The 101,515-nt window shown below is 38.6% G+C and overlaps 4 protein-coding genes and 1 long non-coding RNA gene across 5 annotated transcripts; 3 read left to right on the plus strand and 2 right to left on the minus strand.

Annotated features, from left to right (window-relative positions):
* Positions 1 to 18,813: 18,813 nt before the first annotated feature.
* LOC125252245 (uracil nucleotide/cysteinyl leukotriene receptor-like) lies at positions 18,814 to 19,944 on the minus strand. Its single transcript, XM_048165420.1, has one exon. It carries the CDS (start codon positions 19,927 to 19,929, stop codon positions 19,063 to 19,065), a length of 867 nt encoding a protein of 288 aa, XP_048021377.1. The 5' UTR covers positions 19,930 to 19,944; the 3' UTR covers positions 18,814 to 19,062.
* An 8,696-nt stretch (positions 19,945 to 28,640) lies between these two features.
* On the minus strand, positions 28,641 to 29,737 carry LOC125252313 (chemokine XC receptor 1-like). The gene has a single exon (XM_048165497.1). It carries the CDS (start codon positions 29,523 to 29,525, stop codon positions 28,641 to 28,643), a length of 885 nt encoding a protein of 294 aa, XP_048021454.1. The 5' UTR covers positions 29,526 to 29,737.
* A 22,217-nt stretch (positions 29,738 to 51,954) lies between these two features.
* LOC125253216 lies at positions 51,955 to 67,074 on the plus strand. Its single transcript, XR_007181378.1, has 7 exons — positions 51,955 to 52,478; positions 52,579 to 52,630; positions 57,412 to 57,480; positions 57,617 to 57,684; positions 57,939 to 58,038; positions 65,198 to 65,393; positions 65,515 to 67,074. It is a non-coding gene; the product is annotated as an uncharacterized LOC125253216 (long non-coding RNA).
* Positions 67,075 to 91,476: 24,402 nt separating this feature from the next.
* Positions 91,477 to 93,071, plus strand: LOC125253586 (C-C chemokine receptor type 8-like). The gene has a single exon (XM_048167616.1). It carries the CDS (start codon positions 91,594 to 91,596, stop codon positions 92,431 to 92,433), a length of 840 nt encoding a protein of 279 aa, XP_048023573.1. The 5' UTR covers positions 91,477 to 91,593; the 3' UTR covers positions 92,434 to 93,071.
* Positions 93,072 to 98,242: 5,171 nt separating this feature from the next.
* On the plus strand, positions 98,243 to 99,076 carry LOC125252314 (C-C chemokine receptor type 8-like). The gene has a single exon (XM_048165498.1). The coding sequence runs from the start codon at positions 98,243 to 98,245 to the stop codon at positions 99,074 to 99,076; it is 834 nt and encodes a 277-aa protein (XP_048021455.1).
* Positions 99,077 to 101,515: the final 2,439 nt, after the last annotated feature.

Below are 101,515 nucleotides of genomic sequence, written 5' to 3' on the forward strand. Positions count from 1 at the left end.
ACCCACTTAAACTCTCCTTGACAGTTCTCTCTGCATTCTTCAAGCTGTTTCCCCTAGAACCCTACAATCCATTCTGCATAGGAGCAGCAACTACAGCCACCCAAAAAGGCCTCTCCCTCTTTGTTCAAACATTTGGTCGCCGGTCATCAGAAGCTTTTAAGAACTACATCCAATCTAATCGCTTCCATATTAAAGAAGCCCAACGAACACCTAGCAGCTAGTTTCAGCTCCAGCTCGTTCTCTCACACATACCTGCAAGCAACCATATCCAACTCAACTAATACCATCATTCCAATACAACAGACATTTTCTATCATTGCTGCAGCAGTGATGTGCCTCGGCTCCCACAGGAGCTCAGTTCCTCTGGCTATTCTCTCCATTGCCGCAGCAGTGATGACGCCTCGGCTCCTGCAGGAGCTCAGTTCTTCAAGCCAATTTCTCCACTGCCGCAGCAGTGATGTCACCTCGGTTCCCACAGGAGCTCAGTTCTCGTTAATTCCTCCACTGCCGCAGCAGTGATGTCGCCTCGGCTCCAACAGGAGCTCAGTTCTGGCTAATTCCTCCACTGCCGCAGCAGTGATGTCATTTCTGCTCCCTCAGGAGCTCTGTTCCTCTGGCTATTCTCTCCACTGTTGCAGTAGTTGATGTTGCCTCATCTCCCACAGGAACTCAGTTCTTCTGGCTATTCTCTCCACTGCCGCAGCAGTGATGTCGCCTCAGCTCCCGCAGGAGCTCAGTTCTGGCTAATTCCTCCACTGCCGCAGCAGTGATGTCGCCTCGGCTCCCGCAGGAGCTCAGTTCTGGCTAAATTCCTCCACTGCAGCAGCAGTGATGTCGCATCGGCTCCCGCAGGAGCTCGGTTCTTCTGGCTATTCTCTCCACTGCTGCAGCAGTGATGTCACCTCGGCTCCCGCAGGAGCTCATTTCTTCAAGCCAATTTCTCCACTGCCGCAGCAGTGATATCACCTCGGCTCCCGCAGGAGCTCAGTTCTTCTGGCTATTTCCTCCACTGCCGCAGCAGTGATGTCGCCTCAGCTCCCACAGGAGCTCAGTTCCTCTGGCTATTCTCTCCATTGCCGCAGCAGTGATGTGCCTCGGCTCCCACAGGAGCTCAGTTCCTCTGGCTATTCTCTCCATTGCCGCAGCAGTGATGTCGCCTCAGCTCCCGCAGGAGCTCAGTTCTAGCTAATTCCTCCACTGCTGCAGCAGTGATGTCGCCTCGGCTCCCGCAGGAGCTCAGTTCTGGCTAATTCCTCCACTGCTGCAGCAGTGATGTCGCCTCGGCTCCCGCAGGAGCTCAGCGCTGTCCAATGTCTTCATCCATATGACGATAACTCTACCGGTCCTTTACTAACCCTCCTAGCAGCACATTCAGCCTAAGCAAGGCAATTTTGGGGGTCATCAGTAATGTTCCGGCTGCTGTCCTGCATTGGTTTGCAATTTTTGGGGGGAGTAATCTGGGTTCGGGCCAAAATACCGAGCTCGGAGCCCTCTCCTCGGACAGCACGCCAAATACGCATACTACTATGCATACTATTTTCTATCTGATTATTTGTAAGTGTGAACTCGTGAAATAACATTATTATGCGGCACACTGGAATACTTCATTCTGACTGCTCAATCACAAGCTTTCAGATTAACATTTTCAATATAAAAGTGAATTTCTGTTAATAAGTTTACTTAGACTATCTGTTCCCATTCAGTTGGTCACGTTCGACGTACGTCGGACAGACCGACGAATAGGAATCTCACCAGAGAGGCCAATCTACTTTGAGTGTAACTAAACGAGCCAATGCACATTGGCATGCAATCATATGCATCAGCTGCTCGCCTCGCAGTGCGGGTGAGCAGCAGGTGCGTTGCATCTTCAGCTTTTCGCTTCGGAGCCGAACTACTGAACAAACACAGTGGGGTCTACAAAGCGAGTGTTTGAAAGACTACAATGAGTCAGCTCTTCTCTGACTGCTCTTTTCATCTGGTGCAGGAGGACAGCACAGCAGCGGGGCCGATTTCACTTTCTCCTTTTCTTTTTCTTTTTTGCCTTTTTTCTTTTGAACAAAAAAAAAAAAGCTGTTCCCAGCTGTGAAAGCCGTTTTTACGGCTGGTAACGGTGCGCTTAAGAGCGCTTAAAAGCTGTTCTGACAGCTGGTAAGAGGCAGCATCTGCAAGGAGAGTGCACACGACAGGCTGCACATTCCCTGTCTGTGTTGCAGCGGCTATTCCCCTGCGTGCTTCGGCAACTAAGAGAGTTAGTCCCTAAAAGAGCCTACACGAGTAGTCCGCGTCTTTTTAAAGATGTCGTTCTACTTGTGTGCTTCTGGATGTGGTCGTTACCTGGCGCCTCGGGATGGTCACCAACGCTGTATCGCGTGTCTGGGCTTAAAGGTTAAGGTACAATATCAAGAGACAGCCTCTGCTAAGCCATTTTTTTTTTTTGTAAAAGTTGTTTTTTTAAAGATTTTAATGATATATAGATGAAATAAATGATATATAAATTATATATATCATTAAATATTTTAATGATATATAAAGTTGTTGTTTAAAGATTTTAATGATATATCATTAAAATCTTCAAACAACAAGTTTTACAAAAAAAAAAAAAAAATGGCTTAGCAGAGGCTGTCCATCTTGCCGGGTGTTAAAAATGAACACTAGAGCAGTGTTAAAGTTAATGAGATAATTGATTGATGATTGAGTGATAATTGACAATTAGTGGTGACACCTGATGTTAATAAGCAGAATCATTGAAGGAAAGAGAGAAAAAAGGTGTTAATTAATGTTTTATGGAATGTTTCATTTCAAGTCACCATGAAAGAGGTCAGCGTTTGCTTTAGTTGGGCTCTTGACTCTTTACCTTTTATTATTAATTTTTCTCTAGCTGCTCCAACTTTGTGTTTGTAAAGCACATTTGTTATGGTCACAATAGCATTTTATGATGCTATAATCATCATTGGATGGCCTGATGTCGTTTAGAGTCTAAATCTCTGACTCTGTGCTTGATGTGCAGTTTTAGCAGTAATGATTGTAGTCCTGTGATTTTACAGCTTGAGATCCAACAGCAGTATGATTTTTTTTTTTTTTTTTCTTTTTTTTAAGAATAATAGATTATGAACTTAAGCGTCAATGTTTAAACACACACAGACATCAAGAATCAGCATATGATTCTCAAGAACGGTGACGATAAATAAATACAAAATACTGACAAACAGATCAACTCTGAACATCACAAAACAAGCTACTGTCACAACAAAACAACAGAAAAATAAAAGCAAACATGAACAATCTACGAAAATTACAGGACAATTCAGCTGCATAATTTATTCATGCAGCAATGCATGATGGGAGCCATGGATGAGTTTTGATTGGTGGCCCCATCATGCACTGCAACATGAAGCACTTTGTTTGATTGTCACCATTGTTGAGGGTCATATGCTGATTCTTGATGTCTGTGTTTGTTTCATAAAAACCTCTTCAGATTATAAAAGCTCTGCTAGATCTCAAGCAGTAACAGATTTACTATAAAGAAAATATTTTATTAATGTTAATAAATAGAGTCAAGAGCCCAACTAAAGGAAATGCTTTTCACCATCATGGTGACTTCAAACTAAACTTTCATTAAAACATTAACATCTAAACATCTGTTAATTCTCAATAAGAACTTTTGTTGATGTATGACAGAAATAAAATCAAACTGGTTAATAATAAGTGTAATAATGTTTAATGGCTGGAAGTCAGTTGTAGTTGTTGTGTCTCTCTCTTTTTCTCTTGTTGTTTCTTCAGTGATTGTCAATCATCACTCAATCATCAATCAATTATCTCATTAAATTTAACACTGCTTCAGTGTTCATTTTTAACACCCGGCAAGATGGATCATATGGAATGTTTAAAAATGTTTCAAATGAAATGTTGTATAATGTGAAAATGAAAAGTATTTAATAAATTCTGATTTTAATTCAGCATGTGTGTGTGTGTGTGTGTGTGTGTGTGTGTGTAAAATATATATATATATCTCATTATAGTCAATGATTGTACGCTGTCAAAGCCAATTTTGTAAAAATTTTGTTAAATAAAGGTACAAAATTGTCACCAAAGGTACAAAACTGGTCTCTTAAGGTACAAATCATAAGGGTACAAAAGTGTACCCTTGAGGGTACAGCCCCAGTGACAAGCCATTGTACCCCTAAAGGTACAATTATGTACTTTATTTTCTGAGAGTGTTAATTAAAATAAAAACCGCATGCATGATAAGTCTAAAACAAGTAGACAAATGTTAAGTATATTAAACAGAGCATGTGACTGACTCTGAAGGTGATTGACCCCTAATGTATTTCTACGGATTTTGATATTATTATAATTATTATTATTATTAACAGTTAAGTTCTTTTTGAGAATTGACAGAGGTTTGATATATGTTCAATATATGAAACTATTTGGTTACCATTATAGTGATCAGTGCTTCCTTTAGTTGGGCAGTTGCTCTTGGTCTCTATGTTAAAGACTTTGTAACTGTATTTACAAAAACATAAATTTATACAAATAAGACATTAGATAAGAGCAGTCTGGTGATAGAGTTTACACCATAAATAATAAAGTCTAATCCCATCACTGACTGAAAGTGGTTGTTCATTCATTATTGTTATTTTAACAACAGTACTTTCATGCAACAGATCAGGCATTTTTAATTAAAGTCTTAAACACACAGAGAAAAGAAACATTTTGCCAATTTTGTACCCTTTTTGAAGGGTCAATTTTTGTACTGTTAAATAAAGGTACAAAATTGTCACCACAGGTACAAAACTGGTCTCTTAAGGTACAAATCACAAGGGTACAAATTTGTACCCTATGCTAAGGGTACAAAAACTGTACCCTTGAGGGTACAGCCCCAGTGACAAGCCATTGTACCCCTAAAGGTACAATTATGTACTTTATTTTCTGAGAGTGTTCCAACCTGGAAATAAGAACATTGAGGCCCATATGCATGCCCCCGACACCCTACGGGGTCACCCGAACACATACTCCCTCCAGTCGTCATAGTCAGTCCTATCCAGTGGACCATGGATGCTCAAATTGCAGAAGCCACTCGCTCGAGCTGATTTCATTACAGACCTCCCCAAATCTGATTCTTTCACCTGTGTTCTAGTAGCAGTAGACCAGTTCAAAGCTTGCCGCTTGATCCGGATGAAGGGCTTATACCACCATGGAAACTGCAGAAGCCCTGTTTCACCACGTCTTCAGAAACTTTGGCCTGCCTGAATATATTCTGTAGGACTGTGGCCCACAATTCATCTATAGGGTATGGAAACTCTTTTTTTTTTTTTTCAGCTCCTGGGTGTGTCAGTGAGTCTATCATCTACCACCCCCAGGCAAATGGACAAACAGAATGAAGCAAACAGGAAATCTGTGGCTTCTTGAGGTCCTACTGCCAGAGTCACCAACACAGCTGGAGTTGGTACATCACCTGGGCCGAGTACGCACAGAACTCCCTCCAGCAAGCCACCAATGGTCTCACACCCTTTCAATGCGTACTCTGCTTCCAACGCCCCAGTTTCCCTGGTCAGGAGAGCCCTCTGAGGTTCCAGCTGTGGATCAGTGGTTCAAGGAGAGCAAGAGGGTCTGGGACTCATGTACACCTGCAGAGGGCGGTATGGAGGCACAAGAGCCAGGCCGACACTAGGAGATCTGACAGCCCCATATAATATCTGGGACAAAAGGTCTGGCTCTCTACCAGGGACATCTGCCTCCATCTACCCTTCCGCAAGCTGAGTCTCTGGTACATCAGTCCATTCAGTATACAATGCCAAATCAACGAAGTTACCTACCAGCTCAACTTGCCACCACACTACCAGATAGCATCCACATTCCATCCTTCTCTTTCCTCTATTGCTGCAGGGTCTGGCACTGCAGATGAGCCTCCTCCTCCTCCTCCTCCTCCTCCTCCGTTGGTTTTAGATGAAGAATCGGTGTATGCTGTCCATACCATCCTCGACTGCCAATGACGGGGCGGCCGCCTAGAATACCTGATAGACTGAGAAGGCTATGGACCTGAGGAAAGATCTTGGGTTCCTCGTCACAGCATCCTAGACCTAGCCCTCCAGAATTCCATGCTCAACATCCAGCTCGTCCAGCACCCTGAGGTATAGGCCGTCCACGGCGTTGTACTCACTGGTCCTTGGGAGCTGCCCGTATTATATCGAGTGTACAGTTGAACAGTTTCATTTTTTTGCAAAATAGATAACTGACAACTATTAATGTTTTATACCTACCTGAATTAATCATGAATTACATATATGTCTAAATGATATGTATAAATGTACATTTAAATAGTTTATAAATAATTTACTTACACTTTCTAAATGATCTTATGAACCACATACAACTCCTAAATAACTGGTTTGTAATTAATGTAATAATACTTCATTTAGAAATGATAAATTGATCATTAATAAATTATAAAAATAACATATTTAAACACATTATAGCTATGCTTAAATCAAGAATATAGCATTTACATTTGTATTTATAATCTGCTTACTAATGTCTATTAATGACAATGCTTTATAAATGATGAATTAACTATTTACTAATGATTAACTAATGATTCATAGCATGATTTATAAAGTGTTACCACAAAAGGAAATAAATACTCATTATCCCCAAATCCTAATTACAAATAACTGCATCATCACACAATCGGTGTGTGCACTTCATTGGAATATGGTGACAACAACTGGCAGGGTTGCAAAGCCAAAAATGAAAAGTTCTGTCATTACTCACCTTCATGTCATTCCAAACCCATAAGACTTCCGTTCATCTTTGGAACACAAGTGAAGAACTTTTTGATTAAATCTGAGAGCTTTCTTGTCCCTCCATTGACAGCTACACAACCACAGTTTTAAAAGATTCATAAAGATATCTTAAAACTAATCCATATATATTGAGTGGTTTAGTCCAAAATTTCTGAAGAGACTTGATTGCTTTATATGATGAACAGATTTTATTTTCTTCAACATATTCACAGGTTTTAATATGAGGGCGAGTAATTACTAACAAAATTTTAATTTTTGGGTGAACAATCCCTTTAATGCAAGCTGACATGACAGCACTCAGACCAAAGCAAATTAGCGACAGACATTTCTGCATCAAAGAACAGTGAACAGTGATCGTGGCATCATATAAGGCAATCAAGTCAGGCAATTAAATGAATGTAACAGACCGTGATAAACTTGATTTGGGAAAAATGTAACTATTATGCAGAATTACAGCAAATGTGTTTAATGGTTGCTAAGTTGGTAAATTTACAGATTGACCAGTAATTCTGCAAAATGACTGTTTTCTCAAATGAAGCTTAACATATATAAAACAGTTAGCCTGACGTGGTCATACTCAATTCTAGTTCGAATATGAGTCTGATACTGCTCCATTGGGCTTTGTTTATGGGGGCGTATTTCAACCGATCCAGGAAAGACCTCAATTGGATAGACCTACAACCAATCAGAGCTACAGAGTAAGTGACGTATGTTGAGCGACGCATAGTTGTCAACAGAACTCTTCTTAGCGACCATCGGGGCCAGCTGATAAATCAAACTTTTGCCGAATCCCGTAGGAAGGACGGCAAAGACATCTTTCCCATCGACAAATGCCTTGATCGCGGTCCTCTGTTCCTTTTTTAAAATTAATGCGCTGTCGATATCTTCTATAACGGATGCGATGGCGGAATCTACACATCTCAGTTCTTCAACAGCCATCATTGTTGTAAACTTATTGACCTTTCGCAAAGACCCGCCCCCCTTAGTTACTGTTGCTTTGTCCGACAAGCCATGGCGCTGTCACGCCACACAGAGTGGAAAATACATCGCGGAGCAAAGAGGAAACTGACAACACATCGACAGACGAGACAGAGCAGGTTACTTATGATATTAAACAAAGTCCCAGCTTTCAAACTGTGTAGTTATTAAAAAAATTCAAACAATAAAAAACGTTTTGTGGCTCTTTAATGGGTTGTGACCATGATCGTGACAGATTGCTGTAGCGCCTCAGCTCAAGTGGCTCGTGAACCGATCATCTCTTCCTACTAGTCCATTTATAGCATCAAATAAACATGAATGAACATGAGAATGAATGTTGTTTAAAACGCGGAAAGACGTCAATATGCACAATTCCACTGAGGTTAATCTTCTAACTCCTGACTGCTTTGTCAGACAAAATGGCGGATGTGGCGTTCTGATTGGTTAGATCACTTGTCAATCAAACTCCCCAAGTGCTCTTTGATGACGTGGCTGATTACGTTTCTGGTGATAATCTGTCAATCATCGCCCTGACAATGTGATTGGTCCGAACAGTTTCTGGTCGGGCATAATTACTCCTCTACGGATCGAGTCCAGACCGAACTCCCCGACCTCAAAATGTTGTGGGCGGGGCTAAGTTCAGCTGGCATCCAGGCTATAAAACAGTGGCAGCTGCAGCCAGAATAAAATCGGTTGGTACGTGACCAAGCCAGACGGCAAACAATTTCACCAGTAAACCTTAAGCTGTCATCCAGGGGTATCGTTTATAATTGCTGGGGTTGAAAATGCTTTCAAAAGCTTTGGCTTTCTGCACTAAATTAAGCTCTGGTGTAGGTCTTCCTTTGCCAATTAACTCCAGCTTTTCTTTAAAAGTTAATCTTGAAAACTGTGTGAAAGATAAAGTAGCAACAATGTTTTCCTTGTTAACATTACTTGCATTTTCCATAGCGAATAGCATTAGCTTTTTTATCAGCATTTTTTTCTTTTCTTTTCTTTTTTCAGATCGTGTTTCCCACAGCGGGCGGAACTTATCATATACTAAGTGATAAGAACCCATTTAGGGGGACGACATGATTTGTCAATTTTCATGTCATTTGAAATGAGTCTCTCTTTGACTTGCTATTGCTTGGCCCTCTGTAACCAGAAAGAGTTAGATGGAAAAATTGAATCTACACAACACAACACAAAACAAACTGAATAGACATATTTTAACAGCTTATTTCCTCAAAACAATTTTGATGTTTATTGTCAATTTATGAATTCCAAAAAATAACTTTAGAACCGATAACTTGTATTTAAAAGGTTATTTTTACAATAGTTTAGGCCCTCTAGAGGGCACTGACAGTTCCCCTCTCATCGCCATAGTAACTTATGCTACACAGTATAAATGTCTGTGCTGTGTTTTGTAGACTGGCTTTAAAGCTGTAACAAGCATTAACGCTATCGGCCTTATCTGCTACTTGACTAAACATTTGAACCAAAAATACAGCATACTTTTATACAGAATAGGTTAACTTGAAAATGTTTAAAATTTTTACATTTTAAAATTATTTTCATTCATGCACAAAATTATGTAACATCAGTAATCATCTTTGAAGCATGATGTGCACAGATAAAATCAGTGTAGATTAAAAAATTCAATCTTTATATATCTGTCACTGGCCAGTATGTGCTCATTCAACGCCTGATATTAACATTATTTTAGTGAACAAAGAAAAACAAACAATATAAATCGGTGTAATGGCAGGATGTCACGTTTGATGTAATCTCTGTGGCAATCCACATTATGAAAAACTAGGTAACCACTCATAAATGTCTTAAACACTTATATGTGTATATGTGAATAAACAGAATAAACATGACTAGAACAATCAAAGATACAGTAATAAGTCACTGAATAAACAGTAAATAATGTAATTACTAATGTACAAAACTGCTAATGTTGCAAAACGCCACATCTGAAGTAGTATATATGCCATAAAAAGGTGCATTTGCACAGTGAAATAATGTAGTGCATATATGAAAGAACAACAACAAAATTCATGGTATAGTTGAGTAACTTAATTCCATAATATATTACAATAGCAGGTCTTATAAGAGACAGGGGCAGGAGAGTTTTCCAGTGCAGTGTAGATAAAGAACAGGCTGAACAAAACCAGACAGCACATAACAAACCAAACCAGGAAACCAATATGCAGGAATAAGATTTGTTCTGGCAATGGTAAAAAATCCTCCAGTACTATATGGAATATATGTGATAACCATGGTCACAGTAGTTATTAGAATGAGATAAAACGCTCTGCTCTTCTTGTAGTTTTCTTCTACTCTCGCTCTCCCTCTCTCTCCTGGTCCTGACTGCTTCAGAGCTCTGAGAACAGCCACAAGACAAAACAACTCACTGTAAAAAATGTCCTGTAGAAGTTACAGTAACTTACTGGCAGCTGTTTGCCAGTAACTTACTGTAAATTGAACTTACAGTAAAAATACTGTATTAATATTTACAGTACCATTTAACTTGCTGTAAACATATTTACAGTACGCAGGGGCGCCAGAAAATGTCCGTTTAAAAACAGAAAAATACTGTCAGAAAAAAAGCATAGATAAACTGTAAAAAAATCCCGTGAAAAGACGGTACTTTTCTGGCAGCAGGAGCGCCAGAAAATAATATAAAATAACCGTTATTTTAAAACATTTAATAAGACATTTATTTTCCGTTATTTTACAGTATTTTTCAGGCACCCCTGCTGCACAGAGTTAATAATGTAGATGAATCAATAGCACAACACAGTTGTTAGATTCAAATGACAGTCCATTTCACAATGCTCACAATACAATCACCAGACAGCCATCATCACCTGAAGTTGTTTTGTTTAGCTTTCATTACTACTGCAAATGTGTTTAACAAACACACTGTCACAGCAATCAGATACGACAAATGAACATTAAGAGTGAAGAGCCCAACTAATGGAACAACTATTCACCATTATGGTGACTTCAAATGAAACAGAGTTAAAACCTCTGCTAATTCTCAATAACAACCTTTGTTGATGTCTAACATAAATCAAGTCAATCTGGTTAGTAATAAGTGAAGCTGGGGATGCTGTTTGCAGTGGCGTAAATTAATATGATAGTTTTTTCCTTACATCTGCTATAATACAATATGCCATTAGTCCCGAGAGTATGTACATTAGTTAATAAATACGAGGATCCGCAATTCTTATAAGGTTGATAGGCAGCATTTTCATTTAGCATGCAAGAGGTTCTGGGTTCTAACCCAATCATGAATGATTTTTTTTTCTCATTAAAACCAAAGATGTTCATCAGTGATTGTATATCAAGAGCAGGGATACGTTTATGTGTAGCTATTTTGTTTTGTGATTTCAACCTAACAAGAGAGTCTCTGCAACAGATAAGCGATAGATTGAAGCGCTCGTCCATGTGAACACTGCTCATGTGTGCACGAGCGCCAAGAGAACACTGTAGCGCCTCTGATAGCAGCAACAATGAGCACTCAACATGATTTCAAAAACAACACATTCTAGCGCCAGATCGCCTATTATTAACTTAAACTGATAATCAACTAGAGCTGTTTCTTTTGTATTACATATCCGTGCCGCGAGAGGTTTCAAAACGTGGTCGGGACAATATCGACCCTTTCAAAAAGTGGTACACTGTAAAAAACTTCCTGTAGAAATTACAGTAACTTACTGGCAGCAGGTTGCCAGTAACTTACTGTAAATTCAACTTACAGTAAAAATACTGTATTAATACAGTATTTACAGTACCATTTAACTTGCTGTAAACATATTTACAGTATAGTATTTTTTTGCTGTAAAAAATACAATAATTTTAAGGTCTTTTCTCTAGAAATATATTTTAATACAATCAAAAACATATAACTTTACACTGTAAAATTTCCTGTAATTCATTGTCCACTGTTTCTATTTACTATAAGGCTGTACAAATTGTAAATTACTGTAATTTAACAGGTCTCAGTAAATAATAAAAAGACAATGACAACTGTATAACGTTTATAATTTTGTTTTTAATTGTTCAATTGTAATACTTGAAATAAAATTTTAATATTCTTGCAGACTGAACTTTCAGTTTCCCTCACAAAATCTGATATTCCCCAAGCCTGCAGTAACATTTATACATAAACGTTTAACATTACAGCATTTTAAAACAATTAATGAACAAATTCAGTTATAAAAACAATCTTAAAAACTTACAAATTTAAAATAACTCTCCGCAGTGGAATGTGTTTGCTCTCATACACTGAAGCGGTGTTAAAGTTAATGAGATAATTGATTGATGATTGAGTGATGATTGACAGTTAGTGGAGACACCTGATGTTAATAAGCAGAATCACTGAAGAAACAACAAGAGAAAAAGAGAGAGACACAACAACTACAACTGACTTCCAGCCATTAAACATTATTACACTTATTATTAACCAGTTTGATTTGATTTCTGTCATACATCAACAAAATTCTTACTGAGAATTAACAGATGTTTAGATGTTAATGTTTTAATGAAAGTTTAGTTTGAAGTCACCATGATGGTGAAAAGCATTTCCTTTAGTTGGGCTCTTGACTATTTATTAACGTGATTTTAATTTTAGCTGCTCCAACTTTGTGTTTGTAAAGCACGTTTGTTATGGCCAGAGAAACTGGACTGCATTTCCCAAATGTGCTGTGAGCCAAAATTGATTAGTTTATGTTTACAATGCTTTGGGAAGCACAGTCGTAATGGTTGTGTTTTAATGATGACATTCTCATTGTGAAATGGCCAGATTCATTGGAGACATCCAGTGTTACCTGGTTACATAGATTTTATAAAACTTCTTTACAGTACATCACTGTTACTGCTTGAGATCCAGCAGAGCTTTTATAATCTGAAGGGATTTTTTTGAAAGACACACAGACATCAAGAATCAGCATATGACCCTCAACAATGGTGACAATCAAACAAAGTGCTTCATGTTGCAGTGCATGATGGGAGCCACCAATCAAAACTCATCCATGGCTCCCATCATGCATTGCTGCATGAATAAATTATGCAGCTGAATTGTCCTGTAATTTTCCTGTAATTGTCCTGTAAACACTGAAGCTTCAGTGTGTAATGTATTTTTCTTAAAAAAAAAAGTTTCTACTACTGTTGGATCTCAAGCTGTAAAATCACAGGACTACAATCATTAATACTAAAGCTGCACATCAAGCATATGGTCAGAGATTTCAACACTAAACGACACCAGGCCACTGCATGATGACAATATCATCACCAAAACATATTGTGACCAGATCATATTTTCTCTGACCGTAACAAACGTGCTTTACAAACACAAAGTGGGCGCGATCAGAAAAAAATTAATAATAAAAGGTAAAGAGTCAAGAGCCCAACTAAAGCAAACGCTGACCTCTTTCATGGTGACTTGAAATGAAACATTCCATTAATTAACACCTTTTTTCTCTTTCCTTCAGTGATTCTGCTTATTATCATCAGGTGTCACCGCTAATTGTCAATCATCACTCAATCATCAATCAATTATCCCATTAACTTTAACACTGCTTCAGTGTTAATTTTTAACACCCGGCAAGATGGACTCATATATGTACACTTTTAGTTAAACCAAAAATACAAATTATTTTAATAAAAAGCAGGAATACACACCTTTGCTGCTGCCTGGTTCTTGCATCGGTGTCTTCCTTTTCTTCTTTCTCCAAGCGGAAAAATAAGCCTCTCTGTGATTGGTCAGTTTTCACGCTCATTTGTTTTTACTGTATTTCAGTTTACAGTAAATGAAAAATACTGTATTTTATTGACGCCAATGGGATATTTCGCATAATGCAACTTTTAAATACAGTAACATACTGTATAACTGTTTTACAGTAAAATACAGTTCATATTACAGTAAAATACTGTGTAATTTACAGAAATTGCTAAAAGTGCTGGATGAAGAAGAAGAGGAGGAACTGCAGTGACAAGAACCACGTTTGTACAGTGTTGTGTGGGTCTATAGTATACATGCAGCACAAACAGGAGCCAAGAATAATTATCCAGACCACAGTGCAGCAGATCACTCTATATCTGAGAGGTTTGTACTTCTGAAAGGTTACAGGATGAACCACTGCCAGATAACGCTCAACACACATCAGACTCTGAAACAGAGGACAACCAGTAGTACTTAGTCCTACTAAAAATAGTTTAAACTGCACTATAAATGAAAACCACACTGACAGTACAAAGGTCAAACAATTCACGCAATAACCAATCTCAGAAACAGAGAGATTAAGGATGAAGAACTCTGATGCAACTCCACTTCCTGCTCCTGTGATGATAAGCCATATAACATAGGAGTGTGTAGGAAGACCAAGCATAAAACTGATGCTGTACACACAGCATTCCAGAATTTCCACAAGCCCAACTGGCTGAGTTGTGGAGTTTGTAGATGTTTCAGGTTTGGTGAAGTTCACTGCAGAGTTATTCATCTCCTCTGTGTTTGTCTTCTTTCAGCTCACAAAACAATATTATGTAGCTGTGATCAATGAAAAAAGAGAAGTGTACATGAGCCAGGTAATTCATAAATAATAAATTAAAACTGAAATATCAATTGTATACCAATATTAAATTATTTAAAAATATGGTTCCATAAGTTCAGTAGTATTTAAGGGGATTTCATATGTTCATCAGTTTACATTAACAGGCAATTTTTTTGTTTCTAGTTCCTATTTCGTTTAAACGAAATAAAAAGAGCTGTTTCTATTTAATATTTACTGTTTCTATGAATTTCTCCTTAAAAAATAATACATAAATAAATAAATAAAAATCAACACAGTGACAATGCTTCTTCTTATTAACTGAAAAACAAGAAATTAAACCAAAAAGAGGAGTTAATCACCTGAAAACTGGATGTCCAGTCTCTCTGGATGCGTATAAATCTCTGTGCTGTGTTTTGCAGACTGACTTCACTGCTGTTACAAGTATACATGTGCATGACTTCATCTGCTACACGTCACATAAAACATCAGATATGCAAATATTTAAAATAAACAAATTAAAGGTTCAAATTTTTGACTTATTGTATTTGAAATTGTTCACCAAGGCACAGTTTATACACAAGCATGAAATAATTGTCCCTTAGACCAGGGGTTCCCAACCACGTTCCTGGAGCACACCCCCCATTCAGGAACATTCAGGTAATCAGCTCATTAGTAGAGACTGTAAAACATTTCTGTTTCTTTTTAGCTTGTCCACAAACGAATTTAATAAAAAAAGACTGTGCTTTATCAAGGTTCTGTTGCCTGGAATATGGTTCCGATAAACATACGAAAGAGACCCCGAAGTATTTGTCCCAGCCAACACAGCATGGTGGGGCCAAGATGAGTGTCACCTGGGCTGCCTAACTGGGGCCCAGACATTTTTGTCCACGGTTTCCATGGAGGCCCCACATGGGTTAGCCCAGATGAACTGAACACTGCTCAGTGTGCACACTACAGGCTGTTAAATGTAACACAGAAACATGCTGGAGTTAATGAGATAATTAGGTGATAATGAGCAGAATTACCAAAGGACAGAGAAACAACAAGAACTATGACTGTCACTGTCAACATGTCACCATTGTTGAGATTCATACATTGATTCTTGATGTCTGTGTGTAAGTAAATCTTGCAGGAGGTTTGAAGTCTTTAGTGAACAACATGGGTTTTTTCAAATTTTCTGATTAAAATGTTTTTATTGTTGTATTTCAAGATAAGATACAGCACAAAGTTAAACACATTTTGCTCATAAAAAGCTCAGTCATTAGATAAAAAAATTAAGCCACTAACTAATGATTATATTCATTTAACAGCTGACCATATTGTCTCTTGTTTTTCTTGCTAGAGCAAACAGCAAAAGCAGCCAGAGAAACACTAAAACAGGTAAGAGTCAAACTGCATAACTGAAGTAAGCGCTGACCTTGATCACGGTGACATCAAACCAAACTTATTTTCAACAAATCATCAACATCTAAACCTCTGGTAATTCTCAATAAGAGCTTCTGTAGGCTTGTGACAGAGATAAAGTCAGTCTGGTTAGTAATAAGTGAAGCTGGTAATGCTGTTTGTGGAGATGTTTAATCTTCAGAGATTTAAGTTCAGTTGATTTCATCGAAGGCTGTGGCTGAAGTCATAGTTCTTGTCGTTTCTCTGTCCTTCTGTGATTCTGCTCGTTATCACCTAATTATTTCATCAACTCCAGCATGTTTCTGTGTTACATTTAACAGCCTGTAGTGTGCACACTGAGCAGTGATTAGTTCATCTGGCATGTGAAACCATGGAAACTGTGGACAAAAATGTCTGGGCCCCAGTTAGGCAGCCCAGGTGACACCCATCTGGGCCCCACCATGCTGTGCTGGCTGGGGTGTCTTGTATTGTAATTATATTTGTGTCATGTATTGCTTTCCACTTTGTAGAAGCTAATGAGCATCCAAATAAAGAATATAGCATAAAGGCCTCAGATAGGTGTTTCAGACAGGAGACATGCAAAAGGTGCAGTGTTCATGGGGCTCCTGGAACATGGTTGGGCACCCCTGCCTTGGACAGTAGCCTATTTACAGTAGGGACTCTCAACTCTGGCCCTCAAGGTCCAATTTCCTGCAGAGTTTAGCTCCAACCCTGATCAAAATCACCCGCCTTTATCTTTAATAATCCTGAAGACCTTGATTAGCTTGTTCAGGTGTGTTCGATTAGGGTTGGAGCTAAACTGGAAAGTGGATAGAAAGTTTCTCACTCTGATCTTGAATTAAATATCACAATATTTTCCACAGTGGTTCATAGCATGAACTTGTTGCTCATATTTGACTTTCATCTGGGGATGATTAAAGAGTAGAATAAAAATCTATAGGCATTTTTCATGAAATTATATGACTGTAGTACTAAATGACTGAGCACCCACACCAGACTCACTCTAGCTCTCAGAACTATATCTTAGTCCCTCACAGTCACACATACAGCACACATCCTTTTTATTCTAAATAACTGGATAGAAACAGACAGAATATTTGTTACTTTCATTGTGATGATGATCCATATAAGAGTGTGTAGGAAGATCAATGCTGTACACACATATTTCCAGAATTTCCATTATAGATTGGGTTGTGGAATTTGTAGATGTTTCAGGTGTGGTGAAGTTCACTGAAGAGTTATTCATCTCTTCTGTGTTTGAGTCAGTTCAGCAGCTCACAAAACATATACCGAAACTGATAACCCACACAGCAAAAGGACTCTGTGGCGGATCGGCTGCGGAGGTATCGTGCAGAGGAGGAAAGTCCAGGGCTCAGAAAGTAAAAGTCCTGCCATATTTTTTTTTCCACCCACTGAAGCGGTGTTAAAGTTAATGAGATAAATAAGTGATTAATTGAGTGATGAATGACCATTATTGAAGACACCTGATGTTAACAAGCAGAATCACCAAAGGAGAAAAAGCACAATTTTTAAGACACCATCACAGAGATGACCCTTCACTTTTTAATATTAGAATTTATTTGGGCTGCTGTAACTGAGTTATAACAGCCAGACAAGCAAAGAGAAAAGATAATCAAGTGGTGATGGTTATGTTTTCATATAATCATTATTTGATCTGAATCAATGAACTCATTTAGAGCCCAATCTCTGAGTTAGATTTACATTATTGATTACAGCAGCACTGTGATTCTACAGCAGAAGATCAGCTTTATCAATATAATCTGAAGGACATTACAAAACACCTGGAAGAGGTGTTAGAGAGGTCAGCGGGTCTGATTAATCTGCGGCCTGAGTGGGTCCTAACACCCCAGTACGGTTGCAATAAGTTGTACTGTATAAAGGGTGTAATTCTGATGTAAAATAGCCCATACATCACATACTACCCAATGCCCCAATACAGTTGCCATAAACTGCACTGAATAAGGGTTATAATAAACCCCAGAAAATAAGGGGTATAATCCTGGGATAAAAATAATCCCTACATTACATACCATACAGGTAGTTAGTTAGTTTCACAACACAAATGATATGGTACTTTAGTTCAGGGGTACCCAACACTGTCCCTGGAGATCTACCTACCTGCAAAGTTTAGCTCCAACCCTCATAAAACACACCTGAATCAGCTAATTAAGATCTTCAGGAGCACTTGATAATTACAGACAGGTGTGTTGAGCAGGGCTGGAGCTGAACCCTGCAGGAAGGTAGATCTCCAGGAATAGGGTTGGGCACCCCTGGTATAGATTAACAGCAGTGCCTTTAAGTCTTCCGTACTTCAGAGTCTTGCATGGCAATTAACCTTAATAGCTTAAAGATTAACTAGGCAATCAAACTCGTGAAGTAAAATCCCTAAACGTAATTTTGGGAGGAGTGAGGAATCTTTCAATTAACTGCAGGAGCATATAAGCAGCCATTCACCTTGCACCAGCATCAGCTGTTTTGGCATCCCTCCACCTCCCCAACTCCACCAACATAATTTAGGCATCATGCTACCCGACTCATCTTCCAAACATTAATAGTCCCACTGGGGGGCATATCTAAAAAGCTTGAGTTGAAACTGCTTCCTCGAGCCCCTCCACTGCAGACAGCAAGTTAAATAAATTTAATATTAATAGCTTAAAGATTAAAGATGTATATAAATCTCTGTTCTGTGTTTTGTTGTGTAAAAATGTGTAAAACATTATTTACATTCTAGCTGACAATTGTGTAACTTCAGTTTCCATCTTTGTAATATGATAAAATAAGTGATGATTCAAAGATTCAATCTTAATCTGATACTGGCCAGCAGATATCACTCATTCAGCGCCTGATATGCAAACTATTATAGTGAGCATTTAAAAACTTTGACAATGAAAAGACAAACAATATAAATCTGGGTTATGGCAAGATGTCAAGTTTGATGCAATAACCTCTTTGGCAATGCTAATGGAAAAGGTGACACTGGGCCATTGATTTTTTTTTTTTTATTGAAAAAACAAACCATATACTAATGGTAACCACTCATTCATCTGTTAAACACAATCAGAATAAATCTGACTTGAACAACCAAATATACAGCTATAATTCAGTTTATGGTGCTGCAACTCACAGAATAAACAGTGAATGACAAAGAGTCCCAAAACTGCAAATACATAACATATAAAATGACATAAGATTAAAAAAAAACCCTACTAAAACCTTAATTTTTAGACGGTGAAAAATCAGCTGCAAGAATACAAAAGTGATTTACAATTTTCCCAAGTAAAAGTTCCAAGTAATATTTGTGTAATTTAATTTCATATTATATTAAAATAGCAGGTCTTATAAGAGACAGGGCAGGAGAGTTTTCCAGTGCGGTGAAGATAAAGAACAGGCTGAACAAAACCAGACAGCACATAACAAACCAAACCAGGAAACCAATATGCAGGAATAAGCTTTGTTCTGGCAATGGTAAAAAATCCTCCAATACTATATGGAATATATGTGATAACCATGGTCACAGTAGTTATTAGAATGAGATAAAACGCTCTTCTCTTCTTGTAGTTTTCTTCTACTCTCGCTCTCCCTCTCTCTCCTGGTCCTGACTGCTTCAGAGCTCTGAGAACAGCCACAAGACAAAACAACTGGATGAAGAAGAAGAGGAGGAACTGCAGTGACAAGAACCACATATGAACAATGTTGTGTTCGTCTATAGTATACATGCAGCACAAACAGGAACCAAAAATAATTATCCAGACCACAGTGCAGCAGATCACTCTATATCTGAGAGGTTTGTACTTCAGAAAGGTTACAGGATGAACCACTGCCAGATAACGCTCAACACAGATCAGACTCTGAAAAAGAGGACGACCAGTAGTGATTAGTCCTACTAAAAATAGTTTAAATTGCACTATAAATGAAAACCACACTGACAGTACAAAGGTCAAACAATTCACGCAGAAACCAGCCTCAGAAATAGAGAAATTGAGGATGAAGAACTCTGATGCAACTCCACTTCCTGCTCCTGTGATGATGAGCCATATAACATAGATGTGTGTAGGAAGACCAAACAGAAAACTGATGCTGTAAACACAGATTTCCAGACTGTCCAGAAGTCCAATGGACTGAGTTGTGGAGTTTGTAGATGCTTCAGGTGTGGTGAAGTTCACTGTAGAGTTATTCATCTCCTCTGTGTTTGTCTTCTTTCAGCTCACACAAAAATCATTATGTAGCTGTGATCAATGAGAAATGAGAAGGGCAGGTAATTAAATACTAAATTAAAACTGAAATAATCAGAGCAAACCAACATTAAATTATTTCAAAATATGGTTTCTAAAAATTCAGTAGTACTTAACTGATTTCATATCTTCAGCCTATGTTAACTGGCCAAAAGTGATTTCTTCTTTTCAATTAAGTAAAAAGTGCTCAATTTCTATTTACTTATTTATTTTTTCCTAAAATCAAATCAACACTTCTTCTTAATAACTGTAAAAACAAGAAATTGAATCAAAATGAGGAGTTCATCACCTGAAGAGTGAATTTCTGGTCTTTCTAGAGTTTTGATCTCTAGTATATTCTTCTCTGCTGTTTTGTAGACTGACTTCACAGCTGTAATAAGAATATAAGTGCAAGACTTCATCTTTAGACGTCACATAAAACACCAGATATGCAAATATTCAAAGTAAACAAATTAAAGGTTCAAATATAACTTATTGGGTTTGAAATTGTTCACCAAGGCACAATTTATACACACAATTGAAATAATTGTCCCTTAGTGCATAGATAACAATAGCAAGTATCCATCATTTATTTCAGAATAAACCTTTATTTTTTTATTTTATTTTACAACCATCTCAACATTTGAACTTTCACAAACTATGAACTTCACGTTTTTTTATATAGTGGATAGTGTATATATATATATATATATATATATGCCCAGTATATTGTCAGAAAAAGGTAAATTTGTTCATAAATAATCTTTTTTGGACACTGGCCAGCACACAGTTGCCACTCAATGAACACCTGATATGCAAATATTTAGACCACCAAGTATTTAAAAATGATGGCAGTAAAAATAACAATATTTCAGGTTAAATGCAATAATAGGCTTTTTGTGAATAAATGATGAAGTGTTTTATTGGAAACTCAAAATAATAGCAACAACGTAACAGCCAGCACAGAACATATAGCATAGAAGCTGCTTTTGATGCAGTATAGATACCACAGAAATGTGCACACAGGCTTTTCACTGCAGCACAGACATTCATAAATATATACAGTCATAAATATATGTACACAGGAATCGCAATCAAAAACAATTCTTGACATAATGTTAATATGCTAATTCTAGCACAAAACTGAAGAAATATATGCAGTGATTTTATGGAGCACAGAGGCAGGAGAGTTTTCCAGTGTGCCGCACATAAAGAACAGGCTGAACAAAACCAGCCAGGAAATAATAAGTCAAACTATTTAACCAAACCACCCTAATATTCTTTCCTGACAGGATGGTAAATAAAGCTGTGCTGGTAAATGGGACATATAAGATACTCGAGTTTACAGTAGTTATCAGAATGAGATAAAACGCTCTTCTCTTCATGTGGTTTTCCTCCTCTCTCTCTTTTCTTCTTCTCGCTCCTGGTCCTGACTGCTTCAGAGCTCTGAGAACAGCCACAAGACAAAACAACTGGATGAAGAGGACCAGTGTCAGCTCCACTGACATAAACCATACATGTGCTATGTTTTGTGAGATTATAGTAAACATGCCATACAAACAGGATCCAAGAGTGATTATCCAGGCCGCAGTGCAGCAGATCACTCTATATCTGAGAGGTTTGTACTTCAGAAAGGTTACAGGATGAACCACTGCAGGTAACGCTCAAAAGATATCAGACCCTGAAACAGAGGATGACCAGTGACGGTAAATCGTATTAAAAAAGTTTCTAGTGTCCTGAGACTTGCAAACCAAACTGAGAGTGTAAAGATCAAACCATTCAGAGAGTTTTCAATCTCACAAACAAAGAGATTAAGGATTAAGAACTCTGATGCAACTCCACTTCCTTTTCCTGTCATGATGAGCCAGATCACATATGAGTGTGTAGGAAGACCAAACAGGAAATTGAAGGTGTACATACACATTTCCAGAATGTCCAGTGGCCCAAAGAGCTGAGTTGAGGAGTGTGTAGATGGTTCAGGTGTGGTGAAGTTCATTATAGAGTTGTTCATTTCAGCTCACAAAATATATAAAATTGAAACTGTGATTTACTGTAAGAAGAGCAGAGTGGAAATGTATCAGGTAATTTAGATTTCATCAAGCCAACCTGTTAATTCTACAAAGCTCCCAATTCTAAAAGCAAATAACCAGAGGACACCATTATTAAATGACATCTTTCTGGATTTCCATTAATGCTTCTACTAGCTTAATAGTACATATTATTGCAGTATTGTGAGTATTGTTGGCTCTTATCTAGTAAATAGCTTGTCCCTTTTGGTAAAAACATCTGTTATTTGAGTAACCGTGAATTTAAACGAAAGTAATATTAACCTTCAGTAATTGTAGGCAAAATTTAATTTGAATCACATTCCTCTTGAACTAAGTTCAATTAAATTGATCTGTTTAATAAAATAGCATTTTTCTCAATAGCTTATTGTAATGAACCTGCCCTTGAACAAAACTGCATGAACACAGTAATATATATATATATATATATATATATATATATATATATATATATATATATATGTATACACTATATTGCCAAAAGTATTGGTACATCCCTTCAAATCATTGAATTCAGGCGTTCCAATCACTTCCATGGCCACAGGTGAATAAAATCAATCACCTAGGCATGCAGACTGATTCTACAAACATGTGTGAAAGAATGGGTCGCTCTCAGGAACTCAGTGAATTCAAGCGTGGCACCATGATAGGTTGGCGCCTGTGCAATAAGTCCATTCATGAAATGTCCTCATTACTAAATATTCTACAGTCAACTGTTAGTGGTATCATAACAAAGTGGAAGCAATTGGGAACAACAGCAACTCAGCCATGAAGTGGAGGCCACGTAAAATCACAGAGCGGGGTCAGAGCATGATGAGGTGCACAGTGTGCAGAAGTCGCCAACTTTCTGCAGAGTCAATTGCTACACTCTAAAAAATGTTTGGTTAAAAACAACCCAAGTTGGGTTGAAAATGGACAAACCCAGCAATTGGGTTGTTTTAACCCAGTGGTTGGGTTAAATGTTTGCCCAACCTGCTGGGTAGTTTTATTTAACCCAACTACTGATTAAAAATGACTATATGGCTGGCTTAAAATGAATCCAAAATAGGTGAGAAATTAAAAATCAGACACATAATTACTAGAGGCAACAATAATAATCAAAAGGTGTACATTTATTAATAAGCAATTTAATAAATGTTTATTGTTTATTATTCATTATCTTATTAATAAATGCTCATTTATTAAACATATTAATGAATGTTAATTTCCAGCATATTTTGGGTTCATTTTAAGCAAGCAATACAGTCATTTTTATACAACAGTTGAGTTAAATAAAACTACCCAGCACGTTGGGCAAACATTTAACCCAACCGCTGGGTTAAAACAACCCAATTGCTGGGTTTGTCCATTTTCAACCCAACTTGGGTTGTTTTTAACCCAGAATTTTTTAGAGTGTACAGACCTCCAAACTTCATGTGGCTTTCAGATCAGCTCAAGAACAATGCGTAGAGAGCTTCATGGAATGGGTTTCCATGGTCGAACAGCTGCATCCAAGCCTTACATCACCAAGTGCAATGCAAAGCGTCGGATGCAGTGGTGTAAAGCACGCCGCCACTGGACTGAAGTGGAGGCATGTTCTCTAGAGTGACAAATCATGCTTCTCTGTCTGGCAATCCGATGGACAAGTCTGGGTTTGGCAGTTGCCAGGAGAACGGTACTTGCCTGACCGTATTGTGCCAAGTGTAAAGTTTGGTGGAGGGGGGATTATGGTGTGGGATGAATTAGAGCAGAGACTGTGAGCCAGGCCTTCTCACCAACATCACTGCCTGACCTCACAAATGCGCTTCTAGAAGAATGGTCAAAAATTCCCATAAACACACTCCTACACCTTGTGGAAAGGTTCCCAGAAGAGTTGAAGCTGTAATAGCTGCAAAGGGTGGGCCAACTCCATATTAAACCCAACGGATTAAGAATGGGATATCATTAACCCTCAGGGGTCTGAGGCTGATTTGGGGCCTGGAGAAGTTTTGACAAGCCCTGACATTTGTACTTTTTTCAGTTGTTCATAAACATATTAATGGAAAAAGTGTCATTACACTGTATTCAGCACAAACTAGGCTACAATAATATGTGAGGAACATGTATGTACATGTTTGTGTTTTTGAAGGAATAACGTTTATGCGTGGTTATTGAAAAAACAAAAAACTTAAGTCACTGAAATAAAGCCAAAAATATATATTAAATCTGTTCACAAGACTTCTGGGTATTTGAGGTTGTAGACTAGAGTTTTTGCTTCAAAATTATGTAAAAATTATCATTCCTACTCCTTCATATAAAACAATAGAGAGATTTAAATTTTCTAAAACATCTTTGGTCAAGAAACACAGTATGCGTGGAGGCGTGAATAATCATGAATAATGGGTGATTCTCACCTGAGAAGACAAAATAATTGCATAAAGAGCTCTAATGACCTGCATAAATAATGAGCTCTTTCAGTCAGGTAGGCTGTGAAAAAACCCTGTTGATCATGACTCAGCTCATCATAATGTAAATCAAACATACAGAAAAAACAGCAATACTGTGAAATATTATTACAATTTAAAATAATGGTATTCTATTATAAAAATATAATGCATTTCTATGATACAAAGTGTCTGAACAGTTATGTTACCTCTATGGCATTTCATATAGGCTTTTAGCTTAAAAGCATGCACATTTGGAGAAATATTGATGGATTCTCATGTTTATGTCAATTTTCTATACAGAGGAGTAATATTTATTCAATATTTATTGTTATCACTATGAACGCTGGATACTGTTTACAATTCATACTTGCAGCCGGTGGGCGCTCTGTGCACTTTTAGTCCACAAATGCCAATGCTAAAGAAGAATAGGCAATCCAGGAAATAACTGAACTAACAGAGGCCAGAGATCGCTAACTATGGCTATTCAAAACACTTTTCAAGACAATAAATACACGATTGAGACGATGTATGCATGTATTGACTCAGAATTTGCGTCTGAATAGCGCTGGCTCCGTGGGCGTGGCCGCATTAGCGGATAATGAGCTGAATCACGGATTTCTGACATGGCTCTCTTTTCATACAGATTACATAAACACAGAATGTTTGTTTTCGATTTGACTTGTACGATTTAAAACCTGACATTTCAACGTTTCTTCAGACATATGTGTCATTTTTTTTGTCATTAGTATTCATAAGTTACAGTTCATTTTCTGAGAACTATCAGATTGGAGTTCGTTCAGAGGGAGACGAGAGATCACGCATCATGTTAGTTTTCTTTATTTTACAAAAAGCACAACATTTTGTTTTTACTCTGAGTGTACACAAATAAAAGAAGATATTCCACAGATTAAAATGGTGTATAGCTCTTAATTGTATGTGCAACATTGACAGAGTATTTTGAGTCTCTTTCACACTAGTTAGAAAAAAAACGCGGTGATCACGCCGGCGTGACCGCTGACCAGAGGGAGTTAAAGCTCGTGTACACGCAAAGGCAGGCGTCCCAAAACTTTTGTCAATATAGTGTGTATATATACCGATCAGGCATAACATTATGACCACCTTCCTAATAGGGTCCCCATTTTGCTACCAAAACAGGCCTGACCCGTCAAGGCATGGAATCCGCTAGACCCCTGAATGTGTGCTGTGGTATCTGCACCAAGATCCTTTAAGTCCTGTAAGTTGTGTGTTTGTTCAGCCCACATATGCTCAATTGGATTGAGATCTGAGGAATTTGGAAGCCAAGTCAGCAGTGGACAGGGTCAGCATGGGCACCCAGACTGGTCTGCTGCTACACTCTAAAAAATGCAGGGTTGTTTCAAACCAAATTTGGTTCAAATATGGACAAAACCAGTCATTGGATTACATTTTTTCATTAAATTTTTAACCCAACTGTTGGCTTTGTCCATATTTAACCCAAATTTGGTTGAAACAACCCAGCATTTTTTAGAGAGTATGCAGCCCTATACACAATAAACTGAGATGCATTGTGTATTCTGACACCTTTTTATCAGAACCAGCATTAACCTCTTGAGGAATTTGAGCCTTGGCCGCCCATGACCCTGTTGCAGGTTCACCACTGTTCCTTCCTTGGATTACTTTTGATAGACACTGACCACTGCTGACCAGGAACACCCCACAAGAGCTGCAGTTCTGGAGATGCTCTGACCCAGTCGTTTAGCCATCACAATTTGGCCTTTGTCAGTAATATGAAAATCTATGACAAGGTACATTTACACATACTATTTATTGTGACACAGAGTTGACAAATGCACTGGAATCACAATCATCAGAAATGTACACAGACCTTGACCTTGACCCATGTGTTGCATTTCTACTTTCTCACACATTATTAAAAGTTATCAATAATTTTCACATGATTTAGTAACTTAATGTAGTACAAACTTTATGACGAACAGAGGCAGGAAAGTTTTCTAGAGCGGTGCAGAAAAAGAACAGGCTGAACAAAACCAGCCATAATGAAACAAGTTAAAGCAGTAAACCAGATTGTTGGAGTACTGTTGGATGTCAAAACTTCACAGAATCCTGTAATTGTTTGTGGGACATATGTGATAACCATGCTTACAGTAGTTATTAGGATAATATTAAATGCTCTTCTCTTCATGTGGTTTTCCTCCTCTCTCTCTATCCTTCTCTCTCCTGGTCCTGACTGCTTCAGAGCTCTGAGAACAGCCACAAGACAAAACAACTGGATGGAGAGTACCAGTACCATCTGTATCGACGAGAGTCATGTATATATATATATATATATTTGTTTTGCAAAACTAAATAGATCATGCAACTCAAACAAGAGCCAAGAATAATTATCCAGGCTGCAGTGCAGCAGATCACTCTATATCTGAGAGGTTTGTACTTCAGAAAGGTTACAGGATGAACCACTGCCAGATAACACTCAACACACATCAGACACTGAAACAGAGGACGACCAGTGTAGGAGAGTCCTTCTAAAAACAGTTCAAATCTTGAGAGACGTGTAAACCACCTTGATAGTATAAAGACCAAACTATGCAGACTGATATCAATCTCACAAACACAGAGATTGAGGTTGAAGAACTCTGATGTAACTACACTTCCTGTTCCTGTGATGATGAGCCATAAAACATAGGAGTGTGTAGGAAGACTAAAAAAACAAATTGATGCTGTACACACAGATTTCCAGACTGTCCATGTGCCAAATTGAATTAGATATTTCAGGTGTGATGAAATTCACTGTAGAGTTAATCATCTCCTCTGTATTTGCTTTCTCAGCTCAGTAACCCAAAAAAGATATGTAATTTTTAAAATGTGGTCTATATGGAAAAAAAGAGAGGCATAAATGAACCAGTATGTAGTTCAAGAAAGTTTCCAATTTAAACTCAAATAACCAGAGCTTAAACATCTAAACAACAGCTAAAACAGATTTTTATCACCTGAAGAGTGAATGTCCAGTCTCTCTGGATGTGTGTAAATCTCTGTGCTTTGTTTTACAGACTGACTGCACTGCTGTCAGAAGAATAGATGTGTACAACTTTATCTGCTACACGCAAGGGCGTAGATTTGGTTTCAACTCTGGGGGGTTGAACGTTGGTATGGTTGTATTGTATTGGGGGGTTGTAACTGGCTTCATGTCATATGAAACACCAGATATGCAAATGTTTAAATTATAAAATGATTGAAAGAAGAAGTAAAAAAGCAGACTGAAAAGTTGGAATACTTTATTGACATTGATTTGACAATTTTTAAATGTGGTGATGCAAACATAAATTCAGTTAAGTTTGAACAATAAATTGTGTTCTTTTGACACCTTTTGTCTTGAATTTTCTCTAAACTTTACCAAATTAATTTGACTTTAAAAGTGTGCACCGAGCCACATTTTACATTGATCAGCTGACTTTAACATAAAAACTGAGACATAGACTGAGACATAGACTCACACCAGCTAAATTAATGTGATATTTTTATACAGTAGAAAAATGGTCCATACATCCATAAAGAATTTTTCTATATTTCTGACACTGGCCAGCACACCTGCCACTCAATCAACACCAAATATGCAAAATATGCAAAGAGATAAATTCTTTAATCAGCTGTTATGATAGGATGTCAAGTTTAATACAACAATCTCAGTGGAAAGCCTCGAAAAAGGAAAGGTGACATTTTTTTTTTTTTTTTTTTTTTAATTTGTGTGCCCTTGTTTTCTTACTTCAACAGATTACACGTTTAAAAAAAAAAAAACAAAAAAAAAAAACTACATTTCATCAGAAAAAAAAAAGTCAAGAATATTATTTTGCAACTATTTGAGACGCTTACTGTGTTTAACACATGTTTGACTGACAACCATTTTAAATAGACAAAACTTATTGCTTTCTCAAGAATAATTATGGGCAGTGATTTCAAATGCTGCTGACATACAGACACAAAAAGTCCCACAGAATAAAAGTATGAGCGAATAATATGGACATCAACCTATCTACAAAGATACAGTCATTGCTTAATATGTGATAAAATGGCCATAATTTTACATAATAATAATTTTACCATTATCCATTCATGTTTATCACACTCATACATGTTAGGATTTTGATACAGTGTTGCCATTTGTGTTCATTATAGTGGACAGCTGAAGAAAATTGCATAAACAGTAAGATATTTACCAAGTAACAATATGTAGATTTAGTAACTTAAGTAGGTAAAATATTACAAGATTTTTTGATGAACAGAGGCAGGAGAGTTTTCCAACACGGTGCAGATAAAGAACAGGCTGAACAAAACCAGCCAGAATAAAACAAGTCGAACCAGTGATCCAAACTGTTGGAGAATTGTCTGCTGTCAGAATGACAGAGATTCCTGTGATTGCAAATGGCAAGTATAGGATAATCATGTTCACAGTTGTTATGAGAATTAGATTAAATGCTCTTGTCTTGATGTGGTTTTCTCTCTCTCTTCTTCTCTCTCCTGGTCCTGACTGCTTCAGAGCTCTGAGAACAGCCACAAGACAAAACAACTGGATGGAGATGACCAGTGTAAGCTGCATGGTCAAGAACCATCCATGTGCACTAAAATATTTTGAGGCTAAATTATACATGCAGACAAAACAGGAGCCGAGACTAATCATCCATATAGCAGTGCAGCAGATCACTCTATATCTGAGAGGTTTGAACTTCAAAAAGGTTACAGGATGAACCACTGCCAAGTAACGCTCAGCACACATCAGACACTGAAACAGAGGACGACCAGTGAATGTAAGTCCTATTAAAAACAAATCTAATATCTCAAGACTTGAAATCCACCTTGATAGTATAAAGACCAAACTATTCAGACAGATACCAAGCTCACAAACACAGAGATTGAGGTTGAAGAACTCTGATGCAACTACAGTTCCTGTTCCTGTGATGATGAGCCATATAACATAGCAGTGTGTAGGAAGACTAAAAAACAAATTGATGCTGTACACACAGATTTCCAGACAGTCCATTAGCCCAAAGGACTGGGTTGTGAAGTTTGTAGATGTTTCAGGTGTGGTGAAGTTATTCATCTCCTCTGTTTTTGTCTTCTCAGTTCAGCAGCTCACAAAATGTGGTAATGATCTGAAAAGAGAGAAGTGTGAACCAAAGTATGATTGCAAAGTATGGATATATATGAACATATGTGCATGATATACAGTATGCTGCACGTCAGAAAAACAAAATGCAAGTGTACTATACAGAAAGTCACCAATGTGGCAGCTGAAATAGTTGAAAACTTTGTGAAAGAAGTGAAAATAAAAAGATGCCATAAGATGTGCTTTTGTAAGTAGAATGAAGTTTGTTTACTCCAATTGTGGACACAAAATAAAAATAAAATAAATGCTCTATGTATCTGATTTCTAGTGATTTTAACCCTCTGTATGATTTACGTTCTAACCATGATTTTTTTTTTTTGTATTACTTGAAATAGCTTCAGTTATACAAATCAAAATGAAAATAAGATTTTTTTGTGGGAGTACTTAGGGAAACGTTTCCATATTGCAATGCTGTACCACAATGAAAAATGTTCAAAAAGTAGTTTTTCTATTAAATTCTATAAAATGATACTCTTTTCTGTTTAAATGCACAGTCCTTTTAGAAATTGATAGATTTATATACTTGGAACTCATTCCAACTAAAAATAAGTTGATCCATATAATTTAACCTTCAAAAAATAGCTAACACATCCTCACTGTCATCACATGGAAGAGCTAACTCTGCACTATTCCCTTTCCATAAAATATTGCTACATTCATTTTCTGAAAAGAAGAAATAATTTTGTTATTTATACATAAATACAACTATAGTATACTACAATAAATACTTCAAATGAATAAATAAATAACTGCAATCATTATTGATGCTACTATCTATAAAAAAAAAATAAAACAAAAAAATCCCAATAGGGAAATACATTACTGCAATTCCATTGTGGTACAGCTTTGCCATACTGAAATGACATTGTCTCAATTTACAGTAAAACTATGTTAGACAAAGATGATTTGTGAATAAAAATATCTAATTTACATACCATAGATACTGCAAAAAAAATAAAAATAAATCCCCCTTGAGAAGTGATGTTTAGAAATGAGGTTAATAGAGCAATTTCTGGATCACTTCAACAGGTGTTTTCCATGTAAGGGTGAGAGTGGGAAAGAGAGTTTTGGAAGGACATTCAAATGTGATGTTACTTAAAAACAGCACATCATTGGCTACCTTAAGGCCTGCCTATTTACAGTTTTTTGTTTTTGTTTGTTTGTTTGTTTTTTTTCAACTGCTTGCACACATTTTCAAAACTTTACAAACAAATCCAAGAATTGCACACAAAAAATGCAAAATGCCTCACATCTCTTGCAAAATGAAGAACTGCATTCACAATATCACAATTACATCTCAAAAGCAAACATTTCTCTTATGTTAAAATATAAATATAATATAAAATATTCTATTTTTGGATATATACCATATACACACAATTATTCAAAACCTAAAACTCTTCTTTCATGCGCTCCTATGTACATTTCTGTACAAGACTGAAAGTAATTGGCAGAGAGATGTTGAAAAATTCATGGTAAACACGAAAGCAAAGTTTTTTTGTTTGTTTGTTTGTTTTTTTAACTGTAAGCATTTGCGGTTGCAAATACAGTATTACACAGTACGAAAGAAAATAAATACATCAACCCTGTGTAACTGGACAGAAACAATGGTTGTGTTTGAAAAAGGAAATCAAGATACTTTCTGGTAGATTTTTGTGTGTCACATACAGAATTGGGTGTTGTTTTTTGCAAAAAGTGTTTCATGAAATTGAAAACTTGAGTCGAAGGCTGAGAATTAGTGTACGGTTTTGCAGATTTGGTGTGTGGTTCTGGTGTTTGAAATTGTGTGACAAGTAATTTTCCCTTTCAAATGGGAACTTGCACTGTGTCCGAAGACACATTGGGGAACGCCTACAGTGTCTCGGTGTCTTAAGCATGAGATTCAAATGCGACAATGTCATTGGTCGGCAACAGCCCGTGACGTGGCTACGTGTGCGACCATGAGTACAAGAGGGCACCTGTAGTACACGTCAACAATTTCTTTTGTCTTCAGGAGACGTATGTCTGCGTACGTGTGAACACAATTATCATGGACAAATATTCTGCCAAGTTTTTGCAGGAAGCGTCTGCTTTGTGTATGAGTGAGGAGCATGCGAGATTAGTTCTCGAGGGAGCTGAATATGCGCATTGTGAGGATTTCTAAATGACTGCTCTGTTCACATCGTCCTTGTTATGGATGTGGGACGTGCGGTTGGGTGGAATACTTTTGACACATCGAAGATGCTGGAATGTGCTGGGTAGGATGCATTTGCATAACTATCTACAAAGACAGGTAAGGAGCTTGGCCTTTTCTGTTCTCTCCTGAGGGATAGTAGTTAGCGTTTGCACAAGCCTGTTCGGCTCTTGGGAGGGCTGAAGGTACACATAGTGATGCATTCATAGCTGTTTTTGCATGATTCTTGCATTTGTATTTAGCTCAATTCACTCCAGAAGGAGTCAAATGTGCATTGTGTGATGTGTTTGCTGTGTTTTTGTTCCACCCAGGCTTACTCTCTCTTGAGGGATGAAAGTTAAACTCCTACTCTCTACATCTCGAGTCCCGCAGCCACCATTAAGATTAGATGCAATCGAGTGCGGGAGTTGTAGGCAGAGCCCAGAAGGAGTCAAACAGGAATATTTGTTTAACCCTCAGGAGAAGTTTTGACATGCTCTGCTGACATTCGTGCTTTTTTCAGTTGTTCATAAACATATAAATGACAAAAGTGTCATTACACTGTATTCAGCACAAACTAGGCTACCATAATATGTGAGGAACATGTATGTACATGTTTGTGTTTTTGAAGGAATAAAATTTATGCGTGGTTATTGAAAAAACAAAAAACTTAAGTCACTGAAATAAAGATATTAAATATTAAATCTGTGTTCACAAGACTTATGGGTATTGGAGATTGTAGACTAGAGTTTTTGCTTCAAAATTATGTAAAAATTATGCTGCCTGCTTGTTCATATAAAACAATAGAGAGATTTAAATTTTGTAAGACACTTTTTGTCAAGAAACACAGTATGCGTGAATCATCATGAATAATGGGTCATTTACACATGAGAAGACAAAAGAATCGCATAATGAGTTGTAATGACCTGCATAAATAATGAGGCCTTTCAGTCAGGTTTTTTTTACCCTTTTTTACCATTGAGGTGAATGGACAGGCTATGGTGCTGAAGTCGCGGATGAACCGCCGGTAGAAATTGGCAAACCCTAGGAAACGTTGCAGTTCTTTAATGGTATTGGGTTGTGGCCAGTTGAGGATTGTTGACACCTTCTTGTCATCCATCGCCACCCCGTCTCGGCTGATGATGTAACCGAGGAAGGATGTTACCGTCTTGTGAAATTCACATTTCTCTGCCTTGGCATTGAGTTGGAACTGAATTAGACGTTGCAAAACTTGTCTGACCTGTTGCACATGCTCCTCCATGGTTTCTGAGTATATTAAGATATCGTCTATGTATACGATGACAAATCGGTTGAGCATGTCTCTGAATACTTCGTTTATGAATGCTTGAAAAACTGACGGACTATTGACCAGGCCGTAGGGCATAACAAGGTATTCATAGTGCCCAGTCGTTGTGGAAAAGGCTGTATTCCATTCGTCTCCTTCCCTGATACGGATTAAGTTGGACGCACTGCGCAGGTCAAGCTTGGTGAAGTAACGCGCAGTGCGAAGTTGCTCCAAAGCCGCAAGAACCAGAGGGAGTGGGTACCGAAACTTGACGGTGATTTCATTCAGACCACGGTAATCTATGCAGGGACGTAGACCACCATCCTTTTTGCCCACAAAGAAGAAGCCAGTGGAAGCCGGGGATGTAGAAGGATGAATGAAGCCTTTAGCCAGTTCCTCCTCTATGTATTTCTTCATTGCTTCGGACTCAGGCTGAGAAAGAGGGAAGATGTGACCCTTGGGAGGTGTAGTCCCTGGAATCAGATCGATAGCGCAGTCGTAAGGACGGTGAGGTGGTAATTGTGAAGCACGTACCTTACTGAAGGCTAATGAGAGATCTTGATATTCTGCAGGGAGTGACAGTCCTGAGATGGATGCCTCGGTTTCGCTGGGTTCCTTAGCTTGAATGGATCTAACACACAGAGGAGACGGGTTAGTCAAGCATTTTGTCAGACAGTTTGGATTCCAGTGAATGATTTGCCCCTCTCTCCAGCAGACGTGAGGATTGTGAGTGCATAGCCATGACAATCCCAAGATGATAGATGATGTAGATGTGGGAAGAACATGGAACTGAATCTTTTCTGTGTGAAATATGCCTTTTAACATGGTGATGGGTTGAGTTATGGCTTTAAAGTGCCCCGTACCCAGGGGTTGTCCGTCTATCACCTCCACTGTTAGAGAAGAAGAGCAGGGAATTAATGGAATAGTAGAAAAATGGTCCATTCATCCATAAAGAATTTATCTATATTTCTGACTATGGCCAGCACACCTGCCACTCAATCAACACCAAATATGCAAAATATATGCAAAGAGATAAACTCTTTAATCAGCTGTTATGATAAGATGTCAAGTTTAATACAACAGTCTCAGTGGAAAGCCTCCATAAGGGAAAGGTGACATTGGGTGGTCGACAAAACCAACCTTACCGAGAAGGCCCCATGGGAAAACAAATATTCAAAGTGTTTTTTTAAAACAGTAAAGACCAATTCTATTAATCATGCAATAGTTTTAAATAGTCAAGCATAGACTTCATCTTTCAATGCACAAATCACAATGACTGTAGCAACCAAAAATAACACTGAAGTCACCATGAAATTAAGATGAACAATTCCTATTTTTATGGAATGTTACAGAACTGTGCACATAATTATTATTTTATTATTATTTATTTTTTTCATTTATGTGAAATCTTACATCCACAGATTACACGTTAAAAAAGCTCAAGTTCATTAACATAAAACACAAGGTGTTATGTTTTAATGTTTAATTAATTTATATTTAATTTATTATTATTATTATTTTTTACATTACACTGAACAAATATTCACTATTGAGTTCTGTCACACTTTTTATTTACTTCTAAAATATGTGATAAAATGGCCATAATGGCCATTTATATTATGACCACAATACAAACATGCATATTAACCTGAAAGCTTAATGTTAAATGTTCCTAATTTCACCAGTAACTATAGTAACTACTGTAATTTTAAGTTTTGTGATTGGTGGATGCTATTATATGCATTTTTTTTCATTGGTTCATTGTAAGTTTGAAATTTGTCTCTGTTTGTACTTAAAGGAACCTACACACACCTGTAACCTTTAAAGGTGCCCTTGATTCAAAAATTGAATTTACCTTGGCATAGTTAAATAACAAGAGTTCAGTACATGGAAAAGACATACAGTGAGTCTAAAACTCCATTGTTTCCTCCTTCTTATATAAATATAAGCCTGTGTGCCAAAAAGCGTTGGCAAAATAAAGTCTTGATCTTTTAGCTCCAGTTTTTTGTTTATTTCTGATCCCTCCACGCCACAAGTGTTGCTGGTTTTGTTCAAAAATAACTCTAATTTCACCATTATACATTCATGTAAATTATAATAAAAGTAATTCTCATACATTCTCATAAAGGTAAACTACCTGTCAGTGGATAGGTTACAGTATACAAGCTTAATGATGTCACTACTGGGGGAAAAAAAAATCATTACTGGGAAAAAATGACAGACTGGTAGCAAGCATTTATATCTACCATATCTGATGAGTACACTAAGAATTAACTTCACCTTTGTATAAATAAACTGACTAATCAAAGTACAACTAAAAGTCTGTTAGTGGTGCTGCATCTTTCTAAATAAAAGTGGATGACAAAAGACATTTGCCACTTCACACTGCAAAGGCCACATAAACATTATGACAAAGTACATTTAGACAGAGATTTTAATGTGAAACTGAAGTATAATCACACAGGAATCACAATGTTTATCACACGCTTCCATGTTATCTTTTTGAAACAGTATTGCCATTTGTGATAAGTGGACAGCTGAAGAAAACAGACGTGCCCAGTGACATATTGACATGCACATTTTGCCAAGTAAGACATATTCCTGGATGAACATATTTTGTTGATCCTGGAACAACATTCCTGCCCGAAAATTTAGTGCTCACCCTGTCCCTACCCATAACTTCTCCCTAAAATGAGAGGTGAATAGCATTGATGTAGAAGCACCTAATCCTGGTTGTAAGCCTAAACTTGACAAACTGAATGTTGTCCTTCAAATCTGATTGGCTGATTGGAATGTTGTTCCAGGATCAGCAAAGATGATCCAGGAACATGCTGTACTTGGTAAAATCATGTTCACCTGTAACATATTTACCTAGTAACAATAAGTAGATTTAGTTATTGGACTGGAGTAAGTAAAATATTAAAATTGCAGATTTTATGATGAACAGAGGCAGGAGAGTTTTCCAGTTCTGTGCAGATAAAGAACAGGCTGAACAAAACCAGCCAGAATAAAACAAGCCAAACTAGTGAACCAAACTGTTGGAGAATTGTCTGCTGTCAGAATGACAGAGATTCCCGTGATTGCAAGTGGGAAAAATAGGATAATCATGGTAACAGTAGTTACTAGAATGAGATGAAATGCTCTTCTCTTCATGTGGTTTTCCTCCTCTCTTGCTCTCCTTCTCTCTCCTGGTCCTGACTGCTTCAGAGCTCTGAGAACAGCCACAAGACAAAACAACTGGATGGAGATGATCAGTGTAAGCTGCATGGTCAAGAACCATGCATGTGCACGAATTTTGTCTGAGGCTAAATTATACAAGCAGACCAAACATGAGCCAAGAATAATGAACCAAATAGCAGTGCAGCAGATCACTCTATATTTGAGAGGTTTGTACTTCAGAAAGGTTACAGGATGAACCACTGCCAGGTAACGCTCAACAGATATCAGACACTGAAACAGAGGACGCCCTGTGAATGTAAGTCCCATTAAAAAAGCATCTATTATCTCAAGGCTTGAGATCCACCATGACAGTATAAAGAACAAACCATTCAGACAGATACCAATCTCACAAACAGAGAGATTGAGGATGAAGAACTCTGATGAAACTCCTCTTAGTGTTCCTGTGATGATGAGCCATATAATATAGGAGTTTGCAGGAAGACTAAAAAACAAATTGATGCTGTACACACAGAGTTCCAGACTGTCCATTAGACCAATGGACTGAGTTGTGGAGTTTGTAAATTTTTCAGGTGTGGTGAAGTTATTCATCTCCTCTGTGTTTGTCTTCTCAGTTCAGCAGCTCACAAAATATGGTAATGTAATTTTAAACTGTTACTTCTGTTAAAAGAAAAAAGAGCTCAAAGTCATTTTACTCTATAGCTTAAAGGGTTAAATTTGCCCCTTGTAATTTCAATCAACAAAGTGACATTGTTGCAGTATTAATGAGGTTAAAAACAAGAAAATTAAATTAAAAGAGTAGTTTGTCACCTGAATAGTGAAAGCCCAGTCTCTCTGGATGTATACATATATCTCTGTGCTTGTAGACTGACTTCACGAAATATATATGTATATGAATATATGCACATGACAGAAAAAAAAAAGAAAAAGAAAAACATGCAAATATTTAAAGTAAAGGGGGGGAGGGGGGAGGGGGGGGGTTGCACTGTATGTAAAGTCACCAATATGGCAACTGAAATACATGAAAATTTTTTGAAAGAAGTGATGTTAAGATGTGCTTGTAAGTAGAATGACATTAAAGTGTGTTTACTCCAATTGTGGACACAAAATAACAATAAAATAAATGCACTATGTGCCTGATTTCATCTGTTGATTTTAATGGTCTTTGGTTGGCTTAAAAGTTTTTACACATGAATAGAATTGTTTCGTTTTAATGTCTGAAGTGCCATGATTTTACATTATAGCTCTAACTTCCATTTTATGGAATTTGAAGTTCTGAATTTGTAACTTATGCTATCCACATGATGTAAATTAATGTCTGTCTGTAACCGAGAAGAGCAGCATGTTTGTAACACTAAAACAGAGGCATCAGTTTAAATTTTGTACAATGCATGCATTTATTTTTGTTCAAAATATGTTTTATAGCATCCCCAATCAATCCCTACTCCAACACCACTGCTGTTTCAAAAGTTTTAAAAAAATCAATTAATTAAAAAAAGCTAGACTTTAAGAATCAGCATGTTGAAAATACTGGATGAATACATAGCATATATTCCACAAAAAAATTTACTATACAAAACAACTTGATAAGAGACTAAAGTGTATTTACAGAGCACTCACAATGTATCACAAAGTATGTTACATTTAAAACACAGTTTAACCTTTAAAAAAGGCATTTTCCAGCCCGGCGCAGGTAAGAACAGGCTGAACAAAACCACCCAGCACGTAACAAATCAAACCAGTGAACCAAAGTGAATTAATAACCTGTTGTTTCAGAAAGGTAACAACTCCTATGACTATATATGGGACATATATGATAGTCATGCTCACAGTAGTTATTAAAATGAGATAAAACGCTCTTCTCTTTATGTGGTTTTTCTCCTCTCTCTCTCTCCTTCTCTCTCCTGGTCCTGACTGCTTCAGAGCTCTGAGAACAGCCACAAGACAAAACAACTGGATGGAGAGGAAGAGGAGGAAATTCATTGTCAAGAATAATGTATATTCAAAGTTTTCCAAAGCGAAAGTAAACATGCTTACAAAACAAGAGCCAAGAATAATTATCCAGGCCACAGTGCAGCAGATCACTCTATATCTGAGAGGTTTGAACTTCAGAAAGGTTACAGGCAGTGCCGGCCCTAGCCTCTTTGGAGCCCTAGGCAAGATTTTTTTTGGCACCCCCTTATATTGCGATTTATCTAAAGGGGCGAATCTAGAAAATTATTTATAGGGTGGCAAAGGGGTGGCATGAGGTCTATGAGGGGTGGCAACACCTAAGCAAGCGCCCATGCATAGTTTTTGGAGATTTATAGCCTTACATACACAATTGTGTTCACAAACATTGCATTACCAGAAAGTATCTATATACTGTTTAAAATTAATAAATAACAAAATTTCAATATCCATCATGGCACTAAGTCAAGACACTATATGAAAAACTTCTAAATGAGTCTGACCTTGTATCACTAAAAGAGATGAGCAGTTTTATTAACATTACACAGGCTACTTCAATGGTATAAATCACATGTTTTAGTGCAAGTTAAAGAGCAACAAAACAATTTTTGAGTTTCTGTTATTAACAGAGGTGGGAATGTCTGTGTGTGTTCACCCAGAACACCCTATCAACTACATACTCTAGCAACACCCCAGCAACTGCATAACAAGAGCCTAGCAACCACCCAGAATCTCCTAGCAACCACCTAGCAACACTTTAGCAATCACCCAGAACATCTATATTCTGGACTAACTGACCAAAGTTTTTACATTTTTTAAACAAGACTTGAAGTTGGGTTTATGACAAACCAACATAAATTTGTCCTTCAAACTTTTCAGTCTCTATTGTTTTTCTGGATTGCTAATGCACAATTCATGAAACAATTCAACATTTTCTCACAACTAAACACAATATCAAAACTATACACCAACTTGCACAAACCTCAAACGTCCAGGTCAAAATAAAATGTTCTAGTCAAAAACTTATTCTTGTCTGACAAAATCAAACTTTGGTATCAGATGACACACAAAACATAACAAATACACAGACTACTGCACTGCAGTGAACACTAGTGAGATCAATTCATATAACATGGTAACAAAAATACCTCTTTTTCATTTTACTATTATAAATTGATCTTGCAGTAGATGAAAAGCATGAGAAAAATAAGTATAAACTTGGTATGCACCAAAATACAATATACTGTCTGTCAATTACAGTAAAAGTAAATTCAGCCCCAGCAAACACAGTACGTTGTGACGACGTCGTCAGTTAGTCGTCATTTGGTCAGCGTGACATTACTTTATGACAACGTTGTGAGGACGTCGTGGTAATGTTCCATTTTTTAGAATCTTGGCTAACATTCCAGAAACGTCGCGGGCACGTCCTCAAAAGACGTCGCTGGTTAATTCCACGAAGAACGTTGTAGCGACGTGGTCCATTGGTCTCATGATAACTTTCCAGATGTTGCATTAAGCCAACATTATGTTTGTTAACATGGCATTTGGATATTATGAGTAAATTTAATTGATTCAAACTTTTTAAATGAAACGATGTAGTTTTATTTATATGTGAGTTATACCTAATATATTCATAAAATATTTGCCAGCAAAACTACCCAACATTTTACTTAATAAATTGTGATTATTCATATATTTGTGAACAAAAGAGGTTTACTGAATGACAACGTTGTGAGGACGTCGTGGTAAAGTTCCATTTTTTTTTTTTTTTTTAAGAATCTTGGCTAACGTTCCAGAAACGTCGCGGACACGTCCTCAAAAGACGTCGCTGGTTAATCCCACGGAGAACGTTGTAGCGACGTGGTCCATTGGTCTCCTGATAACTTTCCAGATATATAACTTTTTGTGTTCAAAATTTACAAAAATTATACAATGGGAAAGTACAACAGGAATACATTTTCCAAACCGTGTTTTTGTCTTACCCTGAATCATTATGGTACACCTATAATAAGTGTTTATATTCGGACTATTTTAGACCAGTCTCCGCTGCGGAGTAGCACAAATACCTGCGAGACTTGTCATAGACATAAACAGAGAGAAGTAGCTCCGGCTACAATGTTCTTCCGCAAGATGCATGCCATTCTGTTTAACCGTTAGAGAGCAAAAAGTTACGGACTTGTTTATATATTATATGTTGTGGCACTTGCGAGACAAATAGGCCTTTTTCACAAGAATCTGAAATCACGTGACGCAGGGTAAAGTTAGTTCCGCTATGCGTCTACGGCTATTAGATTGATATGCTCTTTTCTCAAATATCGCTTCTTACCTTTTCTGTTTTGTCTGTTTTCCAAGTCGCTTTTGTATAATCTACAAATAAATTATTTTCTACTGGTTTGTAGCTTGTATGGCCGCTAAAACGACCGTTGCTCGAATTTACCGGCAGGTGGATTTATTACGAGCTGTCTTACAGTAAAGGCTACGCAGCTACTCATTCAGCAATTTCCCCGATCGTATTACGTACGACGAACATTATTTATATAATTTATTCATAAAAAAAAGACTCCCAATATATACTTTAATGGGGATATAAAATTGAGATACATAATATTGTCGTGAATATGTTTTAAAAATATATAGCATGTAATCTCATATGGCATCACATCCCACATTCAAGCATATGTTATAACTAATCCTGATCGATTAAAATGATTAAACTAAGACATAATTAATTTCCAACACCACTGTACAACTATCAGTCTTTGCATTAATGTTGCAACAACACAATAATACTGCGCATAATACATGCATTATGCGCAGTATTATTGTGCTGTTGCAACATTAGTAAACAAAGTGTGCACACTTTAAGATGATGACGACAGGAAAATGAGTGAGAGACTGAAGTGTTTACATCATAGACTGTAAGGTTTATATCCAGAAATATCAGGGTGCGAGCAGTCCTGTTTCATGAATCAGAGGATCAGGCTTGCGTGATAAGGGAGCTTCCAGCTGATCATTTCCCCAGCACGTCGCTAAAAGCACTCTATACATCCCAGTGTGCATACTATCCACCCTAAATAGCACTGAATATTACACATAGACTACTATTTAGGATGGATAGTATGCACTTTGAGACGCAGGCACTGTCTTTACAGCACATGGAGCACGATATGCACAGCCGCGCCAAACAGGCACGAAGAATATAACCAGTTTAACCGCCATCACTTCAAATTATTTATTAAATTTAGCTCTTAATGAGAGCTCTGTAGTCTCACCAATAATTCACCAAGAACGTTCAAACATTTTCATGACATTTAATTCGTAAAACGACTTTGATTCCCGAGCTGGTTCTGATCGAGGCTTTCTATCACTGTAACCGGAAAAACTTTTACACTGCGTGGATCGTTCCGGAAGCCAAAAACCCGGAAGTGTGAAATTGGCCTATTCGAAATTTTAAACAAGTGAGTCAAACGGACTTTCGGAGAATCTGAGTACTGCGCATGCGCATCATCTTGTTTTGTAACGGTCGACTTCCAGCACATGGACACGGAGTAAAAGGTAAGCCCTACAAATCTGCTTTTATTCATCGTTTTTGCCCATGTGACACTAAATATCACTTGTGATGAGTAATGTTAGTGCAGTGTTTTTGGTTTTCTAAATTTATTTCATAAATAAATTCCGTTTGGTTAATGTGCGCACGAGCGCTGTCCCCGTGAGGCGGCCTGAGGGAACGTTAACGTTAAAATCTGAGACACAGTATTATATTTTTATTTTAATCATTTAAATGTAACGTTAACTGTTTAATGCTATAAACGGCAGAATAATCACTTATATTCGTTAAACGGCAACTGTAGTAAGTTAGATTGTTTGTTAATTTTAGACCCTGCCTGGCCGCCATGGCATGAAGCTCACATGAACCATATTGAAAATTCAATAAAATCTGTAAACGGTTAATCAGATACGGTTAATTACTTCACGATTTGTTTACTTTGTTTACTTTTCTTTGTAATGACAATGAACCAGCCAAATCAATGATTTAGAGTTGTTTATAACAAAATATTCTCGTTTGTCGCCACTTACTGGTTTAACTTTAACGTCATGTGTGAGTCTATTCATTCCTATAAATATAACATACTTTTTATTTTCAGCAGCAGTGTTGCCAGATCTCGCGAGACAAATAAGCAACCAGGCCTGTGAAAACAAGCCCAAAACAAGCGACTTTTTCTACGGATATAAGTATATAAAAAATATGATTTATAGCCTATGTCATTTAATTCAGTGATAGTGTGTAACCTATTGTATTTTCTACATTTGTAGGAAACAACACACATAAACACGCTTCTCAAACAGCATCCCAAGATTGTTTTAGCCTATATCAACTGGATTAAAGTTTTTTTGTTTTGTGGAAATCTGGAATATTGCACCTCTTTTTAATGGAAGATAGGAGGAAGACAGTTTAACGCACATGATATCACAGCCTATATTAGCCTATATGTATTTATTTATTGTAAACTTTATTATTAAGTGAAGTAAACATTTAGCTGGCAAGATATATGAGCGCACATTTTATCCGCCGATCAGATGCGCGTCAAAGTTGTGTTCGTTACTATAGCAACAGTAGAATCCGTGTACAGTGTGTTTCAGAATCAATCATTGTAAAAAGAACTTTTATGTCGTGATCACGAGAAAAAACTCTGCTGTCTCCTGTGTGTATGGGGAAAGGGGAGGGACAGAGAGAACCGGCTAGACAAACTCCTACATTTAAATAGCATATAGAAAATATCTGCTTGACAACTTATTATGGAGCTGGGGGATCAAGCCCAAATAAGCAACTACACTTTAGAAACAAGCCCAAAAAAACGCGACCCGCGACTACCGATATTTATAAGCGACTTTACAGAAAAACAAGCCCAAAATCGCTTATAATAAGCGGACTTGGCAACACTGTTCAGCAGCTGGAGGAGAGACAGCCTGTGTAGCAACAACAAGACAACAATGATTATAAGCAGGGGTGGGTATTAAATTCGTTTCTGACTTGTTCAGTACCAATAGGACTAATGGTGCTGCTATCGTTATGTATGTAACGTTCAGTCATTAATTACCCTTTGTATACAACCACATGTCATTCAGATAATCTCCAGGTGGACTGCACGGGTCCAGGATCAAGAGATCATTCATCATTCAGACCATGTTCCAGGAGAAGCAGTGTATCCTGGGTGAACAAATATGCCTCCTTTTTCCAATATCACTTAGGTAAGACTAAATGGATTTAAATTGATTTCAATCATGGGTCATGTGTTTCAGGTCTGCTTGATCATTTTGTTGTCCTGGATGTGAGAACATGGTCAAAAGGTGTGTCAATCAGCATCCAGCCATAAAAGCAGCCTTCTCGTTAAAAGGCTCAGGAGGACAAACAGGTAATTCACATGGTTGAATTTCACAATTCAATTACTCACAGAGACAAAGAGATGTTAATAATTCTGAATTTGAGAAGTCAGCAATTTTACTATTTGATACATTAACACTTTTTATTTAATTCAGAATGAAATCATTGTGATTGATGAATCTGAATATAGTTGATGTGTACATTTATTTAGAAATCGGATTTGATATTTGAAAATGCACTGTCTGTGCAAAATTACAGACTTTCCCGCTGTTGGTGCATATTAACCATCGTCCTGTCATTGCTTCTTTTCTGTTTCAAAAAGCAGATTTTATATTTATCATTCCAGATCCTGATTAGGACACGCAGAGAACATGAAGCTATGTGCCGTGCTGCTTATATTTATCAAGCAGTAAAAATGCTTAAAACTAAACAGAAGCATTTTGAAATTTTATGACAACAGTCATTTATTACACTGCATTCATTCAACAACAGTGGTTAGTTTTGTATGTCACTGCATCATTTCTACATCATTCCACATGCTTTACACTTTCAAATTTCAGTTTTTAATCTGATCAAGTGTTTACATATCTTATCGAACAGATTAGAAAAGGTTTAACCAACCCCTTACAATCAGAATGAAATTTTAAAATCTGATTTGGCAAATTTATTCTGAATGACATGGTTGTATGTGACTTAAAGGGATAGTTCACCCAAAAATGAAAATTCTGTCATCATTTACTCACCCTCAGCTTGTTCCAAAGCTGTATAAATTTCTTCTGTTAAAAACCACCATTGACTTCCATAGTTTTTTTTCTACTATGGAAGTCAATGTTGGCCCAAAGCAGCCTGGTAACAAACTTTCTTTAAAATATCTTATTTTATAAGTGTAAATGATGAGTAAATGATTATAGAATTTTCATTTTTTGGTGAACTATCCCTTTAATTTGACTGTGCAACTAGTCCGATTACAAATTAATTAGTAGGGTCCATGTAAATGCAGCTATTGTATAGTCCCAAATTATACACAATCACATCACATAGGCTGCTTGGCAACCCTATAACTTTTTTAAATCTGAAGCTATAGCAGCAACATTAGCTGTGTTTACATGGGCTCTAATAATCAGACTTTAATCAGACTAGTAGCACAGATGGAATAAAAAGTCACATGTAATCACATTAGTTGAAATGAATTAGCCGGGTCCAATTGACATTTCATTCGGATTGAAAGGGCATGTTTAAAGCTTTTTTTAAATCTGTTCGATACTATCAAATACAATCCAAAATCTCCTTCCACTCATCATCTCATCCGCAAGCTTCTTGTTTTGGGCATTGAAAGGGGCATTTTTACTGCTTGATAAATATAAACAGCATGGCACAAAGCTTAATGTGCTCATCCTCTCCTAATTATGACCCATAATAGATAAATGTTAAGTCTGTTTTTAAAACAAAGAAAAGCTGTGTAGTGCAGTCATGCAATGTACCAACTGCTTTGACATGATTATCGGGTTAACTAACTTGTATGCAAGGGCCCACAAACTACTGAGTGTCCAAACTTACACAGTGTATGCCTGCCTAAAGGGTTAGTTCACACAAAAATGAAAAAAAAAATGACTCACCCTTATGTCATTCTGAACATGCAAGAATGTGTTGTTCATCTTCAAACCATAAGTGAAGATATTTAAGTGAAATCTGAGAGTTTTCTGTCCCTCAATTTACAGACCATGCAACTAACACTTTGACACTTCAAAAAGTTCATAAAGAGATTGTAAAAGTGATCCATATGAATGGAGCAGTTTAGTCCAAATTTTCCAAAGAGACTTGTTCGCTAAATGCAATATACAGTTTGAGTTTAGACTTATTCACATATAAACATTAATTAGCAAACATAAATGAAAGCTCAACTGTACTTGTTTGTATATGCATTTGTGTATTAAATTTGTTCATTATATAAAGTGATCGAATTTATTCAGAAAATTTGGACTGAACCTCTCAATTCATTAGATTAGATTTACGATCTGTATGAACTTTTGTTTTAAACATCAAAGTGGCAATTGTGTAGACTGTCAATGGAGGGACAGAAAGCTCTCAGATTTCATTAAGTTATCTTTATTTGTGTTTTGAAGATGAACGAAAATCTTGACAGGTTTGGAACGACATGAATTCATGTCATGATAAAAACAAATAATGTTGTAACTTACAATATATACATGATATTTTAATAATTTCAAAATACTATCAAATATGCCCTTACTGTATTTTTTCTTAAAATATTTATTTCGTGCTTTCGTGTACAGAAAGATATATTTTTTGAGGAGGCTGCAACAATGACTAAAGCCAGGGACACACTTAACGACTGTAAGGCCGATTATAAATGTAATTTGATACTTTCAACTGATCTTGCCCAAACACGTCGGGTCAGAGCCAGTTGCGTTCAGTCTGTTTATAATCTGTAATGGTGCGTTCACACCGGACGCGAATGAAGCGGTAAGCGCGAGTGATTTACATGTTAAGTCAATGCAAAGACGCGAATTGACATCCTGCGGCGCGATTCGCGCGAATGACGCGGCGCGAATTGAGCGATTCGCGCGAATGACGCGATTCGCGCGAATCGCGCAAGTTGAAAAATCTGAACTTTGGCGAATTTCCGCGCCGCGTTAACCAATCAGGAGCTTGCTCTAGTAGTGACGTGACGTAGCGAGCTGAGGCAGAATTTCGAAACAACAATGGAGGACAAAATCATCATCGCTGTACATCTATACATTTATAGAAACAGAAATAAAAAGGATCGTGTTTGAAAGAAAGTGAATGAGGAAGTCGGACAATCTGATAAGTTGTAAAAAACGGTCTTTACTCAATTAGAGCTATATATATATATATATATATATATATATATATATATATATATATATTAAGACTACAAGCCAACTAAAGACGACCAATTGATCTTATTCGCTGTAATTTACAATTATTTCCCCACTGACAAGTTGTGTTTATTCAGAGGAAGTGTGCAGAAAGCAGTGGGAGAGTCTGGGACACATAAAGGAGCGGGAGAGCCCCTCTCATGACGCGAATTCGCGTCTGTTGTGAAGGGATTTTAACGCGCGAATGAAGCGAGTAAACTCAAAATGTTCAAGCGTCCAACTACGCGCGAATAGCGCGATTTATTCGCGCAAGTCGCGTCTGGTGTGAACACAGCATAAGTATTTAAATCCTCTTCAGTCGAAGGAAACAGTTTTTAAGTGTGTCGATTTCAGTCTTAGAATGTTTCAGCTTGTCGTTCAGTGTGTCCCCAGCTTGAAGGAGTCAGCAGTGAGGGAAGTAATCGTTAAAATGTAAGTTCTTTGAGAATTTGTGCACTGTTTATTATCTAAATGTAATAATGTACACTGCCAGTCAAAGATATTGAGATTTGGAAGATGTTGCAAAATTTAATTTATTCCTTTGACGGAAAATTTTCGACATTATTTTTCTAGTCTTCAGTGCCACTTTATCTTTGATCATTCTAATATGCTGAATTGATGCTTGGACATTTCTTTTGAAATGTGTTGCTTCATATTGTTGTGTTCTTAAGCATTAAATCATCATATTAGAATGATTTCTGAAGGATCATGTGACACTGAAGACTGGAGTTAATGATGCTGAAAATTCAGCTTTGATCACAGGAATAACTTACTTTTAAAAATAGATTAAAGTAGAATACAGTTAATAGGAAAACTATTTTAGAATATTAAAGTAAATCTACTTCACAATATTATTATTTTACTTTATTTTTTTCATCAAATGCAGCCTTTGTAGAAGAGACTGCTTTCAAAAGTAAAAATGCAACTTCTAACAATGTAATCCTCTTTTTCAGCTGCCAGAGGAGGATGATGATGGCAGTGGTGACCGAGGTGACTGTGCAGGAGGAACATGTAAGTTGAAGATGCTTTCCTCATACCTTTCTAACAAACAATAAACCTGACTACAATAACTACTACAATAAATATTTTTTTATCTTCCAGTTTGCAAAAATCCAAAGTGATTATATAGAGACCATCCTCCTATCCTTGCCTCAGAAGAACCTGAGAAAGACACTCTTACTCTTCTCTCACAGCTCTCCATCATCTACCTCTGCAACACTGTTGGAAAGAGTGTTCTGCACAGCTGAGGACACGGTAATGAGAGATCTCAAATTCTTCCTGAGAAAGTCCACATGTTCATTTTCTTGAACAAAAACTGTACATGTATTTTTAGGTGGGCCAAACTATTATTTGAAGAAATGCTAAAAAAAACTTTATATTGTTCTTTATATATATATCTTTTATTCTTCTTGAATGTCATCTTCTGGATTTTTTTTAGCTTTTGAGAAGCTCAAGGACTGTATATCTTTGGTAATTGTGATATTGTCTGGAAGTGAAGCAGTATTAAAGCACATTACCTCAGTATATTTGTAGCAGCTGCCTCATATAGAACACTTAGGAAATGGTTTAAAATATATATTTTTTGCAAATAAAGTGATAAATATCTGCTGAATCTTTTTCATATTTTTGTCATTTTTGTGCCAAATTATGGATAGTAGTAATCATAAGAGTATCTATAAATATAATTGATAAAATCATTATTTAACTATACCCATCTAATGATAAAACACTTTGTCAATTAAAAGAATAAAACATATTAATCACTGGTTACATTTATTTATTGATTGTATTGTTTGATCTATGAATGTTCAATTTATGAATTCATGTGTTCAATTTCTGTACTCATAACTTGATAACAATTTACATGGTTAAAACATGGTTACATGGTAATGTTCAAATGTACTGGCTTAGTAATTGTGCAAAGTAACAATGCTGATGATTTCATGGATGCAGTGTGTTTCTAGCCATTTTCTATCAGAATTTAACGAGGGTTTCTATTGGTTTCCACTACATATTTTGATCTGCAAATGTATTAACCAAAGCAATACAATTCCCTATAACAATTAGAATTTATAAGGTTTTATAGCAGAAAATGAAGTGTTTATCAGTTCTGCATGGATTTCAAGGTCATGGACGGAGCACATTTCCATTTCCCGGAGTAAAGGTGAGAAGCAGAGTTAAGATAAAGGTCGAGGTGGTATTTTGGTCTTTAGGACGTACCTGTTACGTTCCAGCAACGTACCACTAAAACGTCGCCACAACGAATATGGGAATCACAAAGTTACGTCGCTGGAACGTTATTCGGGACGTCGTTGCAACTAATATGAGCCGATCCAGTTACGTTTTACAACGTGCCAGTTTGGTAGTTGAGACGTTACTGTCACGTTCCAGCGACGTACCACTATAACGTCGCCACGACGAATATGGGAATCACAAAGTTACGTCCCTAGAACGTTATTTGGAACGTCGCTGCGACTAATATGAGCCGATCCGGTTACGTTTTTACAACGTGCCAGTTTGGTCGTTGAGACGTACTCCTCACGTTACAGAGACGTACCACTATAACGTCGCCACGACGAATATGGGAATCACAAAGTTACGTCCCTAGAACGTTATTTGGTACGTCGCTGCGACTAATATGAGCCGATCTGGTTACGTTTTTACAACGTGCCAGTTTGATCGTTGAGACGTACTCCTCACGTTACAGAGACGTACCACTATAACGTCGCCACGACGAATATGGGAATCACAAAGTTACGTCCCTAGAACGTTATTTGGTACGTCGCTACAACGAATATGGTCCGGTCCAAACGTCGTCACAACGTAACTGTGTTAGCTGGGGCATCCTCTGCACATTTGGCTAAATTTCATTACAGTACAGTACAATAGTAGTGTATTGGTCTTCTGACACAAGACTATTAGCCTGGTAATACCAGACTTTGCTTTTCACTTTGCTTCGTAGACAGAGTCTGGAATGGCATAATAGAGAAGTGTTTTCTCTCTCGCTAGGGGGCGCTTGTCTGAAGTTTAAAATCATTGGTTACCCGTAAGCCAATCAGATACGTTTAGTTATGACGTATGTTATGCTCCTGTACAGCCGCATCGAAGCACAGACATCATGCATCGAACTCAAATCTATGATTGAACTTCCACTGTAAACCTGTTGTAAACACATGATGATGCGAGCGAAATACCGGAGTGAACATGGCTGTAAACGACTTTTGCAGATTATGCGAAGTTAATGCATCCCGAAGTTTGCATCCCGTGTCTCGTTTCCCATTTCCGTGGTCGTTTCGGGTTTCGATTGCTCTAACCTACAATGTAAAACTCGGCGCTTAGCATCTACGTCACGGCTCTCAGCCCGCCCTCTGTTCGTTGATTGGCCCGGCTGTTTCCAGACCGGTGGCAAACAGAAAGCTCTGACGCTGTATCAGACTGAGTACAGAAGCGAAATGAAATTGAGCGGAAGTAGGAAGTCTGACGTAGTCAGGCTACAAGACTATATCCCTAGGCAGTCATTTATCAGTTCTGCAAAATACAGTAGGATACACATAACAAATGGCTACAAAGAAAGTTGACAATCACAACATTGAGGGTGTACAACGTGAAATTTCCCTCATCTAAAGTAGCCTACTGGTACTGTGTAAGTTTAAAACCCCTGTAAATTATTCATTCAGCTCTCAGATTTTTACTGGTGTGTGTCATCAGTTTTGCTACCTAATGTTGTCATTGTTAAACGTTTTGAGAAATGTGTCTTTGTTTTGATAACTGAAGGAATGGTTTGAGATTGAGAAACTAGGCCAAATGAATCACTTCTAATGTGTTAGCAATCGAGAAAAGCTAAAATACGTTTAGATTCTTACCCCAACTCTGCTTAGTTTCTGTGATCGGGATCTCCGTATTGATTTCATGTTATGGTTTCGTCGGATGGCAAAAATACCTTAATCCATGATGAAAGTGGAGCGGGCGGTCGCTGAATCAGCTCGCCAAAAAATTACGAAAATCTCAGACATATTCGGATGGGACTACATTTCTCACAGGACTTCTGAGTTAGCCGGGAATTTTCCGATCACGTACAAATATGGGAAAAAATCGTAAGTGAACTTGGCTGCGCTGTGTTTTTGACTCTCAAAAAACCGGTTCATAAGAGTCATTTGTTAATGAAGCACACTGGGCGCGCTGCGTGCAACCATCATGCACAGTTTATTGAAAGACGTGTTTTCTTGCCATCACTTTGCGTTACGCAATTTTTTTAGTCATCTCATCATATTGAAGCGCCGCTCCTGAAAAGCAATACTTGAAACACTGCTTATATATTTTATTCTGTGATAATTTTGGGGTGGCAAAGCTTTTGCTTAGGGTGGTAGATCCGCCCCTGCCCACGCATCCGGCCTCTTTGGCGCCCCTAGCGAGATTGCGCCCTTAGCATTTGCCTATACTGCCTATATAACGGGCCGGCTCTGCCCAGCTAACAGGGAACGTTCCCAGAACATTCACTAACGTTCTTTAAAAGTTGTGTGAATGTTAGTACAAAACGTTATTAAAATAATTTTTTTGGAACGTTCTTAACGTTCTTATAACGTTTAGAGAAAACGTTCTGGGGAACAACGTTCTTGGAACATCTTTAGGACGTTATTTGTACTTGATGAACGTTCGCATAATGTTGATAGGAAACGTTATTAGAACAACATTCTCAGAACGTCCTTATAACGTTAATAGTATTTTCTGAATGTTATCATAATGTTATCATAAAACGTTTTGGGAACAACGTTCTTGGAACATCCTTATGCTGCGTTCACACCAAACGCGTCTGGGGCGTCAAATTCGCGCCAGACGCGTCTAGTTGGACGCTTGAACATTTTGAAGTCAGACGCTTCAGACGCGCGTAAAATTCGCTCAATTCGCGCGTCTAAACAAAGTGTGTTCAGACGCGAATTCGCGTCATGGGAGGGGCTTTCATCTCTTTCTGCACAGATCCTCTGAATAAACACATAATCTCGTCAGTTGGAAACCTGTAGCGGCAATTTAACTCGGTTATGCCGGCCGACTTTTGCTAGCTAGAAGGTGGGCTATCAACGGCTAAAATCATGCAAAAAGTTTTACATCTAACCAGATTGTCCGATTTCTTCGCTTATTCTCTTCCAGGCAAGGTCCTTTTTATTCCTGTCTCGATAAAAATATAATGAGACATCATAGAGCTCAGGGTGGCCACACACACAGCGACATCTTTGTTCTGGTCTCCACCACTGATCACATCATAAACACGTTACTACCAAAGCAGAGTCCCTGATTGGTTAACGCGCCGCGAATTTACGCCAAAGTTCAGATTTTCAACTCGGGCGTTTGGGCGTCAGACGCTCAATTCGCGCGTCAACGGCCGATTCGCGCCGCGCTAGACGCTTGATTCGCGCCGCAGGACACCTAGACGCGCGTTTACATTGACTTAACATGTGAATCAGACGCCTCAGACGCCCCAGACGCGTTCGGTGTGAACGCAGCATTAGGCGGTCATTTATACTTGATGAACGTTCGCATAATGTTGATAGAAAACGTTCTTAGAACAATATACTCAGAACATCCATATAATGTAAGTATTTATGTTCTCATAATATATCACGCACGGACATTTCAGGACTCGCATTTTGAGCTGAATCAGACTCTCAATTCCTGACGCCACTGAATCGAATCTTTTTGGAATCGTTTACTGTCTTGATTCTCGAGTCTGTTCTTTCCCCTCCCCCACTGCCTCACTGCAGCTCTTCTCTTGCGCGCGCAGCAGCAGAGAGCGTCCGTTATTTTCTGAGGCTGAGAAAACGCTCGAATTCATAATACTATTTTAAATAACATATATGCCAGAACATAACATCAGAATTTCAAAGTTGTATATTTTTTTTATTCTTTTTCCAAAGTGTTTATTTTTTAGCCTGACGTTGCGAGCCGTTCCTTCCCGCTCCTGCTCCATTCAAATCTTGCGCGCGCTGACAGGGTCCGGTATTTTCATCATAGAGAGATTTACACATAGGATTTACATCATAAGAAGGTAAGTGTGGATCCACAAAATAATTATAAATAACATGTTTACACAACACAACATCAAAAGTTTTTCGTTATGTAATTTTTTTGTAAACAGCATTTTCTAGGCCGCTGCCTTTCAGTTATTGCGCGCGCTGACAGCGTCCTGTATTTTCAGAGGTAAATATCAGACGAAGTATGGAGTTTCTTTTGTGTCTTTTTTATTCAAAAAATAAAAGACGTCTATTAGATTTTCACTGACAGCCCCAATTTTGCCTTATTTTATCCTAGATCCATATTCACCGTCTATTAGACATATGTAGTCGTCTAATAATCGTCTAATTGATGACTAGTCTATTTTTGGGTTATGGTTAGACGTCTATTAGATTTCACTGACAGCCCAAATTTTGCCTTGTTTTAGCCTAGACGGCCGGGCTATGTTTTGACGGCTATTAGACGTCTAATAGACATAAAATTGCTTGCTGGGTAATAAACGTGAATATTTTACTAATAGCTAACTTCTTATAAACGTATGTGGCAGCTAAGTATCAGTTAGCAGTTTACCAAACTAGTTAATTTTATAACATACACACACTCAATTTATATCATCAACGTGTAATCATATGTTTTGATAACAACTCTTAAAATTGTTTTATGATTTTGCACTTATCGCTTCGTTATGGAGTTTCTTTTGTGTCTTTTTACTCAAACAAACATATTGTGTTTGAGAGTAAAACTAATTATTTTGTAATTAAAAAATATATATATTGCAAAAAAAGTCTTCTTAAGGCTCAAAAATAAAGAAGTTGATAACAGAATTATTTGCAGTGCGTGTAAATCTTTGAAAACCTTTATTTTTCCTTGTGCACTTCTAGAACTTTTCATCCCAAACCCACACATTTTGCTCTCTTTTCTGCTGTCTTTTTTGCGGGTCAAAATATTTTGCTTGCGAGGTGAATAGGTTTGCAAGCTGAAAAGTTTTGCAAGTTGAAAAGTTTTGCGAATTGAAAAGTTTTGTTTGCACGTGAAGCTGTAGCTCAGTGGGCGGTCTCTACCAACCAGGATGAAAGGCATTTTTCTATTGGTCACCCTCGATTGAAGTGACAAGTTGGCCACGCCCACTACGGTTTCCAGCCTCTGCTGCTGCCACCGAGAAGATAAGAGAAGCGAGAATGGCGAGCAACAGGTCGTTTACTGGGTAAGATAACTAATATCATAAACGCAATGACAAGTGAACTGAATGATTCTCTCTTCTTATGCTGCCGTTGACTAGATTTATTAACGTTAGCCAACACTAGCAGCCAGAGCCACCATTAGTAACGTTTGCCGTGTGGTCGATGTCCAATGTTGCTAGCTGAGCTGACATTCATAATCACATTTGGATTTTCTCAGCGTAAAGGTTGAGAGGCACTATTTTCGATGTTCGTAGAGTTGGGCCTAGGTTCTGGGGTAAAAATATCCGCTTGTTAACTCGTGACGTAAGGAACGCCGTTTCTGGGTCCAAGCCCCGGCTAGTTTGACTTGAGAATGCCATCTCCGCGGCCGTTTATGAGCGCTATTTATTCATAATAAACATTTATCATTTTAAAGTTACACGTTTAAAATACTTACAGTCTATACAACAGTCTCCATGGTCACAGCGTCACAGACATTAATATTTTAACGATTTATAAAAGATGAATCACTGTCTGGCCATCTGGGATTTTGGTATGGAGATAAAGGTTATGATTATAATTTTTTTTTGTAGTATTACACCACATTATGTCAACCTTTACGCTGAGAAAATCCAAATGTGATTATGAATGTCAGCTCAGCTAGCAACACTGGACATCGACCACACGGCAAACGTTACTAATGGTGGCTCTGGCTGCTAGTGTTGGCTAACGTTAATAAAATCTAGTCAACGGTAACACTAACTACAGACTGGTCTAGCCAACGTTAAGTATTTAAATGGGACAGCATAAGAAGAGAGAATCATTCAGTTCACTTGTCACTGCGTTTATGATATTAAATTAGTTATCTTACCCAGTAAACGACCTGTTGCTCGCCATTCTCGCTTCTCTTATCTTCTCGGTGGCAGCAGCAGAGGCTGGAAACTGTAGTGGGCGTGGCCAACTTGTCACTTCAATCGAGGGTGACCAATAGAAAAATGCCTTTCATCCTGGTTGGTAGAGACCGCCCACTGAGCTACAGCTTCACGTGCAAACAAAACTTTTCAATTCGCAAAACTTTTCAACTTGCAAAAGTTTTCAGCTTGCAAACCTATTCACCTCGCAAGCAAAATATTTTGACCCGCAAAAAAGACAGCAGAAAAGAGAGCAAAATGTGTGAGTTTGGGATGAAAAGTTCTCGAAGTGCACAAGGAAAAATAAAGGTTTTCAAAGATTTACACGCACTGCAAATAATTCTGTTATCAACTTCTTTATTTTGAGCCTTAAGAAGACTTTTTTTGCAATATATATATATTTTTAATTACAAAATAATTAGTTTTACTCTCAAACACAATATGTTTGTTTGAGTAAAAAAGACACAAAAGAAACTCCATAACGAAGCGATAAGTGCAAAATCATAAAACAATTTTAAGAGTTGTTATCAAAACATATGATTACACGTTGATGATATAAATTGAGTGTGTGTATGTTATAAAATTAACTAGTTTGGTAAACTGCTAACTGATACTTAGCTGCCACATACATTTATAAGAAGTTAGCTATTAGTAAAATATTCACGTTTATTACCCAGCAAGCAATTTTATGTCTATTAGACGTCTAATAGCCGTCAAAACATAGCCCGGCCGTCTAGGCTAAAACAAGGCAAAATTTGGGCTGTCAGTGAAAATCTAATAGACGTCTAACCATAACCCAAAAATAGACTAGTCATCAATTAGACGATTATTAGACGACTACATATATATGTCTAATAGACGGTGAATATGGATCTAGGCTAAAATAAGGCTGAATTTGGGCTGTCAGTGAAAATCTAATAGACGTCTAACCATAACCCATGAGTAGACTAGTCATCAATTAGACGACTATTAGACAACTACATATTTATGACTAGACGGTTAATACGAGTCTAGGATAAAATAAGGCAAAATTGGGGCTGTCAGTGAAAATCTAATAGACGTCTAACCATAACCCAAAAATAGACTAGTCATCAATTACACTACTAATGAATGATTACATCTATACATGCAATAGACAACAAAATAATGGCTAAAGGATTCTTTTCACTTAAATATAACAGGCTCTCATAAATGACAATCCGTCCAAACAAATTAAATATAAAAGGTTTTATTTAGAAAAAGAACAGGATAATACACAATGATAAAAAAATAAATAAATTAAATTTTACAAATACAATACAAATAAACATTAAAAGAAAATTACAACGTGTAACATAATAAAAATATAAAACATTGACAAAAAAAAAGTTAAATAAAAAATGTTAACAATATTTTTTGGTTTATAAAACAACCTGATTAATTTTCAGTTCCATAAATTCCATGTTTTATGAAAAGCACTTTGAATTACCTTGAAGATTGTTGTTGAAATGTGCTATACAAAATAAACTTGCCTTGCCAAATCAAAAACTCATATTTTTCTTTCATAATGATCAAAAGATTAAAAGATATACAAGGCTTCCATAACAAATAATAGTAGGGTGCACAGGTTTCATGTTTACCCCCTTGTATTTAGATAATTACAGAGTTTTAGGGCACAAGGAAACACTACAGTACATGTGCATGTATGTTAATCTAACCACGTTTTACTCTGAGTCTGCACTGTTACCCGCTAAAATGTCACGGTTCCTACACATAATGTACATAAATAATAAACACATGTCAAAATGAAAAACACAGATACTTACAAGACCAAAAGCAGGAAAGAATTTGCTTTAACATTTGCTGTTGCTTGCTCTCCGTCTCCAACAGTTGTAAAATGCGGAAATGTTTATCGCGAGATCTGGCAACAGTGATCGAGAGCTAACGTTCAAGTCTCGCGTTGCCAGTAGTCATGTCTCCGTAGAGCCACAGTTGCCATCTAGCGGTTGAGAATTGTAAATTTTTATTTAACTTAAAATTAAATACAGTCATATATGTGTGTAGTATATAATTATAATTAATATATGGCTTGGCTATACCCTGATATTATATATATATGAATATATATATGATATCGTAGAATGTAGGATTGTGTGACAGCAAAAATATGCTGTTTCAAATGTATACTTGCATATAAATGTATATTATACTTGCATATAAATGTACCTATAAATGCAAGTATATCAAGAATCCCACAAGCTTTGTGGTCGAAAATGACTTAACACTATTTTGGTTACACTCATTGCTGGTCTGAATCAGGGCTATAGCCAAGCCGTAAAAACTAGACTATAAATTGCCTCAATTTCACCGGGTGAACTGAAAGCAGACTACACATAGCCTATCCAATTCAGAGCTAAATCGTGACTACATATAGACCATGTCATAAAATGCCACTTAAATCTTGTAGAAATCATTGACATTGCGAACATGATGAGATATCAACCATCGCAAGCACTTCCTGTCCAAAAACTACAATAAATCAGGATTAACTATAGGTGGGCTACAAATAGCCGGTCTGACTACGAGCTAAATTGTGGCTACGCACAGCCTACACAATATAACATGTCAAAGATATGAAACCAAACACCTTGTAATCACTGTTGACTTCACTTACATGATGTAATATCATACAACTCGCAAGTTATTTTGGCAAAAACGACATGTAACCAAAGGAAAGATTATTTTGGCTACAAGTGGGTTACACATAGCCGGACTATATCGGGTCTATAGTTAACCGAGACGGTGAAATGACGGCTATTGCTTGCTGGGTAATTAATTCTAGTCTAGCTAGTGTGCTTGAGTTGTTATCTTATTTCTCTGACAAATCAGCAGACACTTTCCTCTCAACTGTCCACAGATGCTTCAAATACAGCACTGAAGGAAGAACTGCACCTCATTCTTGCAAGGCAGACAAGGACAGAAAAAGGTGTTTTACCAACACTTACAATAAAATATATCATATTTGTTAAAGTGTACATTTCACTCCTGTCATTCATGTTCAATTTACTTTGTCAAATTATAATGTAATTTCTCTCTCACTATATATGTATATGACTGTTTAGGCCAGGTGATAAATGCTGCTATTCTTCTCTAATACTGTTGCTCTTTAAAGAACATGGTCATCAATCAGGTAACTTGCACACTGAAAATCTTTTGTTTGAATACAATTCAGTTAACGTTACCCAAGTTATCTTGTATTTTATTCAGCTACTGAAACGACAAGAAAGCACTTTTACTTGTTTTTATTTTTTCCATTATTATTGCTGTCTAACTAATAAAATTGTTATCATTAAACTGTACTATGACATGTCATGTTGTAACCTCTGCAGTGAGAACTGTAATGTATTTAAAGAAAATGTTTTTATTTTATTTGTTTGGTCACAGAATCCTCCATTCCCAGCTCCAACCAGTCATCTGAAGGACTGCGGCGATGGAAACCCTTTGAACCACAAGTGGCAGTTTCCACCGGATGAGAAAGGACATGGTAGAGGATGATAGACCCCTATTGATATCTCACTGATGTTAGCCTGCTGTACTGACTGTATCACACACACACATACAGTTTTGTGCTCAAAAGTTTACATCACATTGCAGAATCTGAGTTAGTTCACCCAAAAATGAAATTTCTGTCATTAATTACTTATCCTCATGTCGTTCCACACCCGTAAGACCTTCGTTAATCTTCAGAACACAAATTAAGATATTTTTGATGAAATCTGATGGCTCAGTGAGGCCTTCATAGGGAGCAATGACATTTCCTCCCTCAAGATCCATAAAGGTACTAAAAACACATTTAAATCAGTTCATGTGAATACAGTGGATCAATATTAATACAAGAATATTTTTGGTGCGGAAAAAAACAACAACAAAATAACGACTTGTATAGTGATGGCCGATTTCAAAACACTGCTTCAGAAAGTCACAGGATTTAAGCAGTTTGGCGGGTTTGACCCACGATCCGATTCATGATTCGATACACTTATTAATTTATACTTCCTGAAGCAGTGTTTTGAAATCGGCCATCACTAAATAAGTAGTTATTTTATTTTTTTGCCGCACCAAAAATATTCTTGTTGCTTTATAATATTAATATTGAACCACTGTACTCACATGATCTGATTTAAATATGTTTTTAGTACATTAATGGATCTTGATAGAGGAAATGTCATTGCTCCCTATGGAGGCCTCACTGAGCCATCGGATTTCAACTAAAATATCTTTATTTGCGTTCAGAAGATCAACGAAGGTCTTACGGGTGTGAAACAGCATGAGGGTGAGGAATTAATGACAGAGTTTCCATTTTTGGGTGAACTAACCCTTTAAGGTTGAACCACTGCAGTCACTACTTTTCTGGACCTTGAAAGTGTTGATTATATTGCTGTCCATGGACAAGTCAGTTACCTTGTATTTTATCATGCATACAGGGCTTGACATGAACGTTTTTCCTGTACAAGAGTCTGGTGATGTCTATGGGTCACAGAATCACTCCTGTGATTGGATTTACAACTAAATATTAGCTTTAAACACTTTTACATTTACTTTAAGTTAAACCGTCCCAATACTTAAAGGGATAGTTCACCCAAAAATGAAAATTTGATGTTTATCTGCTTACCCCCAGCGCATCCAAGGTGTAGGTGACTTTGTTTCCTCAGTAAAACACAAATGATGATTTTTAACTCCAACCGTTGCCGTCTGTCAGTCAAATAATGCTAGTGGATGGGAACTTTCTACTATAAGAGTAAATAAAACTTGCATCGACAAGTCCAAATTAAACCCTGCGGATCGTGATGACACATTGATGTCCTAAGACACGAAACGATCGGTTTGTGCGAGAAACCGAACAGTATTTATATAATTTTTTACCTCTAATACACCACTATGTCCAACTGCATTCATCACTCGATTCGTTTGGTCTGATCGCGCTCTGACAGCGGCAGTGATGATTAACATTGTGTTCTTGGAATGGCTGTATCTTGTGTTAATAAAAAAATAGTTCAGGGACATTATTCTAACCTTAACATAACATTTTAACATTAAAGAAAGTGGACATTTTAACATTCTTGGATGTTACAAATCAACGTTCTTTGAACGTTGTATTGATAATAAAATTTAGGTGGTGAGAACATTGCAGGAACGTTATGCTAACCTTAAAATAACGTTTTGCTAACGTTAAAAAAACTGGACATTTTAACGTTCTTGGAACGTTACAAATCAACGTTCTTTGAACGTTGTACTGATAATTAAATTTAGGTGGTAAGAACGTTGCAGGAACGTTATGCTAACCTTAAAATAACGTTTTGCTAACGTTAAGAAAACTGGACATTTTAACGTTCTTGTAACGTTACAAATAAACGTTCTTTGAACGTTGTATTGGTGGTGAAATTTAGGTGGAAAGAACGTTGCAGGAACGTTATGCTAAGCCTTAAGATAACGTTCCAGCAACGTTAAGCAAACTGGACATTTCCACGTTTTTAGAACATTTCAAATAACGTTCCCACAACCAAAAGAGAACGTTTGGAAAACATTCTCAGAACATAATTTTGTTTGCTGGGTGGTTACAGGATGAACCACTGCCCGTTAACGCTCAAAACACATCAGACACTGAAACAGAGGACGGCCAGTGAATGTAAGGCCTAGTAAAAATGCTTTTAACATTGAGAGACTAAAAAAATATTTTGACAGTGCAAAGATCAAACCATTCAGAGAGATACCCAGGTTGAAGAACTCTGATGCAACTCCACTTACTTTTCCTGTGATGATGAGCCATATAATATAGGAGTGTGTAGGAAGACCAAACAGAAAAGTGATGCTGTACCCACATATCTCCAGACTGTCTATTAGCCCAATGGACTGATTTGTGGAATTTGTAGATGCTTCAGGTGTGGTGAAGTTCACTGTAGAGTTATTCATGTCTTGTGTGTTTGTCTTCTCAAATTAACAGCTTACAAAACATATAATGTAGCCATGATTTATGGGAGGAGACAAGAGTAAATTAAGTTTGAATCCAGTCTGAAAGTCTACAAAATTAACAATTTAATCCCAAACAACCAATGCACATTATTATTATTAAATCTATAAAATATTGTTCTACAAAGGCAGTATTTAATTGAGTATATTCATATGAAAACAACTATTTTTCTTGAATGGATTTTGCGTTATTTTTAATGAAATATAATACTAAGTTTCTATTTAGTCAAAAAACTTGCCCCGGGGGGGGGGGGGGGGTGGCAATGCTGTGGCAATGCACAGTGGCAATGCTGCTTCTTATTAAAACAAGAAATTGAATAATATTGAATAATAGAGTTAAAAATGTAGTTTATCACCTGAATGTCCAGTCTCTCTGGTTGTGTATAAATCGCTGTGCTGTGTTTTGTAGACTGACTTCACAGCTGTCACAAGAATATATGTGCATGACTTCATCTGCTACACTCACATAAAACATCTGGGGCCGTATTCAAGGCAAAACATTTTAAGGCTAAAAGTAGCTCCTAACTTGCCGATTTAGGACAAACTCTTAAAAATAATGGCCGTGTCAGTCCTAATTTTAGGAGTCCTAAATTTTTGCTCTAAGAGTATTTCACAAAGCATTTTAGCGCTAAAACTAGCTCCTAAATCTGTGAAACGTTAGGAAGTCACTAAGACCAAATCACAAACAGTTCTAATCCACCCAAAGACACTGTACACCATTAAGGGAATAGCAATAGAGCCTTGGGTGCTGAGCCCTTTCTTCATGAATGCAATACATTTTGATTTATAGATTTGAATCTACGATGAGACGCCAAACACTTTAACAAATAAATAAATATTGTCTGATTACCTGTGGCAGAGGTTTTCATGAGTTCACACTTACAAATGATTGAATAGACTAAAAATGGCTTGGAATTTAGCCCAAACCCAAAGTTCTCTCCATATCCCCAGCTGAGAGTGAGGGACAGGGTGGCGGAGGGATGCAGAAAACCGTCGAAGTAACTATAGGCGAGTCGACTCTTGGCTGTGTATATATTCCTCCTCTCGAGCTGATTAGATTCGAGCCGTTTGAATGTGTTTCTCCCAAACTTTGTTTATAAAACATAATTTGTCACTTGAATTCTGCATTCTCTTGAGATAAAAACATCCAAGAGGTGGACAATTAACTGTATATACTAGTTTAATTAGTGACACTTAGCCTACATTTTAAAACCTTTATGGCAACAATATGGCAACAGTTTATTTTGACTATGGCAACATTTTTATTAAAAAATATTTATTTGAATAGGGCAACATTTGTATTTTAAAACCTTTATTTTAATATGGAAACATGACACCTCATTCTACAATATTTCTATGATTAAATCACTGACTCCACCCCCATCAGCCAATCACTGTGTGTATAGTCCATAGCAACGAGATCAACCCCGCCCTTACTCTTAGCTTAAGACTTCTCTCTATTCCTTAGTAAAAGTTTGTCTCAGCAGCTTTGTGAATAGGTTTTAAGAGAAAACTCTTAGCTAAGAACTTTTACTGCTATTTAGGAGAACTCTTAGTGGTAAGATAAAATGTTTTGTGAATACGGCCCCAGATCTCTATTTGTTTCATCAAAGTGAACTAGCAATTTACTTGACATCATTACACCGTGTCCCAACCAGACGCGACACGACGCTGCGGCAAGCGATAAAGGTATCTTTTCCATGTTAATCAGAGTTTTTGTCCTAACCAGCCGTGATGGCGACACGCGAATAGCCTATTCTATTTTTGAAATGATTTCTATTTCTCCGCAACATCGCAGCTGGAACAGCAACACAAAGTATGGCAATGATAATATTATGTTTATGTGCCTTATTTAATGTTAAAAACTTCTAACGTGAGTTCGTTCTGTGTTCCCAGCTTTTTAGCTGTAATGAAAACAACACTGGCTAATTCACCTCAGATCTTGAAAATAAATAAATGGGCACAAGAATGTTCAAACTGTCAACTCAACACGAACAAACAAGTGTATTCTATGACAAAGATCAGTTCAGTCACTCCGTATGTACTTTAAATAATGTTTAAATTATGTAATATTTATGAATTTTACGCCTCATTTCCACTGAGCGGTACGGTTTGGTTCGGTACAGTTCGGTATGGTTCGGAGCGGTACACCTTGATCAGGCTTGGGTTTCCACCACCAACTGTACCCGTACTTGATAGGCGTGGTGTAGCCGGAAAATAGTGATCGACGTCATTCTAGCACGAAGAAAAAAACGACATAGTAAACAACAATGGAGGACATACAGCAGATCTTGGCTGTTTCTCAATTCCAAGAACGCAGAGAACGGACTTGCGTTCTCGTGGAGTCCGGTCTTGCCAGGCGACCTTGAAAGAACGATCTCGGAAAGACGCGAGGACACAGAACGCATCATTTGAGAATTGAGATGTGCTGCGATCTTGTTGCTCAACTGACCGTCCCATCATATTATAAGTGGCTAATTCACAACATCACAAATAAATATCATAACCTGTTAAAAAATATATTTCATATTAATATAGACATTGTTTTCATATAGCCTATCTTTTTATTTCACAGTGTGTATTTATGAAAATGAGTAGCCTTTGGCTGTTATGCTTTGTCAATGTTAAGATTTTTTTATATGGCAATAAAAAATACTGCAGGCTTTATTCAGGTTATCATTTTATTAAAATTAAGCAAAACAAATGGTTTACTTTCATGAGCCATCACGTATTTGCGAGCTTGTAGCTGGAATCTCACGAGAACTTTAAAGCTTACAGGGTTCCGTACGTCGACCGCCGCAACGTCTTCTGGGATTTTTAACGGTTCGATTCCAGCAAGTTTGCATTTGATGCATCCTCGATATCAAGAGCACATCCGGGTACTTTCATGCGTCCTCTGTTCTTGCATTCTTGAGTATTGGAACGAACTTCAACGGTTGATGATGACGTAGAGCAAGAACACAAGGACGCAAGATCACTGAAGAATGCATATTGAGAAACAGCCCTTGTTCTTGCTTCTCGGCTTGAGGCTGTCACAAGAAGAAGACGAGCTTTGCTTGCTGCACGCCAACATTCGGCTTTTCAGAATACCAAGTACGCAAAGTTCAGACGTCCATGCCGCAGCACCTACCAGCAAGCGGAGAAGGAGAAAACCTGCGTAATTTAAAAACTATTTTATTGTGTCATGAAATGTAGCTTTAAAAGTTTTTCAGACGAGAATGTAGTTGTTTAAACCTCAAATCTGTGGTTAATTTATAAAGAGAGCGCCTATTTGAAAATTTGATCTGACGTTGTCAGAGTTGTGAGATCCAGGCGATCACCGGGCGCTCGGTGCTACGTATCCAGCTGAGAGCAGCTGTACCTCGGCTAGTCCTTCTGACATTCGCCACTGGCTCAGATGTCTCTGTAGTGGTTAAAAACAGTATATCATTCATCTTGTGTATAACGGGCAATCTTTGGTCTAATGAATTTATAATTTGCTCCCGGGCAAATCGTTTTTGCTGAGGGCAAAGCGACGTTTTATAACTTATAACTTATATTTATTTAACTTTACCGTTAGTGCGCTGTACGTTTGACTGAATTGTTTGCTTGTCGTTATTTCGTATTGTATAGCTTGTCATATTTTATACTTAATATGGTTATTATTGATAATTAAAACTGATTTTTAACAAAAAGAGAAGGTTGTTTTGTCTTATTTCATTTTATTATAGGCTATACAGTGATAATTAGAGAACATATGCACATATTGCCTGAACCACACATTAATAGGTTTCATATTTTTTTTTAAATAAAAACGAAAAGAGGCAGGGTTGCGTTTTATATTTTGTTTTGTTATATAGCCTACATGAAGTGAAGATAATCAATGCACGCGTTGCCTGAACAACATTTGTGTGTGGCGCCTTTTGTGATGTCATTCCCCTTGTAGCACGCGCAAGTGACGATTCTCTGTCAACCAATCAATGTTCTGCAGAGTGTAGCTCCACCCTTTTGGTACGGTACTGTTGTGCTTGGTACCCCAACGAAAGGGTCCCAAAAAAGTGGTACGGTACGGTTCGGAATTAGGGTACCATTCACAACTTTTGACAATGGAAACGGCAAAAATGATACGTAATTGAGGTATGTTAAATAATCTGCTAAAGTTATTGTTGTTGATTGTATTGTAATGATGCAACATTTATTATTTATAAACGATTGATGCGATATCAATTCAAAAGATGGGTCAATAATTTATTTCGGGAGGCAAAAGTAGCCTACTTGATCGAGTCAGATGTTCTGTCTGACTCAAACTTAGCTACTGTAACCACGTGTAGGTTAAGCAAATTACATTTTTATTTTTATCTTGTTGTCTGTCTTTAGCTTGCATGACATGGCTTCTTTTGGTAAGACCCTGTTTACTCCTTGCATTTAAACACAATACTCCACCGACAACCATGTGCAATACTCCACATGGTTTCTGGTTTGAGACAGAGGGGTATGTGTATTAGTTTCTTTACATCTCAGTTTGGTGTTTCATTCTTTGTTCCTTCCTTGTCAGTAGAAATAATTGACCAAACTGAGGCATTACAGGTCACTAAATTATTTATACATTATACATTAATTATATGTAATTGTTTATTGTCCACAACAAGAGGTGTCCTATTGGGGGCCAACAAAGTAGATTTTTTCTTTTTTAAAAGGCATGGGAAAAGGTTCGCCCACTGGACCGAGGAGGCAAGACGCATGACTGAAGGGACATTACGACCTCTTTACAGGAGTTTTCCAGGATTAACACATGACTTGCCACAACATGTTGTTGCTGAGAGGAACCGAATGTTGTCCAACCAGGCTATGGTGGACTTAATTGTGGCAAGAGGAACCGATAACCACATTCAGGTACATGCATCAAGAATGCATTTTTTTAACTGCATTCTAAACCAATAGCTTGTCTAGTAAATAAACAACTTACACATACATGGAAATGTTTTTAATGTAATTTTCAATTTTCTCTGCACAGTCCATCATCAATGGACAAAAAAAATCAAAATGGCTTGACACTTTTTCCAAGTGTTCCATCAAGAAAGTGCCTGTGCTCATGACTGCGAATGTCACGAGCCATAGCAGGCCACCAGAACCGTTGTTTGACCAAAAAACTGGTGCGATTAACCCCTGGATCGGAGCTGATCTTCTGTCGGAGAACATCTCCAAGATGCTTCGCATGCTACTATGACTAGTAAGTCAAACCTCAAATCACAGTCTGTGTTCTGCCCACTTAATTGATAGAAATGTGAGTGTAGTACAGTCTATAGAAACTGTGTCTATTCCCCAAATAGTGAGGTTTAACAAGAAAAATAAAGGATCTAGAAAAAATCTGATCGTGATCAAACCAGAAATTCACAAAATTACTGAACAGAAACAATTTCTAATGCTAATGCTACTAAACATTAGATCACTAACACCTAAGGCGGTTATTATAAATGAAATGATCACAGATAATAGTCTTGATTTAATTTGCCTTACTAAAACATGGCTAATGATTAACCAAATGATTATTTTGGTCTTAATGAGTCTTGTCCACCTGGCTACTGTTATAAAAATAAATGCCATCTGATTGGCCGTGGTGTTGCAACAATCTATAGAGATAATCTTAATGTTACTCAGAAAACAAACTATAGGTTTAATTCATTTGAAATTCTTATGCTAAATGTTACACTCTCAGATATAAGTAAAAAGTCACTACTATCTCTTGCTTTAGCTACCGTTTATAGACCTCCAGGGCCTTATGCTGATTTCCTAAAAGAGTTTGCAGACTTTCTCTCAGACCTATTGGTCAACGTCGATAAAGTGCTGATTGTTGGAGATTTTAACATTCATGTTGACAATACAAATGATACGTTAGGGGCTGCGTTTACTGATTTACTAAACTCCTTTGGGGTCAAACAAAACGTCACTGGACCCACTCACCGTTTTAATCATACACTAGATTTAATGATATCACATGGAATCAATCCAACCGATATAGAAATTCTACCGCAAAGTGATGACTTCTCTGATCACTACCTTGTAACATGCGTACTGCATACTGATGATATTTGTCAAATTGCGCAATATCGACTAGGCAGAACAATTCTCCCGACAACTATAGATAAATTCACAAATAACCTGCCTGATCTGTCTCAGCTGCTCATCGTACCTAAACACACAAATGATCTCGAGAAAATGACTAGCAGCATGTGCACCATTTTCACTAGTACATTAGACACTGTTGCACCGATGAGATTAAAAAAGGTTAGAGAGAAAAATACTGTACCTTGGTACAACAGTATTACTCGCGCTATCAAAAAAGAAACTCGCAATTTAGAACGCAAATGGAGACAAACTCGTTTAGAGGTCTTCAGAATCGCGTGGAAAGACAGCTCGTCCCGTTATAGAAAGACTCTAAAAGCAGCCAGGGCTGAGCATCTCCGCAAACTCATAGAAAATAACCAAAACAATCCACGGTTCGTGTTTAGTACAGTGGCTAGATTAACAAATAAACAGACATCACCTGAACAAAACATTTCATTGCAATTTAGTAGTGATGACTTTATGAATTTCTTTACTGAGAAAATCGAAAGTATCAGAAATACAATTGTAAATGTACAACCTTTAACAGAGTTTTATGATTCAGCCTCAATTATCGCCCCTCAAGAACAGTTGCAGTGCTTTACAACTATAGGACAGGAAGAGCTAAATAAACTTATCACTGCGTCTAAACCAACAACATGTTTATTAGATCCAATACCCACTAAACTACTGAAAGAATTGTTACCTGTAGCAGAAGAGCCTCTTCTCAATATTATCAACTCATCTTTATCTCTAGGTCACGTCCCACGACCGTTCAAGCTAGCAGTTATTAAGCCTCTGATTAAGAAACCACAATTAGATCCAAACGTATTAGCAAATTACAGACCCATCTCAAATCTTCCATTTATGTCTAAAATACTAGAAAAAGTGATGTCGGTCCAATTATGCTCCTTATTGCAAAAAAACACTATCTATGAAAAATTTCAGTCAGGATTCAGATCTCATCATAGCACAGAAACTGCGCTCGTTAAAATTACAAACAACTTACTTCTAGCTTCTGACCAAGGCTGTGTCTCAATACTAGTGTTACTTGATCTCAGTGCTGCGTTCGACACTATAGATCATAAAATACTCCTAGATTGACTACAAAATTACACTGGTATTCAGGGACAGGCATTACGGTGATTTAGGTCATACCTATCAGACCGACACAATTATGTTTATATAAATGGGGAAAAATCTAAGATCACGATAGTAAACTATGGAGTGCCGCAAGGATCAGTGTTAGGCCCTCTGCTATTTTCAATACACATGCTGCCACTCTGCAATATTATAAGAAAACATGGAATTAGTTTCCACTGCTATGCCGATGATACTCAGTTATATATTTCAACACAACCAGATGAAATCTCTAAATTATCCAATCTGACAGAATGTATTAAAGAAGTAAAACTTTGGATGACTAGTAATTTTCTTCTATTAAATTCAGATAAGACTGAAGTATTACTTATTAGACCAAAAACCTGTACACAGAATCTCTCAGACTACAATCTGCATTTAGAAGGATGTACTGTTACTCCATCCTCGACAGTTAAAGACCTGGGTGTTATATTAGACAGCAACTTGTCCTTTGAAAATCATATTTCATATGTTACAAAAACAGCCTTCTTCCACCTATTGCTAAGATACGGAATATGTTATCTATTTCTGATGCAGAAAAGTTAGTTCATGCTTTCATGACGTCTCGACTAGATTACTGTAATGCATTTTTAGCTGGTTGTCCTGCTTCCACAATAAATAAGCTACAATTAGTACAAAATGCAGCTGTTAGAGTTCTTACCAGGTCAAGAAAATATGATCATATGTGACCGGGGATTTAAATTCACCACCAGGAACACACTGAGGGGTTCTACTTTATTGTTTATTCATTTACTGTTTTTTGAGAAAATGATTCACTATCAAAAGCGACCTCTCAACTTAATTGAGAAGAAAGTTTACAAAAAGATCAGTAAAAGCGAAACAAAATTTATATAAACCAAAATTAGCGCTTTCACAGAGCTGATGACACAAATTAAACCTCCGTAGCTCTACAGTGTCATTTTCAAAATGCAAGAGAATAGAAAAATTACAAAAATCTCTGTGCAAAATAATAGACAATATAACCCTTATGAGTAATGCAACACAAATCAAAATGTTACAATACAATACGGCAGTGGGACTACTGTACAAAAAGAACAAAATGACATTAGTACATTTTTATATTACCCACTTACACCATTTGAGTGAAATGAGAAAATAACACTCACATAACGATGAGCTCCTACATAACATCACGTTCACCTTTTACAAAGGCTGAAATCCCCAACATATGTTGTTCACTGTGTAAGGAATCACATTAAATACACATCACATGAAAAACACAACAACATCTAAAAAATAAAGTGCATAACATTTTGTTAAAGTTAAATGAAACGGGCTAAACCGCATGGTATGATGTCATAACAGCATGGACATTATATACGACATATCGTTTCAAATACGACAAATCAACATAACAAAATATACACCTAAAATGGGTATTTAACTAAAATATAATCACAAATCAGTATATTTACCCATGGATGACCACAGTCTCCAGAGAACACGCAATACTTGCACTGCTTGCACTCCTCGCAATCTCAACAGGATATTTCAGAGTGAGAGCGCATGCGCACTGTCTCATACGCAACACACACAGTGCCACCTGCTGACCACTCCAGGAAAATACATGCAACTACTGTTTATCTTAACTTAATACACTGAAAATAATGAGAATCAGAAAATAATAGATTTTTAACATGCAAGGAGAGAAAGAACTTTAAGGTTATTTACCACCCGGTTACATTCTCCCCTGCAATAAGTCAGTGTCCTCGATGACTCATTCAATCACAGATTTCGGCATTCATGGCACCTTGTAATGCCTTCTCGAACAATGCGGTGCCAATACTGGTCAACACCTGAGACACCATATCTGTGCTGACACTCACTGCATGACAAGCAGACCTGGGTGCATGAAAAGGATTTGTGTGAACACCCGCAGTTGACCGTTTGCTTCTGCGCACAGCTGGAACTGGTACTTCTCTAAAATCAGAGTTATGCATGTCACCAGTCTCTAGCTCCTGCGACTGGCCATGTTCATCTGTAGCCCTTAGGACCACACCATCATATTCCGCAGAGTCTCTACCAGTATCCGTTAATTCTTGTACTTGGATACCTTCAGAGCTGTCACCTCCCAACTCTGAAGTAACTGGTGCCTCTGAAACCATTGGACTGTTTGTGGCCACCCTCACAGAGGGTTGCACAACCTCCTCTACCACCACAAAATCTGGCTCAGACATCCCATTCTGATCCATGATGACAGGCTTTATATCTGGCTGAGATTTTTCCTTACTTCTAGGCCTAGGAGTGGGCACGGCACCTGGACGCAACTCCGACCTGTGAACCCTCTTCGACGGCCCTCCCTCTAAAGGTACCACAGTGTAAGTTGTGCCTACTATTTCTATGACTCGGTACACAGTCGGGCTCCAGGCATCTTGAATTTTGTTCTTGCCTGGAGGTCGCTGGCGCAGATATACCAACTCGCCCACACTGACCTGGGGACAAAAAGTCTTTTCATTCAGACGTGTCACGCTTTCTCTTCTGAATACTCCCTAGCCTTCTCATGGGCATATCTCAGCCTCTCTTGATGCACAGACAACCAGTCTTGTTTCCGCTCAGAGACGTCCTCACCACCTAACAATGCATCAATGGGCAGATGTGGTTGTACCCCAAAAAGAAGATAATAAGGGGAAAACCCGTAGTAGCATGCGGAGTCACATTGTACGCATGGACTAACTCCGGCAAGTACTCAGGCCAACGCGCTTACATTCTGGCAGTAATGTACGTAACAGGTTGTGAAGTGTTCGGTTGTACCGTTCACATTGAGCATTTCCCTGCGGCCTATACGGGGTTGTACGGGTCTTTTTCACCCCATAGAGTCTGCACAGCTCGGCGATTACCTCACTTTCAAAGTTTCGACCTTGATCGGAGTGCAACCTCTCTGGGACGCCGTACTTCATAAACCACTCCTTTAACAAGACCTTTGCTGTGGTATCGGCCTTTTGATCTTTTGTGGGAAACGCCTGTGTAAACTTTGTGAAAACGTCGGTAACAACCAAAACATTTTCACGGCCGTCAGAAGCAGGTTCTAAGACTGTGAAGTCCACCGCAATCACTTCCAGGGGTCTGGAAGCCAAAAACGCTCTCACAGGGGCACGAACTTTGGGCTGAGGCATCTTTGTGAGGATGCACCGCTGACACTTCTTTACCCATTCCTCCACATCCTCATACATACCGGACCAAAAACACCTCTGCTTCAACAACCCCAACGTCCGTTTAATGCCCTGGTGCCCCAGATCGTCATGCACACTTCGCAGCACTTGTTCCTTTAAACACCCTGGCAACAACAGTTGCCAGCAGCTCTCCTCAGAAGGGACATCTACAACTCGATACAGCAACCCATTTCGTTCTTTTATGAGGCTCCACTGCTTCAGAAGGCATTTCACAGACCTGGACAGAGACTGTCTTTCCAGGTGAACTGGTTTCTTTTTCTTATCCCAGAAATCTCGAAACATCCGCAGAACAGGGTCACTTTTCTGAAACTCAACCAACTGTTCCCTGGTGTAACCAGGAAGTGTATGAGTGTTACCTTGGAGAGTAGTGATAGTTTCTTCCCCAGCCTCCAACGCACGAATTTGCCTCAACCTGCTGCATTCAACACCTTTCAATGCAAGTTCAGGTTCCAAGGTGGTACCTCGCCTTATCACACCGCAAATCGCTACACACTCATCCCAGTCAGCGTTTGGATCAGGTTCAGGCTCCCCTGCAAACTCCTGCCTAGACAGAGCATCAGCTGCAGCATTACTCTTGCCCGGTCTGTACTTCACCTCGAAGTTGAATACCGACAGCTGTGCTACCCATCTCTGTTCGATCGCTCCTAACTTGGCAGTTTGCAAGTGACAGAGCGGATTATTATCCGTAATCACCTCGAACCAAGACCCAAGTAAATAGCCGCGAAATTTCTCGACTACAGCCCACTTAAGAGCCAGTAGCTCGAGCTTCATGCTACTGTAATTACGATCATTTCGCTCTGCATTACGCAACCTGCGGCTGGCGTACGCAATGACCCTCTTCTCGTCACCCTGTTTCTGGTACAGGATGGCTCCTAAGCCATTCTGGCTTGCATCGGTTTCGAGAATGAAAGGACAAGTGAAGTCTGCGAAACCAAGCACAGGTGCTGTCGTCAGCTTCCTCTTCAACTGATTGAATGCATGGTCACATTCAGCAGACCACAGAGAGCTAAAGTGACGACCACTCCTTACACACCTGCCTTCACTCAAGCAAGCATTTACTAGGTCATGTAAGGGGCCAGCTATCTTAGAAAAACCCTCGATGAACTTTCTATAATAGCTGCAAAACCCTAGAAATGACCTCAACTCCTTGACGGTTTCTGGGGTCTTCCAATTACTGACTGCAGCAACCTTGTCTGGGTCAGGAGAAATCCCTTGCGCTGACACCTGGTGACCAAGGAAACGCACAGAGTCTTGGAGAAACCGGCACTTGCCCAACTTGACCTTTAAACCAGTCTCAGCCAACCGTTTCAGCACCATCTCTAATCTTTCTAGGTGTTCCTCAAATGTCTGTGAAAACAGCAAAATGTCATCTAGGTACACTATCAACACCTGGAAGATCAAGTCGCTCATGACAGCCTGCATCAGCCGCTGAAAGGTTGATGGTCCATTACAGACCCCAAACGGCATCCTCCGGTACTCAAATAAACCAAAAGGCGTGGTGAACGCCGTTTTGGCCCTATCCCTGTCACTCACCGCGAGGGACAGAAGGACCTTGTTTTTCTTGACCTTCAGTGGTCTGGGTAGCACTTTTAGGTCTCCCACCCCGTCTCACAGTGCAGCGTCTAGCGATATGCCCAACCCCGTTGCACCTGAAACAGATAGGTTCTCCCTTTTCTGTAAACCTGGGAGGAGATTTTGAGGAAGGCGCGAAATTCTGCAGAACCGACACTGACCGCTGCACAGTCAATTCTTTGACCACCCTAGTGAGCTCTGAAATAGTCTTCTCTTGCTCACTTATTCGCTTGTCTTGCCGGGAGATTACCTGTAAAATATCATTCAACACAGAAGAGTTTTGATTCTCAGACCCGACAGAAGTACCTTCAGGTTCCCTTAACACTTCTGAATGGACCGCTCGACTATTTGCTACTCTGGTAGACCTGCTTTCTTCCATGGACCAAAGAATGGCCTCATTACGAATCTCAAGCAGGGTCAAATAGGGCTTTTCCCTGATTATTTTACGCAGCTCTCGCCTCAGTGCGGCATCTCGCACACCCTCCACAAACTGATCACGCAAAATCCCCTGCTCGTTAGCCAAACCATCTGGGGACTGTTTTACAATGGAACTTAACAGGCGAGAGAGAGCATGAGAGTAGTTTCGGAGATCTTCCCCCTCCAATTGTTTGCGATTGTAAAACATTTGCAACAATTGAGTCCCACTACGCCGTTCCCCAAACGCGTCCCGCAAGAAAGTAAACAAATCACTGGCCTGTCTGGACTGATTTCCCACACATAAACGCACCTCTTCCAGTGCAGGCCCCCGCAAAAGTGAGATGATAAAGTCCAGCTGTTCTTCTTGTGTTTGGTCTCTGGCCCGTAGAACCCTTTCCACCTCCTCAATAAACTCCTCTACAGACCTTCCATCTTTGTTATACTCCCCGCTAAAAGGTTGAACCTGGCGTTCAAGGGGAACATAAATGTAAGAGCGGGTTGTATTACCCCCACCAGCAGCCCTATTGGCCAGAGTGTCATTCCTCCAATCAGTTAAATCTTGAATTTGACCCTTTATTTGCTCTATGATATCATTCCCCACAGCCCCAACATCAGGGACTTGTATGCTCTCTTCAGGCAGTTCGTCAGAGTCAGACATTTTCTACAGAAGTAGGTCAAAAAGCATTAACTCAGAATTAACTCAACTCAGTTGAAGATTAATGTCCTTGGTGCAAAACTCATCCCGCTTTCTCAGTCTTTTTTCAGTACCTTAGACACACCCTCACACTAATGCACAGTTCCTGGGATGCAGCCATAAGACCCTGGAAGGCAACACGTTGACGGAAGGAAACACGTCAGTCTGGACCGATCTTCTTAGCAGCCGTCACGCCTGGCACACTGGAAACCCAATCGGTCGCACGCTGACCACCTCATCCGCGATCCTCCGCACTCGGGAAGTCCTCCGCAAAAATATTCACCACTGCCGTATTGTCTCACTAAACCGCTCTGAAAAAAAAACCTAATCAGATTGAATAAACAACCCCACTCCTGGTACCAAAATGTGTGACCGGGGATTTAAATTCACCACCAGGAACACATTGAGGGGTTCTACTTTATTGTTTATTCATTTACTGTTTTCGAGAAAATGATTCACTATCAAAAGCGACCTCTCAACTTAATTGAGAAGAAAGTTTACAAAAAGATCAGTAAAAGCGAAACAAAATTTATATAAACAAAATGAGTGCTTTCACAGAGCTGATGACACAAATTAAACCTCCGTAGCTCTACAGTGTCATTTTCAAAATGCAAGAGAACAGAAAAATTACAAAAATCTCTGTGCAAAATAATAGACAATATAACCCTTATGAGTAATGCAACACAAATCAAAATGTTACAATACAATACGGCAGTGGGACTACTGTACAAAAAGAACAAAATGACATTAGTACATTTTTATATTACCCACTTACACCATTTGAGTGAAATGAGAAAATAACACTCACATAACGATGAGCTCCTACATAACATCACGTTCACCTTTTACAAAGGCTGAAATCCCCAACATATGTTGTTCACTGTGTAAGGAATCACATTAAATACACATCACATGAAAAACACAACAACATCTAAAAAATAAAGTGCATAACATTTTGTTAAAGTTAAATGAAACGGGCTAAACCGCATGGTATGATGTCATAACAGCATGGAAATTATATACGACATATCGTTTCAAATACGACAGTTCTCCAAATCAACATAACAAAATATACACCTAAAATGGGTATTTAACTAAAATATAATCACAAATCAGTATATTTACCCATGGATGACCACAGTCTCCAGAGAACACGCAATACTTGCACTGCTTGCACTGCTTGCACTCCTCGCAATCTCAACAGGATATTTCAGAGTGAGAGTGCATGCGTACTGTCTCATACGCAACACACACAGTGCCACCTGCTGACCACTCCAGGAAAATACATGCAACTATTGTTTATCTTAACTTAATACACTGAAAATAATGAGAATCAGAAAATAATAGATTTTTAACATGCAAGGAGAGAAAGAACTTTAAGGTTATTTACCACCCGGTTACACATATAACACCAATTTTATCATCTCTTCACTGGTTACCTATTAAGTTCCATATCGATTATAAAGTATTGCTAATGACCTATAAGGCTCTAAATGGTTTAGCTCCTGTGTACTTAACTGATCTTCTATCGCCCTACAATCCTTCACGCTCTTTAAGATCACAAAACTCTGGACTTCTGGTTGTACCTAGGATAGCTAAGTCCACTAAAGGAGGGAGAGCGTTTTCACATTTGGCTCCGAAACTCTGGAATAGCCTTCCTGATAATGTTCGGGGCTCAGACTCGCTCACCCAGTTTAAATCTAGATTAAAGACGCATCTCTTTAGCCAAGCATTCACATAATGCATCTCATATCAGATCAATTGCACATGACTATCTTTGCTTAATGTTATGAACAGCAGCTACGCTAATTATTCTCCATTTGCTTTTCTGTTTTGCCTCGAGACACCCGTCCCGAGGTGACTAGAGAGGACTTCAGCTTCAGTTTGGATCCAGCCTCTTAAGAAGACCTCAGATGACCAACACCTATGAAGAGACGGCGCCAATTCCTGCGAGGACTTCAGAAGACGCAATCATCTGGATCAACATGCGCATTACACAATTTCTATATCCTAATTATTGTTAATGTAATTCATTTTTCAGGAGCTCATTGCTTCTACGTTCAGTTAAACTGCTAACAGTGATTGTAAATTAATTGCCTAAATTATTACATTATTTGCTAATCTGCATTCTTTAAATTGTAATGTTGACATGCATTCTCTGTAAAGCTGCTTTGAAATTATATGTATCGTGAAAAGCGCTATAAAAATAAATGTGAATTGAATTGAATTGAATTGGATGACAAGCTACGTTGGAACAATGCCCCCACTTGATAACATTGGACCTTAACCTCTCCGGCACAAACAATCGATTTGGTGGGCATTCGGGCGGAGGCGTTACCCCTTCTAAGGCCGACTTGACCTTCGATTCGACCTCCCATGTCAGAGTGGAGACCACTAATGTCTCGGGAAGAATACAGTCGGGAGTAGACGGGCGTTCGGAAGGATCAAAAATACGAGATAAGGAGTAGGGTTTGATGTTTTTAGAACCTGGGCGGTACGAGAGAGAAAAATCAAATCATCCGAAAAAAAGTGCCCACCGAGCCTGCCTGGAGTTTAGTCTTTTAGCTGTTCTGATATATTCTAGGTTCTTATGGCCAGTCCAAACGATAAAAAGTACCCCCGAACCTTCCAACCAATGACGCCATTCTTCCAACGCTAACTTGACTGCCAGCAACTCTCTGTTACCAATGTCATAATTGTGTTCGGCTGGAGATAAACGATGAGAAAAAAACGCGCAGGGGTGAATCTTATCGTCTGTGGGAGAACGCTGGGATAGAACTGCACCTACCCCCACCTCTGACGCATCGACCTCCACCATGAACTGACGTGAAGGATCAGGGGCAATGAGGATGGGAGCCGAAACAGTGAAAGTGACTTTTCAGTTTGGCGAATGCAGCCTCAGCTGCATCGGACCACCTGTTGGCTGAAATTGCGAATAAACCGCCGGTAAAAATTGGCGAACCCCAGAAACCTCTGTAGGGCCTTACGGGAATCTGGACTTGGCCAATCCACCACAGCCTTAACCTTGTCAGGATCCATGCGAATACCCTCAGACGAGACGATGTACCCTAGAAAAGAAACAGACTGTGCATGAAATTCGCATTTCTCCGCCTTGACAAAAAGCCCATTCTCTAGCAGCCGCTGAAGCACTCGTCTGACATGTTGAACATGCTCCTGGAGAGATGAGGAGAAAATCAATATGTCGTCCAGGTAGACATATATGAACTGGTCAACCATATCTCTCAACACATCATTGACGAGTGCCTGGAAGACCGCCGGGGAGTTGGACAGCCCGAAGGGCTTGACCAAATATTCAAAGTGCCCCCTGGGGGTGTTAAAAGAGGTCTTCCATTCATCCCCCTCCCTGATGCGGACCAAATGATAAGCGTTCCTTAAATCCAATTTAGTGAAAATGGATGCTCCTTGCAACCTCTCGAACGCTGAAGACATCAACGGTAAAGGATAGGTATTCTTTACCGTGATGTTATTCAACCCCTGGTAATCAATACAAGGTCGCAAAGAACCATCCTTCTTTCCAACAAAAAAGAACCCCGCCCCCGCTGGAGAAGAAGAAGGGCGAATGAACTTAGCTGCTAGAGAATCAGAAATATATTTCTCCATGGCCTCCCTCTCAGGAACAGACAAAGAGTAAAACTTGCCCTTAGGCGGAGACTTACCGGGAACTAAATCTATAGCACAGTCATAGGGACGGTGCGGAGGAAGAGAAGCAGCTCGGGACTTACTGAACACTTCCTTCAGGTCCAGATACTCCGCGGGCACATTTGACAGATCCGCGGCCTTGTCCTGCAACACAGAAGCAGACACAGAAGAACAAGCAGACACAAGACAAGACTCATGACACTGAGTGCTCCATTCCATGACGGTGTGCTGCCGCCAGTCCACCCTGGGGTTGTGTTGTGTGAGCCAGGGGTGACCGAGTACAATGGGAGCCAGGGGTGAGTCCATGAGGAGGAATTGGATAGATTCAGTGTGATTGCCGGAAGTGATGAGAGTGACGAGACTGGTGGTTAGGGAGATGTCAGGTAGATTATGTCCATTGAGAGCGTTGACAGAGATCTGATGGGTGAGGGGAATGATGGGTAAATGAAACCTTTGTGCAAACTGTATGTCCATGAAATTCCCCTCAGCTCTTGAGTTCAGTAAGGCTTGACAGGTGAGCATGTGATTGGCCCATCTCAGTCTTACCGGAAGGAGAGTGGATGGTGAGGACATTTCAGAGGAGATCCCACCCGATAGTAGCCTCAATTTTACTACTGGGCTCGCTCCTTTTACTGGGCATCAAGGAAATGCCCAGCCCCTCCACAGTAAATGCATAGTCCCTGGGACCTCCGCCGCTCTCTCTCCTCCCGGGAAATCTGAGCTCTCCCTACCTGCATGGGTTCAGGATCGAAAGAGGGGCCGACCGTGTCCCTAGTGTTGACCCCTCGAGCCTCTGCGCCCCAGAGTCCGAGGTTAGACCGAGGAAGATTCTCCAGACGGTTGATACGGGCATCCACCCGCAGGGCAAGATCAATTAGTCCACTAAGACTCTGAGGTAAATCCAAGACGTAGATCTCCTTTTGAACATGGTCGGCCAACCCATGCAGGAAGACGTCCCACTGCGCCTCCTCGTTCCACTTGCACTCCGCCACCAGCGTCCAGAATTCGATGGAGTAATCCGCCACTGTGTGACCTCCTTGCTTCAGTCCCGTCAGTTGTCGGGCTGCATCTCTTCCAGTGACCGCACGGTCAAACACTCTTTTCATCTCGGCGGCGAGTGTGTGGAACGAGGAACAGCATGGATCTCGGTTCTCCCACACCGCCATTCCCCATAATGCCGCCTGTCCGGTGAGCAACGTAAACACCAACGCCACCTTAGACTCCTCTCTTTCGAAGGTACGTGGCTGGAGAGAAAAATACAACGAACATTTGTTCAGAAAGGCTCTGCAAAAACTCGGCTCACCGGCATAGGTCTATGGTGTTGGTAGGCGTGGCTCCGGCTGGTCTCCTTGCATTGGTGGTGGGGGAGGAACGGACGGCGTGGGCGGCGCAGCGGGACTACAGAGTTGTTGTAGTTCTTGAGAGAACTCGGACACCTGTGTCAACAACGCCTGTACGGCGCGACCGGTAGAGGAAATGCTCTCCTGCTGTTGATCCATCCGCGCAATGCTGTGGTTGATGAACTCCGTTAGTGCTGCTGAACTTGCAGCATCCATGATGTTGGTCAGATCGTTCTGTCACGAGAAATAAAGATAGATGCAAGCGCAAGTCACAAAATCTCATTTATTGAGCTTCACACCAGAGTCAGAGAAAAACACACAGGACAGCAGGAGAGCGATGACACAGGGACTTCGATGAGCCGTGGTGAGATGGTGGTGATCGTGCTGAAGTCCAGGTGGATGATGATCGTGCTGAAGTCCGTAGATGTGAGTGAAGAAGTGAAGAACCCAACGTGGAACAATGAACCGGAACGAGGACACGAAGAAACTAACTCCAAGGGATGCACACACGAGGAACAGAGGGAACAGAACAGGAAACACCAAACAACGATCTGACAAACACGAGACGAAAGACAAGGCATTAAATAGGCTGGCCAGATTGAAAACAGCTGCCGCTGATCAAACAATCAGCGGCGACGCCCACATGAAACAATTAACATGACAGCACAACATAAACACAGACAACAGCATGAGACCGTGGATCTTCAACTGTGACATTTTAATGTCAAATAGTTTATCCATAATGGTAGACTATTGCTCTAAAAATAATAGTTTTGTGCTTAATATAGAAAAGGCACTTTTGATTTTGTTGTAAAAAAAAAAAAAAAACTAAACATGCAAAATGATGCTTGGCTTATTTGGGCTGTGATAAATCTCAATTCTTTCTCTGGTAGTCCGTCATCTGTGCTCTTGCTGTTGTGAAACGTGTCCATCTTGGAGGCTGAGGAGAAATTCCTGCGAGGACCTGTCATTGACGCAAGGTACTGTAAGGATCCTATAAAGGAAAAAAAATTGAAATATGACATCCTGCCATTATTTATAAATAACCATTGTTTCTACCACTATGCAACTTTTGCTTTATTTATTTATTTTTATCAGTGAGCGGGAGCACTTTGACACCAGGATAAAAAAACAATTAAAGAAGAGTGGCAAGCCATAGGAAAGTCATCTACAGGAGTCATGCTGTTAAGAAATAACCAAGTCATGGTGTTAATCATTTTTTTATAAACAACAATATTGTCTCTTTCTTTTAAATGACCCTTGGAATTTTAGAAAAGGGTTAAATTGTGATTGTCTTCATAAAATGCTATGTAGGACATGTTTTGTAGCTGTATGACGACCAATTGTGAATTGTACAGCAGATATTTCATTTAGGATCCATATGATTACACAGTACTGTATGTCTAATGGCCTAAATATGGTTAATATCTAAATGTAACTTAATATAAATTCACAACATCATATATCAGTCAAAAAACACAAAAAAAAAAAAACAGTTTATAAATAAATATAAATAATACATTTTACAGTAGGTCATAGGTCTGCAGCCTCCCCATATAGTGTTATTCACCGTATTTCCTTCTCCCCCTACTGGACGCATGAGTTACAACAGGGGCGTAAAAGGGCTTTGGGCGTATATCTACCGGCTCCAGGTCTGCAGCCTCCCCATATAGGAGTGTGGACAGTCAAATTCCTCGCCGCTAGAATCTTATCGCATCGCATCTGGTTAGGACACGGTGTTAGGGTACACTCTTAAAAATAAAGGTTCTTTATTGGCATCTGCGGTTTAATGAAGAACCTTATTTGCACAAAATGTTCTTTATATTGGAAAAGCATTCTTTAGATTTAAAAAAAATGTTCTTCAAAGCAAAAATGCACTGTAAAAATGATTTTATGGTGAAGTAAATACTACAGAAAAAACAAATGTAATTTTTTTACATGAAAAAGTTAGTTCAGGCAAGAATTAAAAAAACTAAGTAAATGCTATATTAGTACTCAATTTAAGCTTGTAGAAATTAAAGTGTAAATATCAAGTAAAACTACTCAACTTTTCTGATACTGGTGTTCCCATAATGCACTGGGCCTTGAATAATTAATGATTAATTATAATTATCATTGCTTTTGTGGTTATATTTAGTAACGTGCCATTTTGTGAGATTTGGTGTTTATTTTATGTTTTCATCAAAAACCTTAATTTCTTTTCGACTGAAGAAAGAAGAACATGGACATCGTGGATTAGCAGGAAATTTGTATTTAAAAGTTAACTAATCCTTTAAGGGTAAATTTAAAGGAATGGACCTCCAATGGTGATCTCCTTGTGAGGAATATCCTTCCTAAAATAAGCCAGGCAGATATTTTTATGTAACAAGACCAATTTATATTGAGAAATCAGCAAAGTATTAATTTTGTATTAAATTGACAGTGCACTTTTTTACTTATTAAGAACATAGTATAAGCCTAAAAAGAATAATTTGTAAAATACATTTTAGATACATTTTAAAGCAATAAACATTTTTATTTTTATTTAAAGATATTGTCTTGCAATATAATTTTCCAAATATGTCCAAATTTCCATCATGTCACATAGGCTGACTCCGCTTTTTGTAGGATCATGAGCTATCAGTTAAATATTTCCATATAACTAAGCTTTTGAACCTCATTGTTTAAACATTGAATATTTGCATATGTGTCCTAAACTATGAGTAGACATCATATATTGTTGTGACAGCTGTGAAGTCAGTCTACAAAACACAGCTCAGAGATTTATACACATCCAGAGAGACTGTACATTCACTCTTCAGGTGATAAACTTCTCTTTTAAATTGCATTAATTTTCTTTTTCTATGCCGAATGATAATGTGGTCGTTGTTAATCAGTCATATTAACCCTCTGGAGTCTGAGGCTGATTTGGGGCCTGGAGAAGTTTTGACATGCTCTGACATTTGTGCTTTTTTCAGTTGTTCATAAACATATAAATGACAAAAGTGTCATTACACTGTATTCAGCACAAACTAGGCTACAATAATATGTGAGGAACATGTATGTACATGTTTGTGTTTTTGAAGGAATAATGTTTATGCGTGGTTACTGAAAAAACAAAAAACTTCAGTCACTGAAATAAGGCCAAAATAAGTATATTAAATCTGTGTTCACAAGACTTTAGGGTATTGGAGGTTGTAAACTAGAGTTTTTGCTTCAAAATTATGTAAAAATTATGCTGCCTACTCCTTCATATAAAACAATATATTGATTTAGTTTTTGTAAGACACTTTTTGCCAAGAAACACAGTATGCATGGAGGCGTGAATCACCACTGAAAAATGGGCCATTCTCACCTGAGAAGACAAAAGAATTGGATAGTAATGAGCTGAAATGACTTGCATATTAATGAGGCATTTCAGTCAGGTAGGCTGTGAAAAAAACCTTCTATGATGTCTCAAGCTCATCATGATATATGAAACATACAGAAAAATATTACAATATAAAGTAATGGTTTTATATTATACTTTAAAATATAATGTTTTTTGTGATGCAAAGAGTCTGAATATAGGCTTTTAGTTTAAAAGCATGCACATTTGGAGAAATATTGGATTCTCATATGCTTATGTCAATTTTCTATACAGAGAAGTTATATTTATTTAATATTCATTGTCATTACTATGAGCGCTGGTGTTTTCAATTCATCCTTGAAGTCGGAGGGCGCTCTCTGTGCATTTTTAGTCCACAAATTCATCTAAAAGAAGAAGAGGCTATTCCATGAATGGAGTTTCCAATTCATACTGCAGCCGGAGGGCGCTAAAGAAACAAAAACTCATCTAAAATTAATCTATAGAAGAAAAGAAAACAGGAACTAACTGCATGTCTTCTAGAGCTCCCTAACCATGACTTTTACATCCAGATAAACACTTTTCAAGACAATAAATACACGATTGAGACGATGAATGCATGTATTGCCTCTGAATTTGCGTCTGAATAGCGCTGGCTCCGTGGGCGTGGCCGCATTAACAGATAATGAGCTGAATCACGGACTTCTGACATGGCTCTCTTTTCATACAGATTACATAAACACAGAAGGTTTGTTTTCGATTTGACTTAAATGATTTAAAACCTGACATCTTAACGTTTTTTTAGACATAAGTTTAACTTTTCTGTGATTAGTATTCACTAAGTTACAGTTCATTTTCTGAGAACTATCAGATTGGACTTCGTTCAGAGGGAGAGGAGAAATCACGCATCATGTTAGTTTTCTTTATTTTACAAAAAGCACAAAATTGTGTTTTTACTCTGAGTGTATACAAATAAAAGAAGATATTCTATAGTTTCAATTGATATATTACTTATGTCTCTATGACAAAAAATGACGGAGTATTTTAAGTCTGTTTTGCTGCAATGTGAAAAAAAACCTGCAAAACGCGCCGGCGCGTTTTCAGACCTCAGAGTGTTAAGGTACGCTGAGGTGGCGTTTGTGGACGAGTCATGCACCCATTGTGGGAAGATGACCGTCGCGGAGTTGCGGTCTAGACTCCAGTTCCTGCAAAGGGGCGGAGTCCCGGTGCCGCTGCCTCATTCCAGTCCTCCCCAGAGGGTTGCTTCAGGCAGCGGTGCTGGTGACTTGAGGATTACGGTGACCGCGCTTCCTTCAGGGAACCAACCCGCTAGGAACCCTCACCCCTCCTGCACTCCGCAGCCAGTAGAGCTGCCGGGGGAGCGCAGTGGACCACCCCAGAGGTGTGTACCATCCGTATCCTTCGGAGCTCCCCAAGACGACTGGATGTCGATCGCTGCATCGGAGGGTGAGCCTGACGCTTCTGGGGATGATGATTCGGCGCAACTGTGCCCGATTCGGACCCGGAAATGATGGCTAGGCTTTCCCGGTCCGCCAACAGGGTCGGGCTCGTGTGGCATCCTCCACCGTGCCTTGACCCCTCGAGGCTGGATGATTGGTATCTCGGGGTGGCAAGGGCTGGTTCTCAGCCCCCCACCCCAGTGCCATTCTTCCCGGAGGTGCATGAAGAACTCACTGGCACATGGACGGCACCTTTTAGTGCCCGAAACCGTGTCGGTGGGTCCTCCTCCCTCACCACCCTTGATGGCGGGGCGGCTAAGGGTTACACGCGCATACTCCCTGTGGAACGGGCCGTTGCTATGCAACTGTGCCCTAACTCCACCTGGTGGGGGGAGCCGTCTCTCCCTTCCCGGGCCTGTAAGTACTTGTCGGATCTTACCGGCAAGGCTTACCAGGCCTGTGGGGAAGCTGCCTCTGCCCTACACGCTATGGCGTTGTTGCAGGTCCATCAGGCCAAGGCACTGAAGGACCTGCACGAGGGTGGTCATGACCCGCAAGTTCTACAGGAACTTCGTGTTGTGACGGACCTCGCGCTTCGTGCGACGAAGGTCACGGCGCGGTCAGTGGGTCGTGCGATGTCCACGCTGTTGGTCCAGGAGCGCCATCTCTGGCTGAGTCTCGCGGACATGAGGGATACCGACAAAGTCAGGTTCCTTAATTCCCCCGTGTCCCTGACCGGCCTCTTCAGAGACACGGTCGAGAACTTCTCCCAACAGTTCTCGGCTGTACAAAAGCAGTCTGAGGCCATCAGCCACATCCTGCCGAGGCGGTCAGCTGCTGCACCACCACCGCCCGCAGCACCTCAGACTGCCCGCTCCCGCGCCCCAGCAGCAGCAGCCTTCAGCAAAGCGGCGTCGTGGAGCCGGTCGCGGTGCCCAGCCCGTCCAGCCACCCCCCAAGAAGAAGGGTGGCAAGGCCAAGTCCAAGCGGCCCTAGGACGGGCGACCCGGATGGGATTGCTCTACAGGAGATGGTGACCGCACCGCTCCTTCCCCCGGAGGAGGGCCGGGTGGAGAATCCTTTGTTTCCTTTTGTTTGTGTTCCGCCGCTCAACAGCCAGCGGTACCCAAATTCTCAATAAAAGAGCAGTTTCCTCTATCTCCGGGTCCGAAGATGGCTCGGAGAGCAGTGGGAGGGCAAGTACCTTACCACTCTCATCCCCCTCTTCTGTCGGCAGCGGACAGCAGCGAGCAGCGGGCAGCCAAAGCCTCGACTGCTCCCTCTGTCCACCCGTGGAAGCAGGTAAGTGTTGCACAGCACACTGTGACGCCGCTTCGGGCCGCCTCGCAGAGAGAGCCTCCCGGGCCGCGTCCCTGCATTCCACCTCGCTGCCCCGCTGCGGGTACGCCTGTGGTCCCTCTGGTCCCGCTTGTGCGGTCTCTGCGCTCCCCAGTCCGTCTTGCTGGCTCATTTGGACCATCAGGCTCGGCTATGCGATTCAGTTCGCCCGGCGTCCCCCCAGGTTCAAGGGCATCCACTTCACTGTAGTGAAAGATGTCGATGCCCCTGTCTTGCGTGCGGAGATCGAGGTCCTTCTGGCGAAGGACACGATCGAGCCGGTCCCTCCAGCCGATATGAGGTCAGGGTTCTACAGTCCCTACTTCATTGTACCCAAGAAAAGCGGTGGGTTACGACCAATCTTGGACCTGCGAGTTTTGAATCGGAGCCTGCACAAGCTACCGTTCAAAATGCTTACGCAGAAGCACATTTTCGAGTGCATCCGTCCCCGAGATTGGTTTGCAGTGATCGACCTGAAGGACGCGTACTTCCATGTCTCGATTCTTCCGCGACACAGGCCATTCCTGCGCTTTGCATTCGAAGGTCGAGTATATCAGTACAGAGTCCTACCCTTCGCGCTGGCCCTGTCTCCCCCCTCGTCTTTACGAAAGTCGTGAAGGGAGCCCTTGTTCACATGAGAGAACAGGGTGTTCGCATTCTCAACTACCTCGACGATTGGCTCATTCTAGCACAGTCCCGGGGTCAGTTGTGCAAACACAGGGATTTGGTGCTCAGACACCTTAGCCAGTTGGGTCTTCAGGTCAACTGGGAAAAGAGCAAACTCTCCCCTGTGCAGAGGATCTCTTTTCTCGGTATCGAGCTGGATTCGGTCAAACAGATAGCACGCCTCACAGAGGAACGTACTCAGTCGGTGTTGAACTGCCTGAATACGTTCAATGGCAGGACAGCGGTCCCACTGAAATTCTTTCAGAGGCTCCTGGGGCATATGGCGGCCGCGGCGGCAGTAACCCCGCTCGGTATGCTTCATATGAGACCGCTTCAACACTGGCTTCATGGCCGAGTCCTGAGATGGGCGTGGCAACGTGGCACGTTCCGGGTGCCAATCACTCAGGAGTGCCGCCAAGCCTTCAGTCCGTGGTCGGACCCTTTGTTTCTCCGGGCAGGAGTGCCCCTAGAACAAGTGTCCCAGCATGCTGTGGTATTCACAGATGCTTCTGCCACCGACTGGGGTGCCACGTACAACGGGCATGCAGTGCAGGGTTTGGACGGGACCCCATCTGCATTGGCACATGTATACTTGTAACAGCAGTGAAGTCAGTCTGTAAAACACAGCACAGAGATTTATTCACATCCAGAGAGACTGGACATTCACTGTTCAGGTGATAAACTCCTCTCTTTGATTCTTTTTTGTTTATACACTTAATAAGCAAGAGTGTCACTGTGTTTATCTGATAATGTACAAAGATTTGGGAAGGAGTTAACCAGTGATGGGAATTACGGGCAGTGTTACCTGGCAGTGGTTCATCCTGTAACTGAAGTTCAAACCTCTCAGATATAGAGTGATCTGCTGCACTGTGGTCTCTACTGAAGAGCAATACAATGTGGACATGGGGAGAGGCACAAGAAAACGTCTTCAAAAAGGTAAAAGGAATGTTGATTTCAGCACCTGTTTTGGCATACTATGATGCAACAAGGCCGACCGTTGCAAGTGCGGATGCAAGCAGTTATGGCCTGGGGGTGCACTTCTGCAGGAGCACAACGAGGGACTCCGCCCAGTCGCCTTTTGTTCAAGGACACTGACAGAGATGGAGCGCAGGTACTCCCAGATAGAAAAAGAATGTCTCACCAGCGTGTGGGCGTGCAAGCGTTTCGGGAGATATCTGCAGGGCATGGACAGATTTGTTCTGCAGACTGATCACAAGCCCCTTGTTCCGTTGATAAACACATATGACCTGGACAAAGCACCTGTTAGGTGTCAGAGACTTTTGATGCGCTTAATGAAGTTCAACCCAGAAGCTGGGAAGCAGCTCATTGTGGCGGACACTCTGTCTCATAACCCTCTGAAGGACTGTACTGTGTCCGACACTGAGCATGAGGTAAAAGCTTATGTTCAGGCAGTGATTGAAACAAGGCCAATCACTAAAGACAGATTAAACATGATAAGAAAGGCCACAAGCAATGATAACCTTCTGCAAACTGTGATTCGTTACACGAATAATGGCTGGCCCTCAGATTTGTCACGCATGCCACACAACCTGCTCAAATACCACACAGTTAGAGCTCACCTGTCAGAAGTCAGTGGACTTTTAATGTATGATGACCACATTGTTATTCCATCTACAATGCAAAAGACTGTACTGTCACAAATACATGCGGGTCATCAGGGACTCACATAGTGCCGGAAAAGGGCCAACATGTCAGTGTGGTGGCCAGGTGTCGGGAGAGACATTGCAGAGATAGCCAGCACCTGTGAGTTTTGCTGTAAGAACAAACCTACCCAAAGAAAAGAGCCACTGATTACAACACCACTGCCACAAGGTGCTTGGCAGAAAATAGCAGCTGTTTTGTGTGAGCAGGATGGTAAACAGTATTTGGTAGCAACAGAATACTATTCACTCTACATTGAGATCTCATATTTGCCTACCACAAGTAGTAACCAAGTCATTTCACAACTTAAGTGTTTGCGAGGTGGGGTATTCCTCTTGAGCTAGTAACGTATAATGGCCCCCAGTTCGCTTCAACCTAGTTTCGCCAGTTCTGTGAGACATACAAATTTCAGCACACGACGTCCAGTCCTCACTACCCGCAAGCAAACGGAGCGGCTGAGAGGAGTGTTGCCATCGCCAAGAGAATCCTGCGACAGCCAGACCCACAGCTCGCCCTGCTGAGCTACAGAGCTATTCCCACCATTCCTACTGGTTCCGGTTCCTCCCCAAAGAGGACCTTTGCTGGTCGAGCTATTAAGCCACCTGCTAGGTTTAAGGACTATGTTTGAGATAGAAATGCCCTTTAATAATGATGTTTTTTTTTTACTGTACAAACTTCTAGAGTGAGTTATAAGAGAAGTTTAAAAATGCCAATCCAATTGTTATTGTCTTGTTTTCCTATTTTCTGACTGTGTTTACTGCATAGTAGAATTAACACACACAGTTCAAAGTTACATTTGGATATTTGGTCAAGTTAAAAAAAATCACAAATGGTATTTTCTTTATTGATTATAGACAAAGTTGCAAATATTTATTCTGCTGTTTGGGAATCAACTAAAGAGGGGAGATGTGAGGTGACTTAGTTTGGTAATTACTACGCTCCACTAGGAGGCGCCGCTGATTAGCGTTGCGGCTTGTTGCTGCTGTTTTGACATAAACAGCTATGATGAAGTGTTCATGTGTTCTCACAGGAGTGAACTGATCTCTGCTGTTGCACTGTTGGGTAATTACGTAAAAAAATATTTAAGTTAACTTCTATGAATCGGTGAATTCATGACAGCAGCTAAATTAATTTTCATAATTTACCTCAGTCTTGAAAAATGGTTATGTAAAAATGTGATGAGCAATCTTCCAGCTTGAGCATGACTGAGCAGCCTGCTGTGCCATAGTTACACCACTACCAAACCTCAAAAAGAGCATACCAAATGTGTGATTAACGGGTCTACATTTTTATTCCCATCTGCTCTGTTTGGTCCAATAACTATTCACACGCTGTAACGCTTTACCCGGATATGTAAGGGATAATTCAAGGCTAGCTGTGAAATAAAAAATGTTATGCTTTGGGCAAGTTCAAGTCCCGGCTCATGGACTTTTCCTGGTCCTGTCACCTTCTCCCTCTTACACTTTGCTTCCTGTCTACATAATGTCCTATCTCAATAAAAGGCAAAAACAGCAAAAAAATGAATCTTTAAACTGATGCTGGTTAAGCTCCATCCACCCACAGAATAAAATCAGCTTCTTTTAAGCCAATACAGAAACATCTCTCATCATATGGGGGTCTAATATTTATCAAACTGGCTCAGTCTTGCACTTACCAATGGCGTTGTGGACCGTGTGCTGACGTGGTGCAGTTGCGTACAAAAAAATCCTAGGTTCGAGTCCAAGTTTGTGGAATTTTCCAGATCCCGTCTGCCTTCTCTCACCAATTTTGCTTCCTGTCAACATAATTAATATCATAATAAATGGTAAAAAAGGCAAAAAATGAGCATTTAAACTGATGCTGGTTAAACTCCATCCACACACAGGATAGAATAAACATCTTTTAAGTCACTGCATCAGCATCTCTCATCATATATGGGGGGATTTTGACAGCTATATATTTGCCGTTGAATTCTGTTCCCCCCCACAGTTTAGGGCAAGGTATTGTCCTATGCTATTTCTTTGAGATATTCTCTCCAGATGAGTTTTATTGCTTTATTGCAGGGCGCTTGATCTCAGTTTTTGTCTAGCAGGAAAATCAAGTCTTGCATCTTAAAAACCTTTCTTTCTGATTTTACTTGTGCACATCATGCCACAAATTTAGTGCAATTCACATTTCATATCTTTCAAATTATTGTAAATACACAAGCTTATATCACATTTTATCACGTATCACAAGCTTTCATATTAACCTTTTTCCATATAGAACAATTACTGAATTTGTTTTTGTGTCTTTCTGTCTGGGTGTTTTTATATGGTTGTTGTAAACTGATGTTTGTTTGATTATCCAATAAAACACTCCAACAATGACAATGTCCCCTTTTCCACATTGACGGTTGACACAAAGATTTTTTGTATTACACTTCACAACTTATCATAACACAGATGTTTAAAGTACTTTTTTCTCTCTCTCATTTTTGAATGCTAACAAATGACAAATCAGGTGTTTAATGATTGGCACCTGCTAGCCAGTTTCAGATGTATAAAGATTGTTTTTATGACACTGAATATTCATAGTTCTAGTGCTGTTTTTTTTTTTTTATTTTAAAGGTTTGATTGACCTTTGACTGATTTTTCTCATAAGTCTGATTCACAGAGAACAAATGTGTACCTCGAACTGTGTTTGGACAAAAGCATCTGCTAAATGTAAAACAATAATCCAGATGGTATGAGAAGTTAATGGTCAGCTGTTTAATATATTGTTTTAAATTAAAGGAAGTATTTCTCTAAATGTTTGCTTAATTTGTGTACATCATACCTCAAAGAGGGCGCAATTCACGTATCACATTTTTTTCAAAATAATGTAAATAAGATATCCCAAGTAAGGTATTTAAAATATTCATCTTTCATATCTGGTGTTTTATGTGACGTGTAACAGATGAAATCATGCACAAATATTCTTGTAACAGCTGTGAAGTCAGTCTACAAAACACAGCACAGAGATTTATACACATCCAGAGAGACTGGACGTTCACTCTTCAGGTGATATAATTCCTCTTTTTAATTCAATTTCTTGTTTTTTTTCTCTCAGTAAGCAACAAGGGGCTATTTTTATAACTGCGTGGCTGATGTTCTTTATTACGAGCAGTAATGTGTCTATTCGATAATGTCCAAAAGTTTTGAAGGCAAGTTTAACAGAACAGAAGTAGCAATTTAACTGATAATAATACAAGGCAAACACAAAAGGAAGAAAAAATATATTTTGCATGCAAGTCTATGAAAGTAAACACTAAACTGATAGTATTTTAATGTAATTTAATAATGTTGTGCTCAGTTTTAAACAGGAAATTTTGTAAAATATTAGACATTTAGATGACTATGTATTTATCTCTGGACTACCAGATCCTGATTGGTCAATCATGCCATCTCCAGTCAGATATTTGCTTAATGTTAAACAATGGTCATGACATTGATTTTTTTTATTATTATTATTATTATTATTATTATTATTATTTAATATCTTTCTTGAGGTTCACTTATAATGTTTGATTTTTTTTATGCAAAAAAAAAAAAAAAGATTATTTTCATGTCATTTTCATATTATTATTTTAGATTATTCTGACCCTCTGTCTGAAATGATGCATTTTTAAAGGTGTGCTCCTTTAAGGGTTGTCAGTAAATGGTCACTATTATGATTGGCTTACGTCATTGCATTAGAAACAGTATCATGTATCATGCTCACTCGCTATTGCACATGAAGTGTTTTGAAAACATTATCCATAAAAAAACTGTGATTTACAGACAAAGCATTATGAAATCATTTATACGGTTTGTGCTACAGCTGCTCTCAGACCTAATACAGTTGGCTGCTTCATCTTTCAACAAAAGTTTATTTTTCAAACTCTCCTTTACAGTGTGCTTCGTTTACAAAATAAAATTGAAGAAACATAAATGCTCCAATGCGATCCATACGCCAAACAAATCTAATGCCGGGATCTCTGTACAGAGTCAGTTTAAACTGGACATGTCAAATTGAACGTTCTTTTACTCTTCCATTTGTCCTGTTGTTAACAGACTCAAGTGTGTGGATTATGTCAGAAACTGAACGCACATCTGTATACTGTATCCAGTGTAAGCAGCAAACTTTTACCATATTCATTTACTGCATTATTTTAATAATGCTGCAGTCTTTGTCTAGGTGCTAATTTTGTACATTGTAATAGAATATTTTTCCCCACAGCAGAAGCTTTAAGAGAGTATTCCTTATGAAAATTACCAATGGTTTTACTAAAAATAAAACCCCCCCAAAAAAAAAAAAACCCAAAAAACAACAACATGGTTATTATAGTTAAACTATGTTAACCACAAATTAGCCAGGGTTTTGCTACACTAACCATGTTTAACCATGATATTTGTGGTAAAACTGTGGTTATACAGGTGGTAATCAATTTGCCATGGTTACTACACTTTTACTATAATAAAACTTTGCTTAACTTTCATACAGGTTAATTTGTGAGCTGTTGAACTGAAAGGACAAACTCAGAGAGGATGAATAACTCTACAGTGAACTTCACCACACCTGAAGCATCTACAAACTCCACAACTCAGTCCATTGGACTTCTGGACAGTCTGGAAATCTGTGTGTACAGCATCAGTTTTCTGTTTGGTCTTCCTACACACTCCTATGTTATATGGCTCATCATCACAGGAACAGGAAATGGAGTCGTATCAGCCTTCTTCAACCTCAATCTGTCTGTTTGTGAGATTGGTATCTGTCTGAATTGTTTTGTATATGTACTATCATATTGGATTTTCAGTCTCTCAACATTAAAAGTTTTTTTAGTAGGACTTACCACCTCTGGCCGTCCTCTGTTTCAATGTCTGATCTCTGTTGAGCGTTACCTGGCAGTGGTTCATCCTGTAACCTTTCTGAAGTACAAACCTCTCAGATATAGAGTGATCTGCTGCACTGTGGCCTGGATAATCACTCTTGGCTCCTGTTTGGTCTGCATGTATACTTTAAGTGAAGAGAACTGGCCTGTATGGTTCTTCTTTCTGCAGTTCCTGCTCTTCTTCTCCATCCAGTTGTTTTGTCTTGTGGCTGTTCTCAGAGCTCTGAAGCAGTCAGGACCAGGAGAGAGAGGGAGAGAGAGAGTAGAGGAAAACCACATGAAGAGAAGAGCGTTTTATCTCATTGTAATAACTACTGCAAGCATGGCTATCATATATGTCCCATATACAATCATAGGATTCTTTACCATTATGGTAAAACAGGTTATTAATCTTCTTTGGTTTGTTGGTTTTACTTGTTATATACTGGCTGGTTTTGTGCATCCTGTTCTTTATTTGCAGCGCACTGGAAAACTGTTGTGCCTCAGTTTGCTATAATATTTGCAACTGCAGTATTTTAGTAGATTAAGATAGTGAACTTATCGATAATGTTTATTGCTCTGTGAAAACTCCAACTACCAGTTTTTGAGTATTTTCTCTGAATTAGGGTCTTTGACACCTCAATCATCATTACTCTGCCAAATTAAAGCAGATCAATGCTGCTTCCAAATTCTTCCATCATAAGAGTCACCTTATGCCAAGAGTTTCTGATGCCATGCCAATTGCTGCATCACCCTTTACTAGATTTAATATAGCAACATTGTGTCATAAGAGTAACACACAAGTTGCATTGTGATCCCTCCCAAAATGCACCGAGTTTCGCATTGAAGAGTCTGTGTAAATGTACCTTTTTGTAGTATATATGCTACATCAATGCAGCATCTGAGTCTTTGCAGTGTAAAGTGCTTCAGAACATGTTAGTGTTCACTGTTTATTCACAAATTGATTTACTGATTGATGGTTACCACAGAGATAAATAAACTTGACTTCCTGTCAACACAAATGTCTAAATGATTTATTCCATCTCTGATTTTTAAACACCCAGTCTAAGAATTTGCATTTGCAAGTGGAACCTGTGCTCTTTTCTTTTTTTTTTTTTTTTTCTTTTTCTTTTTTTTTTTTTACAGATTTGAGTCATTATTGATTTGAATATTTATAATAGTAAAATGCATACCTTGAAATAAGCAATAAGGTAAGAGAGGCTGTGCTGTATCGTGAATAAGTCACTCTGCTTTGCGTCGTGCCTAACAACGCCATTCAGCCGTGACTAATACACGATTCAGCACTAGCCTCGAGTAACTTATTGCTTTTATAAAACGGTTACCACACAATACAAATATTAAAGGCAAAAATATGTATCAATGCAACTTTCATGAATGAAATTTTCACCAAAAGCCTTCCTTCCACCGAAAAAAAAATAGTCCCTGGCTGTGAACAGCAACAGAAGTTACATTATTATGCCATTAGATGGCGGCAAAGACTGTCTTTATGAGTGTGTCAGTCAGTAGCGAAGACTTTTACATTGAAAAGACTGAATTGTTGTGAACACAGAACAAGATGCAACTGACAAATGCTTTGACTAGCGCTGTCAGTCACGGGAAAACCCGTTAACTGTTAAAAGGACAAGATAATACATCGGACATTTAAACAGATTTTTTATTTTGAACGTATAGGACTGACCTGAAAGAAAATGCTAAATCTAAATGCAGGTAATATACTTGCTCACTCAGTTTCTTTCTCACAGTGCACTTCTACATAATACAGTAAGCTTCAATGAAAAATATCAATTGAGAGCAAACAGTGTACGTTGCTAAGAGTGGTTGCTAAGGGTTTTGTGTAGTGATACACAGAACCATTGGGTGAAGCGTTCATAGCCGTGTTTTATTGTGAATAAAACACAGCTACTGACCAATCAGAATCAAGGACAGGAACTAACCGTTTTATAATGCGCTATAAGTTACTTTGCTTAAAAAAGTCTGCCAAAAGCTTAAAAATAAAATGTAATGTGAAACAATAATCCTGCTGCTGTCAGCTGATAAATGTTACGTACATTTTCAAAGTCAAGTCAGTGAAGTTTGGAGGAATTAAACCACAAGTCTGCAAATTAATAATAGACAAAGTGTCATGAAACATAATTAGTGATTTAAATGTTATTTAATATTAACTGATTTTACTCTAGCACATCATTCCAAAAATATGAATCAATTCACATTTCATATTATTCAGATGGATTTAAATAGAGTAACAAGTGTGATATGTTTTCTGCATAGAAGTAAACTGCATTTGCTGTTAAAATATTTACTGAGACCTTTTTATTATAAATGTTACCTTTTGCATATCAGATGTTTTATGTGAGTGTAGCAGATGAAATCATGCACATATATTCTTGTGACAGCTGTGAAGTCAGTCTACAAAATACAGCACAGAGATTTATACACAACCAGAGAGACTGGGCATTCACTCTTCAGGTGATAAACTACATTTTTATTATATTATTTGATATTATTCAATATTATTCAATTTCTTATTTTAATAAGAAGCAGCATTGCCACTGTGCTGTTTTTTCCCCCTGGGGCAAGTTTTTTGACTTAATAGAAACTTAGTATTATATTTCATTAAAAATAACACAAAATCCATTCAAGAAAAGTGGTTGTTTTCATATGAATATATGCAATTAAATACTGCCTTTGTAGAACAATATTTTATAGATTTAATAATAATAATGTGCATTGGTTGTTTGGGATTAAATTGTTAATTTTGTAGACTTTCAGACTGGATTCAAACTTAATTTACTCTCGTCTCCTCCCATAAATCACAGCTACATTATATATGTTTTGTGAGCTGTTAATTTGAGAAGACAAACACACAAGACATGAATAACTCTACAGTGAACTTCACCACACCTGAAGCATCTACAAATTCCACAAATCAGTCCATTGGGCTAATAGACAGTCTGGAGATATGTGGGTACATCATCGCTTTTCTGTTTGGTCTTCCTACAAACTCCTATGTTATATGGCTCATCATCACAGGAAAAGGAAGTGGAGTTGCATCAGAGTTCTTCAACCTCAGTCTCTCTGTTTGTGAGATTGGTATCTCTCTGAATGGTTTGATCTTTGCACTGTCAAATTATTTTTTTAGTCTCTCAATGTTAAAAACATTTTTACTAGGCCTTACATTCACTGGTCGTCCTCTGTTTCAGTGTTTGATGTGTGTTGAGCGTTACCTGGCAGTGGTTCATCCTGTAACCTTTCTGAAGTTCAAACCTCTTAGATATAGAGTGATCTGCTGTACTGTGGTCTGGATAATGAATCTTGGTTCTTGTTTTGTAAGCATGTTTACTTTCGCTTTCGAGAACTTTGAATATACATTATTCTTGACAATGAATTTCCTCCTCTTCCTCTCCATCCAGTTGTTTTGTCTTGTGGCTGTTCTCAGAGCTCTGAAGCAGTCAGGACCAGGAGAGAGAGGGAGAGAGAGAGAGGAGAAAAACCACATAAAGAGAAGAGCGTTTTATCTCATTTTAATAACTACTGTGAGCATGACTATCATATATGTCCCATATATAGTCATAGGAGTTGTTACCTTTCTGAAACAACAGGTTATTAATTCACTTTGGTTCACTGGTTTGATTTGTTTTGTGCTGGGTGGTTTTGTTCAGCCTGTTCTTTACCTGCGCCGGGCTGGAAAATGCCTTTTTTAAAGGTTAAACTGTGTTTTAAATGTAACATTCTGTGTGATACATTGTGAGTGCTCTGTAAATACACTTTAGTCTCTTATCAAGTTGTTTTTTATAGTACTTTGTTTTTGTTGTTGTGGAATATATACTATGTATTTATCCAGTATTTTCAACATGCTGATTCTTAAAGTTAGCTCTTTTTAATTAATTGGTTTTCTTAAACTTTTGAAACAGCAGTGGTGTTGGAGTAAGGATTGATTGGGGATGCTATAAAATATATTTTGAACAAAAATAAATGCATGCATTGTACAAAATTTAAACTGATGTCCATGTGTTAGTGTTACAAACTACTTCAAGCTGCTCTTCTCGGTTACAGACAGACATTAATTCACACCATAAGCATAAGTTCGAAATTCAGAACATCTTCAAATTCCATAAAATTAAAGTTAGAGCTATAATGTAAAATCATGGCATTGCAGACATTAAAGGAAACAATTCTAATCATGTGTAAAAACTTTTACGCCAGCCATTAAAATCAACAGATGAAATCAGGCACGTAGTGCAATTATTTTATTGTTATTTTGTGTCCACAATTGGAGTAAACACACTTTAACTTATTCTACTTACAAGCTTGTCTAACGTCACTTCTTTCACAAATTTTTCATGTATTTCAGTTGCCACATTGGTGACTTTCTGTACAGTGCACCCCCCCCAACCCCCTCCCATTTACTTTAAATATTTGCATGTTTTTTTTTTTTTCCTGTCATGTGCATATATTAATATATATATATATATATATATTTCGTGAAGTCAGTCTACAAGCACAGAGATGCATATATACAGGGAGTGCAGAATTATTAGGCAAGTTGATTTTCTGATCATATTTTTTTCCCAAGCACATTTTACCAATTCCAATCCACATCAATCTTAATAACTACTATTAATATTGTTTTTAATCATTTATAAGTGATATATAATTGTTCATGAAGGCTGGAAATGAAAAATGCCTTATATTCAGGTGTGCAGAATTATTAGGCAAGTTTTCTTTTACAGGCAAAATGAGCCAAAAAAGAGATTTAACTCAGACTGAAAAGTCAAAAATTATTAAATACTCATGAGAAGGACGCAATACTAATGCAATACTAGAAATTGCAAAGTTAAAGCATGACCAAGGGACAGCAAAATGCTCATTGGGTCAGCGGGGTCAGACAAAAACAGGTGGAAAAGAAAAGACACATGTTAACTGCAAAATAATTAAGAATTAAGGTGAAGAATTAAGTGTGAAACCATCAGGAACCCTTTAGTCTCCAGCGCCACCATTTTCCAGAGCTGCAACCTACCTGGAGTCTCCAGAAGTGCAAGGTGTTAGGATCTCAGAGACTTAGGTTAGCTAAAGAATCCTAAAAAATGACCCGCACTTGATAAGAATCACAAGCTGAAGTGTTATAAAATACATGAAGACTGGGTTTTAATAGGGCTTATAGACAGACAGCTTGAGAATAACTCCTGATGGACCAGCACCACATCCTCTTGTACCACTGTTTGAAGAATTTATCCAGAATCTGGCAGTAAGGTGTTTGAGTTCACTTTTAGTCCATCTCTTATCCTGAAATGTCTGTCTTGCAGAGATGGACTAAAAATGATCTTCCAAAACTTACTGCCAGATTCTGGAAGATAAATTCTTCAAACAGTGGTACAAGAGGATGTGGTGCTGGTCCTTCAGGAGTCACTCTCAAGCTGTCTGTTTATAAGGCCTATAAAAACCCAGTCTTCATGTATTTTATAACACTTCAGCTTGTGATTCTTATCAAGTGCGGGTCATTTTTTAGGATTCTTTAGCTAACCTAAGTCTCTGAGATCCTGAGACCTTGCACTTCTGGAGACTCCAGGTAGGTTGCAGTTCTGGAAAATGGTGGCGCTGGAGACTAAAGGGTTCCTGATGGTTTCACACATAATTCTTAATTATTTTGCAGTTAACGTGTCTTTTCTTTTCCACCTGTTTTTGTCTGACCCCGCTGACCCAATGAGCATTTTGCTGTCCCTTGGTCATGCTTTAACTTTGCAATTTCTAGTATTGCATTAGTATTGTGTCCTTCTCATGAGTATTTAATAATTTTTGACTTTTCAGTCTGAGTTAAATCTCTTTTTTTGGCTCATTTTGCCTGTAAAAGAAAACTTGCCTAATAATTCTGCACACCTGAATATAAGGCATTTTTCATTTCCAGCCTTCATGAACAATTATATATCACTTATAAATGATTAAAAACAATATTAATAGTAGTTATTAAGATTGATGTGGATTGGAATTGGTAAAATGTGCTTGGGAAAAAAAATATGATCAGAAAATCAACTTGCCTAATAATTCTGCACTCCCTGTACATCCAGAGAGACTGGGCTTTTACTATTCAGGTGACAAACTACTCTTTTAATTTAATTTTCTTGTTTTTAACCTCATTAATACTGCAACAATGTCACTTTGTTGATTGAAATTACAAGGGGCAAATTTAACCCTTTAAGCTATTGAGTAAAACAACTTTGAGCTCTTTTTTCTTTTAACAGAAGTAACAGTTTAAAATTACATTATCACAGTTTGTGAGCTGCTGAACTGAGAAGACAAACACAGAGGAGATGAATAACTTCACCACACCTGAAAAATTTACAAACTTCACGACCCAGTCCTCTGGGCTAATGGAGAATCTAGAAATCTGTGTGTACAGCATCAATTTGTTTTTTAGTCTTCCTGCAAACTCCTATATTATATGGCTCATCATCACAGGAACACTAAGTGGAGTTGCATCAGAGTTCTTCATCCTTAATCTCTCTGTTTGTGAGCTTGGTATCTGTCTGAATGGTTTGATTTTTATACTGTCAAGGTGGATCTCAAGCCTTGAAATAATAGATGCTTTTTTAATAGGACTTACATTCACCGGTCGTCCTCTGTTTCAGTGTCTGATGTGTGTTGAGCGTTACCTGGCAGTGGTTCATCCTGTAACCTTTCTGAAGTACAAACCTCTCAGATATAGAGTGATCTGCTGCACTGCTATTTGGTTCATTATTCTTGGCTCATGTTTGGTCTGCATGTATAATTTAGCCTCAGACAAAATTCATGCACATGCATGGTTCTTAACCATGCAGCTTACACTGGTCATCTCCATCCAGTTGTTTTGTCTTGTGGCTGTTCTCAGAGCTCTGAAGCAGTCAGGACCAGGAGAGAGAAGGAGAGCAAGAGAGGAGGAAAACCACATGAAGAGAAGAGCATTTTATCTCATTCTAGTAACTACTGTTACCATGATTATCCTATATTTCCCACTTGCAATCACAGGAATCTCTGTCATTCTGACAGCAGACAATTCTCCAACAGTTTGGTTCACTAGTTTGACTTGTTATATTCTGGCTGGTTTTGTTCAGCCTGTTCTTTATCTGCACAGAACTGGAAAACTCTCCTGCCTCTGTTCATCATAAAATCTGCAATTTTAATATTTTACTTACTCCAGTCCAGTTTCTAAATCTACTTGTTGTTACTTCAGGTGAACGTGATTTCACCGAGTACAACATGTTCCTGGATCATCTTTGTTGATCCTGAAACAACATTCCAATCAGCCAATCAGATTTGAAGGACAAATTTCAGTTTGTCAAATTTAGGCTTACAACCAGGATTAGGTGCTTCTACATCAATGCTATTCACCTATCATTTTAGGGAGAAGTTATGGGTAGGGACAGGGTGAATTTTTCACTAAATTTCAGCACTACATTTTTGGGCAGGAATGTTGTTCCAGGATCAACAAAATATGTTCATCCAGGAATATGTCTTACTTGGCAAAATCAGCATGACAACATGTCACTGGGCACGTCTGTTTTCTTCAGCTGTCCACTTATCACAAATTCAACACTGTTTCAAAAAGATAACATGGAAGCGTGTGATAAACATTGTGATTCCTGTGTGATTATACTTTAGTTTCACATTAAAAGCTCTGTCTAAATGTACCTTGTCATAATGTTTATGTGGCCTTTGCCGTGTGAAGTGGCAAAAACATGTTTTTTGACTTATTTATACAAAGGTGAAGTTAATTCTGAGTGTACTCATCAGATATGTTAGATATAAATGCTTGCTACCAGTCTGTCATTTTTCCCAGTAATGTTTTTTTTTTTCTTTTTCTTTTTTTTTTTCTTTTCAGTAGTGACATCATTAAGCTTATATACTGTAACCTATCCACTGTCAGGTAGATTACCTTTATGAGAATGCACTAATAATTTACATGAATGTATACTGGTGAAATTAGAGTTATTTTTGAACAAAACCAGCAACACTTGTGGCATGGAGGGATCAGAAATAAATAAAAAACTGGAGCTAAAAGATCAAGACTTTATTTTGCCAACGCGTTTTGGCACACAGGCCTTTGTCAGAGCTAAAAGGTTACAGGTGTGTGTAGGTTCCTTTAAGTACAAACAGAGACAAAATTCAAACTTACAATGAACCAATGAAAAAATTGCATATAATAGCATCCACCAATCACAAAACTTAAAATTACAGTATTTACTATAGTTACTGGTGAAATTAGGAACATTTAACATTAAGCTTTCAGGGTAATATGCCTTTTTTATTGTGGTCATAATATAATATTATGGCCATTTTATCACATAATTTAGAAGTAAATCAAAATTGTGACAAAACTCTATGAAATAGTGAATAGATGTTCAGGGTAATGTGAAAAATATAATTAAATTAACTATAAATTAAATAAAAAAAACATAAAAAAATACCTTAAAATAATTATATATAAAAATATAAACAAGCAATGACTGTATCTTTGTACACTCTTAGAAAGGATGTGTCAAAACTGACTCAAAATGTGTTAAATTCTTACACATCAGTGTGTGAGTTTAGGCACAACACGTGTTGTATTCTTGTTGTTAATTCTGACACATTCATTGAGTCAATGATTTTAACACAGTGAATGTGTCAGGAAGGTTAACCAGAGGTGTAGTGATAAACTTCTGCTGTTAACAGGCAGGATCATTGAAGGAAAGAGGAAAACAACAACAACAACAACAACAACAACAAATAAAACACCTGTGCTACTTCTAAACATGAGGATCAAATTTGCAATGGTCTCTTTGTCAAGTCCAGTCAAAAAACCTCACTTACACATCAGTGCTTGTGTTTTGGGACAACACAACACAACACAACACAACACAACACAACACTTGTGTTAATTTAGACATGTTCACTGTGTCAAACACAGACATTCAGAATGTCTCAAAAAGCATTTGTTAAAAACCGACTTAAATTGGCTAAATTCTTACACATCCGTGTGTGAGTTTAGGGACAACACTTGTTGTGTTAATTTTGACACATTCACTGTGTTATGATTTTAACACAGTAAATGTGTCAGGAAGGTGTTCTGCTGTTAACAAGCAAAATCACCAAAAGAAAAAATCACATTTTTAAGCCACCATCATGGAGATCAGTGTTTGCTTTAGTTGGGCTCTTGTCCCTTGACTTTTTAATATTAGATTTTGATTGGGCTGTTGTAACTGGGTTATAAAAGCCAGACAAGCAAAGAGAAAAGATAATCAGGTGGTGTTGGTTATGTTTTCACATGATCATTTTTTGATGTCTGTATGTCAGCAGTGTTTGAAATTGCTGCTTATAATTATTCTCAAGAAAACAGTAAGTTTTGTCCATTTAAAATGGCTGTCAGTCAAATGCATGTTAAGGCTGGAACACACCAAGCTGACGCCGACGAACTAGTGGCGACGAAAGCAGACTGTGGATTTGGCTCACGTTGGCAGCTTCTGTGTCCAAAGTTGGCCTGACACACAAAACCAACGCTAGACAGCCAAGGCCAAGTAGCATGTCAGTTCTGCGCCTGCGTGAGTTGAAATGCCTTTCCGAACCAG

This window comes from Megalobrama amblycephala, linkage group LG18, assembly GCF_018812025.1.
Source record: "Megalobrama amblycephala isolate DHTTF-2021 linkage group LG18, ASM1881202v1, whole genome shotgun sequence".
In the NCBI taxonomy this organism is placed as follows: Eukaryota; Metazoa; Chordata; class Actinopteri; order Cypriniformes; family Xenocyprididae; genus Megalobrama; species Megalobrama amblycephala.

Excerpts from the sequence above, each read along its gene's own strand:
- LOC125252314 (XM_048165498.1), top strand. The coding sequence starts at position 98,243 with ATGAATAACTTCACCACACCTGAAAAATTTACAAACTTCACGACCCAG.
- LOC125253586 (XM_048167616.1), top strand. The coding sequence starts at position 91,594 with ATGAATAACTCTACAGTGAACTTCACCACACCTGAAGCATCTACAAAC.
- LOC125252313 (XM_048165497.1), bottom strand. The coding sequence starts at position 29,525 with ATGAATAACTTCACCACACCTGAAACATCTACAAACTTCACAACCCAG.
- LOC125252245 (XM_048165420.1), bottom strand. The coding sequence starts at position 19,929 with ATGAATAACTCTACAGTGAACTTCACCACACCTGAAGCATCTACAAAC.